The sequence below is a fragment of the Apus apus genome, chromosome 5 (assembly GCF_020740795.1).
Source record: "Apus apus isolate bApuApu2 chromosome 5, bApuApu2.pri.cur, whole genome shotgun sequence".
Classification (NCBI taxonomy): Eukaryota; Metazoa; Chordata; class Aves; order Apodiformes; family Apodidae; genus Apus; species Apus apus.
In genome coordinates this window covers 36,373,919-36,518,097 of record NC_067286.1, presented here as the reverse complement: position 1 = coordinate 36,518,097, position 144,179 = coordinate 36,373,919, and the positions used below count along the sequence as shown (strand labels likewise).

Genomic DNA, 144,179 nt, shown 5'->3' with positions numbered 1-144,179 from the left:
CAGCTTGATTTTTATAGCAGGCATTTTCTGCAACCAAAAAAGTTTCGTGAATGGTTTGGGTTGGAAGGGACCTTAAGGATCATCTAGATCCAATCCTCCTGCATGACCCTCTTTGTTTCTACAGTCAATTGGCATTGACAAGCCAACCCATTTCAAACTCAGCTAGCTGACTTATTTAAATATACACAAAAGGAATATGTTACTTGGAGGTTCTTCTTTCAGCTAGAATTTATGATTTTTCTCCACTAGGATGATGTTCATAGCCTGCTGCACTGTCCCAGAGCAAAAGATGTAACTCAGAATCATACTCATGGATTATCCTAATATACTTGGAAAAACATATCAGTCTGTAGGGGAATTTAATCACTCAGTTGACATTCCAACCTGAGTGAGGGAATAAACTGGGTGGTTTAGTGTTAGTATTAAGAGCAAGCATGACCACATCATCATGGTCTCTTAAATTAATCTCTGTACTGAGCCCAGCAACCACTTTTTGGCTTCAGATCTTGCCTATGACATATCAAAAGAATGAGAAAACTTCTGCTTTCATGAAAATTTATTTCTGTAGTAGCTCGTATGATTATTGCAACTTATATACCTTTTTATCCATATGTCCTTGTTTCTTGAACTGTTGTATAAACTGTTACACTACAGCATGTGGCTGAAAAACTCTTACGTTTTTATTTTGTTTTGCAGTACTGACAGTTCATTTGAAAGAAGTCTTATTGTAGACAATGGGTCTTGCATATTTAGAAAATATTGAGGTCCATGGTTAATGTTATTTGCCTTTTCCTTTTTTGGAGGTTTATTCACCACAGTGGGAAAGGTGCTTAAGTCTCCATATAGAGCAACTATGAAATGTCAACAGAAATGTGTATGTAGCAGGTTTCAAAATAACTTATTCACCTGGATGATACATGTATATGGTACCACTTGTCATCCATTGAAATAAAGATAAAGTAAATTGCTCTTTGTTTCTTTAGTTTTGTTAGAATTCTATAAAATGTACACATAAAAATAATGGATAAAACTTTGATAGATGATGACTACAGAAGACATTATGTTTTACAAGAATAGGTTACACTGTAAAGCAAGGTTTTCTTTTCATAGTTAACACCCTTGAGAAAATTAGTATAATACAGCCTGTTACATGTTATATTTAGACATTTAGAAGACAATAGCAGAGGAAGAAAACCATAACAACAAGCACAATGAGTTTGGCATTTGCAAAACTAATGTTCATAAAATCAGCTGAAATTTGCAATTCTCCATATGTGTTACAAAAATTTAACTTGAAATATGCTTGAAATTAACCATCTGTAAAAGAGTGGAATGAACCTGCTACTGTTACCTGAATTAATCCATGAAAATGGCTGATATTTTTGGTGGATTATTCTGCCAGATTTAATTTCATATAATGAGACAGGTATGTAATTAATTCAGGTGTGAAAAGTATTTGGGTATTCATAGGTAGCTGTTCTTGAAAAAGCAATCCCCATGGACTGTTAATTAATCAGATTATGTAAATATCTAGGTTTTTAAATATTAACCTAAAAGTTGCATTCTTTTACATTCCAGTATGCCTTGCATATTAAACACCATTGGAATAAATTTCCAAAATACCTTGTACATAATAGAATTGTGACTGTATTTTGAATTTTTTTTCACTCAAATTGTTGAGGAAATTTGAGTGTTTTTACCACAGAGTATTGTGAAAGTTGGTGCCAAGTGTATTTTGAAGATGTATTGAGGGCAAAAACTATTATTTATATTGCAGATATAAATATGTGTGGATCTGTCAACTACAAGAGTAATTGCTTACCACGTGGAGACATTTTGCAACTTAGACATCCACCAGGCACTTGAAGATTTCCCAGTTCCACCTTAAAACTGGCTAAAAATTATCGAGATAAAAGTTAGTTTTCAGTAAAAATAGTTTTTTTACAGGAAATATTGTTATTATTTCTTATATGAAAAAAACCCTGAAGTTTGCTTTATACTTTAAAATGACAATATATTTAAAAGTGAATATAAAACTAAAAATGTCAAATATTTGTTATATCTGTTATGTCTAGATGTATTTCTCCTTTTGTATAGTTAGGTACATGCATATTTATAACAGAATCTTGACCTATGTGATTTAATTTTAGGGGCAGTTGAAAATTTTTTCTTAATATAAGGAATAATTACATTTTAAAATCTCAGCATTTTACACACAAAAAAGGAAAGCCACATTTGCAACAGGGTGTAGTATAATATTTTCTATACTTAAAACATATCTACCTGAAAAAAAAAAAAAAAAGGCAATGCCTTCAGGTGAGATAATCTCACAACAGGACTTACTGTTGGACATGCAGATAAAAGTCTGAGAAAACCAGAGTTTTTGCACCTAACCTAAGTTTACTAACTAGCGAGCTGTTATCAATAATTTTACAGCATGCATAAAACCATGGGTAGAACAATTTAATACTTCTGTTTTACATAAAATGAGGTGAATAATATTCTATCTGATGCTTTTTATAAGATGTCACTTTATTCCTTCATTTTTAATTTTAATCAACATTAGTGTACTTTGCAGTGTTAACTAGTAAAGGCCAAAAGATAAGCATGTTCTCAAATAATAGGAGTCAGAGGGAAAATAAGTCAAGAAAAATAAAGTTCTGAGAAAGAGAAGGGAAGAGACGTTAAATCCATGCTAGAAGACTGTGACAAGATACAGAAAACAGAACTAAACAGAAATATTTTTCCTTTTTTTTTTTCCTTTTTTATAATTGAAGAATTTCTTAAGGAAACTAGGATTACACCAAACAACAACAACTTGTTGCAAATTCTGTGTTTGAAATTTTCAAGATCAAAACACAATTTATTCTCTTTTGGAAAATCTGGGTTTTGCAGTATAGGGAAGAAGGATAAATCACAGACAGAGGGGAGGAGGGAAGAGGAATCAATAAACCTCATAAAAGTAACTTCTTTCAAAATGGAGCTTGATCAATGGATTATGTGGTATGGTTATCTGCTCTAGCACTAGCAAGGGAATGGTCTCAATGACCAACAAAGTCCCTTTACGATCTAATGTTCTACAGTATCTATCATTTTAAGTTTCTTTGGGGATAACTCCAGATTCAGGATGATAGCTGTAATTGAACCCTAAGGTGGTAAATACATTCAGTTACAACAGGAGATAGTAACTCCTTATGGAGGCCAAGTTGTTCCCAGAGCACTCAAGCTGGAAATTTGCATCCTGAATGATTGATTCTGTTGCATAATTATGGTGATGATATGATTATTTGGAGTTTTTTTAATCTTTTATTTGCACAGCTAGTATCAGAAGCTCTGTTAGATTTTACTAACAGCAACATAGAGGAGAATGTTTTAATCATGGCCCCAGACTTTGATAAAGTTGCTCTCTCTGAACTCATAAATAAACCAAGGTCACGCTCTGCATCAGGGCACACTTTACAGCTTTTCAGGACCAATTCATTAATGTGAACTGTACATGAATATGGGCCAATGCAACTTGAAAAACCTGAGAAGAAGCAGTCTGAAGTGTTTGTCTTATTTGGAGCTAAAGGAACAGTCTTCCTGACATCCTCATCCCAGAGAGTCCACCACATAGTTGTCTGGAACTGAGTGTAAAACCCTGCCTCTCATCCTCAGGTTGTTATGTAAAACCTGCAGTTCACATATTTGACATGAGGGCAGGTAGTTAAAATAGTTATGTTTGGATTGTGGAAAGTAGCATAATGGAAACGTACTCCAGCAGAATATCTTTTCTCTAAGAGTAAAAGCCAAAAAAAACCCAACAAAAAACCCCCAAGTTGTCAGCTATCTCTAGCCTTCACTTTGTTCTTTTTAAGTAGTCCCATACATAATTTTGCGTTTCAAAGTTCTAATAAGGTTTTTCTGGTTTATTTCTCTTTACCATAGGCAAAATGTTAAGGATAAAAACAAACATGTAAAATAATGTATACAGTTATGATAACTATACAAAAATGATCTTTGATGTTAATAAAATATACTGATTTTTTTAAGGTTTGCTTTTTTTCTTATAGTTTTAATTTTGAAGGTTTTCTTACTTTAAGATGGGACAGCAATGTAAAGCTTGCAAAAATATTTATAATATAAAAAGGTAAAAATGAAGAAATCATTCTAAGAGATGTTTCCTTTAATATAACTTATGAATACTTAACATTTCAGAAGGCATTTGTCTTGTTATAGGTGACTTGCATACTTTTTCTTCTCTAAGATACACACCCCTATGAAATTCAGATGAAAAATAATACAAGATTATGAAACATAAATCATATGATTGAATCATGAGATGATCAATGGATATATAGTTCAAAAGTAAGAATAAAATATCAACAATAATAAATTATATAAATATGTATCAGAAGGGATCTTAAGCATGGTGTCTGCTAGTGACACTGCTAGTGTCAAAAGACATGTTAAAAAGCAGTGATAGCTGCCTCTCTCACACCTGCCGTATATCTCTTTTGTCTTTTCTTTGAAGGCCATGGAGAGCTGCTGCTCCTCAGCCTGGTGAGGAGCAACAGGAGATCTGGAGCCAGCAGCACCTTGTGCATCCTCCAGGTGAGAGGGGAAGGTGTAACTGGCTCCCTGCCTCCCTCCATGCTGGCTCAGCGCCCAACACAAAGCCCCTGGCTGCTGCCTTCCATCTCCTGCGTATGACATCAGTGTCTGCAGGATACTGGTATCTGAACAAATCAGGTTTGAGAATCAGTGTTCTGATATTTATGCTGTGTGTTTCTGTATGAATCAGAGTCTCCTGCTTATTGTCCCTGTAGGGTACAGAATAGGGAAAAGCCATAGAAATCACAGTGGGAGGTGGTACACAGTGATACCACAATCCAAGCAGTCACAGATGTCTTTCTAAAAGCTGATCATGAGTCCTATTTAAGAACAGGAGCTGGACTGACAAATACCTGCTTCTAAACATAATAGTCAGCCTGCAACAGAATAGTTTGAAATAACAGCGTTACCTCAAAAAGATGCTGCAGTGGTTTAATCATGGGAGAGCCATATACACAGCTGTTGCTAGAAGCAATTGTGCAGAGAGAGAGATCAACTGGAAAAAGGGCCAATGTTTGCAATTGTTTTCCATGGTAAGGAACAGCCTTCTAAGAGGACAGTAACTTAAGGATTTTCAACTGGGTCAGAAAGAGTGAAAAAAGGAGAAATAACATTAAGAAGGGACAGTGTTGCATTCTCTGGGTTATTTTTAGGAAGAGTGGTAGGACAATGGGTTTGAAGGAAAAAGAAAGGTTAGGTTAGAGAATGGTAAAAAGAGTCATTCTCAGCCATGGTCTGAGCAGGGGCAAAGACTGGAGAAAAGGAGATGTTGACAAATTGCTGAAACAAAGTGGCAATGACTATGCCCTGTAGATTGGTTTGTAGGGATTAACCTTTCCTCTGTATTGGATAGGCAGACCCTGTACTACCCAGACTAAAGTTATTTCTTTCTGAAGTTAACACCGATGGCCTCAGCCCTGGGACTTTGATTTAGAAATGGTAGTATATGTTTTTTATTTACCTTCTATCCAAGCTTACATGATAAAAAGACATGCTATTATGGCTCAATCCTGTTATGAATTTAGAAAATACGTATTATTGTACTTTTAAATGAAGTTTTTTTTTAAGGTAAAACATATATTTTTAAAAAAAGAAAAGAAAAGGGAATAGAAAAGTCATTGATTTACCAAAAAGTTTGTCCTCCACAGGATACAGTGAATTGATGAAGGCTGTGACCAATCACATTGCAAAGATTATGAGGTATGGAAAAATCCTATGTCACAATTCTCTAATTATTTTTAAAGGCATGCCTTTTGAGAGATTTGGGAGCAGAAAGGATGAGTATATTTCATTGTTTTGAAAGGGCTTTTGACTTTCACAAAACTGATAAACTTGGAGGAACTGAACAGGATGTTTCAGTAGAGAAGAATACTGTGCAATATTTGGAAGAGTATAGCAGTGCACGGATGTGTTACTGAAACAAGGAATTCTGCATTCTACATGATTTCCTGTGGAGGGTGATCTCACATCACTTAAAAGATGCCATTAATTTCTGCTGGTCATTACCATATATGAAATAGTGTATATAAAGCAGTAAAAGAATGTGATGTATAAATAAATCGAAGCTTGCTTTATCAATCACATTGATTCTGGACTGCTTGCTTCCCTCGCCGTTGGCAATGTCCCAGATTCCATTTATTGCTCTGTGATGAAAACAACAATATGAAGTACTGCATTTCATATATCTAAACACAGAATATTTACCCTAAAAGTATGACATTTTGTAGCATGTGCTACATCTTTTTGCTATTATGCATTAATATTTTTTTAGTTCTAAGCCATGTAGTACATACATTAGTATAAAAACTGGAGCCAAACCTGGAAGTCATGGAAGAGATATGCCATTGCTAGTTTCCATTGTAAGTGGTGCATTATGTCTATAGGCAGCAATAAAGATAATGATATCAGAGCTCTAAAATGAAGATGTTAGATTTATATTCACAAACTTTCTTCTCATTTTAACATTCTGAGAAACACAATGTCATTTTCAAAGTTACAATGTTACAAATTTATGAAAAGTATCCATGGATACAAAGTACATATTCAGTAATCCCACCAGTTTCTACTTTGAAACAATTTCTGAAGTGTTTTAAAAAACCTGTTCTGAATAAATAGAGTGTATAACCTCATTGCATGATTTTACTGTAGAAACAAAAAATTATTTTTGAAACTTGCTGACTTAGATTTTTTAGAAACCATGACATTAAGAGATCAAATGTTTAAATATTTCAGCATTTAAAAAAAAACAAACAACATAGAATATTTCTGGTTTTGCATTCATATATGGTTTTGTATCTAGAATTTTATTATGATGGCAAAAGTCAGAATTTAAAAATATATTATTTCACTGAACTTTTAAAAGTTCGTGAATTTAAGATGAATACTTATTTATTAATAAAAAAATAATACATTTTATTGAAATTGTACTTCCTGAACAATTTCTCCTAATACTAACAGAATTCTATTTTACTAATAGAGATATTTTTTTACCCTTACATTTATGCTTCTTAATCTGGCCAACACTTGGACTGGTCCATGGGTGAACTAATTGCATAATTACAAGTTTCAGGTTTATAGATGACATTTCTTTCAAGTATTTTCTCAACTTGGCAAATTAAACTCTCAGATCTGGGTCACAAAATATATCTAAGCACATCTTTACTTTCCCAGAGTCTCCAGGGCTACATTTCAGCTGCTACTCAAATCTACAGTTACATAAATCTTGGTGCTTAATCTTCAGTGTGTCAACATTAGCAGAATCACTTTGGTGCTGAATCTGCTGTACAGCAAAATGCTTCCTCACAGACACAGGTTAAGCCAAGGTTTAAGAGGGACCAAAATAATTTTTCAAATTACATGGGATTTTTTTTTATTTTTTTTTGTGATACTGTGGTCTGATCACGATTTTATGTTTAGAGCATTTTTGACACTGATTAGCAGTGCTACTTCATTAAGATAAAGAGAGGAAATCCCAGCTACATATGGCAGAACAAGAGTGCCTGTAAAAAGACTATCAGGCCACGAGTAAGTTAAAAATAAATGTGAAAGAGCTATTTAGGAGGAGGAGGGAGAACAGTCGGGTAGATTTAGGAGTCATGGGCTAACACAGTCTGAAATCCTGCCATTGAATGGGCAGATCAGGACAGCACTAAAATCATTACATGAGGTGCTCTTCTAAAAATAATCTCTGGAATGTACTTGATGTTGTGCTATCTCAGGTACTAAAAACAAATTGTCTCATTAGAAAAGACTGCCAGCTGTGGAAAGGCATTTATTTAGCACACAACTAACTTTTGAAGATGCTACTTCCAAAGATTTTTTTTTTGTTTCTGCTATTCTTTTCAGTTGTCATCCCAAAAACTCTGCTGGTACTGGTTCATCTGACTGTTCCTTGATCAAGTCCAACAAAACCAATTTATGCAAGATTAGTTTAAACTGAAGGTTTGAGATGAATCACTGTATTTATCTAAAGCAGGACTAGTGACAGGATCAAACTTGTGCCAGAAGGGTACAAATGAACTTCTTGTAATGGTAATGTTTCTGACTTTCCCATTTTATATTTTGGCAGGAATACTTGCATGAGGCAGAGGCCAGTGTTAGCCCAGCTATGCTGTTTCTGTTGCACGAACTGCTTCAGTTATTTCTGAATGCTGTAGAACTTTAGAGGTCAAAAAACTAATAAAACCTTGAATAACACTGAGGTTTGTGAAATATTTGTCATATATTTCAGTAATAAGTACAGTGCAGAATTTAATTATAATTTTCAGCTAGCTTTGATAGAACAGCTTTTAAATGTGTAAGAGATATTTATCTGATTATTCATATTTGCTTTTATATGTAGATATAAAAACTTTAGATATTAGAAGAATATCTTAAGGATAACTATGCATACATCAATAGCTGCACAATTAATATATATTAATCTAAACACATATGTGTCCCTCATACATTTGTATTGAGTCTGAGACCATCTTAAGCCTACTGTTACTATGATTAGGGTCATCAACTCCCTGCATATTTTCTTCTTTTCTGTTTTCTCCTTCTGAACCTTAATTCACTCAAATATATATTTATTTTAAGAATAAACAGAATCTTATACATGCCCCATCATCTGCAGTAACCAAGGTGCTTTAAAGTGCAGCTGAGAACACTGTAGAAACATATGCACACATGCACACTCTAAGAACAGGAGAGCTTGTGCTGTATGTGAAATAATGAGCAGAGCAGCACAGTAAAACATCCTGACCTCTGCATTTTGAACTACTTTAGTAGTTTGTTGGCACAATGTATGGCAGTTATTTATATTCTTTGCAAGCCTGGGGGAAGAACAAAGCTCAAAAGGGGGCTTGCTGGTTAGAGTTTGAAAATGTAAGTAAAACACATACTACTTTATTGTATTTGTTTGCCAGTGGAACTATAATTGCATTTAATTGTTCTTCTTCCTCTGGAAAAAAGTTGCATAACATCTGAAAAGAACTCATAAAGATTTAAAAGGTAATTTTTTTTTTCTTCTCCTTTGAATTTATTTAGATGCAAAAATATAAAAAAAAAGTGGAGCAAGAAAATAATTATTTTAGAAAAAAATACATTACAAGAATAAAGTCAAAATCAGAAGTTAAGGTAAAAGCAAGTCAAGCCACAAAAAATGCAATATAATTGGTGATGATGTATTTGTAGCAGGGAAAAAAAATAAAGTTGCCATAGCAATGCACTACTATTACTTTCTCTTTAAGCAAAAAGGCTCTCTAGACTGAGAACACTGTCTAGCAAAAAAGGAATGCAAATATATTTTAAAGGTTTGAGTCTGTACATTTTTTTTACTGTTTCATTTTATAAGACTTAGAACTATTAATGAACTGGAAGATGGACCTCTAAGGTATTGTCACTTGGCACATACAGAAAATAGAACAAAATCAGTAGTAGTATAAGACATACTCACAAAGGTGATCAAACTGTGAAACATCATGATGGACACAAGTTAATGAAACACAGAAGCCATTATTTTGCTTTAATATATTCTGTTTCTACCAAGCGCAAGACTAGAGATAAATTCAGGTTTATCTATGCACATCCCACATTTCAAAGTCAGCTGAAGGTCTGTGTGGTTCTTGAAATCATTCCAAGATTTGTGCTTTAAATAACATTAGCGTGTAACTGGTATGTTCTGAACTATAGCATGGCCAGATCACAAGGTTACATTTTCCTCATTTGTCCTTTTTTTCCCTTCCCCATGCCTTCAATAACCAATACAGTAGGAACAATATGGAAACTGTTTCCGTTCCTAACACTTTCCCAACTGCAGAATGGCATAATTACTCCCCATTCCATTGCACAACAGATACTGACATAAAATCTCACTATTGGAATGTTATTATTAATTTGTATTCTTAGTAAGGATACATTTTGTCATTTCAGTTAAACAGAAAAACACTTGACTTTTGTGTCTTGATTTTGGTAGGAATTTTTCTCCACTGATATGTTTCTTTCCAGCATTAATTGTTTTTAAAATATGTTGGGTTAATTCACTAGCCCAGTACTGCTACTGTATAAAATTCTAAAGAAACATACAACCTTGTAAGGGGAGTACAGTGTGGAATAAATTCTGTTCCTATGTCCATTGCTCATTTGTTTGCCGTTCTGACAGAATAATTACTTTCTGCAATACAATACCTACAATTCATTCCAATCTTGCATCCATTTAATTTCTTTCTTTAGCTTTTGAATATTATGTGTTTATTTAATTAGTTAGATGTGGCAAGTTGAGAGAACTGGTCTCACTAAAGTTAGGGGAAGATAAGCCTCTAATTTTCATAAAACAAGACTGATTCAAAAATTTGTATCAGCTAAAACATAAGTAGTATAACATAGATCTCTATCGTGTTTAATAATGAATTTGTATTGTACCAAAGCAATAGGTAAAGTGTTATTCTTGCTTGCCTATTGTGTCAGCTTAGTCAAATTCCCAATATTTTTTAAACCTCTGTTGAAAGAAATAACTTTGCCACTGTGTACTGCATTCTCATAGTCTGGGAATCTTTCAATTGCTTGAGGCACTTTAAGAAACGTGTTTACCCTAGGTCCTAGGTCCCTAGGGCCTGCTTTTTTATTTATTTATTTTTTTAAAATTTTATTTTGTATTTTATCTCTTTTGTAATCTGGAATAATTAACAAATGATACAAAGAAAACCTTCATCCCCAGAGGTCAAGTGTGAAAAAATATTTTGCAATATTTCATTCAACTATGAGATACAATTTGATGATTCAAGAAATATTCTTTAAATTGTTAAATTATCAAGGACAGCTGTCAATTTCTTTATGTGAATAAAGAAACAATATCAAAATTTGCATGTTCTCAAATTAGAAATGGTAAAGAGACCTGATCAAAGCTAATACCTATTTAGGTCTATTCAGAACTCAAAATTACAGATTTTTTTTATATAACATCAACAATTGAAAGTTAAATGGAGAAAGATGTACACAACAGACAAAATTATGTTTGCATGATAGTTTGTATGCAAATTTGGTACTTAAGTTCACTCCAGAGGTATGTTATGGTTTCACAGAATGGAGAGAATAACTTTTGCATCTGGCTACATCTATGTTTTCCTGATAGTCTGGCTATATGGGACCACAAAACTTCCGAGTGCTCAGTTCTGGTAATATTAATTGGCCACTGTTACTGGTGTTCTGACTCCTCTGATTTCCTACATCCGTGGACTCCACAAATGGTTTTGCTGTTTATTTTGTTGTTGTTAACCCAATAGCTCACTCTAGCTGGGTGGGAGCTGCTGCTTCTACAATAGTTCTGTCTCTTAGCTGTGTGTTGTGAAAGATTGTATCCCAGTCTTCTAGAAGGTTAAAAAGGTGTACCAAAGCTTGACAATAATTTGATAACAGCTTGATAGTTACCACCTGGGCTGCTCTGCATTTCAATGAAAGTATTAACTCTCAGTGATTTGACATGGCTTATAAAATTCCTTTCTAATTATGATCCATGTTTTCTTTTTCTGTTCTCATTGTGTTCCAGAGTATCTATTCTGGTACTATATATCTTTTCTTTCTGCATCTGCCAAACCTTTTAACATAATGGACAAATTTTAGAAATGTGTTTGTGACCTAGTGCACTAACATGAGATAAAGACCAATAGAATTTTGAGGGCAAATATTGTTCTGCAGTTTCTTCTAATTTTGATCTGGACCTATCATGGTATGATCAGTGAGGAATTTCACCTCATAAATGCAGTATGTATTTGGAGGGCTCAGTTTTGTAACTCTTTTTCATTCTGTGATTTCTAATGTATTCAAACAAAACCAGAAATGTGTAAAAAAAATTTTAACCAGGCTTTTGTGAACTCTCTTTTTTTCTTATTGATTACCATAGACAGCCTTCTCAATGAACATGGAGAAATAAAATACTGATAGGAATGATTTATGTCATCCTGAAGTATCTTGTAAAGCAGTTAGATGACTGAAAAAAAAAGGCAAAAAAACCAAACAAACAAACAAAAAAAGCGTATTTCTCTTAATTTACTACCAAAGGTATTTATAGTGATTCTCATCTGTGGAGAACCAGTTTTCAGATGTATAACATGAACCAGAATGAATTGCAACCATCACATTTGCAATATAAAGGAAGATACAGTTGACAGCTTTTTGATGGTTCACTGGTTTTAACTTTTGTGGACACCTTGCCTGTGATATTACCTGTAATTTTCTATGCTTTTCTTACTGTATGAGACAACAGGAGCATGAGTCTCAAGAATGACTTACTCACTCCTTTCACAGGCATTATCTTTATTTATTTGTAAAAACAGAGAAAGAATATGCTCCAGACTGCTTTCAAATCAGACTTCTTGAATACGTTTAATACACACAGTACAGATATTTATAAGCATTTTCAGAGGCATATTCACACCTGGAGCTCTGTGGAAGTTTTGCAAATTGGAGACATATACTTTTAAACTTGGTAAATATATTATTGAATAAGTGAGGATAAATAAATTAATTATTAACCTATTTAGAATAGTTCTTCTCCTACATGCATATTCAACATGACATACATTTTAAAAGAGAATTTAGATAGAACATATTCCTTATGAAGTGTATAGCAGGTGATGTCATAAATCAGCAATTGCCATTTAACAGTAAGATATATGCACTCACAAACTACATGTACATTATCATTGTGCTTATTCCCGTTTTATGCAATACATTTTTAAAATTATAATGTATGAAAATTTTTACACTCCTTGCTGAACCATTCTTTATTCTTCACCAAGTGTGCCTATTTATATTCATTGCTTAATGTCAAGTTCTCAACACATGCAAAAAGAAAACATGAAAATTACATTCTAAGATTAATTTTTAGCAGTCCATGGAAATATTTTTATTTGACTATTAAGGCCCATATTTGTGTTGGTAGAGTCAAGAGCAACATTCTTTAAAAGTCTTAGAAAAATAATTTGTTTTAAATAAATGGAACACAGAAAATTGGACATCAAGGCTAAAATGTCATTCTTCAGTGAGCTTGCTGTGCTTAGGTTTTGCAGTTGACCTAAGAAGCTCAAAACATGGAGGAGTGTTTCCATTCACTGAGATGAGACAAAGCATACAATGCAAACCATTAGAATACTGGTATCACTAAAAGGAAGAAAAAACCCCAAACAAATAAAACCAAAGCCTCACAAATCAACAAACAGATTATGCTTTGATAGAATTTCCTCTGTCCTTCCAGTGTTTGTGTTACATACCCAGTGTAACTAAGAAGCAAGGTATGGTAGGCCTAGTAGGAGCATTTTAAGATGTGACTCTTCCACAACATGCTCACCCTGATTCTCTGCAGAAATTTCTGCCTCTTCAGCAAAAATGACAACATGGTGAACAAGTCTGTCTTTCAACAGCTATATTTTACAGACTAATGTCTCAGAGAAAATGCTGATGAAAGCAGTTGATATGAGATTATAATAGTCTGAGGTGGTGAAGACTCTGGAATACAGGCTGAGCTGTCCAGGCATTATGTAGATAATACTACAGATGAGAAACAGCATAGACAGAAGAGTAATAGCATCATAAAACACCAGACCTAGGTCTCCAAAATACTTTGATAGAAATCTCTAAGTCTAATAATATGAAAAGGCACTCTTTCTAAGCTATGTAAGAAAAAAAATAGTATTTTATAGAAAGTAAAGGCGTTCTTTACTTTTCTTTTTCCTACTCATAATGTTACTTCTGTAACACAAGCTTCGCTCCCCTGTCATACATATTTTTCTTTCTGAAGCCTAAAGCCACTCATTGGGTACTTCTTCCACTGAACGTTGTTACATTTTGCCTGGGAAAATCACTCTGTCCTTACAACTTGATATGCACATGCATCCCTCTCTTTTGATGTTAATTCCAAAGCTATGCATCTTCCAGTCATTGGTGAAAGAGATACAAAAAAGTTTTAGTCTAGGAGATTTAAACACAGCCAGGTATGATTCTTTTGAAATACTTCTATATAATTTTTTTTTTTTTTTCTGACATTGTACAGAATTTACCATGTTCACAGAAGACGATTCCTGAATTGAAAGCATGAATTCCTACAGTTGAAGATAAGGGCTTACTAATCTAGCTGTAACAACTAGGTGAGTGTAATATGTGTTGTGGATCAAACACACAGAAGACAAGCAATATTGGGATTGCACTAGCACTGTAAGTAAGAGATGTCTGTTGCCGAAAAAAAATGCAAGTATCTTTTGAAAGGGTGTGATGCATTGAACGTATTTTTATGCCACCAATAGAAAGCATCAGCTGCCTGAAATATTAAAACCTTGTGCCTGTATTGTAATGTGTGTCAAAACTTGCAAATTCTCAGGAACATATATGTGTAAGATGCAGAACTGTGCATATTAACTGAACACAGCAAATATTTGCAATAATAGGAAAAGAACACTTGTTACAGCTGTTGTTGTATTAGATAGTACTCAAGGGCACTAGTGGTTTGGATAAAAGCATAGGTACAGGCAACTTCATAATTTGTGCACATGACAGATTTGTCACTGATGGATTCTGGAAAGGAGAAATGCTCTATAACAGTATGGAAATGTAGGTAGCTCATAAGGCCCAGAGGTATTTGTACTATGCTTTGACCTATTTTGTTGTATGTTCATCAAAATATATGAAACTGAAAAATTCTGAGTAAGTTATATATATATATATATATATATATATATATTTGTTATAGCTCATGGATCTTATAAATTCAGCATAATATCTTAACACTGCATTTCTTTAACATCTAAAATATTAATTCAAGATTGGCTTAATATTTCTTCTAAAGTCTGCATGGTCCAAAAGCTATTAAGAAATACTGGTTTTGTCTTCAGGGATTTCAGTCTACTTTCCATACCTGCAGATAACTTTGGTGTGCTCAGCTTTTGAAGGATGGATCATTTCCAGAGGAATGCTAATAAATCACATCTTTATGAAATATTCATTAATTCAGTATGTTCTTTACAAGGCTGCTGCCAAGGCAGTGCAGGGTGACAAATTACATTTTACACACACAGGAAATGGTTGACAAGATACTTTGTCTCTATAGAGGGTTTCCTGAATGGTCACATACAAAGCTAACCAGAAAGAGTTGTTTACACTATTAAGCAAGCAGGACAAAAATGCAGCTGTCTATATCCCTGCCAAGTTCCTGTAACTCCTCTTTTATGAAGAGTTTTCCCTCCTGGCTTAGTTGTACTTTTTTCTTGTAGCACATCTTGTTCTTTTGAGGTGGTTTTACTTAGAATGCCAGTGTAATGAAGTCAGATAGTAAGAAAAAGTGAGCCAGCCTTGTGGCCTTTGTTACATCTTATGAGAGGATGTGGACTTGCCTTAAGGTCTCTCTTATTCATGTGTCAGCAGTCATTAGAAACACACTGCACAAAAACAAGCTGAATGTTCCTTCACTAGAGAATGAAATGGAATCTCTTTCTTGATTGCCTCTTTCATCTCTTTCACACTCTGAAAGCAGCCCCTGGGTAGTAAGGACACTAGAATCCAAATGTCTATACTCCATCTTGCCCACATATGCACCCTAACACAACATCATGATAAAGGACCGTGTTCTTGTGAAATCACTCAAAGGGCACATATTTCATTACAACGTACATATCTCTTGGCTGGCTCCGTAAAAAATGAATGAAATAGGTTTACAAAGACTCAAAGAAAAAGTTTGCAGAAAGTAGCCATTAAAATGTAGTGGGACTCTTTCTCTTCATGGGAGCATGCAAAATACACAAGAACTGGGGTTTGTCCCAGACATGAAATGAAAGACAAGATGTAAGGACTGTGATTTAATTAGACTGAATCTTTATTAACTCATCTGGGAACTGTGCAGGTCATCTCAATTATTTTCCCTTTCTGGAGGGCAAAAAGTGCCACTCTCAAGCTCCACACCCTCTGGACATTTAGTGAGGTGTTTGGAGACTCACTGCTCTCAGCTTATTTGAAGGTGAAGGTGAAAAAAGAAACAACCTCCAGTCTAGCCATGTATCATATACATTGGCAATGTCCGTTCTGTTTCTGAAAATTTCTTGAGGATGGTTCTACCCTAGGCCATTCTCAATTCCCATGAACTAAGTTTCCATACAAATTTTCTTTGTCTAAATATACATATAAATATATACACACACACATAGTCTCTGGAAAGAATAGAATTTGATATTTTCCCAGTTGTTCATCTTTGCATTTTATTTAACATTAAAGCTCTTGTATTAAAAAGAAATAAAAAAAAAAAAAATGTGTAAAATGGAATCATCCCATTAGCAACCAGGAGTCTCAGAGAGCACAGGTAATGCCTTTCTCAACCAAAGCAAAATTGCAAAGCAGAAGAGTGTCTGTGAAAAAAAAATTCCTGACATTTTGTCATCTACCAGAAGATCTGTTACTGATTTTGGCAGAAGCCGTAGTGCCTATCTTGTCTTTGTTGCCTTATAATACTTTATGCTTTCAATGAGCAATTCTTCCAAACCTTAACTTATTAAAAAAATTCCTTATATCTTTATTTTACTTCAATGCCTAGTCAAGTCTTTTTTCTACCTCCTGGACTTGGTGCATACTGTCTCCTCTCTTCTCAACTGTTCAACCTCTGATGTTCCTGGGTACAGTGGAGGATACAGAGGAGGTGGAGTTCCTGAATGGCTTCCCTGCTTCAGTCTTTACTACTAAGGCTAGCCCTCAGAAGACCTAGACCCTGGAAGTAGGAGACAAGGTGTGAAGAAAGGAAGGCTTTTCCTCGGTCAAGGATTGTGTGAGTGATCACTTAGGCAAACTGGTCACCCACAAATCCATGGGCTCTGATGGGGTGCTCCCACAAGTGCTGAGGGAACTGGCAGATATAATTGCTAGGCCACTCTCCATCATCTTTGATAGGTCTTGGAGAACAGGAGAGGTGCCTGAGGATTGCAAGAAAGCACATGGCACTCCAGTTTTTAAAAAAGGCAAGAAGGAAGATCCGGGACACTAGAAGTCAGTCAGCCTTACCTCCATTCATAGTAAAGTGAAGGAACAGCTCACTCGGGACATCATCTTTAAGCATGTGGAGGAAAAGAAGATTACCAGGAGCAGTCACCATGGATCTACCAGGCGGAAATCATGGTTGACCCATCTGATAGCCTACTGTGATGGCATGACTGGCTGGGTAGAGGAGGGGAGAGCCATGGCTGTTGTCTACCTTGACTTCAGGGAGGTTTTTGACACTGTCTCTCATAATATCATCATAGGGAAGCTTAGGAAGAATGGGTTAGATGAGTGTACATTGAGGTTAATTGAGAACTGGCTGAATGGGAGAGTTCAGAGTGTTGTGATCAGCAGTGCAGAGTCCAGCTGGAGGCCTGTAGCTAGTGGTGTCCCTCAGGGGTCACTAGTAGGTCCAGTCTTATTCAACATATTCATTAATGACCTGGATGAACAGACAGAGCAATCAGAGATTTTGCTGATGATACGAAACTGCGAGGAGTGGCTCATACAACAGAAGGCTATGGGGCCTGGACAAACTGGAGTGTTGGGCAGAGAGGAACCTCATGAAGTTCAACAAAAGCATGAGTAGTGTCCTGTACCTGGGGAGGAATAACCCCAGGCACCAGTACAAGTCAAGGGTTGACTGGCTGGAAAACAACTCTGCGGAGAAAGACCTGGAAGTGCCGGTGGACAACAAGTTAACCATGAGCTAGCAATGTGCCCAGGAAGGTGAATGTCGTCCTGGGGTGCATTAAGAAGAGTGTGGCTAGCAGGTTGAGGTAAATTAACCTCCCTCTCTACTCTGTTCTGGTGAGGCCAAATCTGGAGTACTCTGTCCAGTTCCGGCCCCCCTAGCTCAAGAAAGACAAGAATTACTGGACAGAGTCCAGAGGAGGGCTACAAAGATGATCAGGGAATGGGAGCATCTCTCTTGTGAGAAAAGGCTGGAGAAGAGAAGACTGAGAGTGGATCTTATTAATGCCTATAAATATCTACACGACATGTCAGGACGATGAGGCCAGACTCTTCTTAATGGTGCCCAGTGATAGGACAAGGCGCAACAGGCATAAACTGGAACACAAGAAGTTCCATATAAACATGAGAAAAAACTTATTTACTTTGACGGTGACAGAGCACTGGAACAGGCTGCACAGAGAGGCTGTGGAGTCTCTTTCTCTAGATACATTCAAAACCCACCTGGATCAAACATGTGCCACCTGCTCTAGGTGAACTTGCTTTAGTAAGGGGGTTGGACTAGATGATCTCCAAAGATTCCTTCAAACTTCTAATGTTTTATGATTCTGTGATTCTGTGTCTGGCGTTTCCAGCTCCTAGCTCTTAACCAGGTTCTTAACTGGTATATTACTCTGACCTCCTTACTGTACTTTTGACCAAATTGAATCAGCCTGGCTACCCACATGTTTTTGAAGACACCTGATAAATTATGAATGTATTTTATGTGACCACATTTCAAATATTGCAGCTTTTATATCCGAAGATATATTGACTGAATCAAGATTTTACAAACTTCAAAAAATGCTGGGTCAATAGGATTATTTTTTATTTTGTTGATGCTGTTACCATTGAGGTAGTTTTATTTTGGGTTTATGTCTATATCTTACACTTCCGAAACACATATGCAGTTTGAGAGCAATATGGGTATCCTACCCAGAAATCAAATAAGCTCCTTCTTATTTTTGTATTAACTTCCTTTCCATAAACAATGCCTTGATTGATTTCAAAAGTCTTAAAAAAACCCCACAAAAACAATAAACAAAAAAACCCCAGACAACCCTGAGCATTACATTTCCTACTAGGTAGTGGAAAAAATATTTGTTATGTGAGGCCATATCAGTATTTTAAAATTGGGAATATCTGTTCTTTTAGCTCTGAACAAAGTAGCCATTGTGTAATTTTATTTCTGGTGGCTGATGTGGAGATTTTGAACTTTGAAATATATGTGTGACTGTAAGGAACGTATACTAGGCTCATTTTCAATAAATCTTGAATTATTCACTAAAGATCAGATCAGAATCTAGTCATGAAACAACTTTAATGGGTGTTAAGATTGCAATTTGTTTAAAAGTCCTTACCTGAGGCTAAATCGAGCTGATCACTAAACAAATCTTGTCTGCACATAAATATGCAATGCCTTCTGTTTTCACAATTAACATGTAATTAAGAGAAAATAATTTTAAATAACAATTTAAACCAAACAACTTGTATTACGAATAAGAGAGTACGATATTAATTCTTATTTGCTTCTTTTTCATATTCATATGAGTTTTTGTTAACTTATGCATAGCCCATTAATTTTTGAGCAACAAAATGCAATCCTCTAATAATTTTGGGTTAAATTCTTCTGAACTTCATCATTGTCACCACACTGAATTTCATGAGCATAAATTAGCAGAATTTACAGGCACATTGCCTACAGTAAAAGGACAAACATTTTCTTTTATATAGCAGAATATATATATAGCAAAGAATGGAGACTCTCAATACTTCTGAAACAAATGATAATTAAAATTAAGAAGTTGAAGAAGTACGTCTAATGGGAAATGTTCTCTAATTCATTTCAGTTTCTAAGGTCAATTTTCAACAAATTCAAACAAACTTTAATTTGAATCATTCCAGCTCACAAGGGAACTTACATTATTGAAGTATTGCTGAAGCATGTCATCTAGCTTTTCTTCTGCTCATAATCTCCCCCACCCTTGAAACGTCCCCTACACTGACGTTATGAAAAGAGAGGTAGAGGAACTAATTTGGATATCCAAATGCCTTCAAGCAGTTGAGGGAGATTTTTGTCCCCTTGATACCAACTGAGCTGGACAAACTGAGCTGGGAAATGTGTCCCTGAACCTTTACTCCTCGCTTCTGAGTGAAGCTAGTTCTTCACTGGGCAGATTCAATCCCCATGCCCTTTATAATGTTGTTTGCAGAATGCTCAAATGAAACAAAAAGTTAAATAATAATTAAGTTTCATAGATTTTTGCATATTTAAAGCAAAAGTCAAATCAGCTGTTTGATCAAAATACATTTGATTTTTTTTTTCCAAATTTAATTTCTTTTAATGTATATTTTTAATCTTGCTATAAATAGTAAAAGTTAACTGAGGGTTTTTGAATTAGGGTTTCTGATACCAATATTCAAATTTCACATTTATAACTGACTCTAACACTAACAGTACTAACACTTCCCTTGCTTTACTTTGTGAAATGGCTACCATGAGTCTACAATACCCTTTTGACAATATTTTATTCATGTGTATTTATGATGTTGAGTTTATTTCAGCAAACTCAAAGTTAGAAGCTTTTTAACTCAGCTCAAAAAGAAACAGATTTCCATAGCAGTATCATAATCAGGCTTAGACAAGGGGTTGCATGTCACAAATTATCAAAAGTATGATAAAACCTTTTTTTTTTCCTCTCTTTGAGCTTTTGTAGTCACAGATGTAAATTGTCCATGTCATCTTCCAGGCCTGATTAAGAAACCCATCTCCTAACATTTAGCATCAGTTCTCCCAATATATACCAACTCTTGCAATGACATTGAGGTTTGAAAATCTGAAATGTGAACTAGCACAGGCACATAAAATTACCGTATAGCAATATTCCTAAGACTATAGCTCAAGAAGAATTCAGGATAATAATTAGGTCTAACAAGCAGGGAAAACAGTGCATCTCTTTCATTTTCAACATCTTTCTATACAATTACTTCCTTACAGAACAGCAAGAGCCAGGGGTTCACACATTTACTGCGTATTCACCAAAAGATACTGATTCCTTTTGGCGTTCATATGCCTTTTTCTTCGTGGAGGACAAAAAAGCTAAAAATTCCTTCAGGGAAAAGATTGCATTAAAAATCTGTGTCTGCATTAATGGCATGAGTTTTGAATTACAGTATGTATATGGATTTGGATTTATCTTTTTGACTTTTCTTTCACTTTTTTTTCCCCACAAAAGTAATTTGTCAATACAAGCATGAAAATATTACGTCATAGATGAGAGTTAAACTGAAGATTGCCTTCTAAAAATGAATATCATGCTCACCACTAAACACAATCATAAAGAGAGAAGGGCCTGGGTAAAAAAATAGTCACATTTAGAAAGAAAATATATGTTCAGGGCAGTGAATGGAGGTGATAGTCTTTGTAGGTTCTGAAGTTTTATTCTTTACATCATGTCTCAAAGAATCTAGTAGTGTAATTTATGACACACTTCAAAGGCTGTGTTGTTGGGTTTCTGTTTGGAATTTATTCTATAGAATCACCTTAAAAGCTGGATAGACCCTAACTAAAATCCCTCCAGTGTATTTTTCCAGATTTTCCTATTTCTTTATATACTGAGAGAATATGTAATTATCCAAGCAACATTAACTTTCTTGTTGCTTTTCTGAGCCATCCCCCTTGGTGTCTATGGTTATGAGCTCATCAGATTTGGTAATGTTAATTTTTCTTGTTTTCCTGGCTTGAAAGGACCAAGATAAAAATTTCCTACAGCTATACTGACCAGTTACAACAGGGGGAGCAGCTCTGCCTGGATGGACCAGGTGACTGAAAAGGACAAATCACAGTGTTATTTCCCATGGTGTTCAGTATTAAATGGCTCCTGTATCCTGTTTTCTTGTTGGAGAAGAGCATTGTTCATCAAGACAGGTTGCCTTCTCCTGCCTTCCTGAATAGGATTGGCTCAGCTGTTCCCAGGCTTTTTCAGACTGCCACTAAGACTCAGGCATCCCCATCTGCTGCTCAGTCCTGTTTGAGACGTTTCTGGTTAGGAAGTAATTACCTACTGAGAAGCACAGTTTCCAGGTTTACATGTTGGTATAATTTTTTAATTCAACATAATTATTATTATTACTACTTCATTACACCTGTTCTAGTGGTTTTTTTGTTGTTATTTTTTTTTTTTTTTCCAGCCTTAAAGTCTCTTTCACTTACTCCTCTTTTTATCTTTCCCCTGGAAGGTGGAAAGGTGGGGGGAAAACAGAAAACATCTGTCACCTGCTTATTGGCTACAACTGTGACACTTGTTTAATGTGAAAAAATCCCCAACAACTGACACATGGGAGAGTAAGCATGGGACTATGATCAGTTGGTATTTTTTCATATATAAGAAAATATTATGAAGATCATCTTTTGCTTCTCCCAAAAGAAGTAGGACAGGATGTAGTGTACATTAAGTAAAAGGCCTAAGATACAGAAATCAGTATCAGTTTCCTTTGGACACTTGAGTAATCTTAAAAGAAATAACTTTACAAAATGACCTTGAAAGAAAGATTCTGTATTTTTTTTCTCTTTTTTTCATGTCTAACCTGTGTTATTGAGCTGATCTGCCTGCAAGCACATTGACTTGCTTCACCTTTAGCAGATCAATAGCAACTTAAAGACTAGAATTTGGAGAAGACATTCTGAATAATCCAAGTGTAATTGGATTGTTCATTTGACTGATTTCCCTCCTTGGAAAAAGTGAAAAATAGTCTCTCCTCCACTAAGTTTGTCTCTTTCTCTAAGTGTAACATTATCTACAAAGATAAAGGGTGAGTATGTAACATCCAAGATGTGCTTAGTTATTGTTTGAAGAGTTAGACTGAAGGTTTAAGTATTGTGCCATGCTGGTTCTTACTTAGGTGCTCAATTTTCTTTCTGTTTTTCTTTGTTGTTGCATCTGTCCTTTTGCAAAGAGATACAGAAGTGCTACTTCTATAATTTGATGTCTATTTTGGAAGATTTTACATAGATTTGTAACAAAGGAATTGCTAACAAAAAGGATGTTATATGATTCATAGTAGTACTTCATTATTTGCTACCTTGTGATGATGGGGGTAATAACTATACTTTGAATATTTGGAAGTGGCATTGCTGTGGCATTGGAAGCTCAAGAAATAAATCACAGACATAGATGAGGCATCAGCATTTTTGCTGTTTTTCCTTTTTAAGACCTCAGCAGTAACTTGTGATCCAGAGATTATAGTCTCTGTTTAGAGGATCAGGGATTCCTGAAATTTTCCTTCAGGAAAAGTTTATCAAAAGACCTCATCTGTTACTCAGTTCTGGCAAAATTTGGAGTAAGAGGATCTAGCACAGTCTGTTTCCAAATTCTCAGTCAAAGAACATGTGGGGTGAAGAAATTTCTTGTCACAAATGTAGACCCTACTTTTTGTTTTAGCTAATACATATGAAGAAAAGTGTTTAAATCCTCTAAGGAGATCCGTCTCTTTTTCTGGTTTGCTCAGGAGTTTAGGGAGAGGTGTTCAGGCCCCCAAGTGAGGCAAAAAGAAGGAATTTTCTCTAATGCTGTTGCATTTAACCACTTTGGAAAACCAAAATCACTGCAAATGTCTGTGATCGTTGATGGTATAGAAAGTTTAAATATGAATACAAAAGTAGAGATATACCTCTAATTCTTCATGCCCCCTTAACACAAAGTGTCCCTTTAGTATTATACTGTCCCATTCATAGTCTATCCTTTTCACATAAGCCATCAGCTCAGGAACAGAGCCTCCAGGCTCTTCCACCAATCCCTGTTGCAGTACCTTTACTCCCAAACCCTGCTTTCTACCAAAGCAATCCAAGAAACAAAATATCCAAATATCACAGATTTATATATTGTCCTGAAAAGTCTTGACCTTAATTTCAGGATTTAAAAAAGAAAAATAAAAATGAAGTCTTTCATCATCTTTTCAATTAATGAATGCTGACTGATTAATGTTACCTTCCAGCTTAATCAGGCAGAAAAATAGTATAACAGAATCATAGAATAGAGTGGGTTTGAACAGACCTTAAAGCGCATCCAGTTCAAGCCCCCTTGTATGAGTAGGGACACCTCCCACTGGACCAGGTTGTTCAAAGTCCTATCCAGCCTGGCCTTGAACACTGCCAGGGATGGAGCTTCCACAGCTTCCCTGAGCAACATGTTCCAGTGTCTCACCACTCTACATTGCAGAGTTTCATGCTCTGCAGTGACCTATAAATTAATTAATTAATAAAGTTGGATGTGCAAATTGGCAAGGCTCATTTTATTTCATGTAACACTCACCTCTGACAAAAATAGATGGTAGCAAGATGGCTACAAGTTAGTTGGGACATCTGATTGGAAGGGTTCAATTTAATGGTACAAGATTGTACCTGTAGTTCAGTGATCACAGAATGTCCCCTTAAACCAACCAACTATTTAGCAACTGGCTGCCTGCAAAGCTTTTTTTTTTCCTTTTCACTTTCTGTACATGAGCCTTGCCATAACTATGTTGAATGTATAGGTAGTGTTGTAGAGACAAAAACCTTACATGAATGGCATTTTCAAGTTTGTGTCCTGAAAGTAAAAGACATTGCTCACTAGATGTAGAAAACTAAGTTTAGTAATGGGACTGTTAGAGAACAGTTTTGGCTCCTATAACACTACAATTTTTGAAAGGTCTTATTGGGTTTATGGAATTTTGGTGTAATTTTGGGAAACTCTGTCTCAAAAGATTCATTTTTTGTTCACCTAAAATACTGTGTCTAAAAACAGTTTCAGGGAAATCCATATGGAAGGCAGGAATACAGAGGAGATGTCTTTTAAGCAGGGGGATTCTTCTCAACTTTAATAATTTAAAGTTATGCTGTGATTTTCTGTGCCTGCATGTGTTTGTTCTTGAAATCTTTATTTACTGTTAGATAGCTACCAAAAATTTGATGTGGGGAGACAATGTCTTGCTGAATATCAGCATTTGGGTGCATAAAAGATTTGATATTTTCATTCAGGAAGAAAATCTGATTATTTACAACTTGTATGGAATTTTGCAGGACCTGCTATATTTTATTATTAGTTATGTATTTTTTTTTAATATCTTCTACTGAAGCAGATGTGAAATATTGAAAATCAAGCTACAAATAGGTATCAGACACCAGGGATATTTGGGGTTATAAAGTAAATTGCATATCTGTGCTTTTCTGTTAGTGTTTCTGTATGTGTGTGTAAAAGAGAGTGCAGAAATAGACACCTACCATTTTTTGTTGCACTCATCTATCCAATTGCATAAGCAATTCTCTGAGGAGGTTGCTGCATGAGCAATCTGCTTTTCATTTTATTATGTTGCTGAAATAGCAGAGGTAAAGATCTAGCAGAAATATACTAGTGTTCAAAATTAACAGATAATATTTTTTTACATTGTAATATTCCTTTGTTCTCAATTAATATCTTATTTTAGAACCTGATTGTGCTGTTTAATGATTGAGTCTTTGAACATTACTGTTAATACTGTTGTCCTAAAGCACTGCCATTAGCCTGCAATGCAGCAAATTGTTGACAGCTATAACAAAGCACCACATCTTGCTGCCTTGGACGCCAAAGATTCTGAAATGCTCTCTGGTGCTGCATAATTGAGCAAATATTATTTTTTTTTAATACTCGCTCAAAATGATGGGGGCAATCAGTTGGTCACCTGGAATTGATTTATTCAATTTTCTTTCTTAAGCAATACCTATGAAGCCTGCTTACCTGCAAAATACTTGAAGATATTTGTGTTTAATTGGATGCTCTGATGCATGAATGTGAGAAAAGTAGGTGATTTCTTAGCTGTGTAAGTGATCTTTTGTCAAAGGGTAGCACATACTGCTATATGACGTTGCTGTATCCTTACCTCATTTCAACTGCCTTTTCAAAGCATTGTACAGATGAAATACAATAGTTGCTGTGTATATACTGATTTGCAGCTCTAAATTAATGTCACCTGCTGTGCAGCAGTCATTCTATGAATCTAAGGCTGTACATGCAACTGAGTGGTTTTCCAACAGAAAGCTGGTTTCTTTGGCTCTTCCTTGTTTATAGCTGCATAAATTTTAGGCTTGTGTGGAAGCATCACCACTTTAAAAGTTATAACCGATGCAGATCAAAATATCGATTCACTCCTGCACAGCTAGTTTTCATGTCTAACAACTACATGTGTGTAGTGGCCTGCGGAACTGTTCAAATATCACATTAATACCTTTAAAAATAAGGAACTTAATGAGAGGTGATTTTCCACAACATTAAAAGACAGGAGCAGTTAGAAGCTAGAAACTAGGCTACAAAAATTGTTGGTCTGAACTGATGGAACACTAAAATTTTATTTAGCTTTTTTTGTATTGGTCTGGGGTTTTTTTCTTTGGTCCCAAGTTGTAATTATTGTCCCCAGGCTTGTTTTCATTAATAAACCTTGTTCTTAATTTCAAGAAAGCTGAACATCTGGCTAATATTTTAAGTATTCATAAGTAAAGATTCATACTGTAGTTATTTCTCAGGGAATATCGGAAGAACAGAACACGAAGATTTGGTTTTGATGAAAAAAATGCAAATATGAAACACCTCAAGCTGCAGTTTCAAGTACACTGTCAGCTAACACTGCTGCCTTAAGCAGCAGTCATGACCTCCTTCTCTACCTGACAGTTTATTCTCACCATTCTCTGCTTCCTCCCTTGGGCTAGCAGAAATGTTTGCACTTCTGCTCACTGAACTACATCAAGGAACCAATCAGAGGTACGATGTCCCTTTTTTTTTTCAAGATTAATTTCAATGCAGATCAGATTCTTAAACTGGTTCACCACAGGACTGACTGAGCAGGAGAAGGCTGTTGGGCTGTGGGAAAGGGAGGGTGAAATGCCAGTTACTGTAGTGTAAGTATTATCTTAAACTGTGGTTCCAGAGTTATCAGGAATTTGCCTCGTTCTTGTTGTTCACACACACAGAAATTTGAAACCTTCTGGTAGAGTCAAACTCCTTGATTTAACTTTTGATTACCTAAGGGCCTTTTTTTTCAGAATAACTAGTCAACCTCCCCAGCTACCCATGCCATCTTTACCCAACAGGTATATGGGTAAACTATATGATTCACAGTAAATATATAACATAGTACACAGAGAAAAGTTGTTCAGTCTCATGACATCAATGAGTACTTTATGAACTTGCTCTTAGAAATTTAATGAGCTGCATTTTACAATTTTCCTTTTTTTCTCAGCTCTTTTGTGACTTTGCTCAAGAACCTCTCTGCTCTAATGGAAACCTTCTATCTCTGTGACTAAAATTGTTTTATGCATTAAGAAAAGAGTGTTATGTCTTGGAATTAACCAGGCCTTTGTACAAAGATATTTTTAGTCGTAGAATCAAAGAATCATAGAATGGTTAGGGTTGGAAGGGACCTTAAAGATCATCAGATTCCAACCTCCCTGCTATGAGCAGGGAATCCTCACATGAGACCAGGCTGCACAAAGCCTCATCCAAAGTGGCCGTAAACACCTCCAGGAAGGGGGCTTCAACAGCCTCCCTAGGCAACCTATTCCAATGCCTTACTACCCTCAGGGTGAAGAATTTCTTCCTTGGTGTCCAACTTAAATCTACCCTCTTTCATTTTATAACCATTACCCTTTGACTTATCACTGCCCTCTCTGGTGAAAAGCCCCTCCCCAGCTTTCCTGTAGGCCCCCTTCAGATACTGGAAGGCTTCTGTAAAGTCTCTCCAGAGTCTTCTCTTCTCCAGGCTGAATAGCCTGTCTTCATAGCAGAGGTGCTCCAGCCCTTCAATTATCTTTGTGGCCCTTCTCTGGACCCTCTCCAACAGCTCCATGTCTTTTCTGTGCTGAGGACTCCAGAGCTGTACACAGTACTCCAGGTGGAGTCTCACCAGAGCAGACGGAGGGGGAGAATCACCTCCCTGACCCTGCCAACCACATTTCTTTTGATGCAGCCCAGGACACAATTGGCTCTCTGGGCTGCGAGTGCACACTGGGAGCTCATGTCAAGCTTCTCATCTACTACCACCCCCAAGTCCTTTTGCTCAAGACTTCTCTCTAGCCATTCTTCCCCCCAGACTGTATTTGTGTCTGACATTGCACTGATCCAGGTGTAGGACCTTGCACTTGGCCTTGTTGAACTTCATTGGTCCACCTCTCCAATCTGTCAAGGTCCCTCTGGACGGCATTCCTACCCTCTAGGCTGTCAACTACTTCACACAGCTTTATATCATCAGCAAACTTGCTGAGGATACTCTCAATCCCACTGTCCATGTCTCCAACAAAAATGTTTTACAGCACTCGTCCCAATACTGACCCCTAAGGGACACCACTCGTCACTTGCCACCAGTTGGACACTGAACCATTGACCACAACTCTCTAAGTGTGGCCATCCAGCCTATTCCTTTTCTACTGAGTGGTCCATCTGTCAAATCCATGTCTTGTCAGTTTGGAGACCAGGATGTTGTGTGGGACCATGTCAAATGTCTTGCACAAATCAAGGCAGATATTGTTAGTCCCTCTGCCATTATCCATCTCTGCAGCCTTGTCATAGAAGGCCACCAAATTGGTCAGGCATCATTTGCCCTTAGTGAAGCCATGTTGGCTGTCACCAATTACCTCCTTATTTTCCATGTCCCTTAGTGGATTTCCCAGGAGGATCTGCTCCATGGTATTGCAGGACACAGTGGTGAGACTGACTGGCCTGTAGTTCCCTGGGTCTTCCTTTTTCCCCTTTTTAAAAATAGGGACTATGTTCCTTTTTTTCCATTCAGCAGGAACCTCACCAGACCTCCATGGCCTCTCAAATATGATGGACAGAGGCTTAGCAACTGCATCTGCCAGTTCTCTCAGGACCCATGGATGCACCCTTTCAGGTCCCATAGACTTGTGCACCTTCTGATTCTTTAGATGGTCCCGAACCTGTTCTTCTCTGACAGTGGGAGGTACTTCATTCTCCTAGTCCCTGCTTTCACCTGCTGTGGCCATTGTGTTGAGGCTGGAGCACTTGCCAGAGAAGACTGATGCAAAGAAGTAATTGAGAACCTCAGCCTTCTCAATATCCTGCATAGCTAGGTCTCCTGTTTCCTTCAGGAGAGTCTCTACATTTTCCTTGGTTGTCCCTTTATCCCCAACATATCTACAGCAGCTTTTCTTATTGCTCTTTACATACTTGGCAAGATTTAATTCCACCTGGGGTATGGCTATCTTTACTTGATCCCTAGTTGCTTGGACAACCTCTCTGTAGTCCTCCTATGGTACCTGTCCTAGCTTCCATACTTCCTTCTTAAGTTTGAGCTTTTCTAGGGACTGTTTGCTCATCCATACCATCACTTTTTCATTTTGGTGAAAATTATCAAAAATTCAATATTGAGTTTGTCTTGTAGTATTTAATACACTATTGCTCGTTGTAAAAAAAAAAATCTCATTTAGAGTTGAAAATTAACAAGTCTGTTTCTGTCAGAGATACTATTTGGATTTAATTATTATTAAAATACCAGCTTGATTTTAAATTTAAGAATAGATTGGAACTGATTTTCAAATTCTGCTTTTTTCCAGGGCACTTGTAAAGGATCTTGTGTAAAAAACTGGAGTAACCCTGTGTTCTTGAAGAAGGTGTTTTCTCTGGAAACAAATTTGATAAAAGGATGCCTTTGTAAGGGTTCAGTTGAACTTTCCAATTCTTGAACCCAATTCAGGAAAAAAAAAAAAAGCAAAATGACAAGCACAAAACAAAAAACCCAGAACAAAAACAACACAGGAATGTGTTTTGAATTTCAGTTGAGTGTGTTGAAGTTGACCATATCTCAAATACCTTTGATTTGAAACTCAGAGGTTCAAATAGTCAATATTTAAAATGTTCTCTTTGGTCCATCCTAACTTTCACTATAATTTAAGCAGTAGAAATATTGGTGAAGGCTTAACAACAAGTTACTACAACAGGGATTAATGACCAGCTGAAGTTAGGAATGTTATGTCTGTCATCCAGCACTTCTAACTGGTAAGAGTAGTATATTCTTTCCTTAGAATAAATACTTTTATACAAGTAATCCAACTTAATCACAGTGAAATTTCACCCTGAATTTGATAAAGTCCATATAATTTTAATTTAGTTTAAAATTTCTGGTTCTTTTCAAACGTGATTCATGAACATCCGGACACAAACTCAGTAATGAAAATATTTTAATGAACAAAAATGTTTAAGACTTTTGAAATGTTTCTGATTAATATTCCTGGATTTTATATCCTCAAAGGCTGGTGGCAAGATTATCCAGGAGATTTTAATTTATTTTCAAGAACTGTAATACAGTTTTATTGTTTTGTTATGTTTCGAGGTAAACTTCGAGGTAAACTATTGATGATAAAGCTAGGATACAAAGCCATTGACCTCTCCTTGCCTGGATGGAACCTTTATCTAGGAATATACAGGGGACGAGGTGATCAGCTTTTTTCTTTCTATTTTAATCTATATGTAGTGAAATACTTGGTAATAGCTTTTTGGGAGTGTTAATAAATCTTGCAGTTTGAGCTGTGAGTGCATGTCCTACAAACAAAGCTTAAGATTAACACCCCATGTGAAGAGATTGTGAGGAGTATATGCAGTGAGCTCATGAGTTGTTTATAATAAACATCAGAATTCAACATCTCATTTCACAGAGGGTTCCTTTTTAATTTTTGAAAATATCATTTTACTACTAAAACCACTTTAATTAATAATTAATGCATATTGTAAAAAAACAAAACAACAAACCCAAACATTCAGTTTCAAAGTTCCTTACGTCAGCTACAGTGTGTTCTTTACTACCAAAAAGGACTAACTTTTAAAAGAAGTACGTGATTAATGTTACTGTTAATCATCTAATTAAGTAAGAAAAAGGTCTTATTGATTTACCAAGGACTAATAAACTTACTTATATGTTCTGATAGGTAGAGCCCTCATAGTCTGAATGGACTGAAGAATAATCCAAACACAGTAAAACACTCTCTCTCTTCAATTTAGAGAATGAGAACAGAACTGAAACACACACTAATACATTAACTCTTCTCATCACAGATAAGAGAGAGCTTAGCTCTTAAGGAAATGCTAATTGTCAATGTTCTTAATAGTAGGTAGAAAAATAAATGGTACTGTTGTTCACATTTCTTTCAGATAGCTTTCAGCTATCTCTCTTGGAAAATGTCTATAATGTTTCATTTCTGCAAAGAAACAGCTTATAGTCAGAACAAAAGGAACCAGCCTTTTCAGCCCAGTCTAGTCTAGCAGAATTTGAAAGGAACTGGGATTCATTCTTTGAAGTTTGAAGAAACACCTGAAGAGGCACATAACTAGTAAATTTATTATAATTTTCAGAGAAATTAGAAGTGAGGAGAATGGCTACTAAAGGCATGATACAGAAGATGTATTTGAAAATATAGACAAAATTTTCCATAAATCCAGGTAGTCTTAATAGTTTAAGTAGGTCTGCCTTATTTTTTCATAGTAGTCGATCAACATTTTTTTTCTAAAAAAGAGTAATTTCTATTTATTGCATAATTTGTAAATATTGCTAAAAGTTCACAGTAAAACTAAAAAATTGCATGCACAGGCATTGCATGTATTTTGGGACCTTCCAACTTAAAATATAATTTTGTTTTCAATAGTTCTTAGTTGTGCCAGTTTTAACAAACCACTTCTACATTGTAATATCTGACAGATATTCATAAGAGGCTGCTGTCCACTAGAATAGCAAGGAAAATCTGACTTCCCTTGTATAAACTGTGAGAAAAGCTTAACAAATTACTATTTCAATGCCTGAATTAGCTTCTCTTTCCCATATCGGTTTTGGGGATTCCCCTCCTTAAACCTTAAAGCTGTTGTTGTCTTAATAAAACAAAAGTAAATTAAGTATAAGTTAGGAAACTATAAGGACTGTCAAGAGTATGAGAGACCATGGAACAGATATTGAGTCTAATACTAACTTTACAAATGAAGGAGATGAGAAAGCCAATGCAAATCTAATGGATTTTTTTTTTTTTTTTTGATATTTCAGTGTTTAAGAGAGAAATACTAATGGGCTTGATCTGGTTTAAAATGACTAAGTCAAAGATTTGCTGATGCATACAATTAGCTGGTCTCATATTAACAATTTTGTATAACCATCTAGTAAATTCAACATTCTTCAAGTGTCTCTTAAAAATAAAAAAGCTTGTATTTTGAAAAGTTCTACTGAAGCTAACTAACTCTTTGCTTTTTCAGTCATAGATGATCAATGTGTAAGCCTGTCGCTGTCCCTCTGTAAGTTTGGCAACTGACACAGTAACAGTGTGATTGTACTAAGGAACTATAGTCCAACCTTGTTGCCTGAAGGAAGCAGAAGGCAGGATCTTCTCAAATAAATTGCTAGAGGGTGTCTGCAGACAATTGACATAAGTGAAGTGCTTTTTGAAAATTCAAAGAAGATTAAAATTCAGACAAGGTAAGAATCCTGATTGTAGATATGCTCACCCATAATGAATGTGTCGTCAGTAAGTGGAATATGTCAGTGCTTCTCTTTGAGCTTCCATTCTTCTTTTGTAGTTTTCAAGTTTACTCAGGTTCATCTGTAGGAATATCTTTGTGGTATGAGACTTTCTACAAGTTACCTTAGTTTAAAGTGTTTTCCTCATATTTATTTATATTAATATGGATAATTTTATGAGATTATTTCAAGATATTCTTAAGGGTTTGTGTGGGCCTTCAGATGCTCATTTGTAACACCTTAGTTGACTGAAAAAACACCTGGTTTTCTGTACTCTGGAATTTATATATTAATGACATCCCTAAGTTAATATAGTTGAGAATTTATTAGGAGGTTTTCACCACTTGAAAAATTGTTATGGGTCATACGGTTATATCAGTGGAAAACTAGAGTCTGAAAAGGGCAGTACTAATTAAATTGCTTCAATTGTTCCAGTGTCTGGTGACTATGCAGAGACCAAGACGTGGACTTACAGAAGACATACTGTCACACAGGCTTTCCAGTCCACACTGGATCTCTTGCTCACAAAAAATATTATTAATCAGGCATAAAAGTACAAGATCATTTTGGAATAATGAAATATTTCCTAAATATTCACTACTGGAATTAAAAACTCAGGAACTGTTTTCAAGCCCTTTCCTGTTAGTTAGGGTAGGAACACAGCTGTAAGGTTTGCCTGGGCAGGCTAAGCTTTGTAAGTATAATATTTCAGCCAGTAGTTAAGGTAGTAGTTAGAGCTGACCAAATACAGTGGGGAGGTAAAGGACAGTTTTTTTCATTTATCACTAAATACACATATATACATCTGTAATGCATTAGCTAGTCTGATTTATCATATTTGAAATTTCTTCTTAAAAAGAACTTATTTAAAATACTTTGATAGCCCTGAAGGTAAATATTCAGGTTTATTCCTAAAGAGCTTAACTTTAATATAGTTCTCCTGTAGTAAAAGTAAGTAAACAAACACTTATCTCAGTATTGGTTCTTTTCTGTTTATTGTGAGCGCCTTTCCTGGAGTAATGTTGGCCTCTAAGCTCACCTATAAAAGAATTCTGTAAGTCTTATTCACAGAAAGCTGCTCTAATAGGATTAAAAACAAAACAAATATATAATACAAATTTTTATTTTTCTAACCCTCTGATTTCCTTGTCCAAAGGAGAGATAACGAAAGTGCTAAGTGCTCTTTTGGTTAGTATCCTAATCTGAAGGCTGAAATTAAAAAAAAAAAAGATCTCTTTAACCTTGAGCTCAACCTGGTATGTGACTATTTCCATTTTGTCTACTAATGGATTAACTACCTTTAAAGGTGCAAAACCAGACTTGCTTTACTGGAGAAATCCAGCAGAATATTCAGAAGTAACTAAGGAATTATTTGAGAAACTGTTGAGGAATGCAAATGGAAAAAAAGGACAAGATGACATATTTGCTTATAACAGGATTCTTGTATATTTCTGCACAAAATTCAAAAGAGAAAAGGCAGCAGAAACTAGGAAAGTTCTAAAACAACACTGGAGAAATTATAATTGCATAGTGAATAATCCAAAAGCCAGGAGGAGATGAATTAATAAAAAGCTGATTGGTTTTGAAATTAAAAACTCGGATACAAATTACAAGGTATATAAAATGGAGTGAAGCTTTAAGTGGGCTGAAGAGAAACATGGTGATAACATGGGGAAAGGAAATTTTAAAGCAGATAGTAATGGTTTTATTTTAGGAATATACAAGAACTATTTTCAGGTGCAATAAATAGTATGGGCAGGAGCAGCTAAAGCTGCCCTCTTTTCTGTCATCGTTCTACAATAGATGGGGAATGGATCGTTTTCTTCTTTTTGCTTTAAAGAGGTACAATTTTCAGTTTTTACCTTTAAATAGTTAAGACAAACGGCCACTGTTAATATTTCTAGATTTATTGTGCTTATTTTTTAGACATTATTCTTAACTTTGGGAACTTATCTTTTGGATAAAACTTGTAAAAATATGAGTTTGCAGTTCAGGTCTGGAAATACGTGTAAAAGAAGCAGTTGAAGTCTTACTCCAACCTTGTTTTCCAAGTAGCTATGAGACAGGTTCTGGTAACGCAGAGAGAAATTTAAATAATACCTCTTTGGGGGGTATCTGTTGGCAGGAAAATAATTTATTTTAAAATAAGAATGAGTTTGTAATTTATAAAGATAATGCAAAGTAAGAGTTATTGCAAAGACTTCTTTTCCCCTAAAGCTCCTTTTCTTCTTGCTTTGACTGGCTGACTTTTCCATGGATAGTATTGATACATCATAGGATATTCGTTAGTAAATTAAATAGAAATATAGCCTAATAAAACTTTACTAAAATAATGAATTTTCTATACCAAGGGTTACTTTTAAAACAAGGTGCTTTGTGAAACTATCAGTCAACTATGCCAAGCATCCTGTAGGTTGTCATAACATTAAGTCTTCTAAGACCCTGTGGCACCTACAGACAATATTTATGTGGACTCTGACCCACCTGGGCAATCTACCAGTGGGAGACTGGAGACAGGACCAGGACGAGAGACCAGGACAAAGACGACAAAGGACTAGAATCAACAAAGACCCCCCCAGGAGACCCTTGAGCATGCATAATTACAAAGATAGCCAATTCCAGGAAATAAAATGACTATGTAAAAGAATTTTGGGAACTCATTGACATGGAACTGAATATGCATGTTTTTGGTGTATATTAGTTGGAGTGTTTCACTGACTCGTTGGAGCACTCATGGTGGAGATATCCCCAGTGCTGCCCAGCGCTGCAATAAAGAATGCCTGCTCAGTAACAGCTTGTTGGTTGTTATTGGGTCTTGATCTCGGAATCCTTACCCAGCTGCACCTAGCCTCCCACTTCCGTGAGGAGTGTTAGAAAGCAAGGGGGTTTGGAAGCTCCAAAATTTTTGTTTCAGTCTTTGTTCAATTTGTGTGGTTTTAACTGTAAGTTACGGTCCTTTTAGGAGAGTGATTGCACTAGATGAAACTCTCTGGAAAAAGCTGGAGCTTCTTCTTTCTCTGGGGGCCAGCTGAGCACCTTGGAGGGTTCCAGAGACAGTGGGATCTGAAATAGAAATCTGCCTTGTAAAAACTCAATGGATGAGAATGTATTGCTTTACATATGCTTTACTTTTTGTTTTCTTTGGTGTAGCCACTTAAAGTTTTCTCTGTTTGGTAAGTTCAGCTCTAACAAACCATGATTTATTTATTATATTTTTAAAAAATAAAATATTTTAATATATTGGTATTTTTAAAGAGACTATCTTTTCACTGCAAGGAAAAGTTCTTCTGCTTCAAAGATCTGCCAAACTTAAGGTTTTTTCAAAAGTCTGTAGCACATGAAAAATGAAAAGATCCTATTTTTTACAATTGTGAGATATGAAAGGCAATCGTATCACATGCCTTAGCACTGATGTGTTTATCTCAGTTGAATTCTGCATCCATTTTTCATCACTGCACATCAAGTAAGATTTTTATCACTTGAGTGTTTAAAAAGAGAAACAGAAGTGATAAAAGGCCTGAAAGTTTTTTAAGAACTCTCTAGAGAAGAGTTTTGTCAAGAATGACATAAGATATAGCATAGATACTGGGGAAAAGGAAGGTACATGGGGAAGTCTGTCATCATAAAGTCACCATGAAATAACTTAGGCCATGACATACTACAGCTGATGTTATAAAAAAATACAAGCATGCATAACACATGAAAAGTTATCTTTAACTAGCCAAAAATATTCAGCTCTTCTCACTGCATAAAAATCCTTTCTGTCCCTCCTATTTGGTGTATTTCCATTAATATAAATGAAAATTCTCCCAACTGAGAGATTAATAAAACCTTCATAACCTTATCTGGACGCTCTAACATTTACAAAAATGTGGCTTGTATACTGATACATACAAATTAACTACTGATTTCTGATATATAACAATGGAAGATTAAATAATTTGAAAACGTGTAAAATATTCTGTCTGTCCCCCTGAAATCATAAAGTTTCCAAATTCCATTTGCATCCTGGCTACTTAACTGGCAACAGCTGATAATGTGTTTTTCCTGTTTGAATATGGTACTGACATTAAAACAACAAGAATCTTTTTGTAATGTTAGAAGACAAAAAAAAAAACACCCTTATCTTCCAGTCAACAGTGTTTCATTCATCACTTGAGAGCAGATTATGTGAAATTATTCAAATGGAACAAAATAATCTGAAATAGCAACTCAGCCTGAGGTCTGAAGATTTGTCCCGTAGTTCTTATGAGAAGGACCTGAAGGTCCTAGTGGATGCAATCTCAGTGTGAGTCAGCAGTGCACCCCGGTAGCAAATAATTATTTAACTCATGAGTGTATCAGTATTGGAGTAGGTTCCGCATAGAAATGGGAGGATCTCCCTCTCTGGAAATATTCAAGACATTGTTTGACAGAAACCTAAAGAACCTTATCGGGGACCTGATTTCAAAATAGGATTAGACCAGATGGTCATCTGAAAGTCCCATTTAGTCTAGATTTCTCAGCGAGTCATTTAAAAAATTGTAAGGGAACACAACCTTTCTGGCTTAAAATGTTAAAATAAAGATCTAAGAGAGTAGTCTCTTCCCTGTAAATATTCTTTTTTAATTTGCATTTTTGTAGTAGTCAGACATCCACCTAATAATGAAAAGGATCAAGAATATCCTATAGGATGTTTACCTGCATTCAAATACATCATGTCATGTACAAATAGGTTTATAATTTGTTCTTAGGACACTGCATCCTCTTATTAGTGAGAACTTTTCAGTTAATTTACCATTAACTATTTCACTGAAAGAAGAGAAAATCTAGGTGAGACATTCAGAAAGTAGAGGAAGGGAGAAGCCAGCTCCTTCCTACTTTTAGATTCAACTATCTTACAGGATATGTATGCAAGATAGAAGGCAAGGCAGAAGCAACCAGAGAGCTGCTCATTATACCTTTGTTTAGGAGGAGAACAGGGCTCAAGGAGAATCAAGGCGACTGTCAGTACTAAAAAATTCAACTAGTTTATTAGAGAGAATCTTATATCAAAGAGGAACATCTTTAATAATGCTCTTTAGCAGCAACAAATTAAAAGTGCAAATACAGAAACAATCTCATTTTATTTTACCTACTGTACATTTTGAAATTTTCTTCATGGATCACTGGGTTATTTAATGGCCTTTCACCCTGGAGGCCGTACTTCAAATTAAAGCTGTGTAAGCTCTGAGAAGTAACCAATATCAAATCATGCTTTGAATTTGTATTAAAATTGTATAACCTTGGAGATCTCGCTCTATGAGTTCAAAAATCTTGCAAGACGTTCAGAAGAGACAACAAAGCTCACATATGAGACCTTTTTCCTTATTAGTACAGGTTATTGCCTACAGCAAATAAAGGACTCTCTATATAGAAATGTGAGAAATATCCCATACCGTTATACTGAAAGGAAACCTGCGAGAGGGAGGGTGATGGGTGGGAACAGGAGATCTGTTTTCTTACTTCAGTCTACCTGAGAAGTCATATTCTACTAGACCATTGGAAAGAGAGATGAAGTAAGCTCCTCCTGCCACTGAATAGGAGGGATTCTTTTATGTTCATGAGAAGTTATGGGGAAACAAAACTCTGTTCATAGTTTTTTGAAATCTGTTCATAGTTTTTTGAACTCTGTTCATAGTTTTTTTCAAAATAGTTTTCAAATATGCAATGTTTATCTGAGATACTTGTCCTATCACAGGGCAAAAGTGAAAAGGGGTTGTCCCTGCCTTCTTGATGCTCAGTCCTCATGTATTTATAGACATTAATTAGATCCCCCCTCAGTCTTCTCCTCTCTAGACTGAAAAGCCCCAGGTCTCTTAGCCTTTCCTCATAAGGCAGGTGTTCCAGTCCCTTAATCATCCTTGTAGCACTCCATCAGATAAAATGGATTGTTTCTTTTTAGCAACATAGTTTTCCTTGGCAATGATGCATATGAAAACCATATTTCTTTATATAAAGTGGAAACTTTAGAATAATAAAAAAATAAACCTGGTGAGAATTTTATGTTCCTTAGAAAATCTGAAAATTGTTGGAAGAACAGAATGAAGATTTAGAAAATTTCTTGAAAGAAAAATACTGAAAAATATTTATTTTTATTTATTAGAATAAAACAAACATAAACACTACTCTGTATCCTACAGGGGTAATATGTTCTGTTTTCTCATTTGATTATGCTTGTCCTGTGTTGTTGTCTCTTTTCTACAACCTTGTATGTGGGTGACAGAGAGCAGTCTTTTGCTAGAACAGCTTTCACTTCCAAGAAGAAAGTGGCTAGGGCACCCTCATTATGTTTTTATAATGTGAGAATTTACCACAAGATGCAACACATCATCTCTATGTCACATCATGTTGCTAAACAGAACTGCAGTGGATCTCATAAATATGTTCTTTCAAATAAATATTCTCTGGGCAGCAATCCAACTCTGTATTGGAGAGTTTCAGTAAATATAGGTCCCGTATTTGGCTTTCCATACTATTTAGGTATTAGTCCTTTAATTTTTCTATTCAAGGATAGGATGAGATGACAACATGCTTTGAATACTGCCTGAAGAGAAAAAACAATGGTGCAAATAAGGCAATAATCCCAGCTGGCCCCAGCACAAGGAAAATCAGAGAGATTGCCCTACACAGGATCTGTGAGGTTTCCTGAGCAAATCCTATTCCAATGTTCTTGCAATAGTCACTACAAATAATACAAAACGTGCTTATGGTTGTCATTATTAATGCCTCATGATTGATATGTCCTAGATGGTGAAGTGATCATTATTATGCTGTTAGCAAACAAACATTCAGAATTTTTTTTTTCCTCCCTGATGCCCTTCACTAGGATACTTGACTTCCTTAATAATAATTTTAAAAAAATAATAATCAGGAAAATCAGCATAAAACTCACTCATTTATGGTTCTTACCTGTAGTCCAAATCATATATAAAAAAACCCCACACAATAGTTAAACATAGAACATGACAGAAACATGTGGGGAAAAAAAGAGTTAAAAGACTGAAAATAAATAAATAAGTTACAGAAACAGGAAGAAACATACAGGGCTTGAACATTAGCAGTTGAGGTTTTTGCATAGGCTTTCATACTCAACTTTTAAAACTATTTACCATTTGTTTTGAGAACTCTTCTTTACACTGGGTTGTCTCAGTTAGCCTTTTTTTGCCCACTATGTCCACATGCCTTTCTTGTGTTTCTCTGTTCTTTCTTGTAGTACAGCCTTGTTACTCAGGCTTTCTAGGGCTGGGAAAACAAATACAACTCAACAATGGCTGTGCATGGTAAGTGTATAATTTACAGTTCTTTCAAAATTAGAGAGCAGTGCTTTCACAAGAGCTTCAAAAACTAAGTTTTCTCACAAGTAACCTATGTGTGCCTGCGTATTTTTAAAAGTCAAAATCTGACACCGATTTCTCCCATAGCACAGACAAAATGCTCACAACAACTAACAATAAAACAAATTATACAAAGGTATCAAAACAGGTAAACAAATAAGGTAAAGGTATAGATGATATCTGAATGTAAGAAGCTCTCCCACCTCTCCAAGAAGGGCAAAAGTTGTGGGCAGACAGGCTGACTAAAGACAAGAATATTTTAGCTGTAGGCTGTGTATGATTTGATCTCTTAATCCAGGTGCTGTTAATATGTGCATGTTGTGCTAATTACCTGTGTAAGTTATTTCACGGTTATAGTAACTTTGTGACTTCTCTTATTCTGAGCTTTGACTTTCACTAAGATAAGAAAATAACAGAACAAAAATGTTCTGGTCAAATACGTGGAAATTCTGTGACAACTCCCATCTGTTCTGTGAATGTAATGCAATGATGACATTAATCTTCTACATTGTGCTATTTTCTTTGGAGAAACTCAAGACCTGAATATTCACACCACCAAAGTAATGGTGAAGATAGTTGTGTTGTTAAATCTTATTAGTAAACAAGAGCTGTGTCTGAAAAATATTGTCATTAAAAACTATGTAGTAGTTAATTGAGTCTGATATGAGTTTTAGTGCTGGAAAGCTAATGACTAATGCAGCTATTTCACAGATCTTGGTTACTGCAGGCTCTATAACGATCTCCTTTGCTTCACAGCAAGAATGAAATTAACCTCTCTTTTGTCCTGCAGGTGTTGTATTCTGATAATGCATATCCTTTACAAGTATGAGCAAATAATTTGCTTTGCATACAAATTGAGCATAAACTGAATCCATATGGGATAGGAAATGAACATTTCTTATATTTTTTAACTGAATAATACACATCTAGATATAAGGAAAAAATCAGTAAGTTGGCATCTTGGGAAACTTAAAATAACTTTAGTACAAGCAAGAATTTGGATTACCATTATTTCCTGGGTTTCTATCTCTATTATTCTATTGTCTTAAAACCTTACTGCACATAAGCCCACCAGTTAGTGAAGCTCCTCCCTCACTTTAGCCTATGACTCAAATCTTAAAATATACAGAATTTTTAAAAGGGGTTTCTAGAGAGCAGGTTTGGGAAGGCAGGTGTAGGGGTTAAAAGTAACATTAGCTTCTGATGATCAGAGTGCCTACTGGGCTAAAGGAGGCAGAGTGTATTTATAACTTGGAATGGTAGACATAAAAAGGAGCTGCAGTAACTAAAACATAAGTTAATAATAATAATAATAAACCTAACAAAACAAAATTAAAAAACCCCAACAAACAAGGAGAACACATTGAGAATATTAAGAATGAAACAATAGGAAGTAAAATGTATGAGTGGAATAAGTAAGATCAACATCTGCTGTACTCAAAAGATATTTTTGTTTTTTGTTCATTCTAGTGACCAGATTGCTCATGTATGTCCTATTGACTGCATTACTGAGATATATATTTGCAATAGAAATGGTGAGATTTGATTATGGCTTCACTCTAAGTATGAAAGGTCATGAAAAGATGCTCCCTCTCTCCTTTTTTTTCAGATTTCTAGGATTTTAAAGGAATATGACAGGACATGACTGTTTCACAGAAGATGAATTTATAGATTTAATAGATTTTGTGGTACTCTTCTTAATGTAGACTATTTTAACTAGCTCCTTTCTCCTGGTATGAAGAGCTGTTATAAAGACAAGATGGGAAGGTGAAAGTGGTATTGTCATCTCCAGAACAATGATGACTCTGCAGTTGACATAACTAACCACTGCTGTCAGTGAAACTGTGTAGACTGATTCAGTATGCACATTTTGAAACTACATCAGCAAGTCACAACCAACCTAAAAGCAACAATTTTCAGAAAGCAGCACACTTGACTTCCTGTTTCAAGCTCAGTCTAAGTATACAGTTTCTGCACATGCCATAAAAGTCATGCATAAACTTGGATATAAATACTGATTATTTTTTTTAATGGAAGGTAATTATCCCGAAATGACATTTTCAAATATTAGCTCAGAGTCAGAAAACTAGGAGGAAACCATTCCTTTGCAGAAACCACCAATTTCATAGGACAGTACTGTATATTTCTGTATGTCAGAGATATATGACTGAAGAGGAAATTAGAAGCTGAGTTAAGAAGCACGCAATATTGGGACACTCAGTCAACATTTTTTTAATTCTAAATTTTCTGATTTATTTCCAGACATTTAGTAGGGAAAAACTCTTAAAATAAACAATTGAAAAGTTGTGGTTTTATTTAATTTCCCAATATAAAATAATATGAAGTATTTGGTAAGAGTCTTGGTGAGAATTTTATGTTCCTTAAAACCTGAAAACTGGTGGAGGAACAAAAAAATTAGAGAGAGAAAGAAAATTGCTTTAAAGGAAAATACTGAAAAGCATTTATTTTGCAATGCAAGATTTTTATTTATTTTTATTCTTAAAACTTCAGATTCTCATTTGGAGGAATGTCTCTCAGCTCTCATACTTTGGTAACACATGTAGGAAACTGAAACCTTAGGGCCTATGGTTTAGTGCATACCATTTTGACATCTCTTGATGTGTCTATTTGTCAAAAGCAAAGGTTCATGAAAACTGAAAACAAAAAAGATTACTAAAACTCACGGTAACTTTAAGAGTGCCTCAGAATTGTCAGTGATTGTATGATAGGCCCAGTTGCATAAAGAGAGAAAGCAAAATGTATCTGTGTGAATCTGTGTACCAAGAAGTAAGAGAAAGACAGGGAAAGTTCATAAAGCAAGTGTCCAGTTTTATCAATGTATAGATACACTTTAACTTCTGAACTATTTCAGTAACTAATAAAAATCCCTTGTGTGAAGCTCAGAGGTCATCTTGTCCAATCTCATGAGAGCAGATTGCTCAGGAATGTGTCTGGTTGGGCTTTGACTGTCTCCAAGGATGAAGACTCCACAGCCTCCTCAGGCAACCTGTTCCAGTCTTCAATTCTAAACAGTTTTGTTTCTACAGAAATTACAGCTTTTCTTGTTGAAATGGATTTTTCTTCATTTCAATTTGTGCCCACTGCCTCTTGTGTTTTCATTAGCTATCATTGAGGAGAGTCTGGCTCCTTCATCTTTATTCTCTGGCATCAAATGTTGATACACATGGATAAGATCCCCCCTGAACCTTCTCCAGGCAAAACATCCCAGCTCTCTCAGTTCAGCAGATGTTCCAAGACTTGGGTTGTGTGGTCCTTTTCTAGACTCTCTCCAATACATTAATGCCTCTTCAAATATGGAGCCCAGCACTGGGAACAGTTCTCCAGATGCATCTCAGCAGTGCTGAGCAGAGAAGGATCAGCTACCTACACCTGCTTGCTGGTGGTGCTCTTAATGCAGTCCAGGGTGCTGTTGGCATTCTTAGCTGTAAGGGTGCATTGCTGGCTCTTGTTGCAGATGAATTAGTGAGAATCAAAAACTTAGTTTTGTAGTCTATAAATCTAGGTCCTGATCAAGTAGTCTGATCTTGTTTTTGGTTTTAAAGTCAGTGAAATACATAAAAGAGCTGATATTTAAAATGTATGCTTTTTTAAAAATTCTGAGTTCTAAATTCCTCAACCAACCTTAGGACACTTAATTATTAAAATTTTTCCATCTGACTTAGTCATCTCCTTTTCACCTACTTGGAATCTCTACCAACTGAGTTCTATCACATGTGGGGTGTTTGTTTTCACCTTGAAACTTGTCATTATGTGGCTTGAATTGGGAAATACAGAAGAAGACATAGTAATCCAGTGCCATATACAGATATTATATCCTACCTTAATCCAATCATTGTATCCTTGTTCATACATTCAAGGATTTCCTCAAGTTGTTAATTGTCATTAATTAACCTAGCTTTCTTTAAATCTCCCTATGGAATTTCGTATGAGTGTATCTGCTGCAATGGGTGAAAATGATCAGACTGAAAAAACTAGTTATTTGGACCATTTTTTTACCCCATTAAACCAGGGGCACAGTGGTGGTTTTCTATCAGTCTTTTGGAACCTCCAGAGTGGTTGAAATGGAATATTTATGGTTCAGAGTCTTAATCATTTTTTTAATAATTTGTAAATTATCCATAACTTCTGATTTGAAATGTGTGACTTTATTAGTTATTATTTAAATCCTGCTTAATATCTGCTGGGATGAAAAGAACTTTTCTATCAATCAACACCTGCTTATTTCCCAAACTTAGAACAGTATTTATGGAAGCACTTAAGTTTTCTGTGTTACTAGTTTCATTATTTACATCAACTAGGAGTACCCAAGTAGGGATCAAAGATTCATTGACACCTGAATTATCCAAATTGATTTCAGAGCATCCAAAAAGATCACAAAGGAAGAAAAGCACTTGTCTGAGGAAAGAGCATACATTTTATCCAAAACTTACAGGCAAGGGCATACAATATCCTTAGGTAAATTTTGCTATTGTTAGAGATGTAAGAGAACTATTTGGGATATTGTGCTAAAAACTTATTTTAGAGATGTGGTTGATTTGATTTTAGATGAGGATGTATTAATAACTGCTGCCTTCTCTTTGTTTACTGTCTGGTGTACCAAATAATTCTGGACTTCAAGGCACAGCTTTCAAGGTGAGAAAGGAAAAACAAGAGAAATATTGAGCTTAAATACAGTGACAATGAAAGTTCCTTCTCCTCCCTCCTTTGTGGGAGTGAGGCTTCAGAGGTGCGGTGGCTATTGCAGTAGGGACAGCTGGCAGGGAAGTGGCAGAAGAAGGGCAACAGTACAGAATCAAACCAACACCTTCTAATCTACTTTATTTTCTAGAGTAATCTGAGTCTTACAGTCCAGCCAAGGATTTCTGAATATGTACTAAGTATAAGGAAGATGGAATATGCAAACATTTTTTCCTAAAGTAAGAATTCCTGTGTTAACATTCACAATAAACCTATGAAGTTAAATCTACTTTATCCATGTAACTGGAGAGTTCAAAGAGAAAGTTAGAGAAAGGAAAAACAAGAGAAATATTGAGCTTAAATACAGTGGAATAATCTGTGGAAAGTCCCAAGTGAGGGCATGGAAGCAGTGACATTGCCAAGGTACCCTAGGCTTTGAGATGTCAGAATTTAGATGAGACTCTCAAGTGATATTTCAATGTTTGTAGAACCATAACTGTTTTACAGAAGGAAAAAAATTAATTTTTCTGAGGAAATTGAAATTTGGATTGAATTCATAGGTTAGAGTTAAGGAGCCTTAGATATACTAAACATGCATCTGTAATTTAGGTGGCATTTTTTGCAGTGTTCCCTATGGATCATGTACTAGTTCTAGGAAGGGTAATGTAAGCAGCCCTGCTGAACTTTTTCTGACTGCAAGGTGATGCAGTCATAAATATGTGGATGCTCAACTGGATGTCTTATTTAGAACATGTAACAGTGTGAGCTGAAGTAGTCCCCAACTAGCTGTACTTGTTACCTTCCCTGGTTTAGGAACATTTTAGAAAGACATCATAGGGACATTCCTAGGGATATTCTGTAATGGAAAACTGTACAATTTAAGCAAAAAAAGTAGGCTTTTTTTTTTGTTGTTTTGTTTTAATTCACAATCAATTATTAAATTGGAATAAAGGATTTACTGAGTTGCAGGTAATACAGCTGGAGCCCTGTAATGTCACACTGAATTGATTAATGCAGTTAGAATATGAAAGAATAGGTAGATAAAAATGTGCTAAATTAACAATGTAGTTCAATCTATTCTATTTGCTAAAATGTAAAACCCTCCTCCAAGTTAAGTGAATTTGAAATCCTGGTATATGAATTTGAGATTCTGGATAATCATGGAACAAAAGACTTTGTGGGGTAATGTAGTAGTAGGCTTTTTTTTTTTTTTTTTTACAATAAAAGCATCAGCTGCTCTATAATAACCAAATAATTTATTTTAAATAAGTCCAGAAGTGTCAAATGTTTGGTTTTAAATTTTCTGGAAATCAGATAAATTCACTTTTTCTGTCAAATCTACAAAATAGTAGTGTCATCATTATGAGCACTCCTAACTTTAAAACTATGTATCTATGGAAATATAGATATACTGAATGCTTGTCAAGTGATCTAGGAGACAATTCTCCATGGAATAAATTTAACTGAAGTTTCTCAATAAAACTGCTGAGACTTTGTTTCAAACAATCCTTTCCTAATGTTTTATATGCAAATACTGCAGTAGAATATAACTCTAGCCCAGGTTTGTTTTTTTAATCTGGCAACTGAAAGAATAAGGTTGAAAATGTGTCATTTGAAATTTCTGGCAGAAGGACAATAGTTTAAAGACAGGCTCTCATTTATCCCAGCAAGATCACCTTGGTTTTTATATTCAAGACACTAACACTGGTAGTAAAGGAAGTTATTAAATGTTGAGAATACTGTGATTTGAAAAGCTGGTCATGTTGTGTTGTCCAATTCTTTGAGCTAAAAAAAAAAAAAAAAAGGAGTATTTGTTTTCACTACAGAGTTGCAGGTTTACATATGAATCAAATGCAAGAGTTGTAGCAGCTAGGGATCTTATGAGACGATAATATTCTGGGCAGTTGTCAATCTTTTTAATTTTTTTTTCTTTTATATAGCTGTACCTATTGCCTAGAGATCCCTGAAGGTAATTAAACACTTGGAAATATGCTGGAGCTATAGAAATGAAAATTACTTCAGTAGCTGCAACAATAATTACATTTAAAACATAACCACAATATATTAGCTTGTTGAGAATTACTAATCTATACAACTACTAAATTCATCACAGGATCATTTGATGATTAAGCATCAGAATCTGTATAATTTTACTGATGGGAATCCATACATTATAATACTGAGGAAAGACATTTTTTATTTTCAGCAAGACGGTGTTGTGTGGATTTTTCTTTCATCTTTTCTCCTGAAATATTTATATGAGTGTTTTCAAGACCAGTGTCCTGCAGCAAATGTTGCCAGCATTTCTGAGTACTTTCAATTAGTAGTTCTCTACTTCTCTCGTAGCTAAGCAACTGACCTGTGGTGAAGAATACATAATGATCTTCTGCACATCCACCTTAGAATATCAGAGAGAGCATAAGCTTCAACATGGATGTGTTCACATATATTGATGACTTTGGCTTAGCCTTCTGTGAATTATGAAGAAGTGTATTTACTGCGTGTTTGATGTAAATAAGCCAAACACAGAAATAAGAGACTGTTTATGTATGTTGTTGTATCTTTCCTGGTTCACTGATAATTTTATGCTGTTAGCAAGCAAACATTCAGAATTCTGTAAAATAAGGGTAAACAACTATTTGGTATCATCTTTATACAAACAATCATAACTAACCGCACAACAAAATATATTGGCTTTTTTAAACTATTGTGAATAATACGGCCTTGTTAATAGAGCAGAGTTTATGTAATGGGGATCTGAGAAAAACAGCAGCTGGCACACGCTTAGTCCACAGAATATAGAGAATCTGCTAGTTGTCAGGGGGATGGTAGGATGAAAGAATAGCTGAAAGAATAACCTTATCCATTATGAGACCTTCCAATACATTGAGTGAGTCTGTATCTCAGACTTAGTCTGGACTTCCTGTTATAGGAAGTCCAGCTTCTAGCAAATGCCTAAGAAGTTTTCTCCCTTCAGTTTTGTTTGATCAGAGTACTATGCTTATTCTGGTCCAGTGAAGCTTTCAGAATCACAATCTCTTTATGTATCAACTATGGGAGACTGACTAATGGGAGGATTGGAATAATCTTACGGATAACAAACCAACAGAAACTCCTAAAACACACTGTCCAAAAAAACGCACAAAGAATTCACAAAGAGCAGCACAAATCAAATATTTTAGATTATTTGGTTTGCATCACAATGATCTGATAAGAAAGAAAAGGATACTTGGCCCTCAGAGAAACCATTTGCAAACACACAAAAGTTAAAGGTGAAGCTAATAATAAAAAATCACAGTTAGGTTTAGCAGTTCAAATAGTGTTTGGGTTAAAGTGTAGTTCAGACCATTCCACATAATAAGGAACTCATGGCAATAATTGAAATTGCTGGGAAGTGTCTCTGAGATTCTTCTTTTGGAGTGGAGAAAAGTATTGATCTTGTATACAGTGCTTCAACGGCTCTCCTTTTTCAGTTAGCTCAAGTCCTCAGGGAGTTTTTAGGCATTGTAGTCTGCTGTAAAATTAATTTGAAGGGAAGATTAAATGTGTGCATTCAAAAAGACTGTAGAAACTAACATTTACCTACTGGAAGTCTGTGGGTATCTGTATAAAAGTTTAGACAAGAAGAATTTACATTTCTCTTTGATTTTTTTTCTTTTTAAATTCACAATTATCCTCACAGTCTTTAAACATCCTATCAATGACACCTATAATGTGAACATTGGATTTCATTTATTGAAACAAACTGTATCTGTAAAGTCTCTTTACGATATGCCATAATTACAGTTTCCTACTGACAACACGACATACATTTTTTGGACTCTTCAAAGTGGATATGTGCAGAACTACCTATCAGCTAGCTATTTGCTAGCTTTATCTAAGTTTGTAAAAGCATATGGCATGTACTGAAATAAAAATAATAATAAAAACAACAACCACAAAACAAAAAACAAGTGGCCATTAATTACATTATCTTTTTACAAATACAAGCAGTTCAGCACACTTGATGGTTCAAATTTTCTCAGTAACTACATGTTAATAGGTTGGTAAGTTTTTTAAAGGTATAATATCAACCAGATAACTTAAGAGGTTTCTGTGGCTTGGTTCTGAGCCAGTTTTTTTAATAATATATGTGTCACAACATCGTCACAGACAGTTAAGCACTGTACAGCTGAAATGAAGTATCTGGTATGTTCTCTCTTTTACTAATTTTTGTAGATCTCAGATCCTACATATATATATAGAACAAACCACAAGGAACATCAATTTAACTAAGTACTCAAATTCAATCAATAAAGAAATATCAAATAAATACATAAGTCAGAGACTCTAGGACAGCTTTCTCTGCATGGTTAAATAAAATACCTCAAGACCCTCCCCTGAATAACAGTCTGGAGTTATATGAGGTTTTAAAAATAATGAATTATTAAAATAAACTATCTAAAAAATTACTTTCTTAAGCAAGGGATTTTCTTTCCATTAAACCAGAGGATTTTGCTTGAGGAATCTATAAGAGATAAATGGATCTGGATTCTATTCCAGTCTGGGACTAAGAGTCCCACTGTGATGTGGGGAGAATAAATCATGTGGTCTCCCTTAACAACTGTGGTTCACTGCATTTGTCTCAGACTTTTCCAGCAGTAATGGGTATAGGATATATTAAAGGGGGGAGGGGGGGGGGGAAAGCATTCTAAGGATACCTAGACTGCGACTGCTGCTGCCTTACATAAAGAAGAATTTTGTCCTTCTGTGAAGGTAAGTGCTACCTTGTTGAAAGAACTTTGTCTGTCTCCTGAAAGTATTTGAAGTGTGCTGGTGAAAGAGGAACAAAGTGGAACAAGTGCAGTGAGAGAGTGAAGAACTTAAAAAAAAATGAGAGAGACAGAAAAAAAAATCAACAGTCTGGTAGGGAGTGAAAAAGAAAGAAGACTGCTAAAAAAAGGAGTCCAAATAGATATATAATTGCAAGTAGAATGAAGTTATTTTCAAAGGAAACCACTCAGCATATAAAAATCTAATTAAAAAATTATATCAGTTTTACAAATTTTGCCTTAATTTTTGCTTTGAGTACTTCTCATTTTCTGTCTTATTCTTTGTGAATTTTAGTGTGAAGAAAATTCCATTTATGCCATTCTGTCAGCTGTCACAGCCACTCTGAACATTATCACCTGTTGCCACCAGAGTGGGTGTTCAGCCTTTCAGTGTGCAGATCACTTTGTTCCTCCAGCTGCTCTGTCCATGACAGGCTGATATCTCTCAGGGGGACTACAGTAGCTGCAGGACAGTAAGCAATACTAGTGCTCTCTGCTACACCAAATTTTAGAGCCCTACAAGAAAGTGCTATTCAACAAAGTAATCAGGTCATGGGAAAAAAGGAGTTAAACCCAAAAATTTCTTCCCAATTTGATTTGCTTTATCCTAAATTTAAACCAACTCAAGGGGAACGTTGTGCCTATTAGACATTGCTCTGTTGTGAGGATACTGTACTTGAGCCAGGAGGAATCACAGAATAGTAGTGGTAGATGGGCAATAGAAGGAAGTGACAATCAGAGTAAAGGGAAACTTGGATTTAGATTGACATTAACCATTAAAACAATGTGCTTATACATCTACATAGCTTGAAATACTGGAATAGGCTATAATGGACCATCTGTATGCATCCAGCTTCATACATACATACAGCTTGATGTGATTCCATCTCCCACAGAATAAGAAACTAATTGCTATAGAAACAAATATTGTGAGTTTTAGATCATTTTCTTAAAAAGTTATTATATCATGCATATTTTTTTTTTACTCTCGTACTTGATTACTGCAACAGAATCCCTGAAAATACCTTCCACTTCCTCTTCCAGTCATCACCTCCTTGAAGTTGTTATGTTCTTGGAATGTCTCATTGTCACTGAGGGCTAGACATAAACAAGTTACATTATTTTCAGTTTCTTCTGTAAGATAATGTTGTCATTGCATAAGTTTATGAGAAATGTAGATTTCTCAGTATAAAGAAATGAAGCAGGATTAACTATTTATTTATATATAAGTAGTGGATCAATGGTTTGTGGAATCTGTGTACAGACCAGGCCTAAGATAGTTTATAATATCAAAATTATAGTACTTTGTAAGTCAGACATTCCACATTTTTGTAGAAGGAAGATGAAAAGCTGTCTCCTGAAGAAGGATAGAGTGAAGTCTGAATATGGTCTTGTGGAATTTTCTGGTTTCAGAAAGCTGCATGTATCCCCAGAAAGAGAATACTGTTCAGAGAGCAATCCTCTGAAGAACGTCTTTGATTTCAGGAGCTTGAGCAGTATCCCAACTACTTTTGCTGGATGAATCAGAAAGCAGAATCTTTTGGACCTATAAAGCACGTGCAGAAAGATAATGTCCCGAGATTGAGTAGACATTGTTACATGCTATTTATTTTCTTGTACTAAATATCTGTCTGTCTTTAAAGAAGTTTCCAGGGTATGTGATACATGAGAGGTTAATTTCTCACAGCTGCCACAATGCCTAATATCACAGTATTAGCAGTGCACTATCCAGCACTCCAACATAAAATTGAGCAGCTGCAGGAAGCTGCAGTGCTGTTTGTCTACTGAGATGATATGGCTAGGTTTTGGTAACACAAAATGTTATTAGTGAGGTGACATCTATTAAGGGCTTCTAGCCGAAATCCTTTAGGAATGCAACAGGGTATCGTAGACATTGAATGAACTATGAGGATTCACAAAAGTTTGCAACATCCTCCATCTTGTACCCTTTAAAAATAGTTTTTTATCCCTTTAAAATCAATCTCTATCACATTTTTAGTCAACATTGTTCCTGTTTGTAAAGTGCTTTGATATCTTCAGATAAAGGTTAACACAGACTATACTGCAGGGCAATTTTGGCACATTTTGTAGTTCTGGTCTAATGACATCCAAACTGAGGACTTGTTGCAGAACACTGCATCCCTTCTAGCCAACACATCTTTTTCTTTCCATAGAAACTAAAATCTCTCCAGAAATTGAGGGTATGCAGCTTGACTTCACCCCATTGTGAAATTATGTCATGGCTGTAGAAAACACTCTGGTTGAGGAGTGTTCCTCAGAGAGAGATTACCAGATGCATGCATTCTTCTTGTGTTTAGTCTTCTGTGGGGAAGAAGATGGGCTGTTGCTCACAGAGATAAGGAATGATTTCTATGGTCTTCCAGGACCTGCCACTATCAATTACAGATAGAACTTGCACTTTTTAGTGACATTTTCTTTTTACCTGAATCAGAGAACAATTTTACATTAAGATCTGTGCCTAATGTTAAAAAGCCTCCTGAGAATCTCTTTTCTTCACATTGTCAGCATGAAAGACAGTTTTCTGAAACTGGGTCAGGAAATTACATCTCCAATGATAACCATCTATTTTGGCTCTGATAAACCCTTTGAGAGAAATCAACTTGGAAGATCAATATAATGATGAACTGCTAAAATGTACAAATCTTGCTTGCTGTTCCTCATGGAAGAGTTGTGTAAGGAACAGCTGTAGTACCCTACTCCTTCATAAATAGCATTCCACAAGTGATCAAGAAAGGGTATCTCATTAGTAATGCCCACCTGAGTAATCACTTCAGTTAAGTATGTCTCCTGGAGATAGTAAGTGGCAGTGACATTTCTTATTTATGTTTACAGAATTATTAATTTATATTATGCCATTATGTGCATTTTATTATTTATTATTATATAATATTTATTGTATTATATGTGGTTTTTTTTTCTCTTCAATAGGTTTGGGAAATTTCTAGAAAAAATAATAACGACCACCTGATTTTCAGTTTTCATAGAAATGGCCAGTCAGATATCTCTTGTTAGCTATATAACTTGTATTTCATTACTGTTTTTGTGTTTAGTTTTTAGCTATTTTTAATTACCAATGTTAGAAGACATGAGTATCTCTGTGGAGGCAAAACACACTGAACTCAAAATTATTTTTGTTATTGTTATTTGTTACATTTTCATGTGTATCATATTGTATTTAGTTATATATTACCTAGTCTGAGAACAAACCATTTTCTATGCAGATTTAAGGTAATGAGCATTCAACTTTAAAAAATGGTTCTGGTATCCTGTAGCTTCTCAATAATAATATGCTTTTACATTCCAACAGAGAAGGATGGATTATAGGTTTTTCAATTTGCATCAGGCATATTAATTGCAGAGTAGGATTTCCACATAAAATACCAATGTACTGGAACAAACTGTTAATGTACCAGAATATGAACACTAACATTCATTTCTTGAGATTTAAAAGCAATCTTCTTTTTTCATACATCTGAATAGCACTTTTTTAAAGTCTGTAAATGAGAACAACGTAACCAATATTTCCTGAAAACCTTTATTAGCTTAAGTGTTAACAGTGCTTTCCCAGTCATTGTACTAACAAACAATACAACATGCCATTAAGGAAACAAAATAATTTACAGAGTATGGAAAAACTTTAGAGCAGCTTTTTAAGAAACATGCCATGGAAGATCAGCTTTATGTTGTAGTAGGAAACAAAGAAACTTTGAATTCAAGTTCACTTTCTTTACATTTATTTATTTATTTTCCCTGGAAGAAGAGATTCCTAGACTCCTAAAAGTGTACTTGGAAGTGAAGGTCAGTTTGGAATTTACAAATTGGTTTTAATGATATAGAATAGCAAGATCATGGTTTATGTTTTATCTGATTTGTTTGAGTTATGCACAGAATCCAAGAAATAGGTATTAAGAACATCAATCAATTTTGCTATAAAAAGAGAAAATTTAATTATTTAAGCTCGAGTAAGTAAATATTAAACAAAAAGCTTTTTTATGACTCCTAACAGTGCAAACGGGATTGTTTACAACCATTGTGTTATTATTTATATTTTTTAATACACCTGAGTATATATATATCTTACTGTTAATTTTCCAATATTAGACTATAGCTGCACTAAAAATGAGCTGTTGTCAAGACTAATTCATTCACTCTCTGTTTTTACTGTTCTGTTTTATGACTGCTCTGTTTCAAACTACTAATATTTAATGGACCTTCAACTTTTTATTTAACTTTTTTTTTCCTTAAAAATCAAACAGAAAACCACTAACGAATGTTGGTCCTTCCTTCTAAAGCCAACCAGAAAGAGAAAAATATTTAAGTTTGTATGCTACAGCTGCAGGCTGTGAATTATCACACTAGGGAAGACTGGAAATACCACCCACATAATCCAACAAGAGGCTTGATTCATTTTGTGTGTGAAGCAATCATTGTGGTTCTACAAAGCTGAAATGAGTTTCCTTTGCAGTCTTCACAGGAGAAAAATTGTGAATATCATCCTTACGCGTTCAAAGCAAGATTCCATTTTTTAATTTATTTTTACTTCTATTTTTCATTTTTATTTTTCTTCCTTAGTTTCCTATTAACTTGAAGCTATCCTGACTTTACATATAAAAATGGAATTGAATTTAAGAAAGGATATAAAGGGGAGCCAATCAATATCGTCCTAGCCCTACCAATCCCAGCAGAAGCTGTGACTAGTGATTTAGTTAGTGTGTTAGAAGCAGATCCAAGGAACTTTGCCAAGCCTGTTTTTTAGACTTCTAATCATTACAAGGAAACCAGAAAACTTTGCTTCCTATCTCATTCTCAGGGTGAGTTAGTTACCATCTGTTTAAGATCCCGGTGGAAGCACCTGCCTAGAGTCCTCTCTAAATATGCAGGACTCTATTCAGTATGCACAGACACTCTATATGTAGCTTCCTACAGACCATCAATAGTGAATAATGAAGAGAGAGATATTAAATTCTACCTTTTTAGATTCTTTACTTAAGACTGTAGGGAGGTTTTGTCCTCTTGGGATCCTAATGCTTGGAATTTCACTTGAAGAGCATTAAAGTGCTTAAGATCTCTCCTTAAGAAAAGAAAAAGAAAAGAGCTAGATTAATGATTTAAAAGTTCAGCTACTGACAGGTGAAATGATGACTGCAGAGGAAGGAAGGAAGGAAGGAAGGAAGGAAGGAAGGAAGGAAGGAAGGAAGGAAGGAAGGAAGGAAGGAAGGAAGGAAGGAAGGAAGGAAGGAAGGAAGGAAGGAAGGAAGGAAGGAAGGAAGGAAAAAGAAGATTATTTACATTATTAAATTTTCTCTTGAATAAGTTTAAATCAAATATACAGGGTTTTTCTGCAGCTGGACTAGGTGATCTTTGTAGATCCTTTCCAACTGGAACTATTTTATTCTAAATTCCCACTGAATATCTTAGATATGAGATAAACACTTCTGTTCTATAGGAAGTGGAAGCTGTAGCTGTATGTTTAATGTGCGTGCGTAGGTGCATTTTGGGAACACTTTCCAGATCAAATCTCTCTACTGTGTTCGGTAGCTGTATGAACAATTTCAGGATAGTAACCAAGTTTGGGGCTGGGTGATTTATTATCCTGCTCAGTTTTCCCAAGAAATTGTAAGAATGTGGAAGAGCTTGTCTCTTAATCTGACTTTACAAGTTTTTATCATAGAAAGTTCATAGATTCAGATTCTTCCTAGTAAGCAAAGATTTAAATTAATTAATGCACTTTTTTTTTCTAAGTACTTCTAACTTTCAAATAGTAAAACTTTTCTAATATTTCAATACTATATTACTGCAACCTTTCTCTACATTTGAAATTTAAACCTGCTATATGATATAGAGTTCTAAATGTCTAGTTACATCCATATGTGCTTAAATTCATGTGTATTTCAGCATTAAAATCTAGATCAGTATTTATTCTAAGTGACAGGAGAAATATGGCTCAGAATTTAGTGAAGTCCTGTGAATTTTGCTGACACTGTTTAAGTTCTGAACAGATATATTGTTAGGATATGTAATTGCCTTACATACAGATAATGATCTTGAAGTAACTATTGTTTTAAGCTTCCATTAAAAAAAAAATAAATACAACAACAAAATAATGTCAGCACACCACTTTTCAGTTTATTCATAAAACATAACCTTCAATGTATTTTATTAGGTATACTAAGGAGCTGTAATCTCTGAAAAACTCGCCAGGCATTGTCTGTGAACTCACACTAGCAGGCATCCTAAACAGAAAAAGAACCCGCATAGAGGGGAAATAACTGTTCTGAGAGCTTTGGCATGGTCCTCGTTGCCAGGGAAACCTCTTCTTTGTCTCTACGTGTTCAGAATGGCTGCCTCATTAGACACTGAACCTGATCATCACTTTAAACCCTGGGAGAAAAAAAAAAAAAAAGGAAGGGATAAAGCTAACAGGTCTACAAATCTTTAAGAAAATGCTAATAATGAATAGGAGTAATCTTAAATAAATCTATGTGTAATTATAATAATAATTATGTTCTGTTGAAAGTAAATTTGTCCAGGCTGTTTCATTCTACTTTTATCTGTCGATGAAGGAATGAGAAATTCTTGATTTTCTTTTACTGAATTAAAATTTAAAAAAAAAGCACAAACTATATAACTGGTCAATTGCATGTTTTGCCTAAAATACATCTCCTAGTTTTAAATATCTCAAAACATCTATTTGGTAAGGTCATTCAGCTTATTTAACTGCCTGAGACATCGCTTTAGCATTGCTGCAGCAGATTTTATTGATGGAGTCAGAAGCATAAAATGGCAGGGAAAAACCTATAGAGATGCATTTATTACTCTGATCATAAAGAGGAGTGGTGAAAAACTAGTAAAAAAATGAAAATATATAGTGACAAGAGAGTTACTTTATGTTATGTTACTACTAAGTTTTAATCAAGATACTAAAACTGGCAGCACATAAACATCTGAAGTGCAGCAGAACTAGATGCAGTTTCAAGGCATTACTTACTGGTAATACAACTAGGAACCCAAGGTCCCTCAGGAGCTCAGCTCCTGCCCTTGGCTGGTGAGAAAAGACTTTGAAAATAGGGTCAGAGCTTAATCTCCACCCTCTGTGGCTTATAAATATCAATAAAGGAAAGGGATTTTAAAGTCATCATCCCTGTTCTCTGTTCTCTGACATGAAAAATGAAATCCAAATCACAGGTGAAACAGTTAACAAATGTCTAAGTTCTTTACTCATATTGATGAAAAAGGAAAGCAACCAAGCTAGATTTTTTTTTTCTTTTTCAGCTGTACCAGATATGAAACTGAGTAGTTAAGTGCAAAAACAAGAGTGTGCTTGACCAGGTAGTCTGACAAGAACTGGTTACTTTCCAACAGTATAAAGAAATGGCATAAACCAGATTTACATGCACCTGGAGACATTTTCCTGTGCTGAATCTTTGACTGTGCCCTAAGGAACAGTATTAAAATTGATTATTTTTTTTTAGAAATAATATTTTTTATATAAATATCTTCTTTGTGAAATTTTTCCCCACTCTCTGATAGAATTATCAAAGCAGGTCTTGCAGATTACAGATAGAATGAGAGTAAAGAAATGGCAAAGTGTAATCACCTTTCCACTACATGGCAAGAACACTCACACACTTGCTCTTTTGGTAAGGAGTTATTTTAGGTTCTGTAGCGGAGTGCTCTCAAAATTCAATGACAGATGAGTCACTACCATGATAAAGAATTTTTTTCAAATAGGGACCTGAGAAAGAGAAAGCTATTCTGGAGGGGTCCTGTAACCATCAGAGTGTTTTGCTTTCTCTATGGCACCCTTTTTAACAGTGACACATAGAAAACTAGATGAAGATATTTAAAATCAGTATACAAGGCAAGAAGCAGCAGCAAGAAAGGTACTAGAATATTGTTTGAAGTAGGCCTGATATGCAAGATTTCAAGCAACTGTTCTTTGTACCACTTACTTAATGAAAACTTTTGGTAAAAATAGAGAAAATAAATGGTTTCTCTTGGCTTTCCTTTTAGAGTAAATACACACAAAGACATCAAGGATTGAAGAAGATTAAAAAAACATTGCATGAATCTTAACATATAAATATGTGAGCCTGGATGTCGGTGAGAAAAGGTAACTAATTAGAAAATATAGTTACAGTAGTTGTTATAATCACTCTGGTTTGTTGTGATAGCTTAACAGAGCCAGACTGGAAACTCTAGAACTTCATCATTAGTTATATTTCAAAGTTAAATTATTGTTCTTGAGTTATCAAATACCAATTTTTTTCTTGAGTTACTCCCTACTGACTTAATTTCTTGATTGTATTAACAATTAAAATGTAGTCATGTGTGTCTTCATTTTTTAAGAGTAGTTTAGACAAAATGTTAAAGAAATTTCGGTAACTTACTGATCTCTCAGTGCAGAAAGAGAAAAATTATTAACAATAATACATATACTTTTCAGTTTCAAATATTTTACAAGAATATAAAGCATGCTTTCTTACAAAAAAGCACAAAAAATAAAGAACCCAAATTCAAATGTAACTTTTAATCCAGCATAGTTTTAAGGCTTATACATTAATTTTAGCCTTCATATGACTTAGTTGCTAATATCCAATTGCTAAAAAATATGTAAGTTGTACAGTGTTATGGCTCAGGCACTCATTTTAATGAAGGAAAAGCTTCTTCCTATGCACTTTGCAAAATTCTACAAAAGCTGTAATTATCAGTGCACTGAATATATTATTTTTTTTAATGTAACAAACTGTACAACCTGCAACATTCCTCTATTTTACATATAGTGTTGTGAGACCCAAGGGAACAGTCTTATCAAAGTTTAAACTCAGTAAATATTAGCCACCCAGCATGCAGAAGTCCTCACTGAGCCCACAAACTGATACTTGCATATACAAGTCAGCCTTTTCAATACAAAAATCAGAAAATAAGTAAGGAAAAGGTTTGGACCTTTCAGAGGGGTTTAACTCACGAGCAGGTTGTGTATTATAGATGCCTAATATCCCCTGTCTTAATCTGCAATGTGCATCTTGCTCTCTGACCCCAGCATACCTCCAAGGCCACTGCAAGAAAGCAAGCAGCAGGTCAACATCATCTTTATCCTATTATTTTTCACATGTGAGAATGTGCACTCCTTGGATAACCATCTTGAAGCACTAAATTCAGGCATTGGTGTAATTCCAAGGTCTTGCACAAGGCACACACAGGAAAAGGAATGACATGGTTTGCTTAAGGTATATAAGGAAGTGCCACAGAAGAAAATCATAGGTTTCCCACCTTAGTTGGTATTGCTAGAACAAGATGACTGAACATGTTTATTTCCTGCGTTTCTTTCTTCTCTTGAAAAGCCACCTTTAATGGTGCATGCACATCTTCCTCCTAAGGTACAAGCACTAACAGGGACAGTCAGTGAAGCCAGTCATAAAGTCTCTATTTAAACTCTGTGATAAAATTACAGCCTGATGTCTCTCTGCTCTGCTTCTCTTTTTTTGGCAAATGTAATCAACAAAAAACTCTTTCTCAAAGCTGAAAAAAGAACTCAGAAGTATAACCAAGAAATCGGGCAGCCAGATGCCAATTATCCTGCTAGAGCCCCAAAAATTACACCCTTCGTTTGGATACTTTGAGCATAACTTCACCTTTAAAAAGAAGTATTCTTATCAGCCAATTGCTGTTTTTAAACACCATATTACCAGTGCAAAATGAAAATCACTGATTGCTCTCACACAAATTCAGTACTGGCAGAGCTATAAAAGTATTCTTTTAAAGTGTTAAATCTTGAGACATAGTGCTTGTGCAGTCTTAACAGCAGTTCTTGTCTTAGCATAGCATACATGAAAAATCTAGAACACATTTTAAGGATTGTTTTTAGGTATTATTTTCTTATCTCTCTAAATTTTTGCCTTTGAAATGATCTCCAAAACAATAGTATTGCATGCATATTTGTGACTAGCGTTTCAATATATTCAAGAATATTTGAAAGGATGCAAAAAAGACGTTTTCTCTTCTGTGTTCGAAATTCTGCCTATACTTGCACTGACATTACAGGTGAAAGACACAAAAAAGAAATTAACCTGTTGGTGGCAACCTACTGTTATCAGTCTTCTTCCCAATCACACTGAAGCAAAAAGCAGCCCTTGACACTTCTTTGACTGCTCCAGCCTATTGTAAACAGGAGGTGGCAGTTCTAGCCTTTGATCCAACATGCTGCAGTGTTATAAAACAGCTGTAACTAGCTGGAAAAGATATTTCCGCAATACACAAGCTAAATAGCTTTCCCAAGGCTAACTGGAACTGCTTCCCCTGTATTCCCTTCTTGTAGGAGGGTAAAAAGTGTTAGAGAGAGAAAAAAAAAAAAAAAAAAAAAAGAAAAACGAAATAGAGCAGCTTTTTGACAGCTCGGTATTGCCAGGGTAATAGAGAATCTGGGGCTATCTGAACTGCATCCAAGGCTTTTTTTCTTCAGTGTGCAACCACATAATTTATTTTTTTCAGGGCTTTTGTGGAAACAAAATCCTCTTTATTCACATTGTGCTCTCTCTCACTCATTAATATCACAAATCTTTCTTATCACAGAAAATGTTTTCATTTTATGAGACTAAAATTCCCCTTAAAAACAAATTAATGCACACTTCTTCCAGCATATGACTGGGTAAAACCTGGCACAAGTGGACCTAAAATCCAACTCATCCAATGCAACAGGCCGTTGTTTTTCTGTTGTCTTTCTGACATGCTCTTCATTTGTTAAAAAGACATTGCTTATCATTAAAGTAACTTCAGGATGAAATTTGTTTTGCCAGCTCTAGATACGGAAATGAAAGCCTCAAACCACATGCTGAAAAACCACTGTTGAAAAACAGTGAAGATCAATAGGAAAGTAAAACCACTCTGAAAGAAAGAAAAAAGGACCAGAGCAGGGGAGGTAAGAGGATATGAAAGAGGCAATCTGACATTTAAAATAAATAATATGAGTAAACTTTTTTGTTTGTTTTTCATCCAGCTGCATTCCTGATCATGGAAAATGTCAGGAATCACAGCAGAAATATATTGCACTACCACATTGAGAATTTTATAGAATGTCTGGAAGCTGGTGTGAGGTGGGTGGAAACTGGGAGCTGGGTGTGAGAACTACTAAAAACACCTAACATTCTGAATCATGCAGGGTAGCACATATCTGCAAGGTGCTAGTCTCCATGAAGCTGTTAGATATAATTGCCAAACTACAAGAGAGAGTCTTGAGATGCTTCATTCTGAACAAATGATTTTTATTTTTCTGATATTCTATCTACATCATCTCTGTAAGTAAATTATTTCAGAACAGAACAACTGCTTTGTATCATGGGGTGTGAAACTTGGGCATAATGTCATGGCCATAGATAACAAAATATCCTACTTTTTCTATCCTGATATCCAGTGGAAACTCCTGTAGTCAGAGATTCAGCAGCCTACATTAATCTTCACAGGGTTATACAGGACATCTCTAACTCAATTCCCTTACATCCTCATAACTGAGTATGTACAGCTGCAGAAAGATAATGCAGGACACTGATATTTTTAATCAGACAGTCACATACTCTGACATGTTTCACAATAAGAGAAGAATCTGGATCATGTCTTGTAGCTCTGGAGGAGAATAAGAGTGATAAGGCCAGTACCGAAATGAAGAAGTCCTGTTACCATTTTGGAGCTATTGAGGAAGCAGGAAAATAGTACAGAGGTATTGACATATATCATTCTTGCAGGATCTTTCTGACGTTTAGAAAGCATCATAAGAATTTGAATGCAATGAAGTGCTCAATTCTCGTGTATCAGCTGAGCCATGTAACAGTCCCCAAAAGTGCCTTTTGGCCAAAATCATGTGCAGAACACTGCTTGCCCTTCTTTACTTTCCAACCTCTCCAGCTCTATTTAACTGCATAGTATCTACTGAGTGCCAGAGAAGCATACATGAACATGTTGGTGGTTCTTCTAACATACAGAACCTCAGACTGTGTTAATCTGACATGATATCTAGGTTTCCTTGGATTATTTCCTAAAAAAAATGTACCAAGGCAGGGTAAAATCAGCACTGAGTATCCTAATTTAAGAGGACATCTGGCAACCCAAACTTCTAGCACAGAAGATCTCATGGTAAGAGCTAAGAGTGTGATTCACAGATGTTCTGGGTATAAAACAGAAAAAAAAAAAAAAAAAGAATATGACTCAGGTTCTTAAAGTTCTGTTCTAAGAAGAAGTAGGTGCCTTCCTGCCTACCACAAATAATCCCTCCCTTTAAGGTTTTAATTTTTTTATGTTAAGACATTTTCATAGTCTCCCTCTATCCATGATAAAAAACCCAGCAACTCCCAGCTGCACCACCGAGAAGGAACAATATTTTCTTGTCACATGGAAGAGATCTGGAGCCAAAACTTGAATTTCTTTTCCCTGTGTATGTGCAAAACTCAGGCACAAAGTACCCTGAGATATGATTTTTTTCCAATTACTCCACTGAAAATCGTATCATTTCTGCATACCTATTCCAAGTTTCCTGAGACTAGACATGAATCCCTGTGTTGCATGTTGCTAACAAGTGCCTTGAAGAGCAACCTACAGAGTTTTTTCTCCTCTTTTTTTCTCCTCTCTTCCACACTGATATTCCTGTAAGCAATAAGGACAGCTCTATCACTGAGCCCACTCTTCATCTTAGAAGACCAGTTAGCTTTTGAGAGACCAAGGCTCAAATTCCACCTGCTGTGTAAGCACTGGATGCTGAAGTCACACCCAGAAGTTCCAAGTGGCATATGGTGGCATTCTGAGCAGACAAATGTAACTTAGCACTCAGATCAAGAGAGGAAGGAGTTGCCTATTTTGGGAGTCACATTTTGAGTATTTCAAGGCCTACAATGGTTAATATAGCTATGTAGCCTTGAACATATCACCTAGGAAAGGAAGAAAAATGTCACAGCATGGAAACTGAGGCAGATGGGTAGTGATGTGATCACTGAAAAGCAGTTGAGACTACAGATTAGATGATGGTTATCTCTGCCACTCCGAGAAATCAGATTGATAAAGCTGTCACTGAAGCTCAGGTGTGTGAGACTACTGAGGAATATACTTAGGTGTATGATTAAGTGTGTTCAACAAGAGAAACAATCAACTCCATTAGACTTTTAAAATGTTTGAAAAAGCTCAGAATGAAATATAAAGATTTGAAGGTTAAAAAGCTATTGCATGTCAACTGAGACACTCTTAACTGTTAATGAAAATTCTCCTCCATTACAGATGTGACTAAATCAAAAACCCCCAGTTTTGTAAGAGTAGAAACCCACATATTGACAGGAGAGGAGAGGTGGGGAGATAAAAACGTTGAAGGAGAGAGGCAGTGGGAAGGGGAGAAGGAAACTACCTGTCACCAAGAACCAAATAATATAGAAAAATGTCAAGTGTAAAATCATTATTTCTGGAAGCAAACAGTACTTACAGACATGTGAAAAACACTCATGTAAACTAAAAAAAGTGGCATAGAATTCAAGGGGTTGAATTCTACACTGAAAGATAACTTCATAGGAAACAGTATGTTCTTTATTTCTGCTTTTTTACCATCTCACAACTGGGGATTGAGTGCACTCTCAGTGAGTTTGCAGATGACACCAAATAGGGTGGGAACGTTGATCTGCTTGAGGGTAAGAAGGCTGTACAGAGGGACCTGGACAGTCTGGATTTGTGGGGCAAGGCTAATTGTATGAGGTTCAATAAGGCCAAGTGCCACGTCCTGCACTTCAGTCACAAGCCTGCAAAGCTGCAGGCTTGGGGAAAGATTGGCTGGAGAGCTGCCCAGCAGAAAAGGACTTGGGCATGTTGGATGACAGCTGGCTTAACAGGAGCCAGCAGTGTGCTCAGATGGCCAAGGCGGCCAACAGCATCCTGGCCTGCATCAGGAACAGTGTGGCCAGCAGGAGTATGGGAGGTGATCATGCCCCTGAACTTGGTGAGGCCAGACTTCGAGTACCATGTTCAGTTCTGGACCCCTTACTATAAGAAGAACATCATGGTGCTGGAGTGTGTCCAGACGAGAGCTACCAAGCTGGTGAAGGGTCAGGAGAACAAGTCATATGAGGAGTGGCTGAGGGAACCGGGATTGTTTAGTCTGAAGAAAAGAAGGCTGAGGGGAGGCCTCATCACTCTCTGCAACTACCTGAAGAGAGGTTGTAAGGAGGTGGATGTTGATCTCTTCTTCTAAGTGGATAGCTATAGGACCAAGGGAAATGGCTGGAAATTGCAACAAGGGAGGTTTAGATTGGATATTAGGAAGAATTTCTATACTGAAAGTGATCAGGCACTGGAACAGCCTGCCCAGGGAGGTGGTTGAGTCACCAACCTGGAGGTACTCAAGAAATGTGCAGATGTGTCACTCAGGGCATGGGCTAGTGACTGAGGTTGTGGACTTTTTTTGTGGGTGCTTTTTGGTGGGGTGTATGTGGGTGTGTTTTTTTGGTTGTTTGGGTTTTTTTGTTTGGGGTTTTTGTGTGTGTGTGTTGATGTTTGGTCTTGGTGTTGTCAGAGGTCCTTTCCAACCATGATGATTTTGTGATTCTGTAACATAATTTGTACAATTTGTACAATTTCATACACAGCAAGCAGATTTGTCCAATAAGATATCAAAGTAATTTTTTTCTGAAACAACATTAAAATAAGCTTCCCTGTGTTTTTTTTTTTTTTTGCTTGGTTTTTTTGTTGGGTTTGTGAGGATTTTTTTAGTTGCATGTTTTCCTCCCCTGTCTTTTCAGTCTTGTCACTTATATTCTTCTCACTTTTATCACCAGTTTTGCTTCATGAGCATGAGCATTAGTCATGACTCATCAGAAAAGCATAATGATGTCATTTCCTTCTCAGTGTCATCTACTCTCATTTAAATATAAACTCTGCCTGCTGCTGAGCTAGCAAATATGTTTTATGTCCTGGATATTATATTAAAAATTGAAATTGCCTTTCCTTACTTCTATCAAGAGGAGGAAACAAAGTTGAGTTTTGTTTTGCTTTACCTCTCAAGTGTTCATATGATTTCTAACTATCTTAATTTATTTTTTCTGGTGAGGGTTTTTTTTTTTTTTCTAAATAAATTTATTGTGGTCTAAATAAAATTAGATGAGAAATTTATCTATCATAATGATAAAATGGAAATTTTAAGCACAAGACATTCTGCATAGAAATTGTCAGGTTTTATGTTTAAAAACCAATTTGCAGATATTGACTTTGTGATAAAACAAGCAAGACTGAAACCTGCAAGTAACTCTGAGTCTGCAGACTGTCATTAGCATAAATGTAGTATTGATAGTAGTGACTTATTTTCCCTTTAAAAAGTAATAAGACAAGAGAACAAATATTTAGTGGTATATCTACTTTCTTCAGCCATTAATCACTAGCACCAAAACCTCATAAATATGGTGACAGATATAGAGTAATTCTTGTATTTCAGAAAAGGTCAATCAAAAATAGATATGGTAAAAGTCCAGTCAATAAATAATCTTATAAGGCTAAACATTGCACTCATTCTTTTCAAATCACTCATTAGTCATCTACACTGCCCTCAATGACATTTTAAACATATTATTTCAAGTCCTTTCTTTATAATTGAGAGGGTACATATTTTCAGCTTGCAAAGCTCCATCTATAGTAGAGGTCTGGTTCATCATAAATGAATGATTTCCCAATTAACAAAAAACTACTGTGACAGAAGCATTAATAATACCTCCAAAAATCTACTGTGCCATTTCATTTTTTTTAAGAGATAGTTTTATGGAGAAAATACTGGAGGAACAAAAAGAAGAAGGAAAGAAGTGGTACAAAAGGCTGTTTTGTGGTTAAATGTGTTGAATTATTCATTATTTAACATTTAATCTTCTAAATTATTGCTGAAAATTATAATCTTAAATCCACATTTACAGTTTCTATCGGAGAAGCTGCATAACAGTCCCTTCCTTTAAGGGTAAAATTTCCAAAGATAGTTAAATGACTTAGGTATAATTTTGGGCTTGAAAACCATTAAATGCCTTTCAGGCATTTTCTAAAATCCTTGGAAATTTCTTAGATGCCCATGTATTTTTTTAATCCCCTCTTCCCACCCTTGATATCCAACAATCATGAGGGAAGTTTAATGGAAACATCTAATTTTGAAAATCTGTCCCATATGAATGTACTGTTCAATATGTTCCTTTTGTTCTGCATTGAAATAATTCACACTAAATTTATACAGTTATTAAATGCATTGTAATAACTTATGGAAGAGATTTATTCTTTTTTTTATTATCTAAGCATTTAAAAACCTTAATTTTGATAATCTTTTAAGTTACTCAGGTCATAAATTCTTATTTTTAAAAATATCTCAATCTCTGCATAGTCTGTCCCATTGAAAGTTATCATTTGACTGTAATAATATTCATAGGATGCATTCAATCTATTCACATTTTATCAGTTCACACAGTGTATTGTTCTTCAGCTGTTTGATGGCAATTTTACAAGGACTTTAATGGCAAATATCAAAATATATATGATTAATAAATAATTTAATTATGCATTTTCAGGAAAAAAAATCTCAGTGTATAAAAAAAAGTGAAGAAACTTTTCAATTGGGATTACAAAGGCTGCCAAATACTTGTGAATGATTTTCAAAATAGAGAAGGAAATTGTTAATCAAAGTAACAAATAAATAAAGGGAGAAATACAGGGAATTCAGAAAAAAACAGGAATGGTCAAGCACATGAAAAAATAATAAGATAGTGAAAAGACTGGGATTTTTTTCCTGAAATGAAAAAGGATAAATCAGAAATGTATATAAAATAATGATTAATCAAAAAAGCATATAACAAAAATCCCCAACATACCCCCACATTTTCTATCGTAATTCTATGATATAAGAACAAAAAGATACTTAAATGGTGGAAACTTGAAGTAAATAAAAGGATATAATTCATCACTAAACATTAAGTCACTGAGGCAAGGAAACTGCGAAGATTAAAATGAAGACTGGACGTGCAATTCCCAGTGTGGATAAGCATGGTGCTTCTGAAACAATCTGAGTGACAGCAAGATCCCAGCCCAACCTGGAACAGGACTAGGTACATGATGGAGACTTCAGGGTACATCCAGTGGCACAGCAGTATCTCTTGTTGTGAATAACAAAAATAATAGTAGTAGTAATAATAATAATAATATTCCCTTGTTGTGCAACAACTCTTGGGACTGAAGGTAAGTGTAAGAAGCGGATATAAATATGAAAGGAGAAGCGTAGATGCATAACACATTATGCTGATGGCAGTATTTGGGATATATTCTTATGACATACCTTTCTAATTAACAGCAACTCAAAAAGATTTACTTCTTGCTGAGTTATATGTGTGAGAAGATAGTTGTGTATTTGTTTACTACTTCTTTCTCTTTGTACATGTCAATCTGAAAACTGATATTTGCACAAGTTATAATTAGACATTATTTAGTATTAGTACATATTATAATTAGATATTATTTTTCTGCTATTACCCAGATATACTCAGTACAATAAATATCTAAGAAACAAAACAGATTATTTTCAAAGTCTCCAACCATAGCATGCATACCTGCATGGACAACACAACAAGGAACCAGCAATCCAGGGAGTTCCTGGAAGATATTGAAGACAAATTCCTTTTCCAAGTAATAAAGGATGGCCTGGTAGACAACAAGAAGCTAAATGGCAGCCTTGGCTGCAGTGACTATGAAATGGTGGAATTCAGGATCCATAGGGCAACAAGGAGGGTCCAGAGGAAGCTTGCTACTCTGGACTTCAGGAGAGTAGATTTCAACCTCTTCAGGGATCTGCTTGGTAGGGTATTGTGGGATAAAATCCTGGATGGAAGAGGAGTCCAAGAAAGCTTGTCAATATTCAGATTATTTCCTCCAAGCTCAGGAGCAATTCATCTCAAGAAAGAGGAAGGCAGATAAGAGTGCCAGGAGACCTGCATGTATGAACAACAAGCTCCTGCACACTCTTAGATGAAAATAGAAAGACTTCAGGGAGTGTAGGAAATACAGAGAAGTTGTCCAAGAAGCCAGTGATCATGTTAGGAAAGCTAAAGCCCAGACAGAGTTAAACCTGGCCAGGGACATCAAGGATAATAAGAAGAGTTTCTACAGGTACATCAGTGATAAAAGGCAGAACAGGGAAAGTGTGGGCCCTCTCCAGAAGGAAACAGGAGACTTCATCACACAGGGTATCAAGAAGGCTGAGGTACTGAACAACTTTTTTGCCTCAGTCTTCACCAGTAAGAGTTCTGACGACACAATCCAAGTCACAGAATGCAAAGGCACAGACTGGGAAAAGGAAGATCCCCTTACTGCAGGAGAAGAGCAGGCTTAAGACAATCTAAAGAACCCTAAAGTGCACAGTCCATGGAACCTGACAAGATCCATCTGCAGCTCCTAAGGGAGTTGATGGAAGAAGTTGCAAAGATGCTTTCCATCATATTTGAAAAGTCATGGTGGAAACATAACCCCCATTCTCAAAAAGGGAAGGAAAGAAGACACTGGGAACTACAAATCAGTTAGTCTCATCTCTGTGCCCAGCAAGATCATGGAGCAGATCCTCCTGGAGGCTCTGCTAAGACACATAGAAAACATGGAGGTGGTTGGTGGCAACCACCACGGCTTCACCAAGGGCAAATACTGCCTGACAAATTTGCTGTGATGGATTCACAGCATTCGTGGACAAGAGCTGAGCAACTGATGTCATCTACCTTGATTTCTGCAAAGTGTTCAACACTGTTCCACCTGACATCCTGGTTTCAAAATTGGAAGTATATGGATTAGATGGATGTACCCCTCAGTGTATAAGGAATTGGCTGGATGGTTGCACTCACAGAGTAGTGATCAATGGCTTGATGTCCAAATGGAGAACACTCACAAATGGCATTCCTCAGGGGTTGATAATGGGGCCAGTGATGTTTAACATCTTTGTCAGTGACATGGAATTGAGTGCACCCTCAGTAAGTTTGCTAACAACACCAAGCTGTGTGGTGTGGTGTTTGACAGGCTGGAGGGAAGGGATGCCATAAAGAGGGACATTGACAGGATTGAGAGGTGGGCCCATATCAACCTCATGAAGTTAAATAAGACCAAGTACAAGGTTCTGCACCTGGGTCAGGGCAATCCCAGGCACAAATACAGGCTGGACAGAGAATGGATTGAGAGCAGCCTTGAGGAGAAGGACCTGGGGGTGTTGGTTAACGAAAAGCTCAACATGAACCAGCAATGTGCACTTGCAGCCCAGAAAGCTAACCATGACCTGGGCTGCAACAAAAGTAGTGTTCCCAGCAGGGCAGGGGAGATTATTCTCCCCCTCTACTCAGCTTTCTTGAGATGCCACTTGGAGTATTGTGTCCAGTTCTGCAGCCCTCAACACAGGAAGGACATGAAGCTCCTGAAGTGAGTCCAGAAGAGGAACATGAAGATGATCAGAGAGCTGCAGCACCTCTCCTATCAAGACAGGCTGAGACAGTTGGAGCTGTTCAGCCCGGAGAAGAGAGGGCTCTGAAGACACCTTATAGTCATCTTCCAGTACCTGAAGGGAGCCTACAGAAAAAATGGGGAGAAACTTTTTGCCAGGGTGTGTAGTAATGGGATGCGGGGTAATGATTTTAAGCTGCAAGAGGGTAGATATATGTTAGGCATTAGGAATGAATTAATTAGTGTAACAGGGCTGTGGCACTGGAACAGGTTGCCCAGGGAAGCTGTGGATGCCCCCTCTCTGGAGGTGTTCAAGGCCAGGTTGGATGGAGCTTTGAGCAACTTGGTCTGCTGGGAGGTGGTTTTGCCCATGGAGGGAGGCTGGAACTAGATGATCTTTAAGGTCCCTTCCAAAACAAAACATTATTTGATTCCATGATTCTATACTCTGTAAAGTTGTGCAAAAGTCTAAAAAATTGCTTAGTTCCAATATGAAACTTCTGTACAAGGCAGATACTGTTGACAACTTTTTAAAAGATCTGTTAACATCTGCTGTCAGAATCTTCATAAACTCAGTTTATAGAAAGAATAAAAGCATTTTTGCATGATTGGATTTAGAGCAGCGTTAATTGTGCCTGACTGGGCATATGCAGCATAAAAAAATATTTAAATGTCAGCTTAGCCATGTTAACTATCTATGTACATCTGCTGTGCACATGCCAGTTGTGGAGTGGATCTCTTTCACTGAAATTTAAAGACACTACTACAGATAATTAATTTGTTATTGTGAACTGACTTCACAACACTTTAATTAAGATTGCAGATCAGCCTCAGGGCTGGCTATTATTATGGCATAAATGATAATTTAAAAGTTGAGTAGTACTGATCTGGACATGCTAGATTAGTCACTTGGAAACAATGTTTTCACATCTATTAAAAAGCCTCATCTTTATCCTAATACCTCAAAATCTCTTGCTTGATTTCCTGGCATCATGCATGCAGTGAAGACGTTTTGTATGCATCTTAGTAATTAACAGTCTTTGGAGAGGGACTTTAAGCAGCAGAGATAGGTAAACATAAACATTTTTCAGTAACTAAATAATGGACTGACAACTTAGGGAAAAACATAAGGGTATAAAAATCAAGATGGCTAGCCACAGTGCCCAGGTAAGAGAGCTTTACTTAATCTTCTGGTTCTAAAATTAGAACTTTCAACTTGTGAGCCACATGAAAGAAGGATTAAGTATGTTGGTCTCAGAATATGGGTTTGAATCAGCCAAAAATGGAAAACACTGAAATCAGAATGAAAATGTCTCTTTCATTATAACCACTGCTTGTACTGAATGAGCTTTTATAACAGCAGGAAAGCATGGTAACACTTATATTCCAGTTACTGCATGGACTGGAGAGTCTGAATGGGCATTGCCTTTTCCTTGCTATATGATTGAAAATAACAAATGATGAGACAAGAGTTTGCTGTGAAAGGGAAATAGAATATAAAGTTACAGAGAAAGTGAGCTGGTCTGTTTCCACTTGTTCTGTTGTTTTCATTTGTCCCTGAAACTTGATTACTCAGGTACAGCAGAGTAACAATTCCCATGAGGTCTTTTCTCATTTTGAGAACAGAAAGGAGTAATATCAAGTAGTACATAGAAGCAAGGGTTACTAAGGCTGGGAGTTGTGAGGGCTCAACATTTCTTGGAACCCTCTCGGGTCAGTTCCCTTCTGAAGACACTTACTCCTAGGCATCTTTCTGTTGCCTTTAGTAAGAAAGTTTTCAATAGATTTATTTGCTTTAAAGAGGGCTATGAAAGAATGCTGATTTTATTCTTCCTCCCATGTCATCAATCAATTTAGATGCCAAATTCCAGTTACAGAAACTTATTTTACTGGTGATACATGAGTCGGGATTATAAAATCCAAACAAAATAAAGAAAAATGAAATTACATGAAACAAAATGAAACCAAATGAACCCAAACCAAATCAAATGTTCTCAGTTTTTAGGTCACAAATTAAACTGGTCTGGTAGTTGTCCTTCAACATGTACACAAAACGGATATTATTTGCAAATCGCTGAGATACCAAAAGCTGGGATCTTGTAGTGCTTTTTTAGAAATATACACACTAAAGTAGAGTAGAACTTTAAGCGAAGATTGCTCATGTTTTGGCTGATGTTTTTCTACAAAAGAACTTTAACTTTTTTCCTTCGGGTTTTTCTGCCTTCTTGCACTCAGGAAGTGGTGACTCTGCACATTTTTAACAATCATTAAATATTAAATAGCAGTCCAAACATTGTTTGATGTCCCAGAAATGAAACCTTGCTTTATGTACTGCTGGAAAATTAGAAACTGGATGTGATATTACTTGACCATATGCTAGAGAATATAAATTATGAAGGAATGACTATGTGAAAGATTACATAACGTCAAAGAGACAGTTATTTAAGAAAAAAAAAAAACAACACAAAAACATTTAGAAGTGTTTTGTTTATGCTATTGTTTACAAATTCATTAAAAATTTGAACGTGTCAAGGAACAGGATTTAATTATCTTCAGGTTTGAAGTACGTATACATATTTAAATTTTGACCTGTACTTACATCTCTTTGAAAACCCATAAGCACACAAGACTGGTCACGTATCTGTGTACTTGTAATATAAAAATCACTTTGTAGAGTATTAAACATCTGCCCTCAATTTCACAGGGATCACACTCCAAGGACATTCAGCCAATAATCTGTGTATAAAGCTTTGATCCTCTCCCTGATCAGGCTAGCTTTACTATTGATTCCTTATTATAATTTATTTAACATAAAAGCTGTTACATAAGGTGTTTAAAGTTGCTTAATGAGCTAACCGATTAGGGAGAAATGAATTTGAGATCACTTTGAACCAATTCTAATTTTCCCAAAGAACCAAAATTTATGAGGTTCAGGGTCCTGGAGGAAAAGAGTAGAGCACAGTTCTTTAATTAATAGGATATTTGGGTAGAAAAGACATTCACTACTGAACAACTTTGATATTTATATGGAACTGGAACATAAAATAAACCCATTCTCTGCCTTTAGCTGTGCCCTTGACACTGAGCAGAATTTACCCCATGGCAGACTGAAAGCTCTTCACACTAACACAAACTTCAACAGTTCGTTATTTTTAGTATAAGATCAGAATAGAGCTACTTAATCAAATAAAGTGATGGGGAACAGAACAGAGAAGCTGTGCTTGAAAGTCAGAAAGGAAAGTTTGCTTATGGCAGTGTTCATCACATGTGTTTCTGTATCCTCTTTATAAACGAATTAGACCTGATTAGATTTCACAATGCTTTTGCACCTGAATACTTTTAAGTACATATTTTTTGATCTCTAATAAAGTAAATTAAGTCACAGCTGAAAACTTTGCAATAGAATATAGGCAAAGTTAAGAGGGAAAAATGTTTAGAAATAAACTCTTCATAAAACAACTTTCAAATTTTTCAGTTATCAGCTCTGTTTGAGTGGTTTAGATATTGTTTTGTTATTTCTTTTCCAATAAAGGTATAAGGGCTTCAATAAGGATCCTTACCCATTTTCTGCTCTATTGGATTATTAACAGTCTGTGTCTCTGCTATGTTGACTTGTACTATATGCAGTTGTGTAATGCCTGAGGATCCAGCCAATTAAGACAGATTCAGGATGAAAAATAACTTAAAATGGAAATATTCCTAATGTTCAGTGCCTTGATGCTTGACAAAACCGTAGCAACCTATTATATTCATATGTAAAGCTCTAAATTAATCAGAGGGTATACATATCTACTTTGTTATGGTCACATAAAAGCTCTAGAAAATAGCTCTTGTTTAGTTCTAAGTGCTATTATCATTAATAGGACATGACGTAGACTTTAGGAGAAAAAGAGAAATAAAAGCTAGCTGGAAAATCAATTGTATGTTTTAATATTCACATCCCTTAGGAAGCTTTTATTCACTGGTAATTTATGAAAAAAGTATAATTAGGTTACACTTTTTATCTTCCTTCACACTCCCCTCACAAGAGGAGGGTCAATTCACATTTGAAAAATAATTTTTTATTTATTCCTGATGCTTGAAAATATTTTTAATCTTTAAAAAGAGTTTGACTAAACCAGAATATATCACAGTTACAGTGGAATTATAATATCTAGGTTTACAAAAAAACCTAATAACCCTGAGATCAGTTTCAAGATAATTTAAAAGACAATGTGGGAAGAACATCTATACACTTTTTTACCACTGAATATCTCTCTGGAAAAAAGCCCTAACATTTCAAGCAAAAACATACATCTTTAAGGTAATATATGGTAAAGTTTGCACTGTGTTCCTTGAAAAGAAACATCTTTATTCTCCATGATACATCACTTACCTTGCTGAGGTTTCACAATTTAGAACAATTAAACATAAAGCTTCAAGTATTTATTTATGTTCTGTGGGATTCAAAAGGCAGATTTTAATCTTTAATGAATTTTTTTTCTTCCCCCCCCAGAAAATAGTAATAATTTTAACTTTGATCGCAGACAGACTGCCATGTATTTTTTTCTTTCTAAATTACCTCCACCTTTTCTGAACAGTTAAGAGACTGCTGTCTTTCAGTTTCCCAAGTGTCTAACCTTGCCTTTTCGACTGTCATTTCATTTCATCTATGAAAACTACTTACGTTTATTTCTGTATGAGCTTATTCTGTGTTGATGGTAGCTTTCTCTTCATGATTATCACAGAAATTCAATGTGTGCTCACCATGTCACAGAAGGGCAATCCCAGTGTAGTGACTGTAACACCTGTGCTGTCTCAGAACAGGAACATAACTAATAGCCAATATACAGAGAAACAACAAAATCAGAAAGTATTTAATCCCCTAAGTATTGGTTAACAATTTCACAGATGAAGTTACAGAAACTTTCTTGCCCAGTACTCTTCAAGTTTTCTGCTGGTCATCACAGTTGTATGCCCTCAAAAGCAAAGTCTGATTTTGGCAGAGTTTTTCTTAGGAATTTTGGCATATTTTGGTTTTATAATGGATTATACACGACTCTTGAGCTATTTTTTGGAGAAAGACAACAAAATGTTAATGGAACACATGTTGGGAGATGGATATAACATTGACAAAGAACTCCCTGAATTTTGCATGCGAATCAGGCACTCTGCTGTACTGACTTTGTTGATGTATTAGTTCTGTCAGACTTTCTAACCTGCTAATACTTTTCATGGGCTTCATCATCTTCAGATCTAGACTTTTCTGTTAGAGGAATATTTCATCCCATAAAAAAAAAATCTGTTGATATTGCTAGGGTTAATGGGAGCTTCAAGTATAATATTCAAAAGGAGATCTAAAATAGTAACTTTTTCCCCCATAAACACATTATCCAGTTTTGATGGATGCTTTAATGCTTCAGACAACAATACAAATTGTTCTGCAAAATTATTTCAATCTTTCTTACACCTCATTTTAAAATTAAGATTCTAGTGTTAAAGATTATTATGATCTAGGCAAAGATTCTGAAGAAGATAAAAGTGATATCTCTAGCACAATGACTTGTATCAGTGAATGTAAACTAAAACAGAATACTGACAAAATTGAATTCTCAACTGCTTGAATTAGTTTTATGCAGGAGCAAATTTTGCCTAATGCTAATGAGAAGAAGATAATAGGAACTCAGAGGGTTTGAAGGAATCAGACTGTATTTCCCACTGCATTGCCAAAGTTGAGGGAGGTGTTATGCTTTAGTTCCGTTACTGAGCTAAAATCCCGTAGAAGAGAACAAAAAAAAAAAAAAAAATTCAATATTGTTAGTTCGTTGAATAATGAGTCATAAATTCAGCAGCCTACATTTTAAATGACATTTTGAGTAACTTTGAGGATAATAGTTTCAGAAAGGTGCTGGACATTAACTCTATTTTAGATTAAAACTAGAATCACTTTGCACAAAATAGGTTTTTGGTTTGTTGTCAGTGACAGTAACTGCCACAGAGATAGTCTTCCTAAAAATAATTTAACTTTGAATAAAAAACGTTTTAAAACCTATATTTAATTTATTAGCAAGTATTGTGTTTAAAAGCAAATTTCTAATACAATTGTATGTATACTAGAGAGACAATTTCTAATCGACCTTGGAACTAAGCGATCTAAGTTCAAAGAGTTACAAAGTGTTGTAATGCAGCTTTTGAAAACTACCTGGATTTATCAAAAAGGATGAGTGAAAATCATATTTCTGCTCATGCAAGTAGGAAAAAAAAATAACCCACCGTTAGCAAGTTTGATCTAATTAATAACAGACATTTGGAGACAACTGGAATATGAGTTATATATTTAACAATGCTGCAGGGGCAGGATGACACTCAAGTATCAATTTTAGAAGCATTGATATCAATAACAATTATAGTTTCTAAAACTTCCTGCTTTACATGGCATTTTATTGACAAATGTGTTTAAAGGGGCAATAAGGATCTGGTATGAGTTACTGGTCATTTCACTGAGGGAAAATTGAAAAGAATTTTAAATAGTTTTCATACCTGTTTATAAATGTGAACAAGCTTTGAGGGGAAGAACAAATTAGAAAGTGTACTTTTTGCTGCAGTCTGGGATAGACTAGTGTAATAAAGTCGCAGCAAAGTGACAAGACTGTCAAGGTCTAATGCTGGGCCAGCAATTAAACAACTGACAGATGCTCTCTATTAACTCCTCTCCCTGCCTAGAAAGGTAAAGGAAAAGGAACAAGGGAGAGAGACTTATGGGTTGGAAGCTAAACTACACAGCTTTAATGAAGGGTAATGATGAAAAGGAAAAAAAAATAAAGGTGTACAAACATAAACAAAACCACTGTTCCACTCCCTGCCCGATAGTACTCATGTCACCACCAGGGCTGCAGGGCAGGTCCTGAGAAAGTTCTGGACTGGACTCATTTCACTCCTGTTGTCAGTGGCAGATGGGATCTGTATGCAGGAATGCATGGATTATAAGGAATGCATGGATTTGGATCAAAGGTAGACAAATGGATGGAGTCCTTCCAGGATGCCAGCTGTAGACAAAGAGCTTGACCCTCATGATCCCTCAGATTCATACTGACCAGAGGAGGAAATACTTCAAAGCAACATTGTTGCCAAATGATTTGTCATGTAGAAAAGTTTCCAGGCTTCCTTTTATTGAAGAAAAATTGGCTGCTACTGAAATTGCTGTAAGCAAGCTATAATACTTGTAGGAAGATACCAGTCTTAGGGCAGGGACGACCCTTTTATTTTGCACAAATATCCGTGTTTGGCCTAATGCTTAGGTCTCTACAGACTGAATGAATCATAACTTGAATAGAAAGTACTGATTCTTCAATAGCTAAAAAAAGCCCCTAAAATTCTGAAAACTAGAGCCTATCTGCAAGGACATGAGCTAAAGGAGTACCTTGTATGACGTGTATGGGATAGAATACTTTGGTCAGTCCTGGTCACCTGTCTGGTCCATTCGTCCTGGTGGGAGGGTTGCAGATGTGACCTCTTTTCTTCCCTTTCATTTCCATCACACATGATGTTTAGCAGAACTAAGGAGTGGTCTTGGTTCTGCATACCAATCTCCAGCAGTAACTGTGAACATCAAGTGTTATCAATCCTAGAAGCAGACACTGACTTAAAAACATGGTTTATTTCAGAATGCACAGCTACTTAGGAGAGACTTATCTGAAAAGTAAAACTACTAGAAAGAAAATTAATTCTCTCCTGCATCAAGACAGGACAATGAGATATTGTAGTAATTTAAAGAATTAGGGCTATTACTGTACATAAGTGTTAAGGTGGTGGTGTTTTTTTTTTTCCTTCCTCTGCATCATCTGCAAATGTAGCACAATCACTCAACAAGTTCAGGCAATCTGAGTGGACAACCAGCACAGCAAGGTATTTCAAATCATGCATGCTGTCTAAGTTGCCCTCCTCTCTGTCTCATAGCAGGTGAAATTTTGTTTCTCCAGACTCCCAGCTGGATGTATTAAACCCAGAATAAATCTTTTATACATTTCTTCAGTGTTAGTTTGTGAGTATAAAAATGAGTGACCCCCTGCAAAGGAGCACTGCTGTCTTGGTGAACACACATAAATATTATAGAAAATGTCTTAAAAATATAAAGCTCACATTAAGCTGATATTCAAATACTGAACTATTCACTAGTAAGTATCTTCTGAAGAGAGGCATAACACAACAGGAGACAGTAACAGTCAAAAGAAGAAAATACAAGAAAATTTAAATTTATCTGGCATTTTGTAGAAGTAAAGAGATACAAGTTATTTCTAATAAAGAGAGCTGAATTCCTGCTGTGTAAGAATTTTCAGGATCACAAAGCATATGGAAGAGTTGAAATTTCTAAAGGGTTTCAAAAATATTTTGTTTAATTTATAAGATGGAATCTTGCCATTGTCAAAGCCTGTGGGAAACGTTTTTGATCACAAAGAGCTGGGTTTCTAGGAACCATGATTGTTTCAGCACTTGACAGAGAGAGTGAGGGAGAGGAAGTCTTTCAGGCACAGGGGATTTTTAGTACTGTTACCAGAAGCTTTTTCAGTGGTGATTTAGTATAAATCATTTTTTTTTAACAGTAGCTATTGTGTAAATCAAAGCAGAGAGAAGGAAAGTGTAGTTTTACTTCTGATATATTTAAAGTAAGGTAAAAAGATAAGCACATGTGCATACTTTCTTAAAATCCTCAGTGATGTAGCCAACACAGATTGCAGGACTGAATGAATGTGGAGAAGTGATTAAATATTTTTACTACCATTTTTTGTTATTTGTTTTGTATTTGAAAACATTTCCTGAAATTTTTCTTTGTTTTCAAGCTTCTGTATTTTCATTTCCCCTTCATTCATTCAAAATAATTTATGAAAATAATTTTTAAATGTTAATATAAAAAAATTAAAGCAAAAATTATTTATTCTCTACCCAATGGAAGCCTCTCACCCAAAACCAGGTGAACAGCTCTGAATTTAGAACTTTTACTTAAACTTATATACATCCTCCTCTTTTTACTTCCTCTTAAATTCTGTAGCCTTCTCTGTGGAAGGTGCTCTGTTTTTACTTAAGTAGCAGCTTTTGTCATGATGTACAACTTTGTGAGGCAAGACTGCATAGAAAAAAATATAGAAAATATCAAAAGGAAAATAATAAGCGTGCAATTTTCTAGCCACAAAGGATAGCAAGATTTAAGATTTAGCACATACCTTTTATTAATATGAACAGACTGACTTAATCTAAAAAAAAAACTTGTGTTGAATGATTTGAAAATTAAACAAGGAAATATAGCTTGTTATTCTGCATTACAAAACAATAGAGTATTTTTAGCAAGTTTTTCGATCACCATTGTAAACAGAGCTTCAAAAAAATGTTTGACTGTTCTTAAAAAGATCCAACCATATATATTTTGATTTTCTTTAACATAGAGGTTTTTTAACTAGTTTGACTTTAAGCAGGGTAAAATAGATCATTAAACTTTCATATTGAGAAATTTCTTTTCTGAAACAGTAACTTTTTAGCTCATCTTCTTTTGTCTTTCTTGCCATTTAGGTAAGGTCTTATCCCCATAAAGACATTTTGTGATGAATATCCCACATTATTGCAAGCTTTTCCATGGAAGCACACAAATCTCAATTTTCTGGAACACAATAAAAAAGAAGGTGGTGTAAGGTAATGGACAGCAGTTATGAAAGGCTGTCTGACTTGTGTTATTCTTTCTTGAAAGGCTGGTGAATTCACTACTGCAATGTATGCATTACCTATAGTTACCTTTAACTTCTAGACTTATTAGGAACATTAGCTGAATAGTATAATAGTTTTGTATGTATTGGCACATTTTGGATGTTTTATTTTCCTCGTCTTTTCCTTTGCATCATCTTGAAAGGCAGATACAGAAACATTCTTGCAGTTAGACTTCAAATGAGCAGAAACAATTTCTGATTTCTCAGAAAACTTGTATAAACTCTCCAAAGAATGTTTTCCTTTAATCTTATTTGTTGCTGTACTTACACATTTGTATCATTATTGTAATGACATTTCTGTTTTCTGGTATTTTTTAAGTTCACTAACTGCAAGGACACAGGTACTTTTGGAGTCTTATGAAGCCAATATAAAATATGCATATGAAAAAGTAATTTAATTAAAGATAAGAATATTGTTACTGATATTTTCCAGTTAGCTTTTTTTGGTGGGGACCTATGGATAGAAGCATTTGATTTCCATTGACTTCGGAGGTCTAATGCATGTTTACGTTTATGCATAACATCTTGTAAAACTTGGTGTCTTGTTCAGCAAACACAGCTGAGACTGCTCTGAACTTTTTCATCATATAACAAAAGAGAACAAAGCACTTAAGAATGATAATCAATCCTGTCAGTTGTTAAGAAGCATTTGTGTTCATGTTCACTAATGTATGGAAATTCTTTTTATCACAAAAGAAAGAAAATAATTCAGTACCCTTGATTATAGATTCTTGAAAGTTTCAGGCATTTTTTTTAAAAATAGACTCCAACCAATTGTTATAAAAATCAAAGTAATAATGTATAAATGTGTTCTTACAAACCCTTTTTTCCTTTAGAACAAAATACGCCATTATAGTTAGTTTAATTTATACAGGAATATTATATAGCAGATTTCTGTAGCTGTGCTAACAAAGATAAATGGAAGCAGAGATTTCAATAAAACTTTGCAAACAATTCCGTTATAGCTTGTCAAATGCACACAGAACTTTAGCTGTAGGTTGTTTCATTTATATGTCAGTTTTGTCAACATCACTGACTAAAAGTATGGACCTTTATATTCAATCTCTGCACAAAAGAATAAATTGACAATGCAAGTATGAAGCCTTTAGCTATGTTTATAGCTTTGACACTTCTTACTGCCATACAAGATTTTATACCAAAAAAGAAGAATTTCTGCAAAAATCTGACGGCAAACTTACACGTTATTTGAATATTAATAAGGTATTCTAACAGAGTGAGCAGAAAACTTGCATATTTTTGTTTCTCCTTTTTTACAATATTCCGTGCCATTTGAAACAGGCAAATAATTAAAAATAAATGAACTGTGATTTATAGTTTGTTTCTACTATCTTAATTATGCTATTGTGTTTACAACTTAGAAGTGTTTTAAAACTGATATTTTACTCTTTGTGGGAAATGAGTTATAAGGTCTTGATTTTCATATCATTTGTACCACCATGACAAAGTTCATATGTGCATATGAATGAATGGGTAGATGTAAGGAGACCAGTGTATGTAGTCTACCTTAGCACGGCTTATGACACTGTCTCCCATAACACCCTCGTGAGCAAGCTCAGGAGATCTGGGGTAGAAGAGTGGACAGTGAGATGGATTAAGAACTGGCTAAACAATAGAATCCAGAGGGTAGTGATCAATGGTGCAGAGTTCAGCTGGAAACCTGTAACTAGTGGAGCTCCCCGGGGATCAGTGCTGGGTCCAGTCCTGCTCAACATCTTCATCAGTGACCTGGATGACAGGACAGAGTTTATCCTCAGCAAGTTTGCTTATGATATGAAACTGGGAACATAGGCTGACTCACTGGAAGGCTGTTCGGCCATTTATCAAGATTTGGACAGACTGGAGAGCTGGGAAAAGAGGAACCTAATAAAGTTCAGCAAGAATAAGGCTAGAGTCCTGCACCTGGGGAGGAGTAACAACATGCACAAGTACAGGTTAGGAGCTGACCTGCTAGAAAGCAGCTCTGTGGAGAAGAACCTTGGGGTCCTGGTGGACAAGAAGTTATCCATGGGGCCGCAATGTGCCCTTGTGTCCAAGAATGTCAATGATATTGTGGGGTGCATTAAGAGGATTGTGTTCAGCAGGTCATGGAGAGGTTCTCCTCTCCATCTACTCTGCCCTAGTGAGACTACATCTGGACTACTGTGTCCAGTTCTGGGCTCTCCAGTTAAGAGGACAGGAGTTTACTTGAGAGAGTCCAACAGCAGGCTACAAGGAGGACTAAGGGACTGGAAGACTTGTCTTACGAGGAAAGTCTCAGAGACCTGAGGCTGTTTAGTCTAGAGAAAAGAAGACTGAGAGAGCATCTTATTAATGTATATACATTTCTGAAGGGTGGGTGTCAAGAAGGAAGGGCCAATCTGTTTTCAGTTGGGCCTTGTGATAGGACAAGGGGCAATGCATGCAAACTAGAACACAGGAAGTTCCACCTCAACATAAGGAAAAACTTCTTTACTGTAAGGGTTACAGAGCAGTGGAACAGGCTGTCCAGAAAGGTTGTGGAGTCTCCTTCTCTGGAGACTTGTAAGACCCATCTGGATGCCTTTCTGAGTGACCTACCCTAGATTTTGTGGTGATCCTGCTCTGGCAGGGAGGTTGGACTTGAGGGTCTCCAGGGATCCCTTCCAACCCCTACTATTCTGTGATTCTGTGATATGATATTCCTATTTCAAAATTCACTAGTCTACACAGGAAGTGGTAACATGTAACGGGTACAAGGAAACATGCAGCCTAGAGTCACAGGCAACCAGGCAAAACCCTGGTCATCTTCTCACCCTTGTCTTTCTGCTTGGGAATCAGTTTGTGGGTTTCATAGAGAGAATCAACTACTTGATCAGGAAAAGAAATGTACTTAAGTAACTTTTTGAGATTGCCAGTTAATAATTTCTCATATAATACACTTTTATGTATCTTCATGGGTTTTGTAAACAACTATAAAACAAAAAAACAAACAAGCAAAAAGCAAGACAGTCACCATAAATCCAAACCATTGTTAATTATTAATCCAAGAAATTAGATATTATAATTAGAAAATCAAGGTCAGATGTGGGACTGAATTAAATCATAGTCCATTGAATTAATACATTCAGCAATCAAATAATCAAGTTAATATAGGCAGTCAGTTCTTACTGAATTAGATGGTTCAATTTCTTATCTGTAATTGAAAAAAAATTCTAAATTTACCTTAATATAAAAATCCAGATTTGTTAGCATTCAGTCCTGAGGTCAGATTGAGATTTTCCTGAAATTGTCTTGTGTACAGGACACCTCCCTGCTAGCCCTGTTTATTTTTGTTCCCATTCAATCTACATTCTACAATTCTGAATTTGCAAGAGTCAACTGATCATAAATATTTCTTACAGATGTAAACTACATTCTCTGACAGTTCATGCAAAATTTTAAAAGGAAAGCACTGCTGTGGTTAACCAAGGAGAACTCCTTTAACTTCCTAGAGCAAGGAAATTATTTTCAGTGCATTCCCAAGGGATGGGGATTACTCCTTATAGGAAGACACACACATATGTATATTGAATAAAGGGTATTAATAGATACAAATATGAGAAATGCAGAAGTGAGACCTAAAGCCTTAATGCCTTGTGGCATTTCAAGACACATGCTATTAGAATTTGTGTTGTAGTTCATCAACAAAAGTAAGAAAAAATTGTTTCCTTTGATGATTAAGGGTGTTTGACACTTAATAAGAAATTTCTGTTCCTGTCTTATACAGCAGAAGAACATGCTTCTGGGGTTAAACTGATCAATTATTTTAAAATAAAGTCATATGGCAATGACTGATGTTGGCTTTGATAAGATTTAATTCAATTTGGGAGGAACATCTAAAAAAATTTGGAGATGAAAAAACATTTTAATAAATCCAAAAGGCCTGGTCTGACAAATATAAAATAAGCTTCATTTGAGGTTTGGGTTTTTTATTTATTTATTTTAAATATTCATATCTTCACTAATTTAATCTTTGTTAATGTAGTACTTTCTTGTCTCACAAAGTGGACATGGGTCCCCAGAGGTGTGGGCCCAGATTCAATATCTTTTCCATCAAAGTGTGTACGGAGCTATGTCTCAGAAAGTGGCAATGGGTGGAGTTCCACAGAGGTAGGGCTTGACCCAGGGAGATGCAGACTGGACCTCCTTGCTTTCTAAACTCCTTCTCAGAAAGAAGCCTAGGTGAGGCTGGATCCAATCCTCTTAATTAATCTCTCCTAGCAACCCATCCAGTGAGATTAACCTCTGGATTTCTCTGTGCAGTATTCTAAGAATAAGATCATTACCCAGGAGCCTTATACAAAGCATTACTTAAAATTGAGTAAGATTATAAAACTTGTCAAAGGAAAATACACAATATCACTCTCAAAGCAACAGATTACAATTAACAGAAATTATCAAAACTGTACTCTTAAAACAACAGTTTACAACTGTAAAACTTAGAAAAATTAGAAATTATGTTACTCTTATGTGCAGAGAATAAGGTTAGAATGGGAGGGGGGAGAGAGAGAGAGAGATAGAGAGAGAGAGAGAAAGAATGACAAAGATGAAGAGAGACAGAGAGAGAGAGAGATGAAGAAAGAGGGGATAGGAAAGATATCACCACTCTTGGATCCAGTAACTATCTCAGCATGATGTGGTGGTCCTTGGAGGGCGGGTGTGTGCCCCGAGCATTTACAGTCTGCCTCTTTTATGGCACCTGGCCCTGCCTCTCCTGGTGAGGCTCGGCCTACTTTGCGCTGACTCAGTGATGGATTCGGGAATGTTCTGGAAATGAGTCAGTGGGGCACGGGGACCCAGATGATAATTGTTCATAATGTATTTAAATTTTTTCTATTTAAAATGTTACATTGTTTTATTTTTAATTGCTTATGTGTAACAACCAATCAATGTCTTGAGTTGTTTACTTAATTATGTTGAGAACAATCTACATAATTGTCTTTCTATACTTGGTGTTTCTAATATTCTGTTGTTTTATTTCTTTTATAAACGGTTAGCTTTATTAGCACTACAATTTTCATGCCAATAAACATATAAGAATATCTAAATTTCTTTCTTGCAGTTAAATACGCATAAGCTTAAGACATTGCTTATTGAAAATCACCATATCCGCTGCTTAAAAACATTCTATGGCAGAACATGTTTATAATTTAATATTAATAATTGTTTAGCTTTCTGCAGCTATAACTATGATGGGAAAGTATTACTCTTCTAATAAGCCAGAGTGCTACCTATTGAGTTGCCCTTCCTGTTTCCAGTATTTATGGAAGAAAACTAAGAAAGTTATGCTCCCATACCTTCTTCAAAGAACATTGTCTCTTTTATTAGAACCTAGGCTTCTAGCAACTATCTCTGGCACCTTTTTGGCAGATGAGCTACACTTTCTTCATTACATGAACAGATGCAAGCTCATTGAGTCTTACAAACCAAACAACAGGAGGCTGCATCACTATGCCCCTCAGTCTGTTAGAAATCAAAGCTGAGAGATGGGATCTATGATATTAACATTTACAGTTTGCTAACATGGTTTCAGGGCTCCCAGTGAGGTCGGTGCATGGTCAGCAAGTTTTCCTCCACATGCAAAAGGCCCATAGATAAATGGGCCAAAGTGTTTACAATTCTGTCTTTATGACCTCTGAAAAAGGCAAGCAAGATATACCATTTTGAACAGAATTAGATCGTATGTTGCAACTGTTGTGGAAACAGGAAGGCTTAAAGTACAGGCAGTTTGAAAAATCCCCCTTCTGAAAGCTCTTTACAGTTTCATACAGAGCAACTACCTGTAATAGGGTTCTGAAAATATTAAGAATACTAAGAATAAGTCAAACAGGTTCTACTCTCTCTTTAAAGAAAATGTTACAAAATTTTATCTGCAAACATTTTAAACTCCATTATTTGAATTAGAAATAGAAATAATAATTAAATCTGTACTAACTACCTAACACAATAACATAAATAAATGTTACCAAATACTCATGAATAATTGTGATTATAAAACCACTAGAGTAATGTTTTGGGTTTTTTCCCAGAAAGCATATCTAAATAGAAATATATTCAAGGAACATGTGATGTGCTTGTGGATAAGCCTCGAACAGAAGGAGAGGTTAACATTTTTAGCTAAATTATGCATTGCAAATCACTCACTCAGTTTTGTTTCATTTGCATAAGTGCCCCTGGTTCAAAAACTCACTGATTATGATGGAAACAGTTTCACTGGCTTAATTTCTTGTTTTTTAAAAGCTGTATGATAGGGGGCAAAAAAAGCACAAAATGCCCTTTTAAAGACCACTGTCCTATGCTTAATTCACATGGTAATATAACTGGTTTTGTAAATTAAGTTCTATTATTTACTGTCTGGAATAAAAGTTAGAATTTTATTGAAAATGGGAGATACACAATTTCAAGTTGCAGACAGAAATTCTCACTATTGAGATCTGGTGCTTCATGTCCTTAAGCTGTGTTTTGAAAAGAAGAATAATTTCTCTGACTAGAGGTCTTTGGATAATTTTGTATTTCAGGAATGCTGAAGCAGAAAAAAATACTTATGCTTTTAGCTTAGTTATTTTGCTTCTGTTTAGGGAAGTGGTAATGAGTTGCCTGGAGGTTTGCAGCAATGGGTTCTGAGGTATGGAAGGAGGAAAGGAAGGACTAATAAATCAATTGCTGTGATTTTTCTGGATTATTTTTAGAACTTCCATCTTTAAACAGCGTTACTTAATCCTCACTGTTTTAAAACTATTAATAGTATCGTTATTAGTCTGATGTAAAGTATCAGCCACCGAACAAGAAAACTCACCAAAATAAAAAGTGCTAGGTAATGTATCACTCATATTAAAAAAAAAGTCAGTCAGCAATCCACATGTCTATTATTTCTCATTCAGTCAAATAATTCAGGAAATGTTGTGACTTGACCTAAGAAATAAATTGCAGAGTTTCATCTTTATTTCATTAGCTGACCTCAACATCAGTGAAAAATTAAATACAGAACTTTTATCTACTTAAGATGTGTGAATGGGATTTTTCTATTAATTATTATTAAAAGCTGATACTTTCATAAGGCCGTTTTAAAGTGCAGAGCTCTATGGAGATACGTCCTATAGATACTTGTTTTTATTTCAGCTTCTTGTATTTGTATAATTCTTACACTGATTTGTTGCATAGTCATCTGCTGGTCATGATGGATAATTTTGCTGTCAATACAGTCACAGTTAATGAAAATCTGGGAACATTTACAAGGCTTATCAATATTTATGAACCAATAAGAAGCCTAGAGTGCAGGAGTTAAACAAAATGGACCTTGGTAGGTAGCACGATAATCCTATCAAAGAATTATTTATTCTCGAGTAGTTGCTGCCTCTGATATATGTTGTCTGCAGAAATATTGTTTGAAATTTCAACTTGGTATTTGCAGCTTGGAAAATGCAATATTTTTCTTTGTATCTTTCTTATTTAACTACATTAGTTACTTTTCTAGTTTTTTAGGTCTTATTGTGATTACCTAATAGGTAAACTCACAGAATCACAGAATCACAGAATTATTGAGGATGGAAAACACCTCTGAAATCATCAAGTCCAGCCTATGACTTAACACCACCATATCAGCTAGACCATGGCACTAAGTGCCACAACTAGTCTTTCCATATACACCTCCGGGGATGATGATTCCACCACTTTTCTGGGTAGTCCATTTCAATGTCTAATCACCCCTTCTGTGAACAGTGCATTTATATTCAGAAAAGGAACCTTCTTTGGTATACGTTCAGGTATCAAAAAATGTTCAGTTCTGGTTGCGAAATGTGAACTTGCAATCAACTTCACAATTGTATGTAGGAGCAAAGTTCTTTGCTTCTGAAATTTGGCACAAGTCAGCCAAAGCAACTGAACTTCAGTGAGCAAAACTGAAATCTTGATCTAATTCAGATAATCTTTACTAGAGGAATTATGACCACCGAGTATCCCTGAGGAATTACTGCAGTGTAATTCAATTGTGCCACATTATTTTAATTTATAAGGAGATCTGCATATAATTTACAATTCAAAATGAACAGTAGGTTTGAATCGGAACATGTACCACACTAGATAAAGAAATTTCTTGAACATAAAATGATTTTTTTCCCCTTTTTTATCCACATCTATAAATGAGTAAAGGGATATTTCTACAGATTAAAAAAATAATCTAGAGTTTAAGAATCTCACATTGTGTTTTGTCCAGAGAGGCTTTTTTAGGTAAACTTCAGCAAATCACTGACATCTTTCATGTGTCATTGTTTTAAATCCATAAAATCCACAATTTCTTATCTGAATAGGATTTTGGGAATATTAATAATTTGAAAATTAAGACTAATAGAGTTAATGTAACAGGAACAGGTGTCTTAGAACTGCTGGAGGCAGATCTATTCAGAAAAACAAAGACTGTTTAAATTTTAACTAAATGCATTAAAAAGACATTATGATCATTCACTTAATGCTACCATAACTTGGGTGTTAAGTCGATTATATTGATTGCAGCTGTGACAGTGTAAAGATATGAATAAGGTAAAGACTGTAGGAAGATATAGTGTCTTTTTTTTAGATCAATTGTTATAGCTTGAGAAAAGAGGCTAGCTTTTGCATCCAGAAGCTCTCCTGCTACCAGAAACTGAAGAAACAATCTTCAAAGCTAAGTACAAGTTTCTGAACAAGTGCTGTGAATGTAATAAGATATGTTAATCAGATTTGCTGAAAGAAAAGAGATGATACTAAAATTCTATTACAGGAGAAAAATGAGATGAATTACCATGATCCATGAAACCATTATCTCTAGGGTTTATGATTTTGTAGAGTAGATGGTGTTATTTTATTTTATTTTACTTCCCAGCCTAATACTTTGAAGGTGGTTGGAATTTCATATATTTATTTATTTATTTATTTATTAAATTTAGATTTATCTTAAAAATGAGTACTGAGATGACAAAGGTGAGGTGACTGAATTTTTGGGGTTTTTGAGATGTTCTTTCAGTGATGATTAGGTTTTCACCTAATCATTACAAAGAGAACATTAGTGTATTTTCCATGCAAGTTTATTTTAGTGTGTGGTGTTTTTGTAATTGCATGCCAGTAATTTCATGTTTGCATGTATTGACACATTTGCAAATGTTGCCCAGATATAGTCAGGTTTGATTTGGTGCCTGAAAATTTTCTTTCTGAGGACAAGTTCTGAAGTCAAAAGTCTTCTTGAATACGAGTTTCTGCAAAGATTTTTTTCCAGGTGGGATCCTTGTTTTTTATAGTTCTTAGTTGCTCAATGATTCAAGATTCCAGAATAAGTAAATGAACTAGGAAAAGTGTAAATTGTTTCAGTACTTGTTTTCTCTGTATTCTGAAGTCAATCTCTATAAGGTATCTGGATTATTTTTTTATTATTTTTTTTTTAAGAGTCTACTTGCAGGATAAAACTCTCATCTAGATTGTGGACGTAGGAATCACAACTGTTTTGCCCAGAGCACACACAGGTGCTTTCCTGAAGATTAATAACTTAATATACTAACAAGAAAGTTTCACAGCATAATCACATGTGCAATATACATCAATGACAGAGTATTTTCCTATATATTGTGGGTTAACTCTTTATCATAAAGTTAGTAAGGAAAACTCAAAAAACACTTCACATATGATTACTGTACTTATTTGCACAAAAGACCTCTGGAGATAGTAGACATTTGTGCTGGTTTGGTTTGGTGGGGTTTTTGGTAACGGGGGAAGGTTCCCAGGAGTGGCTCCCTAAGAAGCTGAGAAGCTCCCCCTGCTCCAAAACCAGAGAAGGAGCCATTAGAGGGACAATAGATTCACCTCTGCAATTAACATACAAAAGAACTGACATAACACCTGAGCAGAGGAGCACATAAAGAAAAAAGAACAGCTGTGCTGGGGAGAGGCAGGGCAGTGCCATGGCGAGATGGCAGGCTGTTCCCCTGCACTCACAGAGGAAGGTGGTGGAGCATTCCTTGAAGGAGCCAGGAAGCGTGAACTTGGACTCGGATTTGCTGCCAGTGGACTCTGATTATACAGCTTTGGAAGACCCCGGAGTCTGGGGAGGTAATTATTCCCGAAGTAGCTTGTGACTCTGTGAGAAGCCCACGCTGGAGCAGCTTGCTCCAGACCTCCTGACTCATGAAGGAGAGGTTCATGGAGGACTTTCTCCCATCGGAGGGACCCCGTGGGGAAGCAGGGAAGGACTGTAATGAAACCTTCTTCTTGAGGAGGAAGGAGTGGCAAGAACGACCAGACTGTGAATTGACGCTAAACCCCATTCCCTGTCTCCCTGTGCCGCTGGGGGGAGGTAGGGAGAGAAATCGAAAACAAAGTAATTTGGGCCTGGGAAGAAGGGAGGGGTGGGGTAACATATGCAAGCCCTGCCCTTTGTGTTGTCTGTGTTCTGTGTGCATCTGATTAGTGTGAAATTAAATTATTATTTTTTTCCCAAGTTGAGTCTATTTTGCCTGGGACCTTAATCAGTGAAGAACCCTCCTTGTCCTTTGTCTTGACCCATGAGCTTTGTCCTACTCATCCCAAGGTGTGTGTGTGTGGGGGGCGGTTGAGTGAGGGGCCATGGGGCTGTTTCTTTGTGGTTGTGTTTGGCCCAAACCACAACAACATTCAGTTCAGTCAACTTTTTGTTAAGTGCAGTGGAAAGCCACAGGAAGGTTTTCTAGCATTCCCTTATCCATACATAGTAAAAACTATACACATTGCTACTAAACAAAGCATTGAAGCTTTTCAATCAGATTTTTCCTTGATCTCTTAGCTTTGTTTATCTTAGATTTTTCCACAGCTAGAGCAGCTTCATATTCTGTGATATTATTGAAATTAAAATTTAATTTTGTCTTAATTTGCCAACACATGAAGACAACCATACTCTCTACAACACATTTTTTGCTTCAAGTAATGCTAAAGCAACAGCTATAAAAAACATTTTAGTAAAACTTACCTGAAGAGTTATTGCACCCAAATGACATGAATTTGAAATGAAGACTAAATTACCAACTGAGCAAAAGCTGTTGCAGCAAGATTTGGGTCTATGCTCCCTGATAAGAACCATGAAAAGCACTGAAAGAAGAATGATTACCTGTAACCACAGGAAGTTCCATTTATTTTGTTTTGCTTCCCCCTTCCTCTCCATGCTTTTTATTCCTTTCTCTTAAAGTGTTTTATTTATGGAACACTTGATTCCCTTCTATTCTCAGCATAATTGGACATATATGTAAGAAGGCTTAGGCTCAAAGATTATTACTTAAATCCTACTCCTGCTAAACAGTCAACTTTGTATATTCTAAAATGTGATTTTTTTTTAACTCAGCAGGATAACACATTAATGTATGATGCTTGTCAGGTGTGTACTTTGTACTATTTCTTACCTAATATTAGAAGAAATTTTTGGAGGGAAAATGTCACTCTAATTGTAAAGCCAGAACTGCTGAAAACCCAACTATCATTGTCATGAAACAGCAATGAAATAATATTAAGCTTTAATGTAATAAATCAATTTCATGAGATTAATTTCCAGATGAAAAATCACATACTAACATGAATAGAAAACCTGCAATATATTAACATTTTATTCCTTATATGCTGGGCAAGATTAACTGAAAGAGTATTTGGACTGCTAAAAGATGTTTGTTTAAAGAATCTTTATTTAAAAAAAAAAAAAAAAAAAAAAAAAGCTAACACCAAAACACACACAAAACCAAAGCCAAAAACCAACCCAACAAACACACCTCTGTCAAATGGAATTCCAGAAGCACTGATTCTAAGCTGGTTTCATAGCTGTATCTTTGTTATCTCTATCATTGAAGTCTGTGTGGTGCAAACTACAATTTTTTTGTATTCTTAATTTATTTTTTAAAAAAATGGAGGACATTCACTTCTTCAAATTACAGACATCCGTGCCGTTTCAATTTCTCTAAAGCATTTAGAATTTCCTTAAAATGTGAACAGATACGTTACTGCACCTACAGGAGATGTATGTCCTTTTGACACAGGTGCTTGAAATTAAGCAGCACACACAGACTGGTTAAATTTGCTCTAGATATTAATGTTCAACCAACTAAAGCCCACGATAGATTTTGAATTACTATAAACCTTATATGTTCTTAATAAAATTCACAATTTATTGTCTTATTTTTTCATGTTTTCCAAATGTCTTCCCCTCTGTTATTCTCCTTTTTATTTCTTTCATTATGATGAATTCTTCTGAAAATGTGGCATCCCAAAATACTCCAGCTGAGACCTACCAATGCTAAGTAGAATGAACTATTTCCCAAAAATATTTCCTCATTTTGGAAGTATTTTTATCTTTTTATGTGAACCTTTTTCAAAATTCACATTGTTGACTGACTTCATTGATCATTTTAAAATTCTGAAGTCAAAGTACTTTCTCAGATACAGAATACTTCCTATTGAGAGTATGACCCACTCCAAAGAACTTGCTACTCCTACTATTACAGTGTCACAAATATGATTTATTCAGTATCTAGTCCATTAGCTAGGTTGTAAGACTCAAATCCAGGATATTTCATTTTAATATTATCTCCTTTTCATTAAGCTAAGAGCTCAGCCAACCACGGTTTCATCTCCACAATTTCTTTTAATTTTGCTTATGAGAATGTTCTACAAGACCATACAGAAGACTATTTGAAAAAAATATATAACATGCATGCTACCTTGCTACCAGAGCAGTAACCTCACCAGTAAAAGCAAATTAGGCTTTTTACAATCGTCTTTCTTCACTGAATGAATGTCAGGTTTTGTTTATGTGTCAACATAGTCTCCTCAGATGCTGGTAGTTTAACTGTTTTTTGAAGGAGTTTTCTTCTCTCCTACTACCCCCTAAAATGGGTTGATTAGTAAATCTGCATTCTCATTCTTTCCCATGGGCTGAAATCTTAAGAAAAAACATTCCTATGAGATCTGTTTCACCTCAGACCAGACACAAACTCATCTGTTTCAGGGCCTTGAGCACACCCCCTTCCTTCCTGTCCTGCTGATTTGGCTGCCAGGTCTCAGATGGAGGCAGCTCCTTCCTTTATACAAGGTCACCAGCTGGACTCTAAAAGCCTGTCTCTTTTCGTTTGGAAGCTGCTATAACTTTGCATTGTTATGGCTAGTAGTGGGCAACAAGCTTTATATGAATTTGCAAGGTCTCCAGACTGGGACTTGTCAGGCTGGCTCTGCCTTAATATTTCTTGACCTGTAGCTCTGTTTTACTTCATTTAGTTATGACAGCAGTTTCTGTAACTGACCAAGTCTCTATGTCTAATGACTTTTATCTTTGTTTATCTCTCTTGGGATAACTGCAGTTTTATACAGATAGCAGTAACAAGCACTGCTTTTAGGTAGAATGAGATACTTATGACCCTTGCAGAATGATACAGTGTAGAGATACAGGCCAGGTGTGATAGCAAAGGGCTTGAAAAAATGGCAACATGGGATGTGGTGTTGAGTACAGGCATGGGCTGATAGCAGATGGGGCACAGGCTTGGTATGGGAGAACCTACAACCACAAACTGTTCATTAATGATCAGTTAAAAAAAAAAAAAGACACACAGATCCTCAAAACTAGCTATGGATAACAAACGCAACAAAGAAATTACAGAAACCAAGAATGGTTTGGGTTGGAAAGGACCTTAAAGATCATCTAGATTCAACCTCCCTGCATGGACAGGGACAACTTCCACTAGATCAGATTGATCAGAGCCCCAACCAACCTGCCCTTGAAAACTTCCAGGTATGGGGCTTCCACAACTTCCCTGGGCAACCTGTGTTAGTGTCTCACCACCATCACACCAGAGAACCTCTTCCTAAAGTTCAATCTAAATCTAAGCCTTTCAAGTTTTAATCCACCACCACTTGTGCTCTCACTACCACCCCTAGTAAAAAGTCCCTCCCCAGCTGTCCTTCAGACCCTATCAGGTACTGGAAGGTCACTATAAGGTCTCCCTAGAGCCTTCTCTTCTCCAGGCTGAATAGCCTCAGCTCCTTCAGCCTGTGTTCATAGGAAAGGTGCTCCAGCTCTCTGATCATCTTCATGACACTCCTCTGTACTCATTCCAGGAGCTCCATGTCCTTCCTGTGTTGGGAGCTCCATGTACTTCCTGTGTTGAGGGCTCCAGAACTGGACACAATACATCAGGTGGCATCTCAAGGGAGCAGAGCAGAGCAGAGGGGTAGATTCACTTTCCATGACCTGCTGGTCACACTTCTGTTGTTGCAGCCCAGGTCACGGTTGACTTTCTGGGCTGCAAGTGGACTTTGCTGACTCATGTTGAGGTTGTCATCAACAAACACCCCCAAGTCCTTCTCCTCTGGGCTGTTTTAAATCCATTCTCCACCGAACCTGTATATATACTTGGCATTGCCCTGACCCAGGTGCAGAACCTTGTACTTGGTCTTATTGAACTTCATGAGGTTGATATGGGCCCACCTCTCAATCCTGTCAAGGTCCTTCTGGATGACATCCCTTCCCTCCAGCATGTTGACCATAACACACAGCTTAGTGTTGTCAGCAAAATTGCTGAGGGTGCACTCAATTCCACTGTCCATGTCACTGACAGAGATGCTAAAGAGCACCATTTGGAATACGCACCCTTGGGAAACACGACCTGTCACTGGTGTCCATCTAGTAGTATCCAGTAGTATCTAACATACATAAAGAGCATAAATTGTAGTAACTCTGGATGTAGTAGCAACAGCCCAATGAAATGCATGTATGTATGTATAAGGGGAAAAAAAGGAGAGTAAGAAGAAATCATCATGAACTCTGTATTCTTCCCTTTGAAGGACTCCAAATGCTGAAAACTTGTCATAACACCTCCCTCACACCCCCTGAATAACGACCAGAGTGAAAATACCAACTTTAGGACCTAGAGAACTAGGGCAAAGATAAGTGTAACATGAGGAAAAGGGGTAGAAATTTGGTGTATATGTTACATCAATAGCAGTAATACAATTAAAACAGTATAGAAGTACTCTAAATGCATTGTCAGTCTTTAGTCTTCTCTATTAATGTTTGCTTTATTTGTAAAATTAAGCCTACCATAGTGATTGCCTTTGAATTAGATTGTTAAGATTTCCATTACACTGATAATCAATGGTTGGCTTTGGCATACATACACTAGCAAGTGTGTGATGTTCTTCCCTTGCCCATTAACAAGATGCTGAGCCAACACTCTTTTTAAGCTGAGTTCTCACACTTGGCTCCCGACTAAGACTGTAATGCAGCAACATTGTAGGCATTGCTGGTCAAGTAAAAGGGACAATTAAATTAATCGTTATGTTTCTAGTATAAATTGGTACCTTGACAAATAAAATAATTACATGGGTATGACTTCTGCTTCATAGAGAGTGTCTAACACCATTAATCTCATGAAAGAAAAATATTTCTAGCAAAGTTTCAGGAGAATTTTGTATAATCAAGATGACATCATCTTCATCAGTCAGGGATGGAGAATTCCATGAATTGACTGACTTAAGTAATTCAGCAGAGTTCCTTCTGAACTTTCCTCTTCAAATAACTGCAATTAACTTGAAAATTTTATTTCTCCTCTTGTGTGCAAATCCAGAAAATCTGTATCACTTCCACAATGTTGTTTAAACTCTTTCCTTACACATGACACCGAGCAATTATGTTGTAAAAACCTGTGAAAGGTGATGACTCACCACTTTCAAATTTCAGGCACATCGTAAAATCTTCACCTCCTGTACACTGGGGGTGGTTATGCTCCCTGCAGGAACAATTACTCAAAATAAGCTCACTGAGGATAAAGCAACCCCATCAGAAGCATACACTGCAAAACCAGATAGCTCAGCTTATATACAAGATGCCTCTCACAGTATTCTGAGATGTCAGTAGCATTTCTGTCAGTTTTTACAGAGAAAGGTAAGTCTCCTACACAGCTACAACTTTGCATTTTATTTTTCCCCATTTCATAAAAAACCCCACTATCACAGTGGCTGTATATTCTGAATATTTATTGGAATTTGGTTTGTTTAGGAAATGTTTTCTCAATCACTTTGATGTTCTATGGTACACACCAAAATGGAAACCTTCAAAAATTGTTTTTTCTACTACATATTTTCAGAAAGTTAAAATATACATCTCATCCCTCTCATATTCAGTTATGAAGCTGTGCAAAACACTTGATACCAGAGCTGATGCTGATATATCTGTTTTGTAGGTTTTGATGTGTCTCTAATGCAGATAAAAGTGTTAATTCAGATATTTTTGTCTGACTTTACCTGCAGGTTACATTATATTTTTCATTCAACTGGATTTTTGTTTATTCAAGACTCAAATTAATTGATTAATTTTTAATCTTTTTTTTTCATTTTAAAAAATAATTCATGTGAATTTCAAAGAGCCAAAAAAGTTCACAAGAATGATAATTACCCAGAATATTTTGAATGTTTAGTGGTGGTTATGGATTTTGCTTCACAAAGTATTTCACTGTCAATGAATACTTTTGTATAGCTATTTTCATTTGACCCTAAATGTATAACAACACAATTGTTGCCTGGGATAAACTTTTCTTTCCAAGTCAGAGGTAATTTCAAATGCAAAGCTTAGATCCAAAGAATCTAAATCTGTCATGACAGGTGCAATTTCAGACATGCTTATATTATTTTCTTTGTCACTTAAAAAAATAAACAAGTAATGTCTGGATCATTTCAGGGGCAGAGCAGAAAAATACATTGAAATGATTTCAGAGAACAATGCATTAAATCTTATGATGTTCTGAGCAAACTTCATGCTCACAAATTTGATTCATTCAGGGTTTAAGACACTCAAAATGAAAGGTTATGGCTATCATGTGTTACAGTTCTAAAACATTTGAATACTAGGAATTTTATATATTTTTTGCCTTTTTTTTTTTTTTTTTTTGGCTATGTTGAATATCAGCAAATCATTCAATTTTATGATTTACAAATGACTACACCATCAAAAGTAACATCTGAGGCCTGATCTATAACAAAGAGACTAACAAACAATATTCTGCCCCTCTTAATTCTCCTTACACTTTTTAGAGTCTCTGTATAGCAGCTTCACTTTCAGTTATACCAGTAGACACTTGAAAATATGGCCTCTTCATTTGGCTCATAAGTAAGAACAACATCGTTTTGAAAATCTGGCTCTTGCAGGCCAAACTCTTGAAGTGCTTGCCTAAAACTTATGAAAAAACCCCAGTCGTGCTGTGTCTTAAATTTCAAGAAGTTTAAGACAGAAGAATCCAAATTAGGAATCACAGAGACAAATGCTTTAATTTCATTATTTTCACTTGGTAGAGTATATGTGAATTCCCTTAGCATTACAGTAGGCTCACAGTTTATGTATTTGGGTTATTTTTTACACATTTAATCTACTTTTCCTTAATTAATGCAACTAAATTAAAATATCATATCAGATTGTAAAAGCAACTAGTATGAAATGAAGGCAGATAGTGCAAACATACCTAATGCTTTCATTGAAGTAGCATGTACATAGCCTTGACTATGGTATTTAAAATGAAACTCCATGGAGGAGGAAGAGCTCCATTCTGTCTTGTTCTTCTGAGTTTCTGCTTGTCCCATTTGGTACACCTGCAGCTGGTGCATATCCCGGTTGGTACTTTTTTAACACATCATCTGACAAGGAAAGAAGGGGAGAGCAGGAATAGATCTGCAAGCAGCTGCTGACAGAGAATGAAAGCTTTCATGCAGCGTGAATCAAGTATTATACTGTGAGGTTGGCAGCTGATTAAAAGTTTGGAAACAAGAATCTGTTATTTTAAACCATTAATTCTGAGGGTTGTTTGTATCAACCTAGATAGAGAATCCCATTTACATGTAGAGTCAGGTCAGATGCTACACAGATTTTGACAAAAAAGAGAAGATGAGCAGTTTTTTATGCTCAAAGCAAAATTAAGATCACTGTTGTTAACATTATTTCATTTTAAAAAGACAGTGCAGATGTGCATGGAATTAGTAGGTTAAAAAATTGCTTTATGTGAGAAAATGTGTTAGATTGTGTTTGGTGCTTATATGCTGTTGCTATTAAACCACTATGGACTGAATTCAGACCATCAAGCTTGTTTCAGTTTACCAGCTTCATGTAATTAGATGCTTCAGAGAAAATGGAAACACTGTGACCTACACTTACAACACCACCCATATTTCTATTGATCTGTATAATTTGTCTATTTGTATTTTTTAACACACTATTTCTCAGCTCAAATTCAAAACATTAGAAAATAATTGAATTCAAGTTAAGGCACACCAAATTCTTAAATAATAACAGCACAAGACATTTGAATCTACTCTCACAACAACAAATCCTTTTAAGATCCCCAAAGCAAAATAAGTGCCATCTAGTATGTGCGGGGGCAGAGGGGAGTAGGAGACTAATTCAATGTGAATTAATCTGCAGTTCATTAGCAAACACTTAATGTTGCTTTTGGGAATGAGGAAATTAGCAGGATTATAATTATAACCAACAAGTGTCTTCATAAACATCTAATTTCCTGTCAAGGATGTACAATATACAGCAGAAGACTAATAGATAAGACTGTTGCATGCTATAAATCAAGTTTTCAGTTGTACATCACATAGTGTTTATAATGTAAAACAGTTTCTGAAGAGATATTACAGTGACCAAAGCAATTTCACAGGTGTCAGCATACCTGGTGAATTGTAATTAAAAATTAACTAAAGCACAGTTTCTTTCTTTGTCTTTGTAGATTAGGCATTCTACCCTACAGCTATAGCTGGACATTGCTAACAGCTGAACTCCCTGGTGAAGTAAATAAACTGGCATTAGACCCTGAAGGAAGAGGTTCAAAGGGAAGATCTCATGCACCAGGCTTTCTGGTCTCTGTCAGGGTTTGCGTAGGTTCCTGAAAATGCGAGCAGTGATGTGAAAAAAGAAGACAGGCAAGCCAGTTCCCACTAAGTCACTTTCTTTAGTCATAGTGAAAAGATTGGCTGCCAAGGGAATTGACTTCGATATTGACTCCTATGGGGGCTTGTTAGATTATACAGCAGACATCCTGGAAAAACCTTGAATAACAAACAAGCCTGGCAGGTAGAATCATTATGTTGCCCACGGCTGCTTTCACCAGTCTCTTCTAGCAGAAGCACTTGATGGGATACTATAAAGAGCATGAAAGGGATTTAGAAGAGCCACGTTGCCTAGAAACTGACTGATCCTTTTTATGGGGGAAAAATTTCTACACTCAAAGCTCTTCAAGGCCTGTTCTGTTTTTACTATGTTACAGACTATATTTTGGATTATGATTCCACACAATTTTGTGGATGCTACAGGAGATCAGGTGTTTGTAAAACTTTCTTGATACAAATTTCTACATGCATTTTATGCCTGTTCTAAATTTGATTTGCATTTTCTGCCTCATTTTTATCGTTTGTCAGTTTGTAGGACTGCATAACTGATTCAGCCATTTGCAAGGTGACAGGAGTGACACAGAAATACACAAAAAGATTAAAGTTTCTGCAACTACATAGATCTAGATTAATGACTGTTGTGTTTCTTGTAAATGTGCTCTTGACAAGAACTTCAGACAACAGTAAACATAAAATATCCTGGGTTTTTAAACATAAGAAATGTAAATAAGAATACATTAAAATTACTTCTAAAATTTAAATATTTAGATTTTTTTTTCTGCTTTTCTTTAAACTGTATCAATAGGGACTGCAGAAGATGGGGACACAAAAGCAGTAAGGGTGAATAACTTCTCCAGGTTTAGTTTACAGTGCTACTTATTCAGTTCACAAAATACTCTCAGGCAGAGTTCCCCTGTAACATTGTTTTGCCTGGCTAAGGGCTAAGCAGGCACTGAAAGACTTCTTTTCCAGTGAACTGATTTGAAGTGCAAAGTAGAGACCACTCAGAAGTGATAAACTCTTTCTAAATGTATGCTTTGTAAGTAGATGTTAAAAAAGTGAAATTAAACCAACCCCAGTGAAAGAGCACTGTTTTCTCCCGTGTCCTCTGAAATCATGCACTTAAACATATGTATTCCATGTCAAGTAAAGGTAAAATTGCATATGGCAGCTAGGATGTTCTCATAAATCTTACCCAAAAACATGTAAACTTCATATACAGTGAAGTTTTTTCTGATCCCCTTTCCTTCCAAGGAAAAGAATTTACAACTTTTGATAAGACATTTAGACTATGAAGGTAACTTACATAGATGAAGAAAAGACTTGTGCACTGCAATGAAAATATATAGCTATAATGTCTGCCAAGACACACTGTTAAATAACAACATTTCATAAAATCCCCTGTTTATATAAAGCATTGTGGTATAGTCATGTTAAAAATCCTCTGGTTTCATTAAGGGTGAGAAGACCTTGAAGAAGACCTTATTGGGGAGGTATTTTATTTTATTGGCATTTGTAACTGAATCACCTTAAGATTATCTGGATATTTTGTTACTTAAAAAAAGTTCTCACTTTGTTTATAGCTTTAATATGCTTTATGGATCGTCACTATTTCCCTCTGGATTAATCTTGTGTGAGGCAGATACCATGAATTTTGCAAGAGCATTCAATTTCTTACAGATACTTTTGCCAAAATATGCAGTCAGGTGTTGATTCCAGAAGTCATTCTAAGCAACCAAAACTAGTTCCCTTCACCAAAATTTTCTGTCATAGTTCTCTGTGTTTAGATTTTGAACAGTAGAATTTGTTTTTTTTTTAGCTCAACAAAATTGATTACTTTGCTAACATAGCTGGTTTGTGCATGACTGAGGGAAAAATACATCTGATGCTTTCTAAAGAACAGAAATGAGATTCATTTCTAAGGTTGAGAGAACTTTATAAAGTTCCAGTTTAAATCTCTTGGTTGCCTGACAGATTCCTCTTTAGTTGCTTGGAGTATTAGTTTGAGGAAACAAAATATTTCAGGATAGAAATATTTAGAATCTAACTGAACTTTGTGAAGAGAGAATGAATTACCTCAATAATAATTCCATTAAAAAATAATTCACAGGAAAGACAATTAAATTTCTGGGGTTTTTATCAAGTATGCACTCAGGTTTTGCCATCTTAATCTGAAAACAAAGATAGCAAATTACATAAGGAAAGCTGAAGCTCAAATAAAATTAAATCTGGTCAGGGACATCAAGGGTAACAATGAAGTTTCTATAGGTACATCAGTGATAAAAGAAGACAAAGGAAAATGAATGCCGTCTCCAGAAGGCAGTAGAAGACCTGGTCATGTGGGATATGGAGAAGGCTGAAGTACCAAACAATTTTTTGCCTCAGTCTTCACTGGCTAGGGCTCTGGCCACACCACTCAAGTTACAGATGGCAAAGGCAGGGATGAAGAGAAGGAAGATCTGCCCACTGTAGGAGAAGAGCAGGTTTAATACCATCTAAAGAACCTGGAAGTACACAGCCATGTGGGACCTAACAAGATCCATTCACAGCTCCTGAGGGAACTGGCAGATTAAGTTGCAAATCTGCTTTCCACCATATTTGAAAGTCATGGGAGTCTGGTGAAGTTCCCACAGAGTGAAAAAAACAGAAACATAACCCTCATTTTCAAAAAGGGAAAAAAGGAAGCCCTGAGGAACTGCAGGCTTGTCAGTCTCATCTCTGTGCCCAGCGAGATCATGGAGTAGATCCTCCTGAAGGTTCTCCTAAGGCACATGAAAAATGTAGAAGTGGTTGGTGGCAACCAGCATGGCTTCACCAGGGGCAAATACTGCCTGTTTAATTTGGTGGCCTTTTATGTTGGGGTCACAGCATTCATGGACAAGAGGAGAGCAACTGATGTAATCTACCTGAACCTGTGCAGTGTTTGACACTGTCTCACACAACACCCTGGTCCCTAAATTGGAAAGATATAGATTAGATTAATGGACCATTTGTTGGGTAAGGAATTTCAGGTGCTTTAGCTCTGTCCATTTAACATTAATCAGTACTAATTATTTCTGCCATGCACTCCAAGCAGGACAAACTACTTCGACTCCAGTGCTTTTTTCCTCTGCAAAAACTGAAAGTTGTTCATCTCTCTGAGTTTCAAGCAAGTGCAAAAAGTCACTAACTATCATTCTGCTCTAGACTTGTTCTGCTTGACCAAGGGAACACTGCAGGGGAGAAAAAATAGAAAGATTCAGACTAGAGAAGTAGAACACATAACACTCTTGTTATCAAGTAGACTCTGTGGCTAATAACTTTGCTATTAGATACAGGTCACTAGCTCAGAGGGAATAAAGGAAGGTTTCATTCTGACACTCAGCTGAATGAGACTGTAACTTCAGGGGAAAGAGAACTACAAGCTTGGCTTTAAATCACCTGCAATTTCCAATAGACTTTGAAATGCCTTGTTCTAGAAATAGCTTTAATAAACAATACATGGATCTGAAAATTAACTTAATTTATAATGTAAACCTATAATTCATCAATGGTTTTACTTTGTGGTTGCTTTGGGATTTTTTTAGGGGTTTTGAGATTTTTTCTGGGCCTGATGGCCAACATGTGACAAAAAATGTATAGCTAACTAAACAACATTCAAGATATTGTGAGCATGAGCTTACTTCAAAAACACTATCATTTTTTTTTTTTTCTAGAAACTGTGTGAACTTTTTCTGTTTAAGACTCCAAGATTTCTAAGTAATCATAACTGAACTGTTCATCTTCAAACACTGTCAGACTATAGGCTTCTTAAGATACTCAGCTCATGCCCAAACTCAAGAAGCATCGGGATAGTCTCTCTGGTTTAATTGTCCAATGTTTTATAAGCCGTAAGTTGAATTATTTCTTATTCCTCTCACATTGTATGATAACACTTGGAAAGCTATGAACCTCAGGAATCCTCCAGACTACTTCACTCTCTGATCATGACATATTTGTGTTGAATGTTAACCTCACCTGGCCTCTCATATTCTTTAAATGATTTGTATTTTATGATCTTCCTTTGACTTGCCTGTCTTATAAATCCAGAGGACAATCCACTCACTAGGGTTTTTGATATGGTGGCAGTTTTTACGGAGAAGAATATCTTGTGAAAAAGGTAACATTTACCAAGTTACACTGATTGCCAGGCTTCATCTTAGGTAAAAACCAAAGAATGTCAGTAGTCCAATTAGAGATACAGAAAGGTTTTACTATTTTTATTTGAGAGTAGGTACTTTATTTCTAGATGATTGCCAATTAATTTTTCAGCCAGGAACTGTCTGCAACATTCATCAGATAGCAATACACTAAGTCTTTTTTCTTGTGATTGTTTTGTTATTGTTCTGGAGTCCATCCTTGCTATGATACATCAATTTTCCTATGGATCATTTAGGAATAAAAATTTTGAAAAGAATGCATGCAAGTTCTTTTGAAGGACATGCTCCCTTTACTGTTGTCAGTGTTTGACTCAGGTGCGACAACAACGCTCTCAATTCCCTCCTCCTCCCACCCAGGTAGGGAAGGAGAGAGAGAAAAAGAGAGAAACTTGGCTGGATTGAAAACTAAGCTACACAGTTTTAATTAAACACTAATGATAAAAGATAATATATACAATTATATACAAATGTGTTCAGAAATGTGCAAAAGCCTCTCACCTCCCCCTTCCCCCAGCAACTTCCACATCACTCTCCTTAGCTGCAAAGCAGTCCTGAAAAATTCTGGAGCTGCTGCTGGAGAAAGCAGAGAGTTGTGAGGATTATGAGAGCTCGAGCCTCGGGGTCGATGGTGATGGATAGACAGAGTCCTCCCTGGATGCCGGCCATGGATGGAAGAGAAGGGAAGAAGAAGAAGGAAGGAAGTTGTCTTCTGTTATCTCTCACCTTCCTCTTAGCTTACGTAGATATATGGAATGGAATATCTCTGGCCAATTTTGCTGCCTAATTCAGCCTCCTACAGGGGGGTCATAGATCTCCCTGTACTGTCTGAGCCGGCAGAGTAAAGGTGTGACCTTGAAGACCCACCAGTTAGAAAAACATTTCACCATTTGTTATCATTTCTAGCTGGAACACTCTGATACTAGTTAAAAGAAAGCTTACTGGAAGAAAAAAAAAAACAAAAAACAACAGTAAAAGTAAAATTGGCTTCATCCTGGCTCAAACCAGGACAGCCATCAAGCCTTTGCTTTCCTGTTAAGCAAATACTTACAGTGCCCCCTGCCCCCACCCAGTGAATTGATTTGGGTAGGCCATTACTTGTGCTTAGGTCAATGTGAGACTTTAATATAATAATTTTTTTTATTAGTTAATTTTCTAGTAAGATGCTTTTCAGCAATGTTGAATAGAATGAACCATTACAGGAAAGTGAAGTTTCTACCAACCACAGGCTCCTTGCTATAAAAACAGGACTGAAAAGCTCATTGAAGGTCTACTGTTTGAAAAGGGTGTGGTTTTGTGGGATGGAGGAGAGATGAGCAATATTTCTTCTCTGACTCCTGAGATATTTTTTTTAATTTTTAGTATATATTCTAGAGGAATGACTGCAGTTGTTGTCTCTTGTCTTTTTGATTATCTTATGCATAGAAATATTGCCTCAAGTCTAAGAACTGCATTCTTCTCAATGACTTTTTACTGGGTCAGTTTTTATTTTTCTTTCTTCATTGCAATGAAGTATTTCTAGTTAGTGTTTCCTAGCTTGCCCAACACATAATCACTTTGTCTTAATCACTTTCATTCTAGGTATATTCCAGGTGGGCTTTCTGGTTGGCTTGAATAGTTAGTAGCTGCTGATCTTTATATCTTATTCATTATTTATTTCTTGGATGTGAGAAACACGCTGATTTTTCTTAATTAAATTCAGTATGTCTCCCCCCTCCTCTTTGTATTTCTGCAGAAAATCCCACCACTATGCTTTTAGTAATGTCTTTTTTATTTTTCTAGACCTTACCTACTCTTACTACTCTTTCTGTCAACAGAGCTGCTTCTGCACTGTGGGATATACTTGCATCCCCTTTTCAGATTCTAATAAAAGATATTATCTCAAATTGCCTACATTCTTGATGACCACTGTTAACATTTTTATGGGTCAGGGTTATGCGTTGCATGGTTTTACATATGTATGAATGTGCATATATATCTAAAAATGTGTATGTATATATATACATGTGAAATGAAGTGCATTGAGTAAATCAAACCACTTCATTGAGGTTTAACAAAACATGTAAAAATATCTTTTTTTAGAAATATGTAAGATGTCATTTTTTAGAGGCATGATTGTTTTCTAAGAAATACTTATCACAAGCTTGTATCTTGAATAAGAGTACTGTGTTTTTCTTTGGTCCTGCTTTCTTAATTTCCTTTTCTTGTGATCATTATTTCTTAATTTAAAGTCCAAGATTTCAAATTAAAGAATCTTATAAAATATTTTATGAAGAACACAAATGGACAGAAAAGTGTTGATTTCCAACATATAACATACAACATTTTGAAAACCCCTATGATATGTTAAACAATACAGAAGTAAAAAAACCTCCATTCCAAAATCTGAGTTAATGCGTGTGGAGGTAGTAAATATGATGTAATGTTCACTGATATTTGTGGGCTTTACACATTGGCAGAAGATTAATCTTCTACAAATTTCTTAAATTAGTTTGAATATAATGTGTAGTTAAATAGAAAGCAAATAATTCCATTATTCATGCCTGAGATGCATGAAAAATAAAAAAAAAAAGTATCTATTAAAAATTCAGTTAAATAAATATTTCACTAAACTTGAAAAAAAAATTAAATATTTTTGCATAATATATGAATTGGGCCCAACATGCACATCAGGATAGAATGAAGGCTTTGTTCCTTGATTAGTTGGCCAACGGCTGTAAAGCATGTGTCTCCCACTACAGTTAACTGCTTCTTGAGTTTAAGACACTTCCATACAATGTATTATTTTGATGCTGATATAAATTCTCCAGCAACTACTGAGTGTTCTAGGTGTGCTGTATGGTCTACTTCAATATCAAAACTTTATAATAGTTTAGACTGAAAAATAGTTTGCATATGGATTTGAAATATTCACCTCTCCTTCAAATGAATAGAGTGATAAGCTGAACCCACACTCTAGACACTATGGTTAAAGGAGTTTGGAAGAAAAGAGTATCAAGTAACTAGTAAAGGAAAGCTATTTTTCTAGGTCAATAAAAAATGGATTTCTAATCAACAATGACGTGCATTTATATGTGCTTTTCTGCAGTTAAAGCTTTTTGCTTTAAAAAAGATATTGCACATTGCAAAGTGGGCTGTTGCTAGGATTCCAGAATTAACCAAATGCAACCAGCATTCATGGAAGTCATATAAAAGAGGTTCTATTAGCACTTAGCACAAGATGAATGGAGGATAATCAAATAGTCTCAGCCCACGTAAAACAGAAGAAGAAAAAACCAAGAAAAGTCACTTTTCATTTTAATGTTGTCAACAAATAATAAACATTCTGTCTAAATAGCAGAGTGGAAAAATAATTGTAATTTTAACTCTGACATCTAAAGTCTATAAGAATTTTGAAATAAAAAAATGGATGCTTCACAGAGATGTTTTAATTTTTAGAAATATAATTATTTGAAAATTCTAGCTGCATGTATTTTGTTACATTTTCACAGTGTTTCTGTCATTAGCAAAGAAAATAGCTTTTACAGGAATGATTATTGAGTTCCACACTGGTAATATTGTCCTGTCTGCTTTTAATTTTTCTTTTGTAAAATGACAATTTTTAATGGCTAGATAAATAATAGAGTGTCTGAGCAATTCCAGTTGTAATTGGTGTGTTCCTTCCCTTGCATTTTTGTCTGTATTATAAGTAATGATCCAATAAATCAAAAATGTATACATTTGACTGATCACCTGCCTTTTCCTCCTTTGTAGACTCTGTGGTTGTTATTTAGTGCATAATTTTAAAGTAAGTTTTGTTTGAAGGACTCTGAGATAGACATTTGGGCCAAACTGCAGTGAGCATGAAGTACAAGGATGATTACATAATTCTGAAGTCTTCATAGAACAACTGAAAATTGAGGCTGTGTACTACAAGCTTTGATTAGACACAGTATATTTTCTTCAGGCTGTATTGGTGAACTAGTCTGTAGTGTTTTTCTATAGCAGGCTGTTCAGTGTTTTTAATTAAATACTGCAGCATCCCACCTGGATGGCCTTTACTGCAGTTCTGTCCTTGACAGAACATTAAAACATTTTGGCATTTAGAACTGTTTTGTATGCAGGTAGCTAGAAAATACAACAGAATTGTAATCTATATTCTTCCAAGGTTTTAAACTCTTGGGCTTCCAAACCATTATTAATTCTTAATGTTTATCATCATGTTACATTTTGGAATACTTAACTGACAAAATGACACCATTAAAGTGATAAGACCATAATTATAGCATGCATACATAGACATTCTAGAAGCATTGTTCTTTCAAAAATTTTTCCAATCTCCCTTTAAATCCATGGAGTTGTTATTTCAAAACACTGCACTGTGATGTTCTACCACTTCTTTACTCCTGTGTAGTGATCAACTGTTTTGCAACTGTTCTTTCAACTTTAATTTTATGTGTTTCCCAATGTCCTCATACTGTGCGGACATATCAAACAGTATACCCATATTCAGTGTCTCTATGCCACTTACTACTCTGTGAAACTCTACCATAATGTTTCTTTGCTGATATTTTTTTCTATACTGAAAATTCCTGTTTTGATATCCCTTACACAGAAACCTCGATTATCCTAATCCATCTTTTCCCTCTATTTTTTTTTTTTATTCTGACATAGATGGATGGATAACAGTACAGTGAACAGTCAGCTGCTATGAAAGTTCTTGTCCTGTCAATCCACCTCAGTCACTGCTTAAATTAAATTTAATGAGATTTAATTTGAGAAGGAATAAATGAGATTTCATTTAAATGAAAAACAAATGAGACAGTTGTTCATGACACAGAGGGATAGTGGAAGAGATCAGGACCGATTCCAGGCAGATGAAACAGGAAAATATCTTATCAGTTAAAAGATACTTTTATCTTTTCTGCTTTTGGTTTTCTTTCTGATGAGGTTGCCCTTCCTTATCTGCCAGTAAGGAGATTATAAAGTTAAATACTATTCACATTTTTATTTACATGATCAAAGATTAGGACCTGTTCTGTTTTGCTGTAGCTGCAGTATAAAAACAAAAATTCCCTAGTAAGATAAATGGACAATACAATGAAGATGAATTTTTATGTGTCTTTGTTGATTTGATAGTGTTTTTCCAGAGATCATGAAAATGCTAGGTAAATTCAGGTGCTGCTCAAGCTTGTGCTTTTTCATGCCCTTCGTTTTTTTCTGAAAGTAACCTATGTTGGTACTGTTCTTTGTAGCATGTTTTTTGTTGTTCAGGTTGTTTTTGTATGTTTGTTTGTGTGTGTGTGTTTGGGTTTTTTTTGTTTGTTTGTTTGTTTGATTAATGCACAGCAAACACACATTTGTATTCAAAGACTTCTGTCCAACTGCTAGACTCTACAAGAGATATCTCTTTCATCTCCACCTGAAAACCTACTTTTCTTCAGTGGCAAAAAACAACTTTTGTCTGCTTCAAAGGTAAACTCTTCCTCTTTCTGGTCCTTAAGATCTGTGTGAAGTATTCATAAAAAGTCTGGAGAGGAACAGCATTTTGATGGTTTCAAGCAATAGTTTGGCCACTTACGCTTTGCTGTCTTGCATTTGCTTTCTTACATCAGAATGTGCTAAGTGCTCAAATGCAAAGGCATGTCTTACATTTGTCAACGTATGTATGGGATCAAAGGAAGAAGGATTTAGTTGAAAGTCACCAAAATCTAAGGAATATTCAAATAGCCCTGTGGTGTTACTTTTGAGAGATTAGGATGCTCCCAGTATCAATGAAGAGCTAATAATTGCATACAAATAAGAATTATAAATTATGTTTACACAAATGGAATTAATTATCATTAGTGAAACATTTGTGTTCTCAATAGTTGACTTTTTTTTTTAGGCAATTTTTTACTACATAGACCAACATTTTTTTTTTTTTACTGCTGTCCCAATCTTCCTTGAAATATCTCTGCCACCTTCTTCACAATTCCAGAATATCTAGAAGATTATAAGTGGAAAGAAGTAATTGAATGTACTGCTTTTTTTGGTGCTAAGAGGATGCCTTTGGAGCTGCACTTTTTTCTGTCATATAGGCTGGCTAACACAATTACTTATATTTACTGTTCACTATTTAAACACTGTAAGCACATTTGTAATGAAGTAGACAATCCCAAGTACAAATGTAATTAAGAAAGATGTGACATCTGGAAAGTAAAATAGTATTTTTTAATAAAGCAGGTGATATAGTTAGAAAAAAAACAGTCAAACTTTTAGATAAATTGCCTTTTCTTTGAGAAAGTAACAGTAAATTTCAAGCTAAAACCAGAATTTGATAATTAATGTTCACATAACCATTGATAATTTTATATTTTGCTCATATTTACTTTAAAATTTGCCCTTCTGTGAAGTGGGTTTTACAAATTTCAACACAGGATACTTTGTGGTGTTAAAAAGATTGTGCTTTACTCATTTCTCTCTTGGCACAGCTAACATAATAATTATTTCAATCTGTGTTAAAATGTACTTGTGATTTAGTCCTGAAGTCCTTTCTTTAATTATATAAAGAAAAAAAGAAAAGATAGTGTTGCATTTTGTCATGGAAATATTTCATTCCCTAACCCATTAGAGTGAATTTTATTTACAATTGAGCTAGAACTAGATACATATACCTTCAGAACCTGTATACGTTACCTTTCTCACATAAAACTGAATTTTATCTTTTCAGGAAAAGCTACCCTAGAGGGTGATAATAGAGTCAGTGCTTCTTAGTATCAGCTATTCATTTTGTCTCTGATTCAGATTACAACTTTTTGAGCACTATTTTCATGATGGCATAACTGTACGAGTTTAATAAAGTAAACACACTCAGAAAGATTTTTACTGCAGTCTAGTGTACTAAAGACACAGCTAACCTGAGCTACTGTAACTCATGTCAGAAAGGACTGCAGCAAGCACTCTCATCAGAACCTGTACAGTGGAGTGATACAGTTGTAGCTTCACTCCCCTAGAGTACCAACATAAAACAATAGTACAACACAATGCATGAGAGTTTCAGAGAAAATCCTGAGAGTTTAGAATACGCATCAGATCATTAATGTTGAGAGAAAGTTCCCAAGAATGTAAATATTTTGCCAGATAGAATTCTCTAACATTTGGAATGTATATTAGAATACAGGTCTTCCACTCTTTTCCCAATCAAGTGACCAACAATTAAAACACACTGAATAATGGATTACACTTTTACACTGAGCTACCTGCAGCTGATGCAGCTGACAGATAGATGTACAGCTCAGAAAAAAAAACAACAAACAAAAACACACTACTGAAATGTATCTTGTCTTTACTCTTGCCACTGTATCTTAAGATCATAATCAAAAAGGGGCAAGAACAAAGTTTGAAACAGCATATTCCTTCTTCTGTGCTCAGAAGCGAGTTTGCAAAATAGCTGCACTGATATAATAACGAGTTCTGAAGCCTTTCTTTCTGTTTTATAGCTTTTGTTTGCTCTCTTGTATTTTCTTTCATTTTCCTTCTACCATCTTTATCCCCCTTTGCTTAGTAACTAAATATTATCAAATGAAAGAAAGAAAGGAAGACATCATGTGGGAAACAGGAAATAGGTAGAAAAAGAAAATTTAAAACTTTAGCCTAAAACTGAGGGTAAAAAGAAAACTTGTGAGACTTTTCATTGGTATAACAGTGGAAAAATTCACTGAAATACTTTGCCTCTGTTTGCAATTTTCCCTTTGAAGTGCCAAAGACTTTTATTATTTTTTACTGACTTGAATGAAAACTCTAAAAGCTGTATTTATGATAGTTAATCAGTTCCTAGTTTCTTTTTTGAATCACAGAATCATGGAATGCCAAGTTGGAAAGGGTCCTCAAGGATCATCTGGTCCAGCCTTTCTAGGTACTACTATAGTTTATATGACATGGCTCAGCACCCTGCCTAGCTGAGACTTAAAATTATCCAATGTGGGGGAATCTACCACTTCCCTTGGGAGACTATTCCAATATTTGACTGTCCTTATGGTGAAAAATTTACCTCGTGTCCAATCAGAATCTCCCAAGCGCAACTTGTGCCCATTACCCCTTGTCTTTTCCGTGTGACTCCTTGCAAATACGGAATCTCCATCTTCTTTGTAGCCACCCTTTAAGGACTGCTTCCTGCCCCCTTAAATAACAGAAACCTAGCTGACAGTTTCTGTTAGTTTACTTGCACTTTAAAGTTTTGTTTACTTTATGTTTTTCCAGATAACTATACTACCAAACTATTTGCCATCTTAAATATTTTTTTTTATTTCTTTCTGTCATAGCTTAATTTGGAATACCTTCTTGACAATGAACTTGCACAAGTTATTACACAGTAATGCTGAGATATAGTATCATTGTGGGAGGATTTATTTTAAGTAGTCAAGATGTTTAATAAAGCCAAGTTAGTTCAATGAAACTATAGCCTTATAAGCTTCAGAACCCTTACAAGCTTTCCTAAGATATTAGCTACCACAGACTGTCTACAGAAACTATTTTTTTTTAAGTATTAGTGTTTTTTTCGTACTCTATATGAGGCCTGTCTATAGTTACAGCTATAGAAACTGAGACGGATAGATAAAGTTAGTTCTAAAACCTGCAGAGATTTCAGTTACACTGCTTTTTGCACTGTTGACATATCCAAACTGCAGTTTTGACAGGCAGGTAAGGCTGAGACTGCTTACTTAAAGGGATAGTTATAGGAGAAATAAAACCTTCTGAGACTGTACATTCTGAATTCATCCTAGATTGACTTGCTGGACTATTTTCTTTGCAGAAGATAAAATGTATATTCTCATTCCAGAGACATTTCTTCACTGAATCCCATTATATTGTGAAGGATGGAAAAAAAGAAAGTTATAGAGAAAGGGAAGGCAGAGAAATGGAGACAGAAATTAATCAAATTCAAAAAATAATTTCACCTTACAATCCACCTAACTATGCTCAGAGTTTTATGATAATAACCTTACTGTGAAACTGACTATCTATGGTTTTGATACTAAAAAAAAAAAGAAACACATAAATCTGCTAGGATGTGTTGGCCTGTCTTCTAGATCCAGGTATCTTTTGCATTGTCTTAACTGTCAAATATCTTCATTGTCACACATAGAACTTTGTAGAATAATGCAGCAACATTTTTTCCTGGAATGTATTTTTTGTCCTTTTTTCAGTTCTATAATTTAAACATTTATATTTAGACAGCAAATTATGTTAGTAGGATATGAACTCCGTCATCTAAAATAACAGAGCAGTTGAAGTGCACCTATTAAATTTTTTCCACCCTGAATTTTAGGGAAATTGGTTTTCTATACCTTAAATCTAGTCTAATGAGATTGGCAGCTGTGGAAATTTGTAGTAGTGACACTTAATACTATCGTGCAAGGGTTAGGTTAATAGCACTGTGAAATGACATGGTGGTTTCATGCAATCTCCAAATGAAGATGAGCTCACCTGAAGTTAGGAAGCTAACTCCCCACTCCTTTCTAAGCTATTCAGCACCCTTAGTACAGTCCCTTATTTTTTTTTGAAGCCACAAGCAAGGTAGGTGTTAGTCTTTTTACCCAAGTAACAAGTGATAGGACAAGAGGAAATGGCCTCAATTTGTGCCAGGGAAGATTTAGATTGGATATTAGGAAGAATTTCTTCACCGAAAGGGTTGTCAAGCATTTGGACAGGATGCCAAGGGAATTGCTGAGTCATCATCCCTGGAAGTATTTAAAAGATGTGTAGATATAGCAGTTCAGGGCATGGTTTAACAGTGGACTTGGCAGTTATAAGTTTATGATTGGACTCAATGATCTTAAAGGTGAATTCCAACCTGAGTGATTCTATAATTCTATGAATAAATGCTAAAATTTAATACGTATATATTATGTCTAACACTAAATTCTAATGATCTTTGGATTTCTGTCTGTTTCTTTAATTGACATTCCTTTTTTAGTAGATTAACAAAGCCTTTAATCCAGCAAATCTAAATTGCTGTTGCCCAGCTCTACATACTTGTATGAAGAGATGTGTGGTTCATATCAAGCAATTTAGTGATTTAATGTTAGCTCTTTATTGTCACTGAGGTTGAACTTCTGATGTGATATGCTCAAAGATGTCAGATGGAGCTACTCTAGTAGTTTAATCTTCATACAGGTTTTTCGTTTTTTGTTACAACCATTGAAATGATACTCAGTATTTTACAGTAAAATACCTATATTCTGTTTCATATACTGATAGTATTAATGAATTTGCAGAAGCTAGTCATGGTACAGAAAGGTCTCATGATGAGACTACGCTTCTAATGAAAAAGAGTTCTAATGATAGTAGGAATACGACAAACTTGTGGTGAAATATATTAGTGATACAGAAAATGGTATTTTTTCCCCAATACTTTTTGTGTCAGTCAATAACACATACCTAGTATGGCAAAAAATGCCTGTAACACAGAGCTCTGCAACACATCAGAGGCAGAGCCCTGTGACAATAACTCTTTGTGGTCAGACCTGGGAGGGCAGACACAATGTCACTCCTGAGGCTTCTTTAGTCCATAGGAGACCTATCATCTTATTTTTCTTGGTGTTACAATTTTTACAGTTTACCTCCTGTGCATAGAACTATAATGGCTCCACAGCCATTAAACTAACTATCCCTTTACTTCGTGAGCTACTTATTGCTACTATGAGTATGAAACTGTGGTTGTACCAGAAAAGATAAGGAAAGCAAAACAGAAGGAAAAACTGTTGTTATAGCAAAGCCAAACCAATACAAAGCAACAGACAAGACAACGCAAGTTCAAAACGGTAAGCATAATAACACTCAGAGCTGAGGCTTTGTAAACTCACTGCAAAACCTCTGGGCTTCTGTTAGCAATGGCAATATGGTACTGTTGAGCTACAGAGTTACAAAAACAAGCAAAATATTTCACTCACTCTCCACCCAGATAAAACCCTGCATCTTCATCATCCCTGCAAAAAGAATTACACAGGATTATCTATTTATTTTAGCAAAAGGAGACTCTTTTTTATTATTAGTGATTCTTGTAAAGAATTGTGGGCTTTTTATAACTGAAGGAGAACCTATTTTGGCAATCTTACCCGTTATCAGAGCTGCAAGCATATGGAGTGGCTCGTGACTTCATAGATTTGGTTCTTTACATCTTAATGTAAATTGATCTAAAGATGCTATGAGTCTTTTTTTGTTGAATTCAGTGAGGTCCATACTAAGCCTTAGGACACGGTGTTAGGCAGGTCCAGGTTTGATGCAGCTCTGCTAAACATTAATTATATAAGATTTCCCATTTGAGGCTATCAGGAAAAAGTCTCTATAGATGAGCAAAAATGTTCTTTTAAATTGAAGAAAGTTTATTAGCTGGTTTAAACTAGGAAAGCTCCAAAATTGATCCATGACTTGAGATACAGTTTTATTAACAACTTAATTTTATTTTTTTCATGTGTTTGAGAACAAATTCTCAGAAGTTAGCAAACTACACTAATTTGAGAATATGTCTAAGAGAATTACAAGAAAAATTATTAGTAAAATAGACACAATTTTGAATTCTGAATTTCCCAGGAGTCCTTTTTTTTAGTTGGGGAAATACTGTAGATTACTGATCAATAATCTGATATGCAATCGGTGGTATATAGTGATAACAGAGCTAGAACCCTTTTATTCTGAGGCATCTAACTCACAAGGAAAAGAAGTTATCATAAAAGCACACACTTTATAACAAAAATTATTTTTCAATATTTATTTACTTGTTCTTTTTCTGGCCAAAATTTTTGTCAGGAAACAGTTCTTGGCAAAGCCACTAGTGGAAACAATGTTTTTTTCCTTCTTGTGCATTTTTTTCAAAGAGATTTGCTGATATTTGCAACCTAAAAGAAAGGAAAAGAGAATCCATAAGTGGACTAAATCTTGCAGTTTTTTCATTTCAATTAGACATAACAAGGTAAAATCCTTTGTAAATCTGAGTCCAGTTGCTCTCTCAGTCCCCTGGTTCATAGGGGATTACTCTGCCATATTACCTTATCTTTAGCAATGCCTCCTTCAAGCTGTAAATGCCCTGGCTGTTCTAAAACGTTTTGTGATACTCATGTAAGTTGGAGTTGCTATTGAGGAGGCCAGAAAAACACTGTATACTGAAAACTGCTACTGCAAGGGCTTCTAAAAAGAGGAAATCTCCAAATAAGATTTCAGAACAGGATTTTTTGCCTCCATATTACAATTTCCTTTCATGTGTTTAGTTTACATAAAGTGGCTACCTAGGGATATTCTTTACAATTAGTCGACATATTGTTTGTGTTCTTGTTGCTACCCTGTACATATAATGATCTGAAATCAGATGAAAGAAGTTTTATTGCCCCAATACCTGAGAGACTGCAACCCCCCTCCAAGTTTGCCATTTAAATCCCAACTGTGCTGTTGCCTTTAACTGTGCAAGACAGCAAGACAGCACATTTTGTAGATTAAACCAATAAACTAGCAAACATAAAAGAAACAAATCTCATAATTGTGGATTTCAATTAAAGAAAGGAGGATCAAAGCAAACATTCTGCTTGAAATTGCACAGCTGCTATCTACATAAAATGAGGAAAAAAAAAGCCCTTCTCCAGCTAGCCATAATTTTTGGAGTGGAGGACAGAGGAGGGAGAGCTCAAACCCTGCAGTAGGACAGATTGCTTATGCTTCTCACGTCCCAATCAGTATTACAGAAATATTGAGTAATAAATTCCCTGCCTCTCCTGATCTGAGAAGCTCCCACCATCTGTGAAAGACAATTTGTAACAGCTTTAGTATTAAGATTCAATAAACAGACAATCACAAGCATTGTGCCAAATAGTGTCTGCAGTTGAAGAAAAAACAAAGCAAAAGAATGAGTAACTCCACAAAGCTTGTATTGCAAAATTTTTCAGCGACCAAAACAGTTTTGATTGCAGAGGGATTCTTTTTTCTCTTCTTTCCTCAGTCAGCAAGGAGTGCTGGAGGCTGCACACAATTCAGCTACATCTGTGGGCTGTGTATGTAGGCCTCATTCAAATGTGTTGAATTATTATTGATGGTTGAGGCAGTTCTGCTCTGCTGGTGAACCAATAATGTCAAGGCAGTACCTGCAAGATTAATTGTAGGAGAGAATGGGCTCTTGTTTCCAGGGACTGAGGCATTAATAGAGACTGATCATTAGTTTCAAGGGATTCAACAGACAGCTGAACAAATGCCTCAGACGATGTTATACATGCTAAATCCTGGCACTTACCTCTTAACAGTACTGTAAAAAGTTTAGAACAATTGTGTTTAAACTTGGAAAACCAGAAGGCTCTGTAAACCAAATGAAAAGGAAAAAACCCACTACTTAGGTTGCTAAAGCAAGTTAGGCTCTATAAACCTATGTGAGCATATTGCCCTCTGGTATATACTGAAAAGAAAGGAGACGAACTAATATCTGCAGCATTAACAGAAAAATAAACTGCTTTTTAGTGACAGCACCTAGGTTTTCAAAATATATATATATATGACATTCTACACACGGCAATATAAGTTGAATCAAAAAGCAGAATATTTTATGCTGTTTCTCTTGCACCACTGCAGTGGAAAATTGTACTCCATGAAGCATTTTTGCAGTAGAGAACTGAGAATATGCAGTGAATGAAGCTGCAGCCATAGCAACAGCTACATAATTTTTCAGGCAGTGACAAGGCACACAGTATAAAATTTAAGCAATATAACTCCTACACTGGCTTCCAAAAAAAAAAACCAAAACCAAAACATAAAAAAAAGCCAAAAGTGGAGAAGACGGTGCTGAATGCTGTTTATTACAAAGTGATGATGCCTTCCACCTTTTCAAGACCCTGGGCTTCCTGTAGTTTGCTTGTGTGATCAGAGGTGCAGCTCAGAGATTAGCTGTAACTCTCTATCATGTTTTTTAGGTTTGGCAGGTGATATCCCTCTTTCTGTCTTCTGTTATCTCCTTAGCATAATATTTTCCAAAGAGCCTTGGGACTTTTGAGGGCAAATTTTAAATATATTGTCCAATTATGCACCCTTTGTGACTTTTTCTAGTTGTGCAATATTTTGACAAAATAATCCCCAAATGAATAAAACCCAGATGCTTGTGTAGCTCAACAAACTGAAGTTCAGGCTTATGAAACTTATCTGAAATGAGAATGGTCAACTGCTTTTCTGATTTTCCAGTTTTACAGTTGCTTAGTGCATTACTTCTTTTCTTTTTCAAGGTTAAAACAGCAGCAGCAGAACTACTGAGCAAATGAACTTTCGGTTGAAAGATCCACAGCAGAAGGATATATTCAGTCTTCCATTGTTACTTTGTGTCCTTAGTTTCCACGTGATTTCTTTCAAGGTGTCCTTTGAAGTTCCACAGCCAATTTTTCATTGTCCACAGACATACAATAGAAGACCTCGAGGAACTTTGCACATCTCAGACTATCTGGGAGCTTTGCAAGCTTAAATAGAGGTAAAAATGAAATTGACAAAAGGGATTTAAATTCTGCTTTGAAATGAAATGGTGAGGCTCCTAAGTAGGTTTTCACTCCATGCTGAAGAGAACACCAATCTTTAAAAGATATTTTCAAAACAAAACCATATCAAAATACCTAATTTATATGGACCACACCAAAGCTGGATTTTTTAGGGTTGGGTTTTAGTTATTGAGTCCATTAAAAAATTCAGAGATGTTTTTTTTGAAACAGACACAACTTCAAAAAGCCTTGTATTCTAACAAAGTAGAGAATACCAATGGAACTCTATTGATCTGAAAAGAATATGACCAAATTGAACAGCAAAGCTGTTTTCTCCCTCTTAAGTTTAAACAATTTTGACCAAGAGTGATTTAGTTCACATTGAATAAATGAAAGTGCAAAATCTACATCCAGCACCTGAGTGTAAGAAAGCATCTCATGCTACATTGTTTCTAGGTGAGTCTTGGGAAGGAATGAAGTCCTGAAGCTAAGTCTTGAGCTGTGCTACAAAAACAGGACAGTTTGGAATTTTTGTTTTGCCCCTGTATCTTTTCTGTTCTGATTTTGATTTAAGATGCTCAGCAGTCACCCAAATAATGTTTGGTTTCCTGTCATATGCCATAGAAAAGTCACAAGATGTTATAAGCATGACTGACAGCAGATTATATTAGTAGTTTGTTACCATCCTGAAGATGATCTCTTGCAAGTATGATTAGTTAGCTATAACGTCACATTGTTTGAAGAAAGTGAGATGGCATAGCCTGTGTTTTTATCAGAGTAGTGTGTGAAAGTGTAAAGAGACATGATGAAATTCTGTTCTGTGACAGCATCATTCTTTTGAAAGCTCTGTTTGATCTTGTAGTCAAAGGTTGTCATGTGTCTGCCCAACAATCAGCTGATATTTTTCTTACTCCTGATCAGAGTTTTCAAATGAAAAGCATGTTGAACAAAAAAGTCCAGGCCTGGACTTATTTCCCCCCACCGCCCAACTCTAACAAGTTTTAAAATAAGACATAAAAAGTCTTAAATTACATACAAAACTTTTCTTAATTTTATGTAGGCACTTCAGAAGTTTTTAAACTGCCATATATTTACAGTAATTATAAAATCTTAGCTGCAGTGAAAACAACTTTCCTCAAAGAATCTGGACTCGAAGAGAAGACAGGTAGGGCGACTACATTCAGTCCAGAGCAAATCACAGGTAGGATGGGCTATTTTAAAAATAAAAGTTTCAGTTGACTACTAGCCTTTTGTGTATTAAGCACATACCGAACTACTTAACTTTATTAACTTTTGAAAAAACAGCTTTGTTTCTTCAAATATGTTGAACACAAAATACAATGCACAAATACACTTGAAAAGTTCCAAGTAAGCTCTTCCTGTAGACATTTCTTAAGAATTCCTACAATTTCTGGACAAAAAAATATTCAGTATTCAAAAGTAGATTTGAAGGGTCCTTTAGGTGCTTAGTGAATAACAGCTGTATAATTTCTACCTCTTGTATTAATATAGCAGCTTTTCTCAGCATTGATACTGACACCTACATTTCTTCTTGTGCTGTATAAAAAAGCTATTGAAGTCAGAGTTTAAAAGTCATTGCTATTTTTTTCCAAACGTTGACTTAGGGATGGATAGTACATTGTTATTTGCACTCATGATCAAAAGAGGCATATTTTCCTCAGACAAAGTCAACTTCTAGCAAGAGATGTGGTAGAAATTTACAGCACAAAAACCATTACCAGAATAAAATAGCTTTTAATCTCTGCTTATTTTTCCTTCCCTCAGAGAATACTTGAAGTCCCACCAACACAACTGGCACACCAGCTATTGTACCATGTCCCATCTTCTCCTGGATATTCACTATTTTTTAATTGATGATAAGAACAAACGATTTCTCATGTGTGTGTGAACTTCAAGGGAAAAGTTGCATTTGTATGCAATTTTTTAGTGGGCAGCTCACTGAGTGATTTCACAGCTTTATAAATAAATTAATAAAGTTCAGCTCATGAAAAATTATGGGAAATTAAAAGTTTCTGTGTCTATACTTGCTGTAGTGAAGTGCTGTACGTCAGGGTAGGTTAATCTAGGTAAGTAGGAAACTGTCCACTAACTGAAAGTGAAATACCTACCTCCAGTAATTCATGACTAGTGTTCCACAGCCTGTGTTTGTGGTTCTGTTCCATGGGGCCCAGTGCCACCCTTTTAGCCTAGATGGCTGTAGGGATGAAGGATGGCTGCAGTCCTCATTGGAAAAGATGATTGCAGTAGTGGGTCAGTGTGGGAAGGGGAAGGGGTAGGGGAAGGGGAAGAGGGAAGGGAAAGGGAAGGGGAAGAGGGAAGGGAAGGGAAGGGAAGGGAAGAGAAGGGAAGGGAAGAGAAGGGAAGGGAAGAGAAGGGAAGGGAAGGGAGAAGGGAAGGGAAGGGAGAAGGGAAGGGAAGGGAAGGGAAGGGAAGGGAAGGGAAGGGAAGGGAAGGGAAGGGAAAGGAAGGGAAGGGAAGGGAAGGGAAGGGAAGGGAAGGGAAGGGAAGGGAAGGGAAGGGAAGGGAAGGGAAGGGAAGGGAAGGGAAGGGAAGGGAAGGGAAGGGAAGGGAAGGGAAGGGAAGGGAAGGGAAGGGAAGGGAAGGGAAGGGAAGGGAAGGGAAGGGAAGGGAAGGGAAGGGAAGGGAAGGGAAGGGAAGGGAAGGGAAGGGAAGGGAAGGGAAGGGAAGGGAAGGGAAGGGAAGGGAGAAGGGAAGGGAAGGGAAGGAAAGAGAAGGGAAGGGAAGGGAAGGGAAGGGAAGGGAAGGGAAGGGAAGGGAAGGGAAGGGAAAGGAAGGGAAGGGAAAGGAAGGGAAGGGAAGGGAAGGGAAGGGAAGGGAAGGGAAGGGAAGGGAAGGGAAGGGAAGGGAAGGGAAGGGAAGGATACTTTTTTTGATAGAAATATCCTTCTGTGAAGCAGAAGTCCTAGATTGTTACCCTAGCTCTAGGTAAAACTTTGCATGAAGTAGTAAAAAATTCATTGGGTTTACAGGTTTGAAGCGAGTCCTGTCTTATCCTGATATTCCAAAATCCAGGCAATAAGAGGCACAATAAGGAAAAATAACACATCAGAGTAACCCAGGAAATAAACTGAATGTTTTGATACCATTTGCAGTGAAAATCTATTTGGGATAAACAATTAGAGAATATATTTTATTTCATTTGAAAGTGGAAACAGATTTGAGGAAATATGAGATCGTCCAATGCATTTTTGGGTTTTACAAAATATATTTTTATTACAATTATTTTATTTTAATTAGTTTCATAGAAGTACAGATGACTGTGAAACTGCCTTGTCAAGGAATTTCTTTCCTTGCAGTTTCGAATTTCTAGACCAAATGAGATTGAATTTTATGATTTTACAAAAGGTACTGTCTTCTAAATAGATTTTACTCAGAAATTTATGATCTGTTTAATCTGAGTTCTTCTTTTAGCAATTCACATTCTTTTCATAGCAGGTCAGATGACTGCAAAACTGCCTTCTTAAGGAATATATCTTCCTGCAGAGTTTCTTATATCTGGACCAAATGAGATTAAAAAAAAAAATAATAATTTTTTATTTGCTCCTCCAAGCAATCAAGAATTTTGTAGTTAACATGTCACTGATCACACTAGGTTATCTCGTAACTGTGATGAATGTATTCTTTACATTCATCTCTCTCTTTAGAGCAGTCAGTACGCACAGTGAATCTAAGGTCTTTAAATAGTAGAGGGATCCAGTGCATGATAAAACAGACAGTGCATCAAATTCAAATAGCTACAAAGAAGAAATCAATTGTTTGGTTTTTGTTTTTTTTTGTTGTTTTTTTTTTACTGGATCAAACTAGTTTTCAATTAAAATAACAACATTTACAGCTGTTTGACAACATTAAGCTCATCTACAAATAAGGAAGTACGACTACTTCTTTCAGTAGCAGAACCAAACTCATTATTTTGATCTTAATATTATGTAATTTGGTATAACCACCAGGGAACAGATTCTCAGCTAATAAAAAAAGCCATAATTATATTAGGATGTTATGACATGTCACACCATCTGAGAATTTTCTTTGAGTGTCATACTTATTAACACCTAATTTCAGCTACTTCTTTTGCTGCCTTTTATTTTTTTTTTTAAATCTGAGGATTTTCAGATAACTACAGAATAAAAAAAAATTATTTTTGAGCTTTACAAAGACAACTTTTGAAACCCACTATGATGTACAGGGTATATGCTACTAATCATGTCAACAGAGTTTATTTTCTTTGATTTCACACTGCAGCTTTAGGCATCTGCTATAGCAGATAGAAGTAGCTTTTGATAGCTCACTAAAGATATCATAGCACCAAAGGACTTGGAAAAAAGGCTAACACATTTTGAAAAAACAAAAAGAGGGGAGAAAAGTAATAGCAGAAGAGAAACACAAGGCTGACTTGTGCCAAAACAAAACATAAAGCTAGATCTGAAGCAGTGTCTTCAGTAGTGAAATCACTGACGCATATTGTCCAAGACTCTTAATTGTGTAATGTGAAGTAGTGCCTATAGCAGAGAATGCTAGAACTGATTGCTAATGGGAAATATAAGACCAGTTTATCAGCATTTCCCTGTCTTTCTAAAATAAGCCTTGCTCTAACTGCATATAAACTCAGTGCTGCAGAAAAGCTGCAAATTCTGCTGGTGTAATTATAAATTATTTTTATTCACCTTAGGAAATGGGATTAAGACTTATTTCATTTGTTAGTTATCTGAATTTGATATACTGCCCGTAGTACCAAGTTCTGACTCCCGTCACCATTTAAAAAACCTAGTTCCATAGCACTTACTGCTTTGAAGAGAGAAACAATTGAAAAGCACTCATTTATCATACTTACAGTGCAACTTTGATCTACTGACAAGTTAACCACAAAATCTGTGTGCTTTCAGAGAAATTCTATACTACATGCTTCAGACTGTAGAATATGATAAGGACAAAAGGGCAAAACAAAACCCCATAGATTAAAATGTTATCATGAAACCAATGGATTAGATCTGGAATTTCCAAACTGCCGAGGGAGAGGGGAGGTGTGAATGGTAGGATGTTCCTTTCATTAGTCCATGTCCACATATCTGACATAATCTGTCACTGAGTCCATTTACACCCTGGTTTTACTTGTGCTGCATATTCCAGAAAGCAGCAGGGAAACAATTTGTTTGCTATGCTTTGAAGGCAACAATATATTTTTTAAAATTTTATTTTATTTTTTTTTTTACTGGGAACATGCTTTTGTGAGAACTAAATCATGTTTAAATACTTCTCCAAATTCATGTTTACGTGAACAGTATTAATTTGGTAGATCAGAAAAGTTCCAGCTGCCAACTGATTTGCATTTAATAGATTAACCTAAAGTAAGCTGCAAAACTTAACTCCACATGCATGCAAAATACTGCTTTGCAACTAGCACTGACAGATGTGAAGGGACACAAGGTTGTCTATTCCAGAGGCTTTGCAAACTACACTTAAAAACCAAGCAGTTGTAAGTAGCTTGGCTTGAATATACTGCCAGCATTTTTTAGAGAGGTGTGGGAATGGAATGGTTCTGAACAGATTCTCAGTACAGCTGTCACTACTGGCAGTATTACTTGAGCCACCACTGCGATAACTTAAACTCCCACCACCACTGAATGATTCACTATGCTGTTTGATCCTAGGAAACCCTGATGCTGTGCTGTGACTTCAAAGCTGCTGCTCTAGCTGCATGTGTGGAAGGTTATCATCTACTGTATCAAACATAAAAGTACTGAAAATTATTAACCCTTCTGTGGCAGACCAAGTTTCTGTTTCTTGGAACTGCATCCTGGTTCATGTGCTTTTAAGCTCTTAAGGAAACTATACATTCTGGTCCTCATCTCACTCTCTGGAACTAGACTTTCAATTTGGTGTTATTATCAGAGGTTTCATTCAGGCATTATAGTGGTTTGTTTTCTAGAGTCTCCTAACTACTGCTTTCTGCCCATACCTTAACTACAAACTGCAAGATTAATACTACTACTACTCAAACCCTAGTGACCACTTTGAAACACCTTGTTAAGACTTCAAAATGATGAAGTATTTATAAAAGTAGTCCCTTGGAAAAAAAAAAAGCAAAAAAAAAAAAAAAAGGCAAACAAACAATAAAAATCTTAGAATTATAGAATCACAGGGGTTGGAAGGGACCTCCGAAGATCATCAAGTCCAACCCCCTTGTTGCAGCAGGAACACCTAGGGCAGATCACACAGAAACACATCCAGACAGGTCTGTTCCAGTGCTCTGTCACCCTCACAGTAAAGAAGTTTTTCCTCATATTGAGGTGGAACTTCCTGTGTTGTAGCTTGGTGCCATTTCCCCTTGTTCTATCCCAGGGCACCACTGAGAAGAGACTGGCCCATTCTTGACATCCATCCTTCAGATATTTATAAACATTAATAAGGTCCCCTCTCAGTCTTCTTTTCTCAAGACTAAACAGCCCCAGGTCTCTTAGCCTTTCCTTGTATGACAGATGTTCTAATCCCTTAACCATCCTTGTATCCCTCCATTAGACTCTTCCCAGCATATTACTATCCCTCTTGAACTGGGGAGTCCAGAACTGGACACAATACTCCAGATGTGGTCTTACTAGGGTAAGCGAAGAAGATTAAATAGAAACACGGTGTAGACTGCTTGAGGAAATGAAGGAGTTACAGCATGGTCCTTTCACATCAAATTTGTGAAGTTCTCCATTTAAAATTATTTAAAGAAAAAGCCTAGAATACAATTATGCTGAATTGCACTTCCAAAAATTCAGGTTTTATATTTGCTGTTGGGCAATTAAGAAGGTTATCATATGGAGTTTCTCAAGAGTTGAAAACTGTTTTCATGTTCAGGTAAGGAGGAAGAAATCTAACCAATTTATTACAACAGTTATCTAATTAATCTATTACAACAGTTCTGAAAGTAAGTTATATAGAGAGATATTTTTATTTGACCATTAAGATGATGTCCACCAGTGTCCTTCACCTCTACCTTCTTAGGTATGTTCTGTTGCTTTTAACCTCTTCTGCTGACTTTAAGATTTATCAAAGTCCCCTGTAAGAACACGGTTGCACACTGCAGGGTAAAGAAGCAGAGAAAACATGAGGCCACCTTTGTCTTAAAACAAACAGCTTCATGTTAACCATTAGTAAACCATTCCCACTTTGCTTTTTTTTACAGAATTTTAAAGGTTGCCTGAGATCAACCAACCTGTTATTTGCCTACCTGTCTTTGACCCAGTAAGGGTGAAATTTTATTAGAAACTAAATAATACTACTGGTAGACCCCTAGAAGCCAAGAATAGGTTCAGTGCTGCTGGTGACACAAATCTATTCAAAACAGACTGCCTGTGTCAAGGGGAGAGTAAGTTTTACAATCTTTATAAGTACAAGAGAAACCAACCAACCCACAGACCAACCAACTAATCAGCTCCAAGTCAGTATAATGTTTCTATTATAACAAAAGGCTAGCTCAAGGCAAATAGATAAACTAATTTATCCCCTTTAATCCACTTGCTAAAACTTAGATAATACTCTAAAAAAAATAATTCAGAGCACATCCATTGTATTTATATACATATTTATCACAAGCAATTTTAAACCAGCTATAGGTAGCCTTCATGAGCTGATGCTGTACAGACTGGGTGCATTAGGAGATTAATATATTTGTAAACTTGATCATTTCTAGAATCTTTCAGAACACTGCAGTTCTTCTCTTATTATGTAGATTTCTGGATATTCAAAACATAATGTCCATTGAATATTTAAGGATTTTAAAGAAATATTTAAATCATACGTGATGAGTATGACAAAAGTGGTTATTGAGAAAAAAAAAAAAATTGCTAATCTTTTGTCCAGAGTTTATTTAAGCATACTATAAGGAAAGCTTATCCATATCTGGTGTAAACAGATATAAAAAAAAATGTACACTTTTAAAACTGAAAGTGTCAAACAAACATAAGCTGTAAAAAACTTGGACAACTGCATATATTCATTTTACTGCAGAACCACCTCTATCAATACCTCAACAGATTGCTTTATTTATACATTTTGAGCACCTTCTAGTTTGTATTTATCAGATAATGAACTCTTCAAATGGCAGATCACACAATGCATATCTACGCTTTGGAACATGTATGTGAAAAGTCTTCATTAGCTTCAGGGGAGACTGGACACATTCACTGAAGAGGAGGTTCTTGAGGCTCATAAATACACAGAAACTACTGCCATCTCAGGAAATCTCTGAGACAAAAACAATTGGAGACTGAGAGAGTAGTCAACAGAACTATCATTTATACTTGCTTATATTTCTCAACTTGGCCTCAAGTAAGAATAGAATAAAGGGTTTCCTGGACCTTTAGCTGGATTCAATATTGCTTTTCTTATGTTTATATGTCCTACCAGAGAATGCTATTATTTGGCATATATATTGGCATTCTGAAAAAATATATATGTGTTAAACTAATTTGACTTTTCAGAGCAAATTCCAGGTTAGCAGTGTGTTCCTGTTTTAAATCCATTGGTCATTATTAAACACTAAGCACACACAGGTATATATAAATATAGCAAGTACAGAAATAAGCACAAAAGGATCCCAAGTTATGATGTCTTCACAATAGGTTAGATAAATATCTGTCAGAGAATATAGATTTACCAGCTTGAGGCCAGACAGTTAGACTAGGTACCTCAAATGTCCATCCTCCTTGTCTTTCAGTGTTAGAAAGTTAATTTAAAAAACTTATAAAATTTAAAGCTCAGTTTTAGATTTCATATATTTAGTTATTACTTTATGTTTCAAAATTATTTATTAAATTAAATAATTTTGCAGAATTTAGAAGAGGAAGCAGTACACTCATAACTACAAGAACTGTGGATCCACCAGAAAGGTGAATACTTTTATTCTGTCTTATTAATAGAGATGCTTTTTTCATTTTAAAAAAATCCAAACCAAACCAAGACTAGCCCCCCTCTCTGGACAAAGTAGCCCCCTCACTGACCTGATATAGCAGAGTGCCATAATTATCCCTCAGATATCTTTTTCTTAAAACAGTTTCTTCATCAGTCTCATAAGTTATAAATCAATAGGCACTGATTATTTGATTTATGAGGAGTCTTTGATACTGATGTAGGTCATTATCTCATATTTTTCACTGTTTTATCCTCTCAGCCCTCTGTTTATGAGGCAATACCTCTGTTCCCATTTTAGAGAGACAAGATTAAATGTGATCTCTAACCTCAGGCCCAAGCCTGGCATAAAACCTAAACTTGAAAAGTGTCCTGATTGCACACATGCAAAATGGTTTGAGCATTTTCTTAAGTATAGGAAAGGCAGAGCTGACACCGCAGGGAAATCCTTCCTAGAAGATCATAACTCTACATATAAGAAAAAATGACAGTATAGTCTGGCTGAGTTTTGATCAGCTGGAGTTTGTGTTTCTGATTTTTTTTCTTTTTTAAAAGTATGCATGTGCTGCCCTAGAATTAGGGCCACATGGACAGAAAGGTTCAGAAAGCAGTCACTGTTTTGACCTACCATAGCGATGCCTACCTACCAAGCAATGTAAATGCAAAAAAAAAAAAAAAAGTAATGTAATGTAATACAGGAAGCTGAGCCAAGTAAAACTGGTTTGTTTTTTTTTTTCTACGACACTTGCACACAATAGAAAACAGAAGTGATCTGATAACACTGTGGATTTCGAAGACTTAAGATGGCTTCATAGTTAAATGGCTATGAATAAACTGTTTCAGAGCATCTACTCTGAAGGATATTGGAGTATGATAAGCCTTAAATAAAATAAAGCTCCAGCCTATGTTTTCCTGCTACTTAAATCTCTTAATCTTTAATATAAATATCTTTCCCACTAAAAACAAATAAGTACAGCATTAGCAATTGTCAGAGGGAATTCTAGTACCCAGCAAGCCAAACAGGTCATTCACTGGAGAGCAAGCCAATGTACTGATCTATGACACTTTAACAGTGTTAACATCAGCAGAGTGTGTCTGTATATTTTTGTTGGATGATACTACAAATAGCAGCATGTAAAAAGCTGACAAAGGGAAAAAAGATGAAAGCAAAAATGCTGGGATGGAACTAATTATAATAAAACTCTTGGCAAGTCAAATTATTAAGAGTCCCATATTAAAAGCAACTTTGACAATAATGGGATTCCAGAGTCCATAAAATTAGTCATGATTCAAAGATAAAAACAAATAATTTGCATTAAAGGTTTACTTTAAAGATTTAGCACTGTGTACCAAATGAAGAAAAAAAAACCACCTCCATAACTTTAGCACTTTAATATAGGTATCCATTATCTAATGGTTATATAATGGATGCCAAATGAGCTCATTATTATCAGTGCTATTATACTGAATACTAAATGAACTCATCATAGAAACACACTTGCTTTAAAAAGTATTACCACACCATCAGTGACAAGGAAATAAAAAAAAAAACTTACCAACTTCCTGAGATGACTAATTTGATTTCAGTGTTAACTTCTAATGTACTATTAATCAACAGTTCATTATACTTTTAGATAGTACTTAGTTTATTTGTGGTTTATTAGTACACAGTTTATTTCTGTAATCTTTTAATATATTGCACTCTATTCCTATGTAAACAATGCTGGTTTGGGCTGATACATATTTACAGTAAATGGAAGTTATGATACGTTTCTGTGACATTCAAATTTGTTCTGTTTTGCAAAACAAGGAGAGCTACAAAATTGTTGATGCAATCCAAAGTAAACAATAAGGTAATGCTGTGAGAAAATACTGTGAAAATTGTAAATTTTTATATGGGGTCCCTAAATTTATTTCTAAAATATGTCAAAACAATGTAGAATATGCAGTATATAAATGTGTATGTATATTAACATATTATATATTAAAAACAGGTACTCATGATTTAAAAATGTGATCTCAAAAAATGTCACAACTCATATGTACTATTAATATTTATATGCAGATGCTTTAATGTGCCAAAATCACATATATAAAATGTACAATGTTACTTGGAGCCCACACTGTTGTGATTTTTTTATTTTTATTTTTTTCTATCGACATAAAGAATAATATTTGCATCATGGAAATTAATATTTTTTCAGTCTGGACTGGACAAACAAAGATGTATTGGAAGCAGCATTTCAGAGTAACTTCAGAACACTAATATGATTTTGTGGTAACCAAGGTTATGCATAAGAAAATAGTGGAAAGTTAGGATTCCTGGAAGGCAGGACCTCTTCAGGACTGCTTTAGGACTCATAGAAACTACTGAAAAGCTCCTTTTCAACAGTATTGCATTGAAATTTGCAAAAATGCCAAGATTTTGGAAGCAAAAGTTGAACGCTAGTTCTGCCACCAAAGTTCAGTGAGATGCTAGATAAGACAACCTTACTCTAACAACCTTACTCTGAGCATATCCTACTTACAGAGGAAGAACATTAATCCTAGCATTTGCTTCCTAGTAATACTGAGAGAGTGAATATTATATACGTAATCTTTAAAAACATTGAGGCTGGCTGACATAGGAAAAGGAGAGAAACAGTCCTGAGAAAATAATTTTCCTTCATTATTAAATGATATAATGTCCTTAACTAAGAGGCTGGTTCACAGAATAACCATTCCCTTCATCTTCTTATGGAAGTTTTGAGATATTCTCAAAAGGAAATAAACAAAAAATAATTCCTATGTGATATTGCATATACAGATTTTACAGAAAACTCTCTGTAAGTATTTAAAATGATAAAGTAATCATTCTTTCTGTGCCTGGGTCCTCTGTTGTGAGAGGATTCTTCAAATCCTACATTCCGTTTCTATAGGATAAATAAATAATATATATACAAATCCTCTTGTGTAATTTTATTCTTTGTGGCATAATTTTCACATGGCAAGCACATTGACAGAAATTCCAGAAGTCTAACCCAAAGACCTTTTGGTTTTATAGAAAATATGTTAAAAGTTCTGCTAAGGTCAACTTGAAAAACCTTTTTAATATTAGACTATTTATTTTAATGTTTAATATTTTAATATTTATTTTGGTGATCCAAACAATTAAAAAAATATATTCAGAAGCATACTGATCAACCTGAGACAAAATGTTTTATTTACTTCTCTGCTTAGTTTTTCTTAACTTTTTTTCTGCAAGGAAATATTAAAAAAAAAAGTCATTCTGAAAGGAAAAGTTTGTTAAAAATATAAAAGAAATATTTTTACAGCTTTGAAACATGAATACCTACCTTCTGCTTAAGGCACAGAAGTTTAGTAAGTTAATTCAAATTCATCAAAAAATAAGAAAGAAAATACTGCCCAGCAGTAATGTCTAACAATTGAATCTGCTTAATTAGTAATTACTCTAGAAGGTAAAATAGCTATATTTTTATTTTTCTGATAGAAACTTTCTTTTCTCTTCCCACTCCATGATCTTGATGTTTAAGATGAGTATGACACAATGGTCTCAAACCTTTTAGGCAATGAATGCTTATTGAAAACATATTATAAACCAAACCAATTGACTTAGTCACAAAAATTGCTATTTAAGTAGTCTTAGCCTAAACACCAAATCCATTTTTGAGCTTTATTCTTTTCTTTCTATTAAGTTGATTCACTTACTCTGCTCTCCTAATGGAAAAACAAACAAAAACTGGAAGTGATGTCCTTAGTTAAATGAAAAGCTTATAATTGGTGAAGTCATAGTCACATCTCACAATGCCTTGATATAATGCAAAGATGCACACACATGACATGTGGCTGAAAATAGTCCTTATCTTGTTACCATCCTTCTGGCCTCAACAACTCACAATCAGCTGGTTTGTTTGATACATAAGAGACAGAAAGGAAGATTTCCTGGGTGACAGGGAATGTCCAACACCTGGTCTTAGACTGGATTTCAACATTTCTTATTTGTCTAAAGGTTGAGCACAGTCACTATACTAGTCAACTAGAGACAGAGATGAACCCTTCTAGATGGTGGAATCTTACATGCCTTTATTAGGTGAAGATTAATTACTATTTAAAGGAAACAGTACTTCTTCATGGACAATAGAAGTATCCCAGAAATGAGCTGGTTTAATTTTCTGATTGCTGAAGTTGTGTAAGATAAATTCTGTCTTTGATTTTGGAATGTAAGATACATTATTTGCCAGTATTTTTATTGATTAAACTTATTTTCCTGAAAATAATTTTTATATAGGCACCCAAACACATCTCACCACTCTCATCCAAGAGCATCCTGGCTAAAGTCATTACAGTAACCTCCATTCCCTCCTTCACAGGATAGTCATTATTCAGATGTTGATCTTTATTTGTCATTTCATGTTCTGCTTAGCAAACATTTAGCAAAACTTTTGGAAAAAAACTCATGTAGCATGGTAGTACTTGAACCTGTATTCTTTGTTTTGGTTTGTTTGGTTTGGTTTTGGTTGAATGTAAACCCCACAATCACAAATCAATAGCTGTTCAAAAACAACCTCACAATTTTTATGTTAAAGCAACCACCAGATGGCAACCTTACAATTGCACAAATAAAACACAAAACAAATTAAATGTGGTTGGGTTTTCCTTGGTTTATATTTAGTGAGGCTTGTTTTGTTTTGTTTTGAATGGCACAAACTCTCTCCAGATATTTTAATTGGCTGCAGGTTTCAATAAAGTAGCAAATTCATTAAATTCTTCACTTTTTCTTTCTCCACTGTGATATACTGCAGTTCTACTCTTTTCATTAAATCTCTAATTACTGACACAGAAAACACTACCACAGTGGTGACTCCAACAAAGTACGTAGAGCTACATTTATCAGTGAAATTACGGTCACTATTTTATTGCTTCCCATTTTGTAGAGCAGCAAAGCCTTTTTAAAGACTTTTCAGTTTGCATAGCCAGGCTCACAAATTGATCTGTCTGTCAAACTGATGCAGGTGCTAGACTGATGTTAAGTGCCAGACACATACTAAGAGCCTTGTACAAATTCTGAAGCCTCAGCTGGGAGTCTTTCCACTGCTTCCAGTAAGCTTTGGGCCAATTCCCCTTTTTCTCTTTCAGTCTCTGTCTGATACATATCTAAGAAAGTTTTGATGTAGAAAGCACTTTCCTGTAAAAACTATGTCCATAAACTACATTATTCTCCATCAATTCAAAATAGCAAAATCAGGGAGTTAAAAATAAGTTTTGCAATATATACTAGCAACTTGACCATCTTTCAACATTTGATTATGCTAATTTAAAAGAATATAATGAGGAGCTTACAGACCAGACAGACTAACTTTGATACTCAAAAAGATAGTAGAATAAATTGCTAAACAATCAATTTCTAAAAACCTATAGGAAAACATAATGGCAAATAGCCACATGGATTTGTCAAGAACAAATCATGTCAAGTCAGCCAAATTTCCTTTCTTGGAAGGGTGACTGACCTACTAGACAAGGCAGAAGGCAATAGATGTGATGGTATATTTTGATGTTGGAAAAGTTCTACTTAACATTTCTGAAAGCAAATGTGGTGATGAAGTCACCACATGGGTCCAAAAACTGTTCAAAATCATACTCAGAGGTTAATCAGCACTGGCTCACTGACTGACTAGAAAGTCTGTCCTGAATTCTGCTCTGGTCAGCACTTTCATTACTAGCTTAAATGATGAAATAAAACATAAGTTCACATGTACTGCAGATATCCAAGTTGGGGCAGCTAACACACTACTGAAAAGAGGACTGGGATACAAAGTAATCTTGATAGAATGGAGAAGTCATATAAAATCAAGAAAATTGTATTCAATTGGAAGGCAACAAAGTACTCCTCTTTCTTAGGCAAGTGAAATCAGATGCACAGGTACAAGATGGAAAATAAGCAGCTGGAAATGTGAAATAATTCTGGAAAGATAAACTCCTCGCATAACATATTTACAGCGAGTCAGTCTGTGCGATGGATCTCACATACACAATTCACTCCTCTGCTTTATCTGACATTGATAAGGACTCATGGAGTATTTCAACCAGTTTTGGGAATAATGCTTTCTGGTACAGACTAACTAGGGTCACTCTGGAGGAAGATAATTAGGACGGCATTGTATTTTTAAAATATGACTGACAGAAAGGTTGAAACAACTGATTGTTCAGGTTAGAAAAGTCTTCAGAGACTTAAGAGTTCTTCGGTATCAAACAAAAAGTTTTTATAAAGAGACCAGTAGTCTCTGTGCCACTGAATAGGGCAAGAAATTACTATCTTAGGTTACAGAAAGGAAGATTTAGACTTTAGATATTAAGAAAGGCTTTCTTACTCTAAGAGTAGTTAAATATACATACCATTTAGTGAGCAAGGATGTGAAACCTCCCTTTGTGGAGGTATATAGAAACAAATTAAACAAACCTACCAAAGAGTGGCCATTTAATAAAACCTTAGAATAAGAAAAAGAAAAAAAAAAGTGGGGAGGTGGTGGGAGGGTGGTGGTGGTGGTTTCCAAACAAACTTTTTAAAAATCTTCAGATAAATAGCCACATTTGCAACTATTTTCACCAGAATAAAATCCTCAAAGAAGCCCATTCATCACTCCCTTTCTAAAGGGTTACAATTTCCTATTATTCTTAAAAAGATTCAGTTAAGGTGCTGTGCTCACTTTCAAAATTCTGATTGTTTCCAAAGAGAAAAGCCAGCAGATATCTTTCTTAAGAACAAATTGAAAACAATGGGGGACAGATAACCATCTCAGAACAATCACCTAAAAGTTGGCCAGTTTAGAAAGAAGAGAGTGCTATATGGATTTTTTGCAGTAGAATAGTCCCTGTGGAAGAACCAGCTTCAGGAATGAGACTATGAGAGGAAAAATCCTTTCATTCTATTTCATATTTAGTACAGGCTGTACCGAAGACATCCTGCAAGTTCTAACCGAGGGACATAGAAAAAATCCTTATACCTGTTTCATTCTGAGGATAACTGAAGACAAAGGATCAATATATGTTAAGCCTAAGTAACTTGTGATCAATTTTTAAAATACATCCATGAGAGCTAACTTTGAAATTTGCAGAAAAAAACTTGAAGAATATATCTTTGCTATAAAATAAAGTCATTTGATAAGGCTTTGAATACAAATCTTAGATTATTCTTAAATCTGGTACTTCAAGAATTATTTCTACAGCATATGTTAAGGTAGTAGTAGTATAAAGAAAAGAAAAAAAGTATTAACATTTTGTGCTCGTATCTTCCAAATGAAGCTAAGAAACTAAAAAAAATGCAAACAAAAAACTCAACAAAACAAACAAAATAAAAAAAAAGAAAGCAAACCTAGCAAAAAAACAGAAGAAAAAAATTGCATATATCAAGAATATGTAAAAATAGGAATAGTTTAGATAATAAATTTAAATTTTCGGTGTGTTCCATGATGTAGGACAGAGAATCCCAGTCTTGGCATTTTTAATTCATAGCACTATCTTCAGGCTGATCTTGTGATCATAGAGTAGAAATAAGAGACCTGTATAAGGCTGTGTAGGTCTTAACTGAAGCATTTACATCATTGTGAGGAATGTTTTACTCAACTGGAAAACAGCATAGAATGAAGATTACAAAGTTAGTAACGCTATGGAACATCTTTCAAATACCATTACTGTCCTTCAGTAGCATGGACAAATCTTGTCTATGCCCAAGTGAAGCCACTTGAGGGTATACAGGGCTTTTGTTTCCTCTTCAGACAGTTATACTCTTTTGTTTTGGGTTGGGTTTTTCCTTTAATTTTTGTTATATACTTATCACTAAAGACCAAATAAACATAAATTCCCCAATCCCATAAAACTATTGAGTAACTTTCATCTTTGAAGCTTCTTGCATTCCCAGGGAGGGGCAGGGAGAAGTGGGTATCAATGGAAGAATCCAAATGCTTTGCTCCAAAAGCTTTGTACTGCTTTGAAAATTAGTGTGAATAATTTTCAAATTATTTTGGAGGATGTCCTGTTGTACGTTTTAATTTTGAAACATTCACTACTTATTACTTTTTCACAACTTACATTATATTCACCTTGTAATTTTCATTTATGACTAATAAGATAACTAAAAAACTCAAAAGATTCTGTGCAATTTTGTAAAGAGCCATTGCTTGTTTTTCTAATTACTTTACCATCAGCAGCACTGCCATAGAAAGAGGCTGAGGACTGCTAGCTTTTCCTAAATCAATGATCCTGGAGGAACTTGTGAATTCAAGGTAAAATTTCTGTTTCTTATAGAGGAAAACATCTAATCTCTAAACAGTTGAATAGATTTCCCTCTATGCATTGATTAACACTAAATCTTTTTTACATCTATTTCAGCTTCACTGTTCCCCTGGCATTTGAGTTGTTGGCCGAGATATATATAATTCAAACAGAATTCAATTGAGAACCTCACTGTAAATAATATTCTTGTCATACATCCTTAAAGTAATATTTTAACCAAACTAAAAGAGCTCTAACTATGCAGTAACTCCCATTCTGTGCTGTAGTGTTAACACTGGGCATGATACTGTCTTAACATGCAGCTGGAGAGAATGAAATCTTTAAACTCTTGGAAAAAATTTACTTTCTAGTTCAACCATTGCTACAACACACATTTGAAACAAAATAAGAATACAAACAGTAATTTTAAGAGAGTTTTAAAGCTGCTTACTACTTTTATTTCTTATAACTATGAAATTAAGTTAATTCCAGTGGACTTGTCAATTGCCCAACTATGACTGGCATTTTGTGAGCAAACAGAAACAGCTCATGTACTGTAACAAAAAAAATAATACAAAGCCAAGAGGAATAAGTAGTTTTCTTAGATAAACCTTTATTTTGGTCACCTAGAGTAATTTCAGAGCTCAGTGAAGCACTTTAATTTTTAAAAAAACTGATTTTTTCCACAAATTGAGAATGAAAATCTGGAACGTGTCATAGGATAAGGGGGGCTTGCTCAACACACATATTATGCAGTACAGGTAGAAGGGCAAAACCATTTTAAGAGTTACCACAATAAAAAATTCAAAGAAACAAGAATATGTTTAACAAAGTCTAGGGCTTCTCTGTAGTTTGTTCCAAGTTTACTTCAGTTTATTTTTATTTTTCAAATTATGTTCACCGCCTTCAGATTTTTCCACTGTATGTTAGATACTGAATATTTTAATTTGGATTGTTTGGACAGCTTGATGAAACTGAGATAACCTCCACTGAATTATATTCTCCAACATAAAATCAACCAGAATTCTTTTTTGTTTTGAGTCCAGAATGCAGTGAGGAATGGTTTGTTTTACTCTTGCTTACTCCTGTACTGCTATAGGGGATTTAAAAGTTGTACCTGTAATATGCTGTTACTTTTGTTCACAAAAATAAGCCACTATAGGTGACTTGCATTATCTGACGAATACTTGCCTTTCACTTTTTTTTTTTGGTGTGATTAAAACTTAGAAAAAACTAGAATGGGAATGTAATTTATTTCAAATTCCACCGTTAATTCCTAGAAGAAGCCAAATATGCCATCTCTCCTGGACGATACCAGGAGGGCAATGCAGCAAGGAGATTAAGGCTGTTAAGTCATCATCAGACTATGACTAGACTTCTGCTTATGTGCTTTAACACAGGTTAGGATGGCTGCTGGTACAGGACGGGTTGATTTGTTGTAAAGAGAACACTGAAGGATATTCAGGCACTGCTGGATTAGAAAATCTGAGGTGAAAAATTTAATGGAAATTGCCATGGATATGCACAATGAATGTTAAGAATTTCTGGCACACAATAAAAAAATGCTTCCTGAATACCTACTAAAAGTTTCAAGGCACAATATTAAAAATAAGATAGCTACAATGTAGAATAACATTACAAACTTAGATATGAAAATTATTTTGTTCTTTGATATGCATATATATAAAATGTTCCTCACAATATTAACATTGGTATAGGTCTCAGCTCCACAAAGCATAACGTGTAGCTCTGTCTTTATTAATAAAGTGTATACAAAAATGTTGACAATTCTTTAGTCTTAACTGTGCTTCAGTTTGGAGTCAACTCCCCTGATGGTATAGGATGGTTTGGAAATAATTACCAGGTATTTTTTTGTTGTAATTTTTAAATAACATTGAGAACAAAATAAATCATAAAACTTATATGGGTCTGTCACAAAAGGGGAGTAACATTTTTATTAGTGGCACAGAATAGGCAAATTCAGTCAAAGATGTTTTCATTCTGTATATTAGAATAATGTACTTAGAAGAATGAAATGAAAGATGGATTCATATTATACTGTCTTTGAGCTAGGCATCTCCTACCAGAAAACTCAGAGAATTTGCACACAACACTTCTAAAAAGCAGGAGGAAGGAGTGCTTGGCACATTACTGTTTTGCAGTGAAGAGGTACTAGTGCTTTTGGGATGTCAAAAAAACAGATGCAGAGTTCCTCTCTGTTGTGAGGTTCAGCAGCCTCACTGTTCTTCACAATACTGTAGCATCCTTCTCCTAGTGAGCAAAGCTACTGACCTTTTTTACCTGTACAATACTGAAATTTCTCAATGGTACACCAAGGTTTGCTGAGAGTGTTACAGTCTTACACAACTCCACAGGAACAAGGTCTTACAAGCATACAGATAGTATTAGTAAAGGCAGCACATACTAATGTATGGATGCAGTTAACAGCTATCATACACTTTGCAAATCCTACTGCATTCCACTCCTATCTGTCCTCTGCTTTTAGGTGTCAGTGCAAGTAAAACTCGACAGTAATTCTTTCTCTTGTACCCAACTCACGGGTAAGGTCATTTGGGCTAATCTGTATGCTACTGACTCCCAAATGTGTATGTGTGAGGGAAGATACAAACTTTTCCCAGCTTTTATCTATTCCCCCTCTTCTAGAAGGGCAGTTCTTATGCAGATGCTTTGAACTATGCCAAATATTTCCAAATGCCAAATATGCCAATATTGATTTTTTAATGAGCTTTAGAATGCTTAGGAGATTCTGGCAGCCTAGAAGAGGAATAATTTTGTGTTAAAACTGAGAATACATCACATATCATCACACTAGTCTCAGGAAAAATAAGAACGAACAGAGAAGTAATTTAGATGGTAGCAAATATTAATTTGAAAATGCTGCATAACAAGCTTGCAAGCAATTGTTTAAATTGTTTGATTAGTTAGACCATATGATTATACAAAGACTTTGAAACCAGTTTTGAATGGTTCTTGGCAAACAGAATAAAAATAATATCCAGTGAAAAGATATGGCACAGTAAATCTTCCTGATGGATCTCAGAGAAGTTGTTTTCAGCTAGAAGTCATCAATGAAAGGAGAAAGGAAGGTTTCCAAGAAGGTTTGGAGGTGCTTATCAGTCCCTCAGTCCTCTTTCATATTGCCACCAGTGATTTGCAGGTAAGTAGAGTCACCAGTGGAAAAAATTGTGGATAGCAAAAAGATTGCTGCTGGACAAAATGCAGATTAAGAATTATTTCATACACGAGGTTGACTTAGGTTGCAAAACAGGTATTATTTTAGATTTAATCTGGAAAAACCAAATATTTTTGGTATCATGGCTAAATTGAAAAAGAATAGTTTGTGTAGGTCAGACTATGAAACAAATGTTAGGGTTCATATTGTGAGATAGTATTTTTCATTTTGCAAGCTTTGAATTTCTTTCTGAAATAAGGATCTACCATGCTAATAGTCGGTTAGGTTTGTTGTTTTGGTTCAATTCGGTTTTATTGCAAGAATCTTATGTGTCTTCTTCCAAGTATAGAAACTGCTCACTTATCGAGCAAAACCCTATGCATGTAACTGAAGGGCAGTGAATATTTCGATCTTTGCAATATAACTGAAAGAAAAAAAAAGAGAAAACTGATAAAATTGTGAAAATGAGGTGTGATGCCTCAGATAATAACTGTCATGACATTTAACTGCACTTAAGATTAAAAGTACAGTATTGTGGATACTGAAGTGGAATGGAAAAGATACTAAAGAATTAAAATCAAAGTGTTTATTTTATTGTGAGCCTTTTCTTTCCTTTAGCACAAATACACTCTGAAAGTGTTCTGTGGCCTTCTAATTAGCTCAGGTTTCCAGCATTTTTTTAAACATCAGGCTGTGAGGATAATCCTATGGAAATTATGATAGGAGATTAAATTTAGGCTGTACATTTTTCTATATTTAATATTAAACAAAAAATTGTTACTAATTATCTACTTTTTAATAATTTAATTGTAAGAAAAGGACACTGTTCACGGATTAAGGTGTAATTCTGTGTAAATTACATCAGAAAGTGCAGCCCTCAGACTTTCAGTCGAGATTTATTGTACTTTTTTAGATGCCTTCAAAATATCCATACCATGTTCCTTTAGCATCACACTTGAGAGTGAGTTGCATAAATATATGGCTACTTTGTAATAGGTCATAGATCTCTAATTAGGTGGAATCCCATGATATGTTCAAAATTAGGAAGTATCACAAATATAATGCCTAGATTATCTTGGTGTCATGCTTTAGGCCCAGCCAGCAACAAAGAGCCAGGCAGCTGCTCCCTTACTCCTCCTCCCACTGTGGTACAGGGAGGAGAAAATATAATTAAAAGCTCGTGGGTCAAGAGAAGGACAAGGAGGGATCACTCACCAATTATGGTCATGGGCAAACCAGACTTGATTTGGAGGAAAAAAAAAAAAATCACCAATCAAATCAGAGCAGGACAATGATAAGCAAAAGCAGATCGTAAAAACACCTTCCCCCACCCCCTCCCTTTTTCCAAGGCTGAAACTACTTTCCTCCCAATTTCTCTACCATCTCCAGACCCTGCCCCGGACTGCCCCAGCAGTGCAGGGGGACAGGAATGAGAGCTGCAGTCAGTTTGATACGTGTTGTTTTCTACCACTCCTTCCTCCTCAGGGGAAGGACTCCGCAGTCTTCCCCTGCTTGAACATGGTGTCGCCCCCTGTGGGAGAGAGTCCTTCACAAACCCGTCCGACATGAGTCCTTCCCATGAGGTGCACTCCACCAGGAAGAGACAGGTCCATTGCAGGCTGCCCACAGAGTCACAGCCTGCTTCGGGCACAGCCACCTCCCTTGGCACAGTGTCGTCCACGACTGCAAATCCATACCTGCTCCACCGTAGTCCTTCATGGGCTGCTGCATCATATCCTCTGCAGAGTGCAGGGGACCGCCGGCAGTCTCACCACAGGCTGCCCTTTGCTCGGGCTCCTCCTCTCCCTTCTTCCTCACTGATCTTGGTATTTCTGATCCGGTATTGTTCTCAACTCCTCCTCTTCCCTGCAGGTCCTTTTAGCAGTTTCCTTTTCCCCTTCTTAATTATGTTAATTGCAGAGGTGTTATCACCAGGTTGATGGGCTCGGTCTTGGCCAGAGACGGTACAGCTTTGGAATCTTACAGCAGCTGCTCACAGAAGCCACCCCTAAGTCCCCTCCCCAGCTACCAAGACAGACCTGACACAGCTGGCTCTGCTGTTCAGTACTGGCTCCAGATCATACTTTACATCAAAGATTTTGTAGTTAAAAAGTTGTCAATTGATTTAATTATACTGATTTTGTTCAAATTGTATGAAGTCAATAGTCCAGGGAGAACCTGCTGAAATAATTTAAACTTTTCAATTAATAATGTTTTGTTTTGTGTAAACAGATCTGTATTCACAGGACATCAGTACAAATAAAGAAATAATCTATTTACTAAACTGTAGACTGGATTACATAACTATGAAAGGTACTAGGAATCTACCCTGTGTGACACTATCCACCACTAGATGGGTAATGCAAGTGTGGAAGTCTTAGTTTGCTGTCCACAAAAACCTCTCCACAATCTCATTCCCTGATAATGGAAATGAACTGAAAGTCTGGTATTGTGAGCTTGAGAGCATATTTCAGCACCACAGTTCTTCCTACAGTTCAGTTACTGCTTCAGATCATGTGCCTTCTATCCCACGGCTGTTCCTTTTCCACCTACTGAGGACAAACTACCCAGACTTAGAAGGAAAAAAACAACTCCCACGGGGATAGCAATATGTTCTACGTATAAAATACATTTTTCCACCAATATCTAACTCTTGAAATCAGTGCAAATTGCTATTCCCAGAAAAAAAGAAAACATGTAGCGTTCTATAGAATAGCATCTAAATTTGTTCTACACTCTGTTCTGAAAGGTCATTAATCACAATTTCCAATATTTAGATAAGTTTGTTACTGATAGCCCCCCCCTTCAAGCTGTTACTCATTAAATTAGAACTCTTGTACCAGAAGCATTACCCATTAAATACTAAGTTTTCAGTATTGCATATAAATTGAGAAATCTCCAAGTTCTTTGATAAGCTCCCAGCTTCCCATGGGCAGAGTGAGATACACCAGATGAGGTTATTTTCATCAAGTAAAGAAGTGAGCTTACCCCAAGAATACTTTTAATAATCTGTTTCAGTATTATAAACCTGGTATTTGGAAGTAACTTCCTTATAATTCAAGTCAATTTTATTTTTTCTTCTCATAGTTAAATTTATATTATTCTTACCCAAACTTGAAGAAAAGTTAGCTTTGATGTAAATAAATAAGGTGCTTCGTAATCAAGATGTTCTGTTATTAATGTAACAGTAGTTAGGGTGGGTATTTTTGTATTTTCCATTATATTTTCCATTCTAACTAATCTTTGTTGTCAATAGTCAAGCTGCCTGAATAAACAACAAAATTATATCATTAGATGTCATGAAACTGAGGTGTTTTCTTCTGTGTACAGGCAACTGAAAGATCTTCTAACATTTCAGCTGAATTTATGAACTAATAAATAAAGTATCAAGCAGCTGCCTCCTGAAAAAAAAATAAAAATAAAAAATTCAATCTGAAGTACATCAATATTTTTAATAGCTTGTAGTAAGCGTATTCCTGGTTAAATCACTAAAAAGAACTGAGATAGTGCTTGAAATCCAAGCAATAAGGAGGTGCAAAATTTAAGGCATACAGGACAGTACTAAATTTAACAAATGAGATTAGTAGAATTCAGTGGGGAGATCAGCAGAATTTCTTGAGTAGCTCTGTTTAATTTTTTGTCTCAGCAGTTTCCTGTATGACAATTTTATTATACTGTACTTTTCTAATAAAGTGACTGAGGTGTTACAGAATTATGCAAAGGAAGACATTTTTAATAGTCTATAAAAACCACATCTGTGAGGGTGACAGATAGTAATTGACTTATGCAGAATTCCTCATCAGATTTAGATAATTCTATGCCACAGATCATGAGAGGCCGAAGTTGTACCAAACCAGACATCATAAATAAAGTTTTTTATTTAAATTTCTGGGATATTCAGGGTATAGCTGAGAAAGCTTTATTGAACTGAAGCAGTCAAATGAGTCTATGTCTTACAAGTATTAAACCTTCAATAAAATGCAGGATTTTAACAAGCAGAACAGGCTGGGAATCTGGAAGTACTAAATTTGCTATGCTTGGGTTTTTACTGTTAGTGTAGCATTATGAAAATGGTTAACATAGTGAGACTCAGACTAGATCCTTTTCTTTTTTGCCTGTTTTCATAAGGGAACCAGGGAAGGACTCAGTAGGTTCTTCTTCCACCTTTTTTTGTCAGCATTCGGTCATGGTGTCAATGACCACTACTGAAAATTAATTATTTATGTTAAACTTATTTTATTTCTTCATGTATTTATGAACATTAAGATTTCTAAAGAATAAGAGTGAATGTCCATGGTCTACCTGCAATTTTTTACTACTTAAACTTTTTGAGAAACTTTTGCAAAGTATTCCAATTCTTTCTGTGCAAAGGTATTAAGGGTTCCATTAACCTTCTCTCTGAGCACTCTAGACAGTTCACTCTGTCAACACCCAATCAGTGCTTATTTCTTTGAAGTATGTATTTATATGTCCTCTTACATTACAATTGCCTACCACAGAAGTACAAAATAATCCAGGTTATAGGTCATGATCTTCCTTGGTTAAGAAAGGAGTTAATCTAAAAAACGATTATGTTAAAATGCTGCATAAAAACATCTAGTTTACATGTTCTGAATTATTGCCTTGAGAAGAATATTCACTGAGTATAGAAAGAGCTTACCAAAATTAAGTCTCCATAGACTAATGTTAACTTTAACAATACCTAGCTTCTTCTGAAGGTGATTAAGTTCTTGAGAACATATGTATTTGTATATTTGTACACTATCTTTGCCTTTTTATACACCTATAAACCATGGATGCATCACTCTTATTTTCAGTTTTGTGTTGAATAAACTGTCAGTGGCTGATAACCCAATTTTTACCAATATGATGCTTTAATTGAGCAGTACTTGCTGAAATTTCAAATGCCTTAGTAGAGGGTACTTTATAATTTTGAAACTCTTCTCCTGCAACACATGGGGAGCAATAGTGGCATACTTAAACCTACTTTTCACTATAAACCACTAAACTACTGATCACTAAAACATGACCCAAACATTTAATAACCAATAACAATTCATGAAACAGGTCAGACATACATTTCCAACCTCATTCATTAGGATAGGCATTTAGCAGTTGCAAAGTTCACATGAAACCTTTGCCCTTGTATTCTCATAGGTGTAATTTATCGGATTAGTACTTCACTTGGTTTAGTGCTAGATAGAAGCTTTCATTCTTTCAAAATTTGTTGATGGTATTTGTATATACAGTTCTTACCTGCATCTTCCCTGATCAGTGCATTTTCAGTGTAGACTTAACATCATCTGTCCCATCCAAGCAGCAAAGTTTTCCTGATGAAGGTACTTAAGTGAGACTTTTCCAAAGGGAAAGTTATGTGTATGTTTGCATGTGTACATATGTCTATATATAGATACCCAACTTGGTCAAAAAAGTGTATCTGCTGCAACTCTGCTAAAATACCTTGTTAGGAAATAGCATGGCTCTGAAAATCTCTTCTGGATGAGGTGAAAGATATGTAAGAGAAATACATTTATAAATAAAAAAATATTCAATCTAAGAATACCTGTATAATTGTCAAGAATCATGGCCATAGGTCAGACAAAGAGGAAACACACCATAAAACAAGGAACCTGGCTGGACCTACTTGTCATTGGCCAAAGAAGTTTTATATTGCCTGAAACAACTTGCCATAGTCTTATTTAAAATAACAAGAGATCAATTTAGCTAACTATATTGCCATGGTGTATAGAATATTTATCTGTAGCAACTGGAAAACCTGAGCTATTATAATAATGTGAAAATAATCTATCAGTTAAATTTAACTTCAGCATGTGCAATGTATACAACAAATAATCACTGCATGTAGAAACTTGCAAATGAGCAAGTGCAAACAAAGCCATTGAAACACCAATAAAAAAGCACTCACATAAAGACTAGTGATTAAAAAACCCCACACCTATCTGCACCTTAGAACTTGAATAATGAATCATTACTCAGTTTCACTCTCCCTGCCTTAGGTTTATTGTGCATCTTTAATTAATGTACTTAGAAATCACCCTAGTAATAATTTAATAGAGTTTTTTAAAATTAATTAAGCTTTAGAAGTTGTATTAAACTGTGTTTTCATACAATAATTGTAGGCCATAAAATGTTCCCTTGGGACTACAATTAAGAACCCCCTCTTGGGTTCCAATCTTTTCTCTCCTCTAATAACCCCAAAGAGTCACACTGTTTATTCTCTACCTTGCCTCTAAGACTAGATGCACAGTAGTAAGCAGTATAATGCAATAGCAGTGCAGTGGTAGAACAAAACAGTTGGAAGACTCATACAATATATCTGGTATAAAAAAAAAACAAACAAAAAAACCCCCTATAATATCATCCCATGGATTAAATAAACATTACCAAGCAGATTACATGTGCTTCTGAAACACATCTTCTGGTTTATTTCCAGAAACTGAATTGGACTAAAGAAACCTAATTTTTGTAATATGAGACTGCTCTGCAATGAGAAGCAAAACAGGGAAGTATCATAAGAATTCCTATCAGGAGGTTGATGAAAGTGCACCCCAAGAGTTAACGAACTCTGTGATTCTTTTAGCCTCAGGTGAGAACAGGGATCTTTAGTACACCAGCTGTAGAATGGTTGGGTTCTTGACTGACATCCAAACTGTCACAATCACAGTTTGTCATAGAATCATAGAATCATAGAATCTTAGGGGTTGGAAGGGACCTCGAAAGATCATCTAGTCCAACCCCCCCTGCCAGAGCAGGGTCACCTAGAGCACATCACACAAGAACGCATCCAGGTGGGTTTTGAATGTCTCCAGTGAAGGAGACTCCACAACCTCCCTGGGCAGCCTGTTCCAGTGCTCTGTCACTCTCACAGTAAAAAAATTTTTTCGCATATTCACCTTGAACGTCCTATGCTCCAATTTCCACCCATTACCCCTTGTCCTATGACTGGTCATCACTGAGAAAAGCCTAACTCCATCCATTGTCACTGTGATCACTCTAAGACTACTTTACAGACAGAAAATTACACTGTCATAAATGTTCCTGGGCTACTACTTGACCAAATACGTCTACGAGAAAATGAAACTGTGAAAGCACAAGAGAAAATATGGCATTTGTAGGGAATAGTTTTAACGTCTCGTTTTAAATAAGGAACAATTGTTTGTACATCTTCTATGAAACTACTTCAGGACCCATCCAACTTTGTTGCACAGAGGAGATACTTTAGACAGACGTAGGAAAGTTTCCAAATTCTACATAAAAAAACAAGAAGAGATGGCATTAACAGATTAGTGGGTTGTCAAGGTCTGTTTTGATCTCTCAGATTTACAGGACAATGTACTCTGATTTAAATTTTGTTCCATGAGCTCATGAAAAACAGGGCCTCAATCCACTTTTTGCCCATACCAGTCTATCACATTAATTTGCTTATTCACCATTCAGGTAATAAGATTTCATAACTTAAAACTCTTAACTTTTGATATCATGCACTTATGAGCAAAAGAAAATAAATTGTTATCTTCCAAGGATAAGTACCTACCCTTCCTCCTCTGTCATGGTGTGGGAGTCCCCTGTATCACACCAGGAAGACTGGACTGCCTTAGCAGTCCATCTGCTGTTGGATCCCCTTCAAAAGCTTTTTTTTTGTTAAGATGACGTTTTATACCCTCCAGCTGGGACATTTGGTCTATACCATTTCCATAAATTAGTAGATTCTCAGGAACTGCGAGACAAATTATAATGGCTGCCACAGACAGAAATTTGAAGACGATCATGGCTGTAGAATGGCCCTTCAGCTCTTCCTTGTCCATGTGTGCTGCC

General features: G+C 35.6%; 1 long non-coding RNA gene across 1 annotated transcript; it reads left to right on the top strand.

Annotated features, from left to right (window-relative positions):
• The first annotated feature begins 49,036 nt into the window (after positions 1-49,036).
• LOC127385038 (uncharacterized) lies at positions 49,037-115,891 on the top strand. The gene is made up of 4 exons (XR_007889576.1): positions 49,037-49,136; positions 57,227-57,326; positions 60,010-60,131; positions 115,709-115,891. It is a non-coding gene; the product is annotated as an uncharacterized LOC127385038 (long non-coding RNA).
• Positions 115,892-144,179: the final 28,288 nt, after the last annotated feature.